Genomic DNA, 144179 nt, shown 5'->3' on the forward strand with positions numbered 1-144179 from the left:
TGATCCTTCTCGGTAGAGGTGTTCACGCTGAGCATCTGCTCAAGCCACTTTGGCTTACCTACACAGAGTGGGGCTGGCACACACGCCCAGAGACATGGCTGACCCCACCCCCCGGCCGCTGAGGAGGCTGACTCAGTGACAGCAAGTCTGCTCGCCCAGCCTGCGAAAACCGAGGTCAGTTAAACAGTTGGGGCAAGAAGCAACCTGGGGCAGGAGAGGCTTGAAGGCTCAAACAGATCTCAGTTCACAGTTCCTCCTTCTGCAGATTCAATTTCAGAGCCTGGCCGAAAAATCGTTCGAAACTACAGACTCTGCAGACTGCAATGTGTGGCCGAAGGAGGGAGGGGAACAGAAGTGAAGTTACAGAATGCAGCTCCATGGGTGTTGTTTGAAGTGATGACAATTTACGCATGAGTACCTGGCAGAAGAGGTCATAGTTTTCTGGTAGTCAGTTTTAAGTTATATACTCCTATGTTGCCCCTTAGAACTGCCCTTATAAACTGTTATTTCATTGCCCTAATAAGACTGATAAAACAAATAATAGAGCATTCTCCATGGAGGTGGCCAGACCACTGAATTTCCTCCCAACCAAATTATTCTTTCAAAACAATTACAGTTTCAAAATAAAATAAACTTGTTTTTAAACCCATTTCATTGCATTATAGTTTGTCATCAAAGTACCATGAAGCCCCAAAGTATATGTTTTTACGAAGAAAATAAAACGTAACATCTATTCTAATGGCATACCGTCCCGGCTTACTGGCAGGCTACATTTTAGGAGCATCGAGGCTGGTGTCCTGAAATTATTGGTAGTGCTGATTTAGAGTTGTTAGTGCAGTTGGCTCGGGCTGGCAGTGGGGATCGGTCAGGGACTGAAAGTAGGCCAGGGACCAAAATGAAAGAGACCCCATTAGTGTATTAGAAAGCTGAAAGAGCGACCAATATTTGAAAATTAGGGCAGTTTTGAACTTGTAAAGACAAGCTGAATAACTGTCTTGCAAGATATGGAAGACTGAATGGATTTGAGCTTGCTGCAAGCAATGTTTGTTTTAATATCAGTTAAATCAACAGCAACAACCGACCCAGCAAATCATAAAACAGGCACAAAAAATGTAAAAAAGTGATTCTCCCAATACTGTCAGACCAGCCCTTCAGGCACTGCCTGATTGCCTTAGCCTGTCACCCTGCTGGCAGTTCCAAGACCATTTGTATTTCATTTTGTGTGAGGTAGCCTTTCATAGTGAGAGATGAATTTGTGCCAGTGCAGTGGTTCCATATACTGTATAATTTAGGTTTTATTTAATTTGGGGCACAGTGTTTGTGTGGTGGCCTCTTCACATTATACATTGACCTTTGCACTTCGGTAATTATTGCTTTTCCTTTCTGACTGAAGATGCTTAGGGCCATATTTATACTTTTCGACGCACAAACGCCGGCTAACGGCATTCTAAAGCACCATGCGGGCGCCGTATTTATTCAATGACGGCGGAGCTGCCTGGTGTGCGTAAAAAAAAATGACTTACACCAGGCAGCGCCGGCGTAGGGGAATATGGAGCTTGGGCATCAAAATATGGGGCAAGTCAGGCTGAGGCAAAATTTTCGCCTCAACCCGATTTGCGCCATTTTTTTTTACTCCCAACCCCCATTGAAATGACTCCTGTCTTAGCAAAGACAGGAGTCATGCCCCCTTGCCCAATGGCCATGCCCAGGGGACTTATGTCCCCTGGGCATGGTCAGTGGGCATAGTGGCATGTAGGGGGGCACAAATCAGGCCCCCCTATGCCACAAAAAAAATATATATACTTACCTGAACTTACCTTAAGTTCCCTGGGATGGGTCCCTCCATCCTTGGGCGTCCTCCTGGGGTGGGCAAGGGTGGCAGGGGGTGTCCCTGGGGGCATGGGAGGGCACCTCTGGGCTCCTTCCGAGCCCACAGGTCCCTTAACGCCTGCCCTTACCAGGCGCTAAAAAACGACGCAAAAGCGGCTGGACGTCATTTTTTTGACCCGCCCACTCCCGGGCGTCATTTTTGCCCAGGAGTGTAAATACGGCGCACATGCCTCTGAGTCATTTTTTAGAAGGGAACGCCTACCTTGCATATCATTAACGCAAAGTAGGTGTCCACGCTAAAAAATGAAGCAAACTCCATGAACTTTGGCGCTAGACGCGTCTAACGCCAGAGTATAAATATGGAGTTCATTTTGCGTCTAATTTGCGTTAAAAAAAACGACGCAAATCCGGCGCAAACAGAGTATAAATATGGCCCTTAGTATATTAACGCACATATGCTATTTTGTTGATGAGTGTGCTGTCCAATAATGTATCCTGAGGGATATGTTGGAATTTTATAATAGATTCATATGGGGACTTTACACTATTTTGAGTAATTCTGCACCGGACGTGTCTTGTGGTTTTGTGCTCACTTGCAACAACCAGCTTTTGAACTTTGGATTCAATTTAGTGAAGATTATTTTAGTGATTGTGTGATGGACTTTTTTTTTTTTGATCGGGGTCATAGAGTTCAGTCTCCAAAAGCTCACATTGCACATCTGGATTCGGCAGAAAAGGTCTTCAAATAGCTGACTGGCATTTTTGACACAGTTTTTCCAATATTTTACACAGTTAAAACTATCACATAGATTTTCAATTTATTGCAGGAAGTGATTGAACGCACGAGAATGTGCTCTGCCTGCTCTCAATCGATATTATTCTGTTAATTAGTAATTTACCCAATCCGAATTTCAATGAAATCACAAAGTAAATGTACTGCAGGGCCACCAAATCATAAAACGACAAACACTATTATTATACAAAAACATAGCTAAATGTCCAGACAGAACAACACCTAAGGTATCATTGCAAACATTTAATTTCATTAAATTATTGGAAAGCTGATCATTACAACACTCAGTAGACCGCTATGTCATTCATCTGCACAATAGGGAAAGGTCAGGCCGACTATGTCGACTAGGGAGGAGAAAAGTTCCAGTGCTGTATGATAATTATCTGTCTTGCCCTTAGTTGAGATCTAACACATTGGCAGTTTTGAGGGACAATCTGCATGTAAAATGCTAGACCAGTAGAAGGTCAGTGCTCCTGCAAGCACTGACCGCCCTCTTAGTTAACACTCACTTTGCTTGAGAACCTGCTTTGCAATCTGATTCCTCACAAATGACAAACTTTTAACAAAACTAGTGTGAAAGATACGTGCATTTCCTGGAGGACGCTGATCAGTAAAGCAAAAAAAAAAACTACAGTGAGCAATAGTGATCATGAAAATATGGAAGGAACGCTATTGAGAAGGTGGGATGTTTCACTTCTGTCTGGAGTAAACTCATTTTATCTTTTTGAATTATTCGCACCCCGAACTGCTTGAGAGGTTGGTAAACTGTGGCATGGATCCTAAGAAAAGGTATTGGGGGTATTCTGAGGATATATTTATAAATTTATTAGGAGCAAAAAACTTTTGAGCAGCATTACGAATTTGAAATAAATCATTTGTAATGGCAAGTTTCACAAAAACCAACACATGATCAGAAAAGATTTACGTTCCAAGTGGGAATGACAGGACACATTTGAACGATATCATCTAATGCTACATTATGTAACAAGGAAATGACAATGGCTTGAGTTCACTCAGTTAATAGAGTACTCTTGTATTGTTTCCGTGCATCTAGACAATTAATGACCAGGGTGAGCCGTAAGAACCAGCACATGCAGTTCGTACGAGGAATATGAAGGATGCTTTGGGTAGGATTCAACAGGAACGCCCCCATGGTGTAAGTGCTGTATGGTGCTTTCAAGCTCTGGCTTTCCCACTGGACAACAGATTGAATAATCAGTATATTAAAACTGGGACTGGCAAAGCTAATGAATCTGACTATTTTTCTAATTAAATGCACCTTTACATTAACTGGAGGCTGAAAGTGTGAATGCCTTATTGGATATACTTGACAGTAAGACAATCAATTATGAATGGGTGGATGAATAAGCGCATGCATAGATGATTGAATGACTATACGTGCTTGTTGGAATTGAAAAATGGATGAGTGCAGGGCAATGTGAGTGGGTCACTGAGTGGATAGGCAGATGAATGTGTGAATACATGGATGAGTATATTGGGAGCAGCTGCCAGTGTAAGAGAGGAACTCTGGTACTTGGAATCAGCAGTGGAAACTCTGGGCCAGATTTATCATAGTGTTGTGTTTCTCTTGCATCATGCAAGATAACGCAAGGGCAACACAACACTAAAGTCAGATTTATCAGGTCCCGCAAGGCCACAGTGGTTGTGAATGACTTGATAAATCTGGAGTAACACTAGGCAGCGCAAATCACTGCTTTGCATTACTGTGCCCCAGGGAGGCATTCTATGGGTGGCACTTGTGTGTTCCCATGCATCCACTCATGGATTTTGGTGCATTCCCAGATTTACAAACACTGGTGAACCTGGGAATGCGTCAAAATACTATGTCTTCCTAGGGGAGGGGCAACGAGGAGAAATATCTTTATTTCTCCTCATTGTTTCCACTAAGTGTGTTGCATTCTGCAGCACACTTAGAAAGAGGAAATTGCCTCTGAGAATTGTTTTTGTGCAGAAAGGTGCCCCTTCCTGCACAAAAACAATCCTTCCTGCAATGCAGGTACCCTTGCACCAAAGTGAAAGGGTGTCTGCATTGGTGCATTAAATATGCCACATTCCGGCTTTTTCACACAGTTCAGTGAAGCAATGTGGCTTGCTGTGATCTGTGGGAAATAATTATAAATCTGCCCCATTTTGATTTAGTGATCATATAGTCATGACCAGACCTTTTTATCTGTGTCTCAGGAGTGGTGACCTACTAGCCTACTTGCATAACGTGTTGCTCCTACAAGCTAGGCCCAGATGTTTGTGCTACAATCCCAGGACTATGTGTTTGTATGTATGTGTTGCTCACATTATACATGCATTATGTGTGTCTGACTGAGCCATAGAGAACAAGGTCTGATGTTCCATTTTGAAAACCTCTGACTTGTTAATGTGCACAGGATGGTGGTGAAATTACTTCCAAAAACAGTCAAAGTGTATTGCTGACATTCCTGAGACTGGAGGGAGGAGACCTAAACACTGAATTGTTAAAAGAGGAGACAGGCATACCACTTGTAATTCAACAAGCTCATTTTGATGCAAGAGGCTGTTGACTGATCTTCCTGGATACAGTTATTTGGTGCAAGGTGGGGCTGAAGACTCTGTTGTTCAGAATGTGAAGGATCCAGTTAAAGAGGGCAGTCTTTTGTCACTCTTCCCAATCACTGTGAGAGTGGCTGTTGGCTGTGCCAGATGCAGACTGTTCACACCTTTTTGTGACTCTGTTGTGGGTTCTACGGCCTGGAGACAAATCTGCTGTGGAACATCACTCTAGACAAAGGGTAGGCCTGGAATACAGTCTGAGAAGGATATATGGAATGAGAACCTTCCAAAACTAGTTCTAAAACTGCAAACTGAGAATACATACACACCTACTGTCTGCTGTACCTGTATATAAAAGATTCAGTTCCAAGTTCTCTTTTTTGAGAAACAGGGTTACTGGTTGAGGAGGGTGAAATCCTACTCAAGCAGCAATCACAATCCTAGTCAGGGTGAAGTCAAAAGCAAACTCTAGCCTGTGCTAAACCATCAGGTAGCCTGTCACTAAAGCAGCTAGGCTTAACTTATATGTTCTGTGCGCAGTATTTACAGAGCCCACAAAAGGTAATAAAGAGAAACACAACACAAGAACAATCTCACACCAATTTAGAAAAACAGAGACATTTTTAATAGTAAAATAACATCAAAACAAATTAAATTCAATCAGTAGAACCAGAGTTATGATTTTTTAAATTTTACGTATGAAATAGCACATAAAAGAACAAAGCACCAGCTGTGTCTATCTGGTCATGTGAGATTGAGGAAAAGTCAAAAGCTAAGGCAGAGAACAACTGAGCACAAGTCAGATACATGTGGTGGATTGGGCCTCGTGTTGGCTTACTGACTTAGAATTAAGTTTGAAGAAAAGTACAGGAAAAGGTAGAGTTCGGAGTGACAAGGCAGTATTCTGAGCCCAAGGAAGAGCCGTCATTACCAGGAAGCCCTTGACAAAGTCTCAGTACAAGCTATGGAAGCTAGCTGGAAAAAGCTCAGAGTAAGAGAAGCTGACTTTACAGGCTAAGAAAGTCATCGTCATTGGTGGAGTGAAGATTTTTACCTTTGGACTTAGACAACTTTTTGTAAGTCAAAAACATTCAGTGGGAGAAAGCTGCAAGCTGCTGTCAAAGATGACACCATAAGGCTGCATACAGTTACTTAGAGGTGCTGGTGAATAGATGTTGCTGCTGTAGAGAAGAATGTAGTGGGGGTTACCATGAAGTCAGGCTGACTGATGATGCACCTTGGGTGGATCGGCTAGCAGATAGGTCTTGGTCTTCTGCCGGTTCTTCTGCCACATTTTGGTGAAAATGTTTCTATGTCCCAACTTTTAGGGTTAGACAGGTGCAGCACCTCTAACTCCTCTTCCAAGGGTCCAGGACCTGGGGGCACCACTTGGGGAGTTAGGACTCATTCCAGCATGGATCAGGTGCAGGATTCAAGTTCTCTTGAGCTTAGTATGTTCCAGTAGCTCACACATGAGTCTAGCCCTTAGCCTCACTCTAGTAATCCTAGGTTCAAGCAGCAAGGCAGGCCTCTAGCAGCAGCAGGGTGACCCTCTGGGCAGCAGAGCAGTCCTCTGATAACAGCAGGGCAGTCCTCTGATAGCAGCAGGTCAATCCTCTGTGGAACAATGAAGGCCTCAAGCAGCACAGCAGTCCTTTGGAGGTTCAGGCAGTCTATTTGAAGCCTTCCACAGACACATGAGTGTACTGAAGAGATGTTCTAAGGGGCTAATATTGTTACCTGGTGACATCATTTGAAGTTGGAGAATCTTCTAGGCCACCCCTACATCTGGTTCTGAAAAGATCTTCCCTTGCCACAAAAAGGGCCTGATTTTAAAAAAGTGGTGCAGCACCGAGTGCAGCGCCACATTTCTTGCGCCCCTTAGTGTCCCCCTAACGGCACCATGTGTGTGACGTATCTAAGATATGGTGCACCATAGCGGTAGTTAGAGGAATTAGTGTCAAAACGTTTGATGCTCGTTCGAGGCTTTGCAGGATTAGCATATAAAATGTTGATGCTAATCCTGGAAAGCCCATTGAGGTCCATTGTAAACAATGGTGTGCCTCCTTTTAATGCCTGCTCTGAGCAGGTGTTAAAAGTGCTGAAAGAAATGATGCAAAGAAATCTCTTAGATTTCTTTGCGCCATTTTGATGGCCTCCGTAAAGGGGGAATGCCCCCTTTGCTTGCATTATGCCCGGAGCAGGCATAATGTAGCGCAAAGGGTTACAAAGTGACGCAATGCATGCATTGCTCCACTTTGTAAATTTGGTGTGGCAATTTTGGACTCGTTGGGCCACATTAGCGTAAAAAAAAATGACAATAATGTGGTGCAAGGAGGTGCTAGGGGCTCTTCAATCTGACACTAAGCCTCCAAGAAGTCTAGGGTGAAACAGGCTAGAGTTAGGTTCTTTTGTGTGTGTACTGGAGTCAGCCCCTTGAATTTTCAGGGGGGCAGGGAACAGCTCTGTCCCCAGCCATCCTGGCAAGCCCACTGGTAGCATTTAATTTACAAGCCCTAGATACATGTAGTACTATATACTTAGGGATTACAATTAAATCAAGTGTGCCAATCAGGTGTTGGTCAGTTTTACCATGTTTTTCTACATTGGCTGATGATGCTAAGTTTTGTGTACTAGTTTTGTCAACTCACTAGCCACACAACATTAACCATAACTTGACCCTCTACAATGCACACCTGTTCTCATAAATGAGACACCATCCCCTGGTACACCCGCTGTATTTATGGGGAGGGGGATCTACAGGGGGTCATTCTAACTTTGGCGGGCGGCAGAGGCCGCCCGCCAAAGTAACCCCGCCGAAAGACCGCACCGCGGTCAAAAGACCGCGGGGGTCATTTCGACTTTCCCGCTGGGCCGGCGGGCGACCGCCAAAAGGGCGCCCACCGGCCCAGCGGGAAAGACCCTGCAACAATGAAGCCGGCTCCGAAAAATTCATGATAAAAAATGTTTTAACAAAATACTACTTTATATATTAAGAGGCAATATGTTGTAGTACACTGTTATTTTAATTGTTTTACAGTTTTTTAAAGTGTTACATTCACTCTGCATTGAGTTTTAAGGGGAAATGTAGTGTAGAACAGTGTACTTAAAAAAATTAAAACAAAAATAAAAATGTTATCAATTTAGAATTGCTGTGCTACACTACATTTACTCTTAAAACCCAGGATGCAGACTAAGGACCTCATTAAGAGTTTGGCGGTCAGACCGCCAGACCACAACGTTGGTGGGCCTAAAAGACGGCAATGTTGGTGGGAATACAGACCACACTATTACGAGTTATAGAGGCTGACCAGCAGCGGCATGGAGGCCTGGAAATACGCGGCTGCAGCACATCAACCAACCACTGACCTTATTACAAGTCCCTGTGGCAGACACCAATGGCAGGAAGCCAATGGCGATCTGAACCTTGGCGGTTCGCGGTCACCAAAGTAATACACAACAGCACATTGGATGGATTTGAAAACAACACAGCTGACACACATTGCCATACTGGACACACCTGCAAAGGACTTCAAACACCACAATCCTCTGCATTTTCACAGCAAGAACCAGAAACACAGAGCAAATTTACTAATTCACACACCATATATTAGGCACCCCTTTTTTCTCAATATAACATACAACACCATGCACACACTTCACTCCATTCACATCCTATACCACTACCCCTGTTTAGTAAGTTACTTTCATCCATTTTTTTCCCACCATGTCACGTTCAAAAATTCCCCATTTTTCAGAAGATGAGTTGAGAGTCATGGTGAATGAAATCATAAGAGTAGAGCCACAATTGTTTGGAGCACTAGCCCAGCAGACTCCTCTCAGAAGGAAAATGGAAATGTGGGCCAGGATAGTCAAAAGAGTCAATGCTGTAGGCACCACCGTGCGCACAAAGGAGGGCATTAGGAAGAGGTGGAACAACCTCCGTGGCAAGGTCCATTCTCTGGTCTCCAGGCGTTAGCTGCAGGCCAAGAAGACTGCAGTGACCCTCCAGTGCCCCATTACATCTCTTTCCCTGGGAGGAGATGGACTTGTCCATCCAGCATCCTTAGGGCTTGACAGAAATACCTGGGGGAGTGAAGTCTGGAAAGTAACAACACTAAAAATGTCACCAAAATGCAATGTCATGCATGCTCATAGCTCACCTTTTGCCACAGTTACTGTTACTCCACTGACCAGCCCAGTGGTCACTTATTCAAAGACCCCTGTTTGTGAACTCCCAATTGAAGTGTACTCACGTGAGGGCAAAGAAATTCTCAAATGTGTGTAGTACAGGGATTGACCTGACTACAACTCCCAGCAGTCACTGGTACTGTTACTCAAACCACCAGCCCAGAGTTTGCTTCTCCAAATACCCTTGTTTGTTAACTCACAAATGAAGTGTACTTACATGGGCGGTCAACATCTGTATAGGGTGCGTAGTACAGAGACTGACATGACTGCAACCCTCAGGAGGCACTGTTTTGATAACTCCAAACACCAGGACAGTGTCCTCTTCTTCAAATACTTCTGTCTGTGCACTCCCAATTGAAGTGTACTCATCTGGGGTGAGAACATGTATCAAGTGTGTGTAGTACAGGGACTGGCATGACTACAACTCCCAGGAAGCACTGTTACTGTTACTCAAACCAGCCAAGTGTTTCCTTCTCCAAATACTCTTGCTTGTTAACTCACAAATGAAGTGTACTCACCTGGGGGGAGAATATTGGCCAAGTGTGTGTAGTACAGTGAGTGACATGGCTGCAACTCCCAGCAGGACCTATTTCTGTGACTACAACCACCAGCACAGTGGTCACATGCCCCAATACATATGTTCGTCAACTCTCAAATAAAGTTCACTCACCTGGGGAGATAACATTGGTCAAGTGTGTGTAGTTTACGGACTGACATGACTGCAACCCCCCAGAGGCACCGCTTGAATAACTCCAAATACCAGCACAGTGTCCTGTTCTCCAAATACTCCTGTTTGTGAACTCCCAATTGAAATATTCTCACCTGGGAGTATATGATGGGCTAACTGTTGGAAAGTAGAGGGAGTGACATGACTGTAAAGTCCGGTAGCCCGTGTTTCTCCAAAACTAAACACCAGCCCAGTGAACACTTGCCCATATACCCATGTTTGTCATATCTCTAATGCCCTTCAGTCACCTGGAATACTAGCATTTCTCAAATGTTGAGAAGTAGAGGGAGTGCCCTGACTGCACAGCCCAATAGGCACTGTGGCTCCAAGTCCAAAACCAGCCCAGTGTTTCCTTCTCCAAATACCTTTGTTTGTCAACTCATAAATGAAGTGTACTCACCTGGGGGACAACATATGGATGGTGTGTGTAGTAAAGGGACTGACATGGATGCAACTCCCAGAAGGCTTTGATACTGTTACCCCAACCATCAGCACAGTGTCCTACTCTACAATGTCCCTTGTTTGGTAAGGCCCAAATGCAGTTTATTCACCTGTGGGGATGACATATGTATAGTGTGGGTAGTAAAGGGAGTGACGTGACTGCAATTCCCAGGAGGCATTGTTTCAGTAACTCCAAACACCAGCATAACATTCCCTTGTCCAAATCCCCCTGTTTGTCAACTCACAAATGAAGTTTACTGACCTTGGGGGATGACAAGTGTGTGAAGTAGGTAGAATAACCTAACTGTAACTCATAGGAGGAACTGTTTCTCTTTAGCCAAACACCAGAACAGTGTACATTTGATCAAAGAACCAAGTTTGACAAATCACAACATATGTGAAGCTCTGTATCTCTCAATCCAGACACAAGCCCAGGGTCCATATGCCCAAATAGCCATGTTTGTGAAATCCCAATTGAAGTTTACTCCCATGGGAGACTACCACATGACAAATGGTGGGAGTTAGAGGGAGTGACCAGAATGCAAATCCCAATCAGCCCTGTTCCCCTAATTCCAACAACAAAACCAGTTTCCCTTGCCCAAAACAATCTAGTAGAGAACTCCCAAATGAACTCTACACACCTTGGAGGATGAACATTTTCAAGTGTGTGCAGTAGAGACAGTGACATGACTATAACTCTCTGGAGGTACTGTTTCCCCAACTCAAAACTCCACACCAGTAGTCGTTTGATCAAATACCCTTCCCTGCCAAGTCAGATTTGAGGTTTACTCATCTAGGAGTGACCAGGATACAGATCATGCCAAACTCTGAGATGTGTCTGGCTACCTAGTTCCATCTTGACGTGCTAACCCAAGATGAAACTATTGAGGACAGAAAGGACAGCTTACCCAGTGTCCAAAACTATGATCCCAAGGGCCTGAAGATGCATAACCAGATTGGTATTGGCAGCAGCCGCATTAGCACTGCAGTAGCCACATGATGACTCCTGTCACCTATAACACAAACTCCTGGGTCTGCCTGCATCACATTTGACAAGGCCTTAAATGGGTCAAAAATCTAGCTTGCCTAGCCACTGTTTAGCCTGCACTGGTGGCAAGATGACATCCACGGGACAAGGTTTTGCCTATCTCAGCAGCTCTTTTCAGCAAGGTGAACTGGCATGCTCCACAAATGTCATGTCAATACAACCAATACCATGTGTACCTGTCATGATAGGGTTACCTGTAAATCAAATATGTACAAGATTTTTTTGCAAGATGTCACTGTAAACTTACTGGCCACACAGAGGCCACTGAAGGGCCGTCCACTACCCATGTGGAGGAAGCCCTCAGTGATGAAGATATTCATGGACATCTGGATGTGGAGGATGGTTCGGCCCATTTGGGCATCCTGGCCAGACATCAATAGTGAGTCTCACTGTGGCCACATCAACACCTCCCAGCCCCGTTGCCTCCACATCATGGGCAACCATGCACCCCTCAACCTGTGTCCCTAGCACAGTGTCAACCATCTTGTGCCCCCCCAGTCATGGATTCTAAGTTGCAACACAACACCTCTGACAATGATGGTCCAGGAACCAGTGGGAGAGATCACCCTGTGGCAAGGGCTCAGGGCTGTGGGGTTAGGGTGCATGGGAGGGATGCTGTGGGCCAGTGAGGTGAGACCTCTGGGGCTGCTCCTGGCCAACACCCCATCAGCCATATCTTGGGGGTCTATCAGGAGTCCCAAAGCGTAATGGGCAGGTACTTTCTGAACTCCGGGAAATGAAGCAACTGCAGAGGGATTTCCATGAGGAAATGTGTGAACAGTGGGAGGCTCACAATACCAACATGGACTCCCTAACAGGGGTTCTGAGGGACATTAACACCACCCTGAGCAGGGATCAACAACAACACTCTACCCCTTCCTTTGGTGCAACTACATCAGACTCTTCATTGGTACCAGCCACTGGAAGGGAGGCCTCTGCAAAGGATGACCCTGCGCCAGACCCCCTTGCCTCTGTAGCAGCAGATCTCCTCACCCCACCACGCAAGCGGGGAAATCCAGTAAGGAATCCAGGAGGTGCGGATGGCAAGACACCCTTCACTGCCAGGAAGTGACCTCTTCCAAAATGACCTTGTTTCTGTGCCACATATTCACTCTGTTGACAGTTCTTAAACCACCTTCCATTTCCAATGGAAGGAGTACACTGGACATTGGACTTCCAATGGTGTGGCATCTACTCCTATGATTTCATCCACAATGACTGACCCTTTCACTTTTCTGCTCCATCATCCCCCAATTTGATTTTCCTGCACACATTTTCAAGTCATTGTCTGCTTGCTTGTGTTCCACATTTAGCTATGTAGAGATGTAAGACCATGTGAAGCAAATTAGGAAGACACAAGATACTAATGCAAGGATGGCTATGTTACAGGTACAGTGTCCTGCAAAGGCTTACCACCAACACATACAAACACACTGCTACAAGTGTCTGGTCACACCAAACATTTTAGTGCAGTGTACAGTACATAGGCTGTTAAAATGTCTGGACTGTCAAGGCCAAGAATGGCTGACTCATATTGAGTCAAGGTACACATACCAAGGCACAGCCCCCCAGACCACTGAAGGAAGGGCCTTGTCAGACATTGTCCTCTAGAACAGACAAATACAAAGTGGATGGTGTCACCATCTTGAGCCTTAACACATACCACACCAGAGTAATCCACCATCACATAACCCAAGGTACAGACAGAGGGAATTACAACAGTCCCTGATCGCAAGCCCATCATTATCCAATGGCCATGCATCTGGTGGTATGACACAAACATATGTCAGTGTTGTGGCACAGGCACTGTGGCCTGCAATGATGAAACACATCTACAGATATATACAGATCATACAAGAAGAGTATTTAGCCAATGTGAAGGGTGAATGCCTTGCTTGCAATTTATGTCTACAGATTTCATGCCCACATGATGACACACATGATGCAATTGCAGACCTTCCACCCAAACACTGTTCAAGCTGCCTTGGTATAGGTCTCATACACCCCAATTCTGTGACCTACATTACTTGGCCAAGCTATGTCCACTTTGTCAGAACAGCATCAGATACCCGCCAATGTCACAACTCCGAAATGCCCACATGAGGATGTCACGGTGAAGGTACCTGTACAAAGACAAAACAAGGAGAATACACTTGAAAACATACCTATTACAAAAATCACATAGCAAGCATCTGGAAATGAAATTACATTACAATGAGACTGTCACAAACAAAGCATCATCATCAAGGTGTGAATTTGTCAAAGGCACATTCTTCAAGCACCCTTTGGCTGAATATTGCAGAGTATCAGCTCCCTAGTTGTTGCCAAAACACTCAACTCCATACATTCTCAGACCTACAGTGCATCGTAAAGTCACAGACATTACATCACATGACATACTTACACTCATGAAAAGTAGCTGTTGATGAGATCTTCCGGTAAGCCAACTCCTTCCCCTTCACCACTGTCATCCTCACTTGGCATTACAGGATTCTCACCCAGTGCAACTGCAGACTCCCCCTCCTCTGGGATGTACGGGATATTCCTCTGCAGAGCAATGTTGTGAAGCATGCAGCATAACACAGTGAACTGACATGAAGGGGCCTCCACAAGTCCGGTCAAGACACCTAGAGCTGATCTTCAGGAACCCAAAAGCCCGCTCCACTACCCGCCTTGTTCTTCCATGAGCCTCATTGAAGCAGACCTTCTGTGGTGTAGTGGGATTCCTTTTTACATCAACAACCAAGGATGGTTTGGATATGTGAAGCCTCCTGTTAAGGCATGGGACATATGTGCAACAATGAGTCACTCACCTTATGATTGCAGCACCAAACGTCGCACACACACAATCAGGACAGATGTGACTTACCAACCAGCCAGGCCCACTCTGGGTACAGTTGTGACATCAGCTGGGGTATGGTGCTGTTCTGCATTATGAAGGAATCATGGGCTGAACCCAGATAACAGAAACAGACCTGTGAAATGTAGAGATCCTCCAAACATACAACTTGCACACTGATGGAATGTAAGTTCTTTCTGTTGTGGTATACTTTTTCATTGGCCTGTGATGGGACTCAGACAACATGTGTGCCATCAATGACCCCTTACCACATGTGGGATGTGTGCAAAGCCATAAAAGTCTGCCATCACATGGGCTAAATCCTCACGTAGGGCAAACTGGAAATTGCTGTCCGGGCGTTTCAACATTGCTGGGAGGACATCCTTCAACACCAGACTGGACATAGTTTGGGACATGGCAGCTGATAGGGCCACTGTATATTGGAGGGATCCTGTGTCTAGGAAGTGCAATACTGACATGACTTGTACAATGGGTGCTACGCTGGTAGGATAACTAATAGCTGGCATCAGATTTGGCTCCAACTGACGATATAAGTCCACTATTGTTTGCCTAGTCAGACGATATAGCAGTATGATATGTTATTCTTCCATGGTCTGAAGGTCTGGTATTGGACGGTAAACAGGAGGTTGTCACATCCTCCCTCTCCCTCGGTACCTATGTTTGACAAGACATGATTTGCAGCATTAGTCAGTGTGACAACAACAACATACATGATGCATGTCAATGATATCATGTGATAAGGCATTTCTGAATGGAGAGACATGGCAAGCAGTACATATCACAGCTGCATAAAACACAAGGGTCACTTGTTGCCAGCATGGTATTACACACATGTGGTCACAACATGTGTATGGACCAAACTCAGAGATGTGCAACACAATTGCCCCTAGAAATGTGACTGTGTGTTCCTACTGCCAAAATAACCATCAGCGGTGGTGGACTGTGCTCCACTGTTAAATGCCATCTGTGCCTTGCAACATACTACAATGGTGTTTGAGTAATAGGACCTACATAACAAGACAGGATAAGCATGTTTGTGAGGTCAAAAACACTTTTTCGCAGGTGTGACGCAGCTTCTACAGCCCAATACAACATTTCAGGCCACCAAAATGGCAGCTGCCTGACCTACTCTACTGGACATTAGGAACTGCCTGCGACCGCTGATAAATGTTGTCATGGCGTATGTGGTTACAACCGTGGCAGACACAGCCAGAGGCTACTGTTGCTGCCAGTGGCAGTCGCAGGTCAATGGTTGTGTCTTCCAGCGGAGATGACCGCATACGTGGCAGACATGACCGCCTTGTTCGGCAGATTCACTCCCTTTACTCCTGACACTGCTGCCAGCAAGACCTCCACAACATGAGCTGCTGTGTGCTGCTTCTGGGAGCAATCATGCCAAGGCCAGCAAGTGATGGGGCCAATGCCTTCACTCCAGAGGAGCTGGAGAGGCTAGTGACTGATGTCCTACACCTGTATGGACAGCTCCATGGGTCACCAGAGGAACAGGTAAGTACCTTAAGTGCAAAATGTTCTCTGTACTTCACCATCTTTTCCCTCCTCACAGGCTAGAATATGCCTATGTGTGCCAGTTTGACTACTCATCTGCCTGTTGTTGCAGTCTGTGTGGCATCAGTGGGAGGGACAATGTGCAGGTATTGGTGGCTAGTGACATATGTCAAGTTCAGTCACATTGTGTTGTGGGAGGTTTTTGGCGACCTAGATTCTCCTTGTGTTGGATGCACATACCTAGGTGAGGCGACATTACTGCTATCCACTGACATCTCTTTCCTCAAGATTGTTGTAAATGTCAGACAACATGTATATGCGTGTCAGCATGAGCTGTGTATGCATGTTGTATGAGTCAGTTGAGAGTCATGTGAGCAATGTGTATAGTGCCACAGATCTTTCAAACTACATTAGTGTGGTGATTTTTGGGAGACCATGATATATGAGTCAGTAGCTTGTTCACATAGCAGAAACTGTACAATGCATGCTTTTTTAGTTGGAAGCCATCTCTGTGGGATGGATACATATGTCCAAAGGAGTGATCTGTGGTACAGGTATATAACACAGAACCCCACCCCATGAAATGGCATGAGTCTGTATTTGTTATTCCACATGTCACACATGGACAGGGAATACACTTTCTGTACCTACCATGCAAGTCCTTTCCTTATTACTCATGTGCAATTTTGGAGTTTGTACTCTGGCAGTTGCCTGTAGGGACAGCATGCAGTGAGTCATTCTCAGAGTGTGAATGTGTTGGTCCATTCATACCTAAGGAGTTTACCCTTCAGAAGCCACATAGGTGTGTAATGCTTCATTGTTGCTCTCATCACAGTACAGGTTGTGAGAGCACAGGCTACCTGATGTCAGTAAACTTGCTTAGTCATTGTAGGACATGAGCTGGGTAGTGGGTTAGTCTGCAGGTGGAAATATATATGTGTGTAGTCATGTCCCTGTACTTATTGGCTTGTGTGTGCCACACTTACGGAGTATTGAAAAATAGAAAAGTTCTACCTTGATGTTACTGACATGTATGTGACTCAACCATTTGTGATAAAACTTGTGACCATGATCTCTTGATTTGTCTTTTACACCCATGCAGGTCAACACCCATCAAAAGAAGACACTATGGAGAGCCGTTTCCCAGAAGGTGCAGACCCTGGGGGTCTACAGCCGGTGGAGCACCCGCTGTAGGAAAAGGTGGGAGGACCTGAGACACTGGGCCAGGAAAACAACTGAGGTCCATCTGGGTGTGTCCTCCAAGTATGGGCCCGGTGCCCATCGAACCATGACCCCCTAATGATCAGTATTTTGGCTGTGGCCTATCCAGAGCTTAATGGGCATTTGAGGGCATCACAGCAGCTATAAGGGGGTGAGTACAGGGCATATTCCTGCCTGTCACATTGTCAAGTGAATGTGTTAGGTTCTGACTGCTCCCCCTGACAATTAGGGATGAATCATGTGTCACACAACAGATGACTGATTGTGTCGACATGTCATATGTTGTATACTGATATGCCTTGCGTTTTGGCCCAGGGACCTAGGGCACAGCTGTTTAAAATCCACAAACCACTTGCTCTTCAGGGACGACATATGGATGTGTACATTGATCAATCGACTACTGTTTCTTGTTGTAGTGTGTGTAAATTCTATGCAACATAATACTAATACTCAAAGTTACATGCCAAAGGTAAGAAAGTGATGGATCACTGTCCTCAGCCATGTGTCTGGGTAAATGAGTATATTAGCATCTGCCACCCAGAAGTTAGTTGTGTTCAGTGTATGATGGGTGCAGGTGCCTCACTGCAGTCTGTAATGTGAAGATGACTATTACACATGAGACAGAGCCTACATTGTACTTTGTGTGTTGCTATACATCAATTCTTTCCCTTGGTGAGTGGGGAATGTTAATTGACCTAATTTATGTGCCATCACTGTTTTCAACATTCCTTGTCCCTACATGTCAGCATGTGTCCCTTTCACTTTTGAAAAATTGTAAGCTGTGGTTTCATGCATGGTCTACCTATGTTGATGGGATGATGTCTGTATTCCCTCACATATATGTGCATGGCAAACTGTGTGTGTAATAGGACAGTTACAATGGGGGTACATTTCATGTTGTGCCACAGACAGCAGTGCGTTACCATTGTTAATTGGCTGACACATTTCCCCGTGCATCATAGCATGTCATTTGACATGTACAACTGTAGACAACTGTAGTAGCAATGAGGGACATGGCAGGTAGGTCTAGAGTTTTGAGCCACAAGGTGCTTTTCTATGCCTTTGATGTGAAAAAAGTGCAATGCACATGTGTAATTGGTAAGGTTTGTGGCCTGACTGTTGGCCAGCATCATGGAGTGACTTGCAGTTATGCTGAAATCACATGTGTTTGGGTACAAGCTTTTATCTACAGACAAACATCTGGGTTTGCATGACCATAATGGAAACAATGATGTAGCTTCCAATTGGGCAGCATGTTGAGGGCCTTCAACAAGTACTTACAAATCTCAGGGCCTCTCCAACATCCAAGAGACTAATGGTGTCTACTGATGCACTCAGAGAATGTCATTGTAAGGGTGCCATACATTGGTGGTGATTACCCTGATTCACTGTGTTGTGCATTTTGGGGAGATCTCCCCCTGACATATTGAACATAATGTCTACTGAGTCTATTTCCATGCCACATATGTAGCCCATCTGAGCAATGTAACTACTACCTCCATGACTCTATTGGGACAAATATCACTTGGTGAAATATGCGTAGTGGAACTGCTTCAAGTGTGACATGAATATTTCCATGTCACCTTCTCCAGCCCATTGTATTTTTGTCATCATCATGGCAGGAATTTGGAGCATCATTTCTTATTGTTGGGTCATTGTGTATGTGACAAATAGATATGTGGATAACCTTGTTTGGGATCTGTGAGAATGCATTGACAACAGGTAACATGAGGTATCCTCCATGGACTATGAGGGTGATGAGGTCTCTTACTTGTTTAATGGTTTTTGTGATTGCACAACTTCAGCCATGCAATTGTAGTTGCCTGAGACCCTGATTTTACTGTGAGCAAGCTCAGATGGCATGCATGCATATGGAATGGCACATGTATGGCCACTTAGATGGAGTTTGTTGCTGGGGCTTACTTGATATCATGACAATGTTTGCTAATCAGAGCTGCTGTTCAAGTGGGATCGTGGACATGATGACTCTATTTCTCTTTGTATTTGCAGCATCAGCACCAGCAAGCGATGGAGATGGGGCATAGCCAAGTGGGGAAGCATCTCCCCACGGGTCCTTGGGTGAAGATACCATGGACACAGAGGGACCCAGTGGCCAGGAGGGCGAGGGGAGTGCCACGGGGGAGACTGGAACATCCTCTTCATCATCGGATCCTTCCTCCAGTGGACACTGCCTAGTGGTAGCGGACCCATCGTGGCATTCCCCTGTGTCATCTTTGTCGGTCACCCCCATTCTATCACCACTCTTCTTGTTGCACCCCACCCAGTTGGCTCACCCAAGAGGCATAGCCAACTGGCCCAGCCACTGTTACACCTGATGCCCTCAATGAGGAGGCTATTGGCCTCCGGAGAAGTATCTCCATGGGTCAGACAGCCCCTGTGAATGCCATCCAGAGAATGGTAAACCAACTCTAATAAACAAATGGATTCCTGGAAGGCATTCATGGTGCAATGTCTGGCCTACAGAGATCTTTTCAGGCTCTGACCTCCTCACTGACAGCAGCCAGTCACCCCCTACCTTCCATCCCCCTCTGACTCCCTCTACACAATTCAAATCTCCCCTCCCCCTACCTACCCAAAGCACACATAGTGATCCACATGCATCCACCTCGACCCACATGAACAGCATACACAGACACAAGCACCTCAACACAGTATGGCAGACAAGCAAACAACAGACACCAACAAACACAACAACACTCACCACTTCCCCAGACACCCACACCACACCCAGAATAACACACACAACATCATGCATACACACAGGCACCACCACAATGGTCAGCAACACACCCACCATACCCAGCATACCAGCAGACACCACACCAACAGACACCCAGATATCCACCATAAGCACCATACCCCCAGACACTCCCAAACAGACATGGAGACATCTATCACTACTAGCATACCCACAGACACACACACACATCCACCACTCCGTACCCCAGCACCTCCACCTCCCAGATCACCAAAACACACAAACTCACACACTCACCCACGCAACAGACACCAAACAAAACCAGGCATATGTCCCAGAAGCACACACCCACAACATCCACACCAACACAGCAGACAACCACTCCCTCGACCTCCAATCCCCACCCCTTCTGCTGACTGTCCCCGTGTCCCTAAGAATGTTTTTCTGTTTGACCTTGACCTTTCCCCTGTTCCCTCCATCCGTCCCAATCCCAAGAGGCTCCCACCCACCTCCCAGCCCCTCCCTTCCACCTCCCCCCACGCAAGCACCGATATCTGTCCCCCCAAAAAGCAGTCCACCACTCCCAAACTGAAGACCAAACCGCCCTCCCAAATCCGAACCCCCAAAATGAACCCTGTGGTGCCTCCCTACCCACTTGATGCCGCTTCCTGTGGAGGTTCCCTGGCAGTTAGGAATCAAGTGACAGCACCATGATGTGCCTGTGCCAAGACACATGGATTGGCCAATGGCTTTGGACGTTTCCTATTTTGAAGTTAATAACCCTAAACAGTTGAATCTTTTGGGTATACATTTGTCCTGAAACTCCTTTTCTACCTTTATGTTGTTCCTGAGAAATTTGTATTGTCTGCCTACAGTTGTGTGTGCTTCAGCCTACTTGCTGATTCATTTGCTTTTGTTTGCAGTATCTACCTTTGTGGGCAGTGCTGGTGTCCCCCAAGACAAGGGTATATGTTGGATGTATAGATATGTGGGTATAAATGCAATGGTGGTGTCATGGCATTCTGTACTGTTTGGTATGGTAAGTATTTAGGGCCATATATAACACTTTTTCCCATAGACACAGAATGGGTAAAAACCTTTGCTACATCTGGCCCTTAATCTTGTGTTGTCAATTGTGAGCATGTATAGTGTTAGACTTGTCCCCGTGATTTGGAATATGTCTTCATCTGATGTGTGTCAGTTTGAGTTTTGTTTGTGCAGACATGACATGTGTTCAATCGTGCTACCTTTGTTTGCATTAGACTGTGCATGTGTCCACTGAGCTGTATGTACCTTGCAGCTACTTCTTGTAGAGGTATGTCCCATGCAGTTGGAGTTGGATGTGCTTTGTTGACTTGCACTTCCACATTGTGGAGATAGGCATGTCATTTGGATCTGGGATTGTTGTTTTATGGGCAGTTGCAACGTGATATGTGTCCCAGTGCAGCCTCCTTCCCTGGGTGCTCATGCTGGCCCCATTCCATTTGCATAGTGACGTTTATATATTTGTCTATCTAACTATTGTGCATCCCATTGTCCTTCCATTGCGTTGCAATGTGTGTAATGTGTGTTTCCATTGCAAGGCTGTGTACTTGGAGTGTTGCTTGTGTTCCATGCCACATCCATGCATATGTGTGTTGAATGTGACAACTGTCCATGGCATGTGAGGAATGTGAGTGTGTGAATAGTTGTGATGTTGGTGTTTTGCTAGTGTTGTGGGAGACAATGTTGTATACAATTTACTGTCCATAAGATAAGTAGACGTGTGTTTTTGTGTAGGGTTGTGGTGCAGTGTGAGTGACCTGCCGAAAGGGGGTGTATTGTGATTGTGCATGTGTCTTTCTTTGTGTACACTTCTGACCTGGGACACAATGACGCAATGGCACATGTACTTAGTGCCTGTAGCGTGACCCCCATATCATGTGGATGACGGCACAATGATCTCTTGGTACGGTTAATAACACAGCTAGGTATGTGTACTTACAGTTGGTGGTGGCCACAGCAGCATTGATTTTGTCCACCTTTGATGAGCAGCAGCGGCAGGACATGTGTGATGGGCTCCATGGTGGCACTGGACATGTGAGGCTGCCTGAAGGTGAGTGTCTCCATTTATAGTCCCCATTTCAGCCTTCTGAGACGTGGTGTTTGGACCACCACAGTCACATTGGCAGTGTGCAACCTTAGAATGTGTGTGGCAGAAACACAGGCTTCACCGGCCTGTTTGTGCAGCCTTGTGACTGTGGCGGTCTGTGCTGTGTGGCAGTGCCGGTGGAACGCCGGTGGACTTTGCTCCATAGGCCAGCATGATTTGTAATCTGCCGTAAGCATAGGAAGTGCAGGGGCCCCCTTGTGGCTCCCAGCACTGTGTTTCTGACAGCCTTTCCACGGCAGGGTCCCCACCATGGAAAGGCTGGCGGAAACAGGAGTCGTGATCAGCACGGGGGTGCTTAGTTCAGCACAGCAGTGGCTGACCGACTGCCATTAGCATGTTGGGAACCATGTTCCCAGCGGCATTGGCAGTCAGACCACCAGGATCGTAGTGTGGTGGTTGGACCACCTGGATTGCGACTGTCTGCCCATCTCCGCAAGTCTGGTAACCCTTGGACTGCGAGACTCATACTGCGGCCCTTAGTCTGCTTTCTGGTTTTTCTGTGAAAACATAGTGTAATACAATCTTCTTAAAACATTTTTTTTTTAAATCAATTATGTAAAAATGTAAAAAAAAAAAAACGATACTACACTATATTTACCATTAAAATCCCAAACTTGCACTAAGTACAGTATAAACAATATGGTATTACCATGGTACTTCGCAAACCTTTTTTTAAATACATAAACTAATAAAACAACTTTCACTTACCTTTACCTACTTAGATAAACTGACTCATCCCTTCCTATACACTTATAAAACAGTAGTACACTATATTTACACTGAAAACCCAGAATGTGACTGTCAGACCGTCAGTACGCGGTCTGTGGGCTGCAGTCTCCCAACCACTGTCTTATAATGCTCCTGTGGGGATGGCGTGTGGCAGCATTGGCTTTGGTTCTGAAAGAGAGCCAAGGCCAATGCCAGCTGCACTGACTGTGCTGCCGGCATAGTTGAAAGGTGCACAGTATGCTAGTGTAGACAGTGGGCATTTCGACTGTGCTGACAGGGGGGCTTCTTCACTGCCCAAGAACTGGGTATGTGCAGTGCAGGGGCCCCTCTGTGGCCCATCTTTGCATTTCCACTGGCCTTTTCATGGTGGTCCCCACCATGAAAAGGTCGGTGGAAAGGCAAGTTGTGATCAACACGGCTGTGCCAACATCAGCACCATTGTGCCTGAACATGGCTTTCACTGCCGCTAATGCATTGGGTTCGATGATCCTGGCGGTTGCGGCGGTCTTGTGGTAGTCCAAGCACCAGTATCTACTCTGGTTCTTGGAACATCAAGGTTCAGGCAGTCGGACCGCCACTGCGGGTGCGGCGGTCTTTGGACCACCTTACTCATAATAAGGCCCTAAGTTTGGTATACACAATATGACCACCCTTACATTTTCTAAAGGCTTGCATTGCCTAACCATAGATGTTTCGGCATCGTGATTTATGGCACTATAAGGTGAAATTACATTGGTATACCAGAGTACAATAAAACACTAAGGGCCGTATTTATACTCTGGTTGCGCCAAATTTGCGTCGTTTTTTTTCGACGCAAATTCGACGCTAAACTAACGCCAACTAACGCCATATTTATACTATGGCGTTAGACGCTTCGGGCGCCAAAGTGCCCGGAGTGTGCGTCATTTTTTAGCGTGAACCCCTTCCTTGCGTTAATGATATGCAAGGGAGGCGTTCCCGTCTTAAAAAATGACTCCCAGGCCTTTACGTGGTATTTATACTCCCGGGCAAAAGAGACGCCCGGGAGTGGGCGTGGCCAAAAACGGCGCATTTGCGCCGCTTTTTAACGCCTGGGTCAGGGATGGCGTTAAGGGACAAGTGGGCTCAAAATGAGCCCAGAGTGCCCTCCCCTGCCCCCAGGGACCCCCCCTGCCACCCTTGCCCACCCCAGGAGGACACCCAAGGACGGAGGGACCCATCCCATGGACATTAAGGTAAGTTCAGGTAAGTATTTTTTTTTTTTTTTTTTGTGGCATAGGGGGGCCTGATTTGTGCCCCCCTACATGCCACTATGCCCAATGACCATGCCCAGGGGACAGAAGTCCCCTGGGCATGGCCATTGGGCAAGGGGCCATGACTCCTATCTTTACAATGATAGGAGTCATGTTGATGGGGGATGGGCGTCGAAAAAAAATGGCGCAAGTCGGGTTACGACGATTTTTTCGACGTAACCTGACTTGCCCCATTTTAAGACGCCCATACGCCATTTTCCCCCCTACGCCGGCGCTGTCTGGTGTACGTGGTTTTTTTCCACGCAAACCAGGCAGCGCCGGTCTGCTTGCGCCGGCCAACGCCATTCCATAAATACGGCGCCCGCATGGCGCTTCAGAATGGCGTTAGACGGCGCAAAATTTTTTGACGCTAAACTGCGTTAGCGCAGTTTAGCGTCAAAAAGTATAAATATGGGCCTAAGGGCCTCAATAACAAGAAGTTGATGCATTGGGCCAAATACGTCAGATTTCTTGTGCTGCCTAACGATTCCTAACGGCGCAATGGATGTGCTTTATTTACTATGCAGAGCTCCATGGCGCATGTTTCCACAGATGCGTCAGAAATTTTGATGCATCTGTGGCAGTAAACTGATGCATTGCTGGACTAGCGTAAAAAAATGATGCTACTCCAGCAATGTATGGAAGGCCCTAAGAGGAAAAACCCCTGTGTCAATTCAACATCAGCTCTGAGAAGGCGTTACATTTTTGACGCAGTGAAGTCACAGATTGACGCAGTGAAATGTTGTACATTTCACTGCATCAGTTCTGCGTGGCTGTTTGCCTGGGAACACCTACCTTGCATACAATATAACTGGCACATGTATAATGTGACGCAAGGCAAACTGACGCTTTGGGGCCAATGCGTCAGTTTGTAAATATTGAGCAGTGCAAAGCACTGTTTAGGGCCACCACTGCGTCAAAAAAAATGATGTAACAGTGGCACAATTGCCTGGTAAATGAGGCCCTAATTTTTTTGTGCATTATGGGCCTGATTTGATATTCACAAGGGTATTTTACCCTGCAAAAGCAATAATTTCATCTCTTTCCCTGCCAGCATGACAGCGGTCAGGGAAAGATCTGAAAACTCCAATTTTAGCAAACTGGAGCATTTTTAAAGCTCACGATTACTGAAAGCGGAGTGTTTGCTATTGCTTGGAGGGAACTGTCAGCTAAAAATTAGACCCCCTAATCATTTTATATTCATATTTACTATAACTACCTGCTGGTGACCGCCAGTATGATATATATGTATCAGTTTCACTTCTCAGCCACTTCCTCACCCACATTCCAGTTCCAGAGGCCTCGGAGCGGCTCTTAAACTGTTGCGTAGGCTCTCATTATCCTAATGAGACTACTGGATTTTTGGGTAGTGGGTCGTACTCGGTGTGAGGGGACTAAGTCTAACCCACGGCGAAGGACCCTTGTCACCCTCAATCCGGTTTTGCTCCGGCTAACTAGCAGTTCCTCATCTCTCCTAGAGGGAAGAGATGATTGGGCAGCCGAGCGCATGACATCTTCGTGCTTCCCAGGGAAGTCGTGGTCACTCAGATCCCAACCAGTTCTCTCATACACAGTGCGGTCTCATATATGAATGACAAAGGCAGTTTGAGTTTTAAAGATTGGTTTAATAAAACAACTGCATTTTAGATAACAAAGCCGCAATAACCAGAACTATACAACACAGTAGGATTGAAATAGTAACGAGGAGAGTGAAACATAAGAAAAACGCTATCATAGTGCTACTAGATTATGTTCTCTCTTCTAAGTTCTATTTTGAGCACAGCATGTTAAGCTCTAAGCCTGCCTTTTGGGTTCCCCCGGGAGGACATCAACCCTCATACCTGAGCAAAGGCCTGTGATCTGGATCATCATCTGCAACAGGGCAGTCATCGTCTAGTTGTGGTTCCCTGGTCGGAATCTACCTATTACGTCTACCAGGACTAGGAAGTGTTTTTATAACTAACACGCCAGTGTTCTAAGGAACGTCCCTACGTAAGAATGTGTACTTTCTACGAACCCTAAAGACTAAGGGCCATATTTATACTTTTTGACGCAAAACTGCGCTAACGCAATTTTGCGTCAAAAAAATTAGCGCCGGCTAACGCCATTTCGATGTACCGTGCGGGCGTCAAATTTATACATTGACGCACGGCGGCGCAACCAACAGGTGGGAGTCATTATTTCGTGACGCACACAGCGGCGTTACGTCGTAAAGGAAACCAACGTTAACGCGACGCAAATCACTGTGGGTCGATTTACGACAGCGCAACCCGGAAAGCGTTGTTTTTTTTTACGCTATTGCATCAAATTTAACCGCGAAAACTGCCCTTTCAGCAGAGGAGAGCCAAAATGGATCCCAGATGCCACTACAGACCCCAGGAGGATGACAGCAGACCAGGAACCAGCCAGGAGGATCCATACCGGAACCAGGACATTTTTAGAAAAAAAAGAAAGTGTCGCTTCAGTGCAGAGGAGCAGGAAATCCTGGTGAAAGAGGTGACGGAACACCAGCACCAATTGTTCATCACCTCTAAATTGCCCATCAGTAGGAGAGAGGCCATATGGAAACAAATTGTGGACAAGATCAACAGTGTGGCTGAAGAACGCCGCACAGTCACCGAGTGTAAGAAACGCTGGCATGACTGCAAACGTAGGACAAAAGAAAAAATGGCCAGGAACAGGAAGGCAGCAATGCAGACTGGAGGGGGGAGTCCACCACAACAGGAGGCCCTGGACCACATGGAGGAGATGGTCGCAGCCGTCATCCCTGAGGAGATCGTCACAGGGATTCAAGGACAGGACAGCGCAGACTACCACGACACAACGCACATGCAGGGTAAGTCGCATGGGGAATAAAAATGCAATAATGGGGACTGTAAGCAGGGGGAGAATACCTACTACACAATGCATGTAAGTCAGCACATATATGAAGTGGCATGGGTAAAGGGGCACGGCAGGGGGGCATGCCCAGCACAGACTGAATCTGGGGCACGACAAAATACAGCACCAACAACAGTCCCATGGGGCCATCCTGTAAGTACAACAATAGAGCCAAGGGAAAGCAGCGACAGGTGTGAAGGCCACTACGTCAAACTCACATCCAGGCACTTGTCTTGCAAAATCTATCCTACATCAACTAGGTCCCTATCAGTAATGCAGTAGCCAAAACAACAACTGCAATGTAACTGCCACAACAGTTGACAATAACACCTCTCATCTCTGTGCAGCTATAGTACCAAATGGCAGTAACCTCCCCATGGAACATACATACCTAAATTAGGGGGTGAGGATGACATCTGCAACTATTCATAGAAATAAGACAAAGGCACCAGTACACTCAAATGCCGAATGTCCATACTTGACACATACATAAGCCAAAGTAAACAGCAATAGGAGCCACACAGCACTAAGGACACACACATGCTGCATACGTCAGGGTCTCTCACGTGCCTGGCTAACAAGGCTACATCACTAATGTCATACTGCTCAGACAATAACATTGAGGAGGGGACACAGGCAACTGGTCACTGAAACACACCTGCACAGTCTGACAACCAAATAGAACCTTCATACGATAAACAGGCCAATCCAATTAAACACACATGACCCAACATCATCTTCAAACATCAACAATGTTTACATCCATACCACATCCTAACATTGACATGCATAGGATATGCCACGTCACATGTACATTTCGGGCAATGTGAATAAAAAGTGTTTGGGGCAGGTCCTGAGAGGCAAGTGTGCTGCCAGGGCATTCACAACACCCACAGTCAGTCAAAGTGTAGTGTTGTAAGTGTAACGTATACTTTGCGCATTAGCTTCAGGCTTTATGCCTTTGTGCACCTTGCCCTGAATGTACTTTAACGCATTTGCTCACATCTAAGAGCCTCAGAGCACTTTGCACTAAATGCTTTTTATTGGCCTTCCTATCAGTTAATTTAGCAAATAGCCAGTCCTACTGTGTTGTTAAGTAGTCAAATCACACTGTTTTGCCTACTTCAGCACTGGAGTTTGCCAGAACATATTCACTCTGTGCCCCAGTCAAAGATACAGTCTGGTACATTGCCGATAGACGTGGTAGGGGTTAAGATTTGGCATTCCTGCGTAGGGACACTTTGTCATCACGATGACATATGACTTATAAAATCACTTCCTTGTCCCAAGACACGCAAGAGGGAGTTTCCAAACAGAGAACCACAACTAGACGCTGCCTGCCTTGCTGCAGATGCAGAACCAGATCACAGGCCATTGCTCTGATATGAGGGATGATGTCTCCCCAGTGATTCAGACAGGCAAGCTCCAAGCTTAACATGCTGTGCTATAAATAGAACAAGCAGAGGGATAGTAGAAACAGTTAGGCTGCATGATAGCTTTGTACTAATGTTTTACTCTCCTGCTGACTCTTTCAATTCTAACAGTTTGTATTGTTTGGGTTATTGTGGCTCACACCTAAATATCTACAAGTCAGTTGTACAATGAAATCATCATATTAAACAAATACTGTCTTTGTCATTTGTGTATGAGAACATACTGGAAAAGAGAGAATTGTGTAGGATCTGAGTGACCACCACTTCCCTGAGAAGTTCCAAAGATGTCATGCGCTCGGATGTCTAAACATTCCTTTGCTGTGGGAGACCAGAGGCACTGCTAGTTAGCCAGAGCAAAAAGAAAGAATCAGGGTGACAGAGTTAATTACAAGTGTGTCAGACTTAGTCCCCCACACCATTAGCTATCCTGCTGCCTAGAAAGCCAGTAATCTCATGTAGGATAATGAGAGCCCACCCAACAAAATGTCCCTCCATAAGAATAGTTAAACACGGAGGGAGGAGTAGGACAAAAACATGCCTATTCCTAAATTTTTACAAAGCAACACCTAGAGGCGATCAGGCAGACAAGTCTGATAGCTCCATATCATACATGTGACACACAGGTGGGCCATAGGCCTACAACAATGCCCATATGAAGGACAGCAGATACCAAGACAAAAACAGAGCACAAAGTTAAGGCATCCAAAGGCTTGTATCTTAGTGCAAAATTGTCACAACACAGACACACTAATTGTACCCTGTTTCATTGCAGAGGCACATGGATCTCCTGCAGATATGCCTGTCCCTGATTTCCCTGATGACATGGATGACGAGCCTATAAACATTCCACAGGAGACCATCCAAATGGTGCTAGAAAGCCTCCAAACCCCACCTTCAGTCACAAGGAGGAGCACAGAAGAAGCAGCCACCACAGGAGAACCACCCGCCACCCCAATTGTAAGACCTGCCAGCTCCAACACAGCTGAGGACTCTGACGACACTGGCACCAGCTTCGAAAGAACCGTTGTTGGGGTACAGCGGGAGTTGGCCAAGGAGGTGCGGGTGGGGATGCAAACTATGGCAGCCAGCCTTGAGGGGGTGCGTTCGTGCAGGATGTCTTCTGCTGATCAGGCAGCTGCTATGCAAGCCCGAACATCTCTCTTTCAGGAACTTGCCAAAACACAGAAGGAAATCAGCACAGCTGTCATCCAGTTGACACAACACCTACAACTGCAATCCAGTCAATGTGTGCACGAATGCAACATAGAACCCCTCAAGGCCGACCTGGCTGCCTACCATTGTGATGTGGCTGCCATTCTCAAAAACCAGCAGGCCCTCCTTGCTGCAGTACTGCCCTTCATAACTCCACAGGGAGCAGCCCCTGGGATGTCTGCCTCCATGTCTTCTAACACTGAGGTGTGTGTTGCCCCTTCACAACCAACAACAACAAGGACAAACCAGGCAACACACACATCAGAAGAAGAAGACATGGAACAGATAACATTCTCACGGAAGAGTACCCGGAAGCACTAGTCCCTGCACCATGGCCTACTTTGACCAAGGTCCTACGTTTTGTCAAATGCCAGTCTCACTACAACTACACTCAATGACTGTTCGGCAATCCACTGTATGACTTGTCCCCATTGCCAGTGAATGTCTCTCTCCTACTATTTGCCAATTCCTGTCCCTCTGCACTGTCTGTGACATCACCCCAGCATGTCAGGAGCATCATCCACACCCCTTCTGTAGGATCACCATGTAAGAATGCACCAGAACGGACTCAGCAAACATGGCGAATGGACATTTTGCACTACAGCACCTATAAATAAATAGCACTTGCACACCTATTATGTCTCTGTGTTTTTTCACACTTCAACTGTGCAGTACCTAATTCAAAAGTGCCTGTGTGGCAACCATGTAGATTCTCAATACTACTGTCCTGATTTCATGTATTCTGAAACATCTGTGCAGTGGCCAGGATTGCATCATAGCCTTACCATACTGAGGAAAATAACTGATGAAGGGACTAAGCACACATAATCATGCTGTGTTGGACAGAATGATGCACCATCGATAGCTATTCTAGACAACTAATGGTGGCTGAGAAATGTAGGCACCATGCAATACTAAAATAAGAAATTATGCCGCAAAATGTAAGGAAACATTAACAAATTACATTGCATCAATCACCCTTTCGGAGTATACTTCCATGAAGGAAAGTCATGCAGAATCAGTACACACATGATGTAGGTCAGCAATGAAAGCAACAAGACAAGAGTGTGAACAACTCCTCATCTACAAAGATCTCCCTGAACTTCACACTGCTGTCCGACTTATCAATTTACCCACAATAACAAGTCTGGAAGCACTCTTTGTGAAGTAGGATACATACCAACACAAAACCTTGGTGATCAATGCACAATACCAATGGTGGTTCTCCCAAATGGTGGATACTTACCAAGTTAGCACACGGGTAGCTGGCATGTTAAACCTCAATTTCCTGGGGATGGCGAGCATAGGACACAAATGTCATACTAAAACATTCAGCTACACTGATGTCAAGGCCATGATAAAGTAGCACCTAACGCATCATGTAAAAGGTTAACTATATATTTATTTCTATTGAGTAACACAAGAGGCAACTAAGGGAAAGGTAAACCTACACTAATCTAACCTGACTACTACTAACCCACAACTGTCCCTAACTAACCTAAGCTAAACTTACACTACACATGTAACGAAACGATCTAAACATCAACCCCCCACCCACCATTATGAGACAGGACACATGCAGGACAACACTTACTAACCTACACACATACTATACTATCCTAAACAAACATATATTTTTTTGTAATTTTTTTTTTTTTTTAAACAGGAATCCCAACATTGACTGCCCACCCAGCCACCCACACAAAAAATAAAGATAGAAAGAATAAGGACCCCCCACCCTCTTCCCTAACACTAACTAAGCTAATTACCTATACTTACCTAATACTAATCCCCAAAACCCAACTAACAGTAGAAAATAGGAAAGAGGAGAGAGGGGAGGGGTAAAAGTTCTACAGGGCAAAAGTCCTACAGGTTCGCCCTCCGTAGTGTCCGCCTGATGGAGCGGACCATTTTTTAAATATAGCCCACATCCTGGCTCAGGTTGTCCACCTTCTTGACAAGCTTGTCCTTTTTTCTACTTAATGCCAGGAAGGCAGCTGGATCCACTGGAGGGGCTGAGGTTGTTTGTGTGCCGGCGGAGGTTGAGGTTGTGGCAGGAGTTGGTTGCCCACTGGACTGTCCTGGTATCACAACACGGCTGGGTCCAGGTCTGGAGGAAGAGCCAGGGTCTATTGTTCCCGACGTTGCTGGGGCCACTTGGGGAGACCTGGTGGATGTGGTGTTGGTGGCTGTTGTTGGCAATGTAGGCGGAGCCTGTGGTGTGGCCCACCACGCCCCGGAGGCCCGATCCGAATGATATTTGCAGGCCATCCTCCGGTACCCACACTGCACCTGCAGGATGTGCCTGTATCTCATGGCACGCCTCTCAAAATGGTGTCGATCTGCAGCACTCATGTTTGCAGCTGTGAAGAGAAAAGGCAAATATTTACCTTTGGAATTGCATTGGGTGGAATAGCACAATGGGTTATTTGTACATTACTAGAAATGTATTGGTTGCAGCAATTGTCACATCATAGTTCACTGAAAGGCTCAGAGGAAGTACATGTGAAGCATGCATACATATGGGCATATCACACCTAGCATATCCATGTCTCTACATGATGGATGACATTACCCTAAACTACTCATCCAAATTATACCTAAGTCATCTGACATTATGGCTGCACCTCTTCCGCATACTGACTTCACTACATATGTCACTCTATGTGATAACTATCACAATCCTCACTCAATGCCATTTGTAATTAGTTGTGTGCTAATATTGAACCCATGGGCCATAACCGAATGTGTACACTAGGGGCCAGATGTAGGAAGATGGAAAATTGCGACTTGCAATTTGCTATGCAGAACAGTGTCTCCGACACCGTCTGCGAGTCGCTATGGGGTCGCTAAGATCCACCTCATTAACATCAATGAGGTGGGTCCCAAGTTGCGCCCCCTTAGCGACTATGGGCACTCACGGGGATGGAGGCCTGCTGGGAACAGCAGACCTCCATGGCCGTGACTGCTTTTAAATAAAGCAGGTTATTTTTTCCCAAGTGTAGGCCGTTTACCTGAAAGGAAAACGAGCTGCACTTAGAAAAAAATACAAAATCTTCAATCTTGGATTATTTCAGGGCAGATAGTGGTCCCTTGGACCACTGGCTGTTTTGTAAATGATTATTTAGGTCCACTCACAAAGGGGAAGGGTTCCTATGGGGACCCCTTCCAGTTAGCAAGTGGGTTACCATCCACTTCAAGTGGATGATAACTGCGACTCCCTTTGCGACCACGTACTCGGTTGCAAATGGAATTGCATACCACTGCGAGTCGCAAATAGGACGGGAAAACCCCTTCCTATTTGCGAGTTGGAAAAGCATTTTGCAAGTATGTTCAGAATCACAAAATACATTTCTGCATAGCAAACAGACGTTTGCAACTCACAAAGAGCAATTTATGCCATTTGCAACTTGTAAACAGTTTGCTACATCTGGCCCTAGGTTCTAAATCAAGTCGCAAAAGGTCGCAAGTATGTGTAACATACTGGTTGCTACAGTCCTAGGTACCCTGTTTCACATTAACATGGCAGTCTTTGAGGGTGGTGTGGGAAGAACAACCAACAATCCCATGTTCAATGCACACCCAGGAGTGTATAGAAAGGTCAACAAGTATGTGCCTTCACACACAACACCTATGAAGTGCTAGCAACACGTTGGAGTCAGCCAAACATTGTCACATCCAAGGTCCACACATGTCAAAATGCTATGACTTAGGCCAACATCACATACTATCAGTGAGGAATGTTTTACAACACACACAGAGGAGCAAGAACACCCATTATCATGAGTCAACAGAACACCTAGGCCATTGCACTCAAGTCACACACACTTCTAGTTCACCTTGTGGAAGTACATGCCCCCGGAAGATCCAACCTACAGTGTACACAGTCCATCCTCAACTAGGAAGATGCACTTTTCATCAAAGCCATTTGCCAAAGATATATGGGAGAATGTCAGTCTGATATGCAGACTCAGTTCATGCCAAGTCCCCGAGCAAGTCTTACATTGACCAGTGTATTCCAAATGACTCATCCCATTCCCCATTGCGGCCCAACTGGAATGACCTACAGCCCCTAAATCTGAGAGATGGCTAGGTATTGGTTTACAGAAACAGAAGTGCTATTTGATATCCCACTAAAGCAACAATGCCAATGAACGGCCAGCGCATCAAATCATGAATTCTGTTGAACACACAGTAGTCCATCATGCATCACTAGCAAACAATAAAAATAGCACTCAGGCCACTCACTGTAGGTATCGGGGTCCTCAAAATGTGCCATCTCTCCCACGGTGTACGGTGCTGGTCCACCTGTAAAGCATGAAAGGAAGAATATACTCAGACTCGGTGCACTGACAAATAATTGCAGTTACAATGACACTGTGTGAATATGACATGGTAATGATACACTTTCCCACATGCTCATACTGCATGGATGAATTTGTATTGAACATTAACACTGGATGAGTCTCCTGCTACAGTTACACACCCTACTACACACATGCAGTGGCCAGGACAGTCAGGTGTTGTCAAAGATACCCCTCCATTAGTATGCCCCAACAATAATGTCTTCCATACATCTCAGCATGTGCATCCCAGACAGACATCCAAAAGCTGGTTACTTGAGGACTGCATGACCCCTCACAATCAAACAGGCTAGGTGGACATGTTCAACACACAGCAACCAGACACACATGTGACATATGTGTGGACAACATATCTAACTTCATGTGACGTGAAGGCAACACACATTTATAGCATCATCATGGGTTTCAAATTTTCTGTCTAGCTATGGCGTCAACATATGTAGGTATGTTGTTTCTACATGACTTACTCACTGGCCAATATGACCTGTAGAGTTCAAATAGAGGCATTAACGTGTCGCTTGTCTGACACAAATGCAACACTACATTACATACAGCTACAGGCATCTGGTATGTGTTGAAAACATGAGCCATCTGACTGCTAGCATTGGTCTTCCTACACATTGTGCAACAAATACAAATTAGGGCACATATTTATACTTTTGTAGCGCAGCATTTGCATCATTTTTTGACGCAGAGACGGCGCAAACTAGCAAAATACAATTATATTTCGTAAGTTGGCGCTGTTTTTGCGTGAAAATGTGGCGCAAAATCGGGGATAGAAATGTATAAACATGGGCCTAGGTTTCCCTAGCATTACACACAGTCAGCTACTTATCTAGCAGATTGGGTAACTATCATCACATGTCCCCACACAGATTTCTATTATTCCCATGTAATTGATTTGTACTCACCAACATGGCCACCAATCCTGATTCCCAGGTGGTCCAGCAGGTCCTGTTCCCTGGATATCAGATCTGCCCAGCGGTGCTTTAATTGATGGTCATTCCGCATGCTCCCATACACCCGGACCAGGTGATGGCGCACCTTCCCCCACCGGACTTTCTGTGCCTCCGTGTGATACCCCTGTATCACACGGCCCCCAGCCTCCAGCATCAGTGGGAGGAAATGGCAAACTAGCCAAATGAATCCCCCCAATTCATCCTCACCCATCCTGGAAAGGCGAGGCCTACCTGACATATTAACAGAAAAAATTAGAAAAATGAAATAAACAAGTAAAAGTGGGAAATGGGGAAAGGTAGAGTTGTGAAGGAAAAAGAAAAATGAGAAAAATAGCCCAACTAACCCCAAAGTTATACTACCCAGAACAGACTGCCACAGACAATACAAACAAAAACAGGATTGGACAAAACTAGACTAAACAGACTGAGACAATATTAGGCAACAAGACTAAGATCACAAAAAGACAAAATACAAGGTACACAGGACACAAAAGCAGTTAAACACAGGACAACACCTTTCACACAACCACACAGTCTAGATAAATCTGAGACTGCAAAGTGAAAGTGAAAGTTAACTCCCAGTACAGATTTAGTAAACAGGATATCCTATTACACCACTTCCTGCATAAAATGGCCGCCGTTTTTATTTTCCCGTTATGCGTCATATTTTCACGCATACACAATGTGCGTAATTTTTTTTTACGCATAACATTGCACATGATGCAGAGTCAAAAATTTTGATATGAAAATTAATAACTTAATAAGGTACATGAGATGTCCAACATTTTGTCCATGTTGCGTCAAATTTACCACGCATACATCATGGGCGTCATATTTTTTCCACGTACAGGAGTGCACATAATGCAGAGTCAAAAAATATGATATGAAAATTAATAACTTAATAAGGTACATGAGATGTCCAACATATTGTCCATGTTGCGTCAAATTTACCACGCATACATCATGGGCGTCATATTTTTTCCACGTACAGGAGTGCACATAATGCAGAGTCAAAAAATATGATATGAAAATTAATAACTTAATAAGGTACATGAGATGTCCAACATATTGTCTATGTTGCGTCAAATTTACCACGCATACATAATGGGCGTCATATTTTTTCCACGTACAGGAGTGCACATAATGCAGAGTCAAAAAATATGATATGAAAATTAATAACTTAATAAGGTACATGAGATGTCCAACATATTGTCCATGTTGCGTCAAATTTAGCACGCATACATCATGGGTGTCATATTTTTTCCACGTACAGGAGTGCACATAATGCAGAGTCAAAAAATATGATATGAAAATTAATAACTTAATAAGGTACATGAGATGTCAAACATATTGTCCATGTTGCGTCAAATTTACCACGCATACATCATGGGCGTCATATTTTTTCCACGTACAGGAGTGCAGATAATGCAGAGTCAAAAAATATGATATGAGAATTAATAACTTAATAAGGTACATGAGATGTCCAACATATTGTCCATGTTGCGTCAAATTTACCACGCATACATCATGGGCGTCATATTTTTCCACGTACAGGAGTGCACATAATGCAGATTCAAAAAATATGATATGAAAATTAATAACTTAATAAGGTACATGAGATGTCCAACATATTGTCCATGTTGCATCAAATTTACCATGCATACATCATGGGCGTCATATTTTTTCCACGTACAGGAGTGCACATAATGCAGAGTCAAAAAATATGATATGAAAATTAATAACTTAATAAGGTACATGAGATGTCCAACATATTGTCCATGTTGCGTCAAATTTACCAATGCATACATCATGGTGCGTCATATTTTTTCCATGTACAGGAGTGCACATAATGCAGAGTCAAAAAATATGATATGAAAATTAATAACTTAATAAGGTACATGAGATGTCCAACATATTGTCCATGTTGCGTCAAATTTACCACGCATACAGCATGGGCGTCATATTTTTTCCACGTACAGGAGTGCACATAATGCAGAGTCAAAAAATATGATATGAAAATTAATAACTTAATAAGGTACATGAGATGTCCAACATATTGTCCATGTTGCGTCAAATTTACCACGCATACAGCATGGGCGTCATATTTTTTCCACGTACAGGAGTGCACATAATGCAGAGTCAAAAAATACGATGTGAAAATTATAATTTCATGGCTAAATATGAGAAACATTTATGAAAATTTATATTTGACTCTGCATTCGGTGCACTCCTGTACGTGAAAAAATTATGACGCCCATGCTGTATGCGTGGAAATTTGAGCAATTTTTAAATTATGTCTTCATTTTTTAAACTTGGGGAAGGTGATTTGTCATGGCCAAACGGTGCTATGTGATACACATTTGTGGTTAGCTATGACACATGTCCGTTGTTGTATGTATAGAAGGCATTCACACTGTAATATTTATGATACGTTAAATAATGTATTAACCATATTTGTCCACATATTTTGGGTAATTGCTGATGGCTATTTTGAAATGATGGATGGGATACCATGATGTATTCCTTCTCCAAAATGTGTCCACAATTATGATGGTGATGCTTTTATCTATAGTCCGAACAGGGAGTGCAATAGTCACTTACAGTTTTTATGGGGCTAACCATGTCCCATTATGAATTTGTGTTTCTGATTTTTGTTTTACTTTTGACATGTAGCCCACACATGTGCCTTATGTATGTGTTTAGTTCACAAGTACAAGATTCTTGTATATTTGTGGGGCGGTAGAGGTGGACTTAGTCCCCCAGCACCCTAGGGTTTGCCCATCCAGATTAGCTAATGTATCCATGGCTTTTATTTATTCTGTTATGCAAAACCTGCAGCAGCAGGCTAATGTAAGGCCATATGGTATGAATCACTGTTAACCATTCATTCATCTCATTAGCCCATTTGACGTTTGCACTATTGATGATTTGGAGCAATCTGGCATACCATTTTCCAATGACTATGTTTGCAAAATCTCAGGGTTCCTCATGTGCTGATGACAAATATTTTGTTGATGTCTGTGGCCCTTTCTGCATTACCTGGTTTAGTGGCATGTTACATTCTTCCTGCTAGGTTCAAACTGGGACACTACTGTGATGGGCTGCTTTCAAATATTTGGTTGATTGGATGACATATGTGTATATGTGTGTGGGAATGTGGATCCACTATCACCTGTCTGGGTGTATGTTGTCACTGTAACTTCAAGGTCTCCTCATGAGTTAGTGGCAGCTAATGTTGTTCCAATTGAGTATTGCTCATATCAAACACTTGAGAGAAGCCATTGAGGACATGGTCACGTACACATGGATGGTCCCACCCTGTCTCTGAACACGTGTGATGAGACTTTCAAATGATCTACATTTTTGGGCTGGGTGAGAGACTGTCTCAGGTGTCTGGATCAGGCATGTGTAATTGCCACATTTGTACTCCTGTTGGCCTCTGTGGATGGTAATGTATCATGTCACATCCTACCCTCTGTGCATACATTTGTGATGTTTATTTTTGGTGTGATGATTGTTACAGCATTCTTGCTCAATGAGACGACATTCTTCTTCAGCAATTTCAAACTAAAGGTGGTCAGAAATGCATAGGCCAAAGCATGATGTGGTGTTTGTTATCAATTGTGCAATAAGAGTTCTTATAAGAAATTATGAAAAACAATTATTGACAAGCTGTTGGCACCTACGCACTCATGCTGCCGTGTTAGGTTGTTCCCCCTCCTGTTGCAGGCCAGCATCCTCCTCTTCGTCATCCTCAGGAATGTCTGGGTCCGGTTCAAGGAGGGGAATGTTCCTTTTTACACAAATATTGTGCAATATGGCACAACTGAGTATGATCTTACAGACCATCTCTGGGGAATAGAGTAGGCTACCGCCAGTTATGTCAAGGCAGCGGAACCTTGACTTTAGGATCCCAAAGGTCCGCTCCACAATGCTGCGTGTCCTCTTGTGGGCGTCATTGTATGCCCGCTCTGCAGCAGTATTTGGGTTCACAAATGGTGTCATTATCCAAGGCTGGATGCCATACCCCTGATCAGCTGAAAGAAAAACACAGAATGGGATCAATTAGATGTAGGAGGCACTGTTGTACAGATCTTTGATGGCAGTAGTTGTCTTGTGTTGTCTGTGACTCTTTTGTGTACTAATGTGACAACCTATAGTTGTTGGTGAAAACTTTTGCATTGAGTTTTTTTCCTTGGCTGAGCAAGTGTTTGTTGGCTAACCGTTTGTAAGCAGTATGTATTTGTTTTTTCAGTACAGTGTGCCCTCCCTAGCATTGTGACTTGTCATACAGGTGTCCGCGTGTCTTCACTGGGGGAGAGATGATAGTTCCATGCAGAGTTGAAACATGAAAGTGTAGTTAAAACGTTCATGTGAAAGTACCCAGGCCATCCCATACCTTAAAACTTATGCAATGTATTAGTGTACAGGTTATTGTGAGACTTCCAATTTGCAAGGTGACATTTAGGCAACCACACTCATTAATGTCTTCACATTAAGCTGTAGAGTAAATTCCAATGTGTGACAGGTTCAATGGTGACTTCTGAAACATGGCTAGTGATGTGAGTACCTCAGTGTGTTCCTGGCTAGGTGTTGCTATTGTGGTGTATGTGTTGTTTGTCCTAGAGGGTTGCTCTGCAGTGTGTATATAAGTAGGATTTTTGTCCTTACCAACAAGTAGTCCATTGCCATACCATCCATCCTGGAAGTGTTGGTTGATGGTGCTGTGATGGAAGATGAATGCGTCATGTACACTCCCAGGATATTTAGCCACAATGTTGCTGATCAATCCTTGGTGATCGACTATGGCCTGCACGTTGATAGAATGTGTGTGCTTCCTGTTGCGGTAGAGGTGTTCAGTCGCAGCAGGTGGCACAAGGCGTACGTGTGTGCAGTCGATTGCACCAAGGACGTGCGGGAAGCCACTGATGGCGTAGAACCCCTGTTTAGTTTCCTGCTGCTTCTGCAGTGTGTTAGGGAAGCAGATGTGGAGGGGTGTCAGGCGAATGATGGCATTCAGTACTTTTGGCAGGAATGCAGAGAATAATGGTTGTGAAATTCCACCAACCAGGGCACCAGTTGTCTGAAACGAGCCACTTGCCAGCAGGTGAAGTACGGCAAGCAGCTTTGTTTCTGTTGGGATAGTGCGGGGAGTCACTAAAGTGGGGGCCAACTGCTGTTCAATATTTCTCAGCAGCTGCTGAATGGCCTGCCAGTTCAACCGGTACCTCTGGATGATGTCCCGTTCCCTGAGGCCATGCAGGGTTGTTCTTGGGCGGAATATCCTCTCCTGCCTTCTGCGCTGCCTTTGGGGTCCCTGCTGTTGTTGTTGTAGCTGCTGTTGTTGCTGCAGGGCTCTGCGTCTACGTGCACGCTGAATGAAAATCACCTCCATGTCTCCCTGTTGCTGCTCTGCGGCTCTGCTGCTCTGTTGTTTGTTCTGTGTGTTCTGATTAAATACAGGTGTGTTTGCCCCATTTTAACGTCTGCCCTGACCCAGGCGTTAAATTTTGACGCTATTCGTGCTTTGCGTCATTTTTTTGCTCCGCCTACCGGCCGGGAGTCATTTTTGCCCGGAAGCATAAATACGACGCACGGCTGTGTGCGTCGTTTTTTGGACGGGAACGCCTACCCTGCATGTCATTAACGCAGGGCGGGTTGCCGCATCCAGAAACTGACGCACATAGCGGAATTTTCCTTTGCGCCGGCTCGGGCGTCAGTGTTTAAATATGGGGCAACGTTTGCGCTGAATGTGCGTCAACATTTTTGACGCACATTCGACGCAAACGGAGTATAAATATGCCCCTAAACTTCTACCACGTCTATCGGCAATGTACCAGACTGTATCCTTGACTGAAGCACAGAGCGAGCAAGAATGTATTGTTTGAGAACTCCGGTGCTGAAGTAAGCTCAACAGTGTGATAGAAGAAAATAAAACAAGACCGTGAAACTGGTTATTGAAAAATAACAGTGCGCGGCTAAATAAAATGCATCTAGAACAAAGTACACAGAGGCCTAATGCTTTAAGCAAACGTGCAAATGCTATATTAAAAATGGCTACACTACAAGACAAAAGGCGACACAGTCAGGTGTAATTTCGTGAATTATTTTATTTGTCTTTTTGTCATATTAAACTGCATGGGTGATGCTATCCACCAAATATGGTGACGCGTTTTGGCCGGGAGCCTTCCCCTGGACATGTATATATATATACATATATATATCAGTAACCTACGGGGGTCACCAGTAGGTAGTTATAGCTAGGACCTCGTATCCATTGAAAAAGCATTTTTGACTTGCCTGTATCTTTGGCACCGCTGGACAAATCTTCACGAAAATTTACAAAAAAGTGTGCCTAAATATGTTATTGTGCATGGAAAGGTTCAGGGTGATCTGTGAAGCGGGGGCCTAGAAAAAGGAAGAGTCAAATAAGAGTGTGTTTCCCATGTTAATTCCAATTGACTCTTCAGACACACCTGCAGCCTGCTGTATGGAATTACCCCAAATTTGGCAGAAAGTATATTTTGGCTTGCAGATCACCATTTTTCTTATTTGATGTAGATCAGTTCAGTAGTTTTTGAGATATGAAAGGAAATCCAAATTTGCATATCAGGGCGGAGTCTAAGCAAAGATCTCATAGTGAGATCTGGATGGCTGTCAGCACTTCAACCAGAAGGTGTTGGAAGCCATCTTGGAACCAATACACATGATAGAAAACCATTTAAATGCATTGTAGTGAATGGCAGGTTTTGAGGGTCACAAAAAGGAGAACTTATAAAGGGTTATAACAGATTTTAGTTACAATATAAATCATTAATTGCTAAGATAATATTACCCTATGAAAAGCCTTCTGCTGAGATTTTATGACTCATGTTTGAGAGAAAACTTTTTTCTCATGATTTTCCCATAGATGTCATGGAAGGTGCTCAGGCAGCTAAAATGAGGTCATATGTTCTGTAAACTCACATTCTCCTTCGCATCCATATGAGGAAGAAGTCTGACATTCTCAGTAAAACATGTACTTACAACAGGAGCAGCCTGTCAGTTGATCCCTTTGTGTTCTGCTGCAGTCTCTCAGAATGTTCTAAAGAAAAACTAGAATGTTAACAGTCTTACATATGACAGACGTGTGGCACACCTGAAGCCATCTTGATTGATCAAACTGGTAAAACGTATGCAGGTTTTGTTAATGCCACTGGGAGGATTTCTTGCACATACTTTGCATATGTCCAGTTCTGCTTCGTTGGAGTAAAATGTGACTCCAAAACATCTTAAATGCCAATGGCATCAGGAACTGCTGCCATGCAAATCTGTTCTGTCTAAAGGGGCTGGCACCTCAATGCATGGCATGTTTTTCAAAATGTATTTTAAAAGAGGACTGTCTAATTAACAAAGCCATAAACAATCAAAAAGGAAATATGAAAGTGGCAGATATACAACTCCTGCTAGATGACTTACCCTTTCCATCTGATGATAATCTGCAGTGCACTTTAACTTCCCATCAGCTCCCTATTTCCTTGGCCATCAGGCTTTTGAGCTAACATCATAAAACAGTGGGCTACACTTGAACTGTAGAACTATCAGGCCTGGTGGGGTTTTGCGGTTGTCTATTTCCCTCTCCCATCCTTATTGCTCTTAATATAAGTTTTGTAGCATTTACATTTAGCTTGCTTGGACAGTCCTCCTGCCTTTTAGCCTATTTTTATTCTTGCACTTTTGTATTTAATGAATTGTCTGTGTGTCTTCTTGTTTAACTCTTCGTTTTGTAGCTGATTGCAATGGTTTTTATTAATTGTGCAAATAAAATAATCAACCTGGTAAAACATAAAACATTTAATTTAGAAAGGAACAAAATGAAGAGGTTCATTTTTCATAAAAATTATGGGTAGTGCTGTAGAAATAAAAACTAGGGCACATTTTAAGTTAGTTCCCAAATATCTTCCTGTTGTACTTCAACAGGAGCAGACTGCTAGTTGATTCCCTTGTGTTCTACTGCAGCCTTCTGGAGTGTTCTAAAGAACAACTGGAGCACTAAGGCCCTGATTTATACTTTTTGAAGCTAAACTGCGCTAACGCAATTTAGCGTAAAAAAGTATACTGCCGGCTAGCGCCATTACAATGGAACGGCGCAGTCTGGTGCAAAAGGTGGTCTAATGTCATGGAGAATGACATTAGCTGGATGGGGAATGGAGAATGACGTTAGCCGGGTGGGGGTTTTTTGCACCAAAAAAATGACACTAGGCTGGTTAGAGTAAAAAAAGATGACTCTAACCAGCTTACTGTAATTTCTTGACACTAAACCTACCATACCACACGACTCCTAACTTGGAAAAGACAGGAGTCATGCCCACCAGCCCAATGGCCAGCACAGGGGACAAGGGTCCCCTGGGCATGGTTATTGCACCCAGTGCCATGTATGGGGGCCCATTTCGAACTGCAACACTAAGCATGTGGTATACTGCATTCTTCACTCTATAATTATATATAATTCATTTTATTGGATTATTCTGGATTCTCTTCAGGGATTTTTACAGGTTTTTTTTATTACACACTACACTTCCCATTTTATTCATTGATAGGACTTCTGCAAGATCTTTCCTTTAGAGACATGACCTGTTCCAACACAGTGGCCTTCTTATTCCCCATAACTTGCTATACCTCGTAACCTGATTTGTTTCCGCTTCCAGATGTACTGGAGAAGCTCTGCGCCAGGGTGCCACACAGTTTGAGTAGCTTGCGAGCACTTGAATGTGGCGATTTCTTCAGTCTACCCTGCTCCTTATACCAAAAGTTGCTCCTGGACCGAGCATACCAAGTAAGAGAGCTTACCGAAGCCTAGCGGACATCCTCTGTATGCTGAAATGTTTTTTAGATAATGAGATCCACCTCATATTGCTATTCATTTGTTTGCTCTGCTTTCCTACTTTGTGAATAAGAGGCTACATGCTATTTTCTCAGTAGGCTCAGGCAACTGCATACCTTTAGATCCTGGTTTGCATTCAAGCCCTTCAGTGAATTTGGGAACTGACCAAATATGTTATAAAAAACGTTCTTCACATGCTTGAACACATACACATGGCCCTTGACTTAGACTATCACTTACTACCTTGTGCTTTAAAGCCCTCATCCAGTTTCTGGTCTATGCACACACAACATAAACGTGGGACTTTGCATGCCGTATTTTGATCACTGAGGTCCTGATTTAGAGTTTGGCAGATGGGTTACTGCGTCCCAAACGGATATCCCGTCCACCGCATTACGATTTCATTATATCCTATGCCAATCGTAATACAGCTGACTGGATATCCGCCACGTTTCTGACAGAGTAACCCCACATGCCAAACTCTAAATCAGGCTCTTAGTTCCTACAAAGACACTTAGAGCAGAGCAATGTCTTAACATGCATGTTTCTTATTTTGACAGTTATTTTTTTTCTGATTTTCTGGTTTTTACTTACCAGTTTTTGTAATTTCTGCATTTAATTTCCCTAAAGGGATGCACACTCTTATTTTGTCCTGAAGTGTCTATAATTTGACAGGCTGACAAACGTGAAATACACATTATGAGAAGCCCATAATGAGGGTTGAAAAAGAAAATTCATTTAGGGATTGCTTTCTACAACTTTGTGGATGCTTCCCACACATACACAAGGGATGGCTCAAAGGCATAGTACACTGTCTCTAGGCAAGCATTTGGTTAAAATATACTCTTGGTCATCTCATGACAATACTGTGTATCCCCTACAAGGATAGTGTCTTTTACGCACCAAAGACTTTGAAACCGCTTTGATTGATTTATATTTACAATATATTGATTTTGAAATTATGTTTTGCAAACATTTAAGCATCATGGGAGTCTTAAGAGGAGGTATCAATATGTGCATATGTGACTAATGTACTTAAATAATGTTATACATGTCCAATAATATTCATGTGTTCTTGTCCACTAAATGGATTAGATAAATCTGTCCCACTAGAGTGATCCTTCTCTTTTTCATTTTACTAGAGCCAACTCTAGAAGATTATTTGAACCCCCCACCCATTCTTTTCACCAACCAACATAGTCACCATTTCCTTTACTAAATTATCTTTTTCTTCAACTGTGCAATTGTCTACAGCATATTTAGTAGGCTTTTTCCTGCTTTGTAGGTCCTGCAGGATAGAGCTTGCTTTCCTGTTCCCCTATACTTTAGGCCTAGATCATTAGGATAAACTATAAGGTCTAATGGGAACAGAGTTCACAAAAGGAAAAGGAGGAGTGAGCACAGAGAAATTCAAGAGCAATTCTACCATTCAAACATGTAGCAATAAACCCTATAGTACCTTGTAAGGGGTGGTAGAGGACCTCAGTTAGATCAGCAACTTGGAGGCACGGCTAAGGGGGAAACCCAGCCTCTCCTCAGCAATAAAAGGAGTCCCCTGGGCATGTCTCAAGCAGCAAGAGTCATGGTGGCTCTCCAAGCCTTAGCCTAGAAATGGTCCATCTCCTCCCCTCTGGCACAAGCAGGAATCCTGAGACTCAAGTACCCAGTTGTCTCCTGTTGCATCCCATGCAGCAGACGAGATAGCAGCACTCGAAGCACTTGTCTGGTAATGGGCCTTCCTCCACCTCAACTCTGGCACAAGCAGGAATACTGGGACTTGAAGCCTGTGTTGTTTCTCATTGAGTCCCTAGGGAAATTTTATGGTAAGGCAAAGAGGATGTGCTGCAAAAGAAGGTACATGAACTGTGAGAAAATAGTCATGACTGGGTGATAGAATGTCTTCATAGAATGGCTAATGCACAATATAAAACTGCCAACACACCCATCAACCCCACATGGCATTCCAGGAACTGCGAAGACTTCGTCTAAAGAAGAAGACTTTACCAAAAAGTCAGCTGGCTCCTGCTTGAAAAAGAGGACTTACTAAAGGATTGAAGGAATCCAGAATACAAGAGCTCCCGAATCCCACTGACAACCAGGGTCTGAAACTATCTGCCTGCTTCAGGGACACAAAAAGCAGGAGGACTCCTGACACCAAGAGAGCCCACCTGACCACAGAGGACAAGACCATACAAGAGACTTAGCTGGAGAGACCTGGTTCATAAAAGCCTGTCCTGAGTAGTGATGTAGTGATCTTACTAAAATCAGATTCAAGCAATTACTAACCTGTATAAGTGTAAACTAGGCCTAACCAGAAGCTGCATTTTAAAAGTACACATTCCTTCTAAACTTTGCATGACCTGTGTATGGCATGACTTGCTTGAATTGCTAATGTTAAAAAATTCCAGCATGCTTCAACTAGAGAAAAATGTTTCTATCGTAATGTTAGCATCGCCTTTGCATGACGTTTATTTCCTGCTAAAACAATGAAAGCTACATTATTTACTTCTTTTCTATCAAAACTAACTCTCCTTAGAATGTCAGGCTTTGCCAAATTAACAACATTTGCTTCTTTATGAATAAGCGCATAGTGTGGAGATACATAGGAAGGGAAATGATGAATTTGAAATAGGTTATAATTTTATACAAGTGTCTTGTTTTCCAGAGAGCAAAAGCATATGGGAAAGCAATCTCATGTTTCCAGAGCAGCTGTTAAAGAACAACTTTTGAAACTTTTACACAAAGTCGTTCACCTGCTTTCTCAAGCTGAAGCCGATTCAATCACACAAACATACTCGACAGCTGATTGGTTATGGGCTGATGTTTGTGCTACATAATTGTCAGTTTGTAAATGTTCATTGTCAACTATAAAATGAGTCCCAGGGAAAGTGTATGATGGCAGGTATACAGATAGGCCCTATTTTGAATTTGGAGGGCTTTTTGCCAGACCACTAAAGCCAAACCTGCCAGCAGACAGCCATATAACAAGTGCTGGCAGCCATCTGCCATGTTACTGGTGGAAAGTCGCCAGCTGTTGTGCTGGCGGTTGGCGGTTCAGAGGCGGGTGCATCACCAGCACTGTCATGCCAGCAGGACTCCGACCGCCGTAGTAAGAGCAGTAATACAGCTTGGTGGAGTCTTGTTGGCGAGGCGGTGCTGGTGGTATAAGACTGCCAGGATCCATCACCTCCCGGACAGCCTCATCGATGGAGAAGGTGAGTGGGCATCCGAAAGGGGGAAGGCTGCCTGTGTGTGTGGTTGCATGTGCACAGAGTGGGGAGTGTGAAATGTATGCGTGCATGGAGGTGTAGGGGTGTGAATGATTGCGGATGAGTGGGATGTCTATGTGAGTGTGAGTGCGTGAATGCAGAGAGAGGTACTGTGAGTGTGTAAATGCGCAGGAGGAACTGTAAGTGCGTGAATGTAGAGAGGGGTGGGGGTACCGTGAGTGCGTGAATGCAGTGGTGGTGGTGATTGCGTGTGTGTATGTATTTGAATGTGAATGTTAGTGTGCGTGTATGTGCCCTTGAATGGGGTGTCTGCATGTCTGCGAGTGAGTGGGGGTGTCTGTGTGGATGAATGTGAGTGTGAGTGAGTGGGGATGTCTGAATGCATGTATGCGTCTGCTGAATGGGTGTGTATGTGAATGCATGCATGCATGAAGGGGTGTGGGTGTGTGTGTGAATGAGTGGGGGGCTGTGTGCATGTGTTGAGACAAGTGTGTATGTGTGTGCCATTGACAGGAATGAAGATTCCTATTGCAGATGCATGACCACCAGGGTTTTTGTGGCGGAGTGACCGCCACAGAAAGCCTGGCGGTTTGCAGCCTCATAATCCGGATGGCAGGCTGAGGCCTGTCGCTGGGTTGGAGGTGCTAACTGCCGGCGGTGCGACCGCACCTGCGGGCCAGGTGAAGTTGTGGAGGCTTGGCATCTGCCATGCCTCATAACTTGTAATGTGGCGGTCCTTACTGCCGGCTACGCTGCGGTAGGACTGCCAGGGCGAGGCTGGCAGTCTTTTCACCGCCAACCTTGTAATAAGGGCCTTACTCTCCTTTTCTTTCTGAAACTTAGATGAATTAGGCTCTTGTTACATTCAACTGCTTTCTGCCTGTACAATCTCTGTTACAGTATTCATCATGAGTGCTGATAATGTTACGGACTAGACTTCTTTCTATAAGGATTTCTTTCCTTTAAAATAATTTAGAATGTTAGAATAGGGATAGATTTTGGACTTGCTTTATGCAATGTTCTGTTTCTTGACTGACTAATAATGCTTAAGGAAATTCTAAATGTTTGCTTCTAATTAATTTTTTGAGTAATTGCAGCTTACTTATACCTATAATTATACGCACTCCAAAGATTCCTTTGAGGGCCAAGAGGTGTGAATATTTTATAAATTGTAGAGCTCTCCATGTTCTAGCAAAAGTTAGTAGCAGAGCTATGGTTTGGGTGGTTAGGGATATAAGCTGCAGTTATTTAAAAAGAGCCCAATAAATTAGATAAGAAGATTGAGTGCCCAGAACCTCATTGCAAAGACTGATGAGGTGCAGTTTCCGAGGCAGGTGTGGATTGCGGTTGTAGAGCTAGTGAAAATTCGACAGGTGTATCAATAGGGTTGATGTGGCAAAAATATATGGTGTTTTGAAATTTGTATTGAAATGATTTTATGTTAATTTGAATTGCAATCGCTATTTTTGTGAATGTACTAATATTAATTGGTGTTATGAAATCTGATGCACAGAGGTGGCACAGCAATGAGTAGGTGATTTTCTGCAGGATGAGAAATCATTATGCTGAAAGGTGATTTCTTTATGGTTATGAAATGAAAAGGATAAAAATGGCATTCCGGTGGTCGAATTGTGCTTTTGAATATTCTTTAGAAGAAGCAGACAAAAGATCAATGTCTTTTTTGTTGTTTAGTTATTAAATATGTCCTTGCTTGTCTCGAAAAAGTAAATTGTAAAGGAGGGTGAACCTCAGCAAGGAGCGAGTTGTTACGTCATGTTGTGTTGCGCTGCTATTAGTTGTTTGGTGTAAAAATGCACTGTGATTGATTGAATTTCAGCAAAAGCTGTAAAGTCATTAGATGACTGGATTTCTAAACTGCGCTGTGATTTGACAAGGGGTACTGTGTTTTGACATGTTCGGAACAGATTCAAAACATAAGAAACTGTGATTGCGATTTTGAGTTCTATAAATTACATTTGAAATAATGAGTTTTTCAAAGCTATACAGGCTCCAATGACAGGTGATTTACTGGTCCCAGTCAGAGAGGGTAAAGAATCACCTCCTGAGGATACACCTGCATATCAAATGATAATTGAAGAAGGGTTACATACATGTTTGGCTTTGTCAATTGTGCAAGATCAATGAAAAAGAAGGGTCATTGAGCTTTCTTAAATGGGGAATATTTAATGTAGGGATAATGGGCAGATTACGAGAAGCATTACATGATATGAAGCCACCTCCTAAACCTATACAATTTGAAGCACTTAGTGCATGGTAAAAAGTGGCCCAAATAAAGATAGAGAAAGATTTCAAAGACGAGCAAAAATAGCAGTGAGAAATTATGTGGATGTAGTATGGGATGAAAGAGAACAAGTGTGGAGCAAAGGTATAACAGAAAGTATTAGATTATATCCCATACTTATGAAAGAGGAAAATTCAAAAGCTAAAGATTCTGAGAAGCTTGTTAGGAAAAAAGCACAAAGGACATATTGGGGCAAAAGCAGAAGCCAAGTATAGTTCAGATTCTGATTCAGGTGATGATTCATTAGAAGAATAGTTGGCTACTCATCAATTATCATGTGTGGGTCCTATGCCAGATAATGGAGTTCAGCAAACAAATAATGGGGCTATAGTGACAGCTCCAACAGATCCAGGACTTTCACAAAGTATTAATCAGATGTAAGCTGTACAGTCTGTAAATGTACAACCCGTATTGACCCAGCCAATTGTACGACAGCCAGTAACAACTCAACAGATAGTTGCACAGCCTATTACACAGCCTGCAGTTGTCAGTGCTCTAACATAAATGAATACATGTCAGATGATAACTCCAGCGGATATTCCAGTTACTGCAGTCACAACAGCACAGGTCACTGAATTGGTAACACCGCAAGTAGCGACTGCACATTTCATTTCGACTACAGTAGTTCAGCAGCCACTGGGGGTATTCCAGTAAATGGATTAATCTTGACCTCACATAATTCACAAATTGTGGTATGGTCACCATCCCAGACTGTTCAAGCAATAGAAGAGGGAATGCGATTTGTTTTTACAACTCAAACATTGCCAGGTATCTGGAAGAATAATTTTTCCTCTGTGGTTTGAAGAAGCTGCCACAAATGGTATTAAAGTTGAAGATGCAGAAAGAGCGAGTACTAATTCAAGTCCTGAAGTTAATCAAGTCCATGTTACAGAAACATCTTTAAATATGCCCACATTTGTTGTTTAGATCTTGATCATATAGAACAGTATCAAGAAAAATAATCTGTCTATTTATATAAAGAAATGACAAAAAAATCAGCAACAATTCAAAACATACCATAACAAACAAGTTTTTGAGTGTAATTAAATGATGTGGCAATCGAAAATATGCGCTCTTCAGGAATGTGAATTCACCTTATACAATTGATCAAATGAGTGCGCAAATGTAGTGAGTTAGACAGATTTGAGATCAAATGTTTACAAAAATACAAAAAGAACAAGAAACAGGCTAAAGAGGCAGAAGAGAAAAAGAAACAAACAGCTCATTCCAAAAATAAAAAAGGCAGCAACAGCCTACCCTGTAAAGGAAATACCAGTGGAGGATATGTGAATGTCCAGTAGAGAAGAAGAGAATATTGAAGCATTTACAAATAATTTTCCAAAGTTGAAAGAAAACCCAATGCAGTGGTGTACACAAGTTGACAGATTTTGTAAGATTTCAAAGGAGTTATAGGAAGATTTTAATACGTCCTTTGAAATTGTGGTTCGAAATAACTTGTTGACAGATTGTAAGATTGCTGTTCAGTGGCCAGATACAGAGCCAGTGAGAGATCCTGTTACAAATGCACCATCGCCTGCAGTAATGACTAAATATAATGGGGTGATTACAATTCTGAAAGGTAGAATTTCACCTAAGGGTTTTAATTATTTGAAGTTGAATTGAATGCAGCAGGAAGTGAAGGAGACTGTGCTTGAGAGTTATGGAAGGTTAATGAAGACATTTCAGCAACATAGAGTACAAACACCCCCTGATCCAACAAATATGAGTTTTTTTATTATGCAGTTTGTGCATGCCTTGAGACCTGAGATTTGTCAGAACATAGAGCAGTATGTGATTTGCAACCAGATGAAGTATTTGGATGATATTTTGAAATATGCATAGTTCTGTAGTTGTGAACAGGAGATGAAACAGAGTATGCGTGAAGGAACGTTTGTGCTGGCACAGACTAAGTTTTCACAGCGTTTTTTCAAATCAGTCATTTGTTGGAACCGGTGGTGCAAGAGATGAATTGAATGCACGCAGTTGTTTTCCAAACAGGAATTCAGGGTATACGTGGAGGAATTTTGATGAATCAAGGTAGGAGAAGAGGTGCTCCGATAGATCCCTGTACAGGTGTTGATGTTGCAACACTGAAGAAGATGACACCATGAGGGTCATTCTGACCCTGGCGGCCGGTGGCCGCCAGGGCCACCGACCACGGGAGCACCGCCGACAGGCTGGCGGTGCTCCAATGAGCATTCTGACCGCGGCGGTTCAGCCGCGGTCAGAAGCGGAAAGTCAGCGGTCTCCCGCTGACTTTCCGCTGCTCATTGGAATCCTCCATGGCTGCGGAGCGCGCTCCGCAGCCATGAGGATTCTGACCCCCCCTACCGCCATCCAGTTCATGGCGGGAAAGCCGCCATGAACAGGATGGCGGTAGGGGGGGTCGCGGGGCCCCTGGGGGCCCCTGCCGTGCCCATGCCAATGGCATGGGCACGGCAGGGGCCCCCGTAAGAGGGCCCCAAAATGAATTTCACTGTCTGCCTTGCAGACAGTGAAATACGCGACGGGTGCAGTAGCACCCGTCGCACCTTCCCACTCCGCCGGCTCGATTACGAGCCGGCATCCTCGTGGGAAGGTCGTTTTCCCCTGGGCTGGCGGGCGGTTTAACTGGAACCGCCCGCCAGCCCAGGGGAAAACTCGTAATACCCGCCGCGGTCTTTTGACCGCGGCGCGGTAATTTGGAGGGCGGGATCCTGGCGGGCGGCCTCCGCCGCCCGCCAGGGTCATAATGAGGCCCCATGTCACCTATGCAATAAGGTGGGGCATGGAAGCACAAGTGTAGGCAGAATCCAGATAGAACTGTCAATTATCAGTTAACTATGCCTATACCCACTTCTAAGATAACCCCTGAGGACTGTGGAGTCTCTGCGCTCTTGCAGGAGGTAGAGATGGCATTACTAACCAGGAAGAGCTTTTCTAGCAGTTGGAAAGCATTGAGATTTATTTAACCCCTTAGCTGCTGGTCATCCCCCCCCCCCCCCAGTGCTGAGCCCTTTTTTTATTTGGGCTACTTTGTGCTTAGGCTTTCATAACGTTTTGTTCACATAAGCTATCCACTACATTTGCGTCCTTTTTTTAAAACATCCTAGGGATTGTAAAGGTACCCAGAGTTTGTGGGTTCCCCTGGAGGAGACTAAGAAATTGCCAAAATACAGCTAAAAAGTTTTTTCAGAAAAATTGGGAAAAAGGGCTGCAGAAGAAAGCATGTGTTTTTTTTTCCCTGAAAATGGCATCAACAAAGGGTTTAGTCTCATAAAGGGCTAAAATCACCATCTTCTCAGCTATCAGGAACAGGCAGACTTGAATAAGAAAAACACAGTTTTCAACACAATTTTGACATTTTACTGGGACATACTCCATTTGTACTATTTTTGTGCTTTTAGCCTCCTTCCAGTTAGTGACAGAAATGGGTGTGAAACCAACCTAGATCTTGGAAAGTTAAACATTTCTGAAAAGTAGACAAAATTCTGAATTTAGCAAGGGGTTATTTGTGTAGATCCTGCAATGATTTCCTACAGAAATTAACAGCTGAAATAAAAGAATATTGAAATTGAGGTTAAAGAAATTGTAATTTTTCTCCACATTTTATTCTGTGATCTAGGTACCCAGAGCCAATAAATGAGCTGCACCTTGCAATGGGTTTTCATTGTATACTGGGTGTACAGCAATTCATTTGGTGAAATATCAAGAGTGAAAAATAGGTATCAAGGAAACCTTTGTATTTCCAATATGGGCACAAGATAAGGTGTTGAGAAGCAGTGATTATTTGCACATCTCTGAATTCCGGGGTGCCCATACTAGCATGTGAATTACAGGGCATTTCTCAAATAGACTTCTTTTTTGCACACTGTTTTACATTTGGAAGGGAAAAAAAAGTAGAGAAAGACAAGGGGCAATAACACTTGTTCTGCTATTCTGTGTTCCCGCAAGTCTCCTGATAAAAATGGTACCTCACTTGCGTGGGTAGGCCTCGTGCCCGAGACAGGAAACGCCCCAAAACGCAACATGGATCCATCAAATGTTTACATTGAAAACTGAGGTGTTTATTTGGAAAGTGCCTAGCTGTGGTCTTTGGCCTCTAGCTCAGCCGGCACCTAGGGAAACCTAGTAAACCTATACATTTTTTTAAACTAGACATCTAGGATAATTCAAATGGAATGACTTGTGGGGCTCTCTTCAGGTTCTGTTACCCAGAATCCTTTACAAACCTCAAAATTGGCACAAAAAAAAACAATTTTGCCTCACATTTCCGTGATAGAAAGTTCTGGAATCTGAGAGGAGCCACAGATTTCCTTCCACCCAGCACTCCCCCAAGCCTCCCGATAAAAATTGTACCTCATTTGTGTGGAAGGAATAGATCACACAATGGTCAATATTGGTCCTTACATGAGGGCAACTGTTGACCTCGGGGTGATCCATTCCTGACGAAGGCACTAGGCATAGGCACTCAAGTGGAGTAGCGTTTTTATCAGGACAGGTGGGGAAACACTGGGTGGTAGAAATTTTGTGGATCCCAGCCCATTCCTGTAGTTTGTGTGACAGAAATGCAAGAAAAAATTGAGTTTATATTCAACATTTCACCTTTGCAGGGTAATCTGGGTAAGAAAACTTTGGGGAATCCACACAAGTCACACCTCTGTGGATTCCCGCGGATGTCTAGTTTTCAGAAATGTCTGGGTTTGATAGTTTTCCCTATATGGCTGCCGAGCCCAGGACCAAAAATGCAGGTGCCTGCCTTATAAAACCAGTTTGTTTTGTGATAGATCATTTTGATGTGTCCATAATATGATTTGGGCGGAGGAATTTGGGGCTGAACTAAATTGGGGAGCTCCCAAGAGAGCACTCTCTCAGAGCTTGCCACTGCATGCACCTGCTTTGTGGGTTGGGCTAACCTGCTACTGTTCCTCTGCACAGACTGTGATTGGCAAGGGACAGCAGGACTGTCCTCATCACCTCTCTCATAATCAATAGAAGAGGAGTTATCGAATGGGACTCCTCTGAATGAAAAATAACTCCCAGAGTCTGCACCATTGTCCTATCCCTGAGATACTATCTCAGTATCTGCTGTCTGAGTCTCTGATCCTACGTCACAGCTTTCCTCTATTGCCCGAGGGAGGGCTGGAGCAGTAGTCATCCATCGAGATTCCATCTCTGCTACTGCCTAAACTCTTGCTCTAAAACACTAGCCTAAGTAGACAGTCACAAAATTGCTGGTGGGTATGTGTGTTATACGTGCAACTGTAGAGGTCACCTTACCTTCACTTCTTCCCTCAATCAGCACGTTCTTTCAAGACACTAAAAAAAAAAGACATACAGGGGGTGATTCTAATTCTGGCGGGCGGCGGAGGCCGCCCGCCAGAATTCCGCCCCCATAATACCGCTCCGCGGTCAGAAGACCGCGGAGGGTATTATGAGTTTTTCCCTGGGCTGGCGGGCGGTCTCCAAAAGACCACCCGCCAGCCCAGGGAAAAACTCCCTTCCCACGAGGATGCCGGCTCGTAATCGAGCCGGCGGAGTGGGAAGGTGCGACGGGTGCAGTAGCACCCGTCGCGTATTTCAGTGTCTGCAAGGCAGACACTGAAATACCTTGCGGGCCCTCTTATGGGGGCCCCGCGACCCCCCCTACCGCCATCCTGTTCATGGCGGCTTTCCCGCCATGAACAGGATGGCGGTAGGGGGGGTCAGAATCCCCCATGGCGGCGCAGCAAGCTGCGCCGCCATGTGGGATTCTGAGGGCAGCGGTAAACTGGCGGGAGACCGCCGGTTTACCCTTTCTGACCGCGGCCAAAGCGCCGCGGTCAGAATGCCCTGCGGGGCACCGCCGGCCTGTCGGCGGTGCTCCCGCCGACCCTCGCCCCGGCGGTCGAAGACCGCCGGGGTTAGAATCAGCCCCACAGTCTTTAGCGCCTCTAGCGCCCAATCCAAATATCATTATTGGTGCTTCCACTCCCATGACCTCCTCCTCGAATTCCCTCACTACCACCTAGCAAAAGAGCCCTTCATCTCTCCATAGCCCCCGCACATACATTTCATTTGTATTATAGCGCAGGTAATGGCTGACTTAACTAATCTACTCAGCTATTTACATAAGATACAGATTTGTTCTTTGCAATAGGCATATAAACTTTCTGTGTTACTTTATGGCATCAAATCTGCCACTAGACAAAAGTCAGATCCTTTTGTAGCAGAAACATAATCACAAGACTTACTTGACTTTTTTATTGCTGCCTTAAAGCTACATTTGAAACATGTCAGTTGAAGTACTGTATGTGCATTGCTTTGAAGAAGTAAGCTGCAACTGCAAGAGAACTGGTGGTGAAAATATATATATATATATATACATATATATATGTATATATATATATATATATATATATATAGAGAGAGAGAGAGAGAGAAAGCGAGAGAGAGAGAGATGTCACTTTTAGATGTGAGTGTGGTTTTCCTGGGGGCCGATCCCAGCCCCCAGGGAAACCACACACACGTTGACAAAAGTGATTGCTATATATATATGGATATATCTACATAGATATGTCTATTTATAGATCTATTAAAACATATAGATCTATATTCACTTTTTAATAGCTGTATGGTTTCTTTGGGGGCCATAGTGGCCCCCAGGGAAATCATACAACTATTAAAAACAAAAATTGCCCCCACACGGGGTCGCTCTGCTCATGGATGACCCCCTGTCAATTTCATTTTTTTTTTATGTTAAACCCCTGGGGGGCGTGATCAGGCGCGATTGCGCCCCCCCTAGGGGCAAACCTACCTTTTAATTAAAAAAATATGCCCCGGAGGGGGCAGTCTGCTTTCCGAGGGGGCTGACCACCCCAAGTGAAATCCCTGGTGTCTAGTGGGATTTCCTGGCCTTTCATCGCAGCTGCGATCGAGGGCCAGGATACCAGTTCAGGAAGGCCTCGTTTGAAAGGGGAGAATCTCTCATTTCAAGCGAGGCCTTCCTGAACATTGGGGAGGCCGGTTTGGGCCTGTTTTCCCCACTCGAGCAGGAAGCGCCCACAGGGCTGCTTCCTGCTCCAGTTGAGAAAACAAACAGTGACGTCAGCGCATCTCACAGCGCACTGATGTCACAAAGGGGCAGGTGGGGGGCCGGGGGAAGACAAAGAACATCTTCTGTGTCTCCCAGTTTTTTTTTTTTAAATACATTTTTTTAACCCCCTGCCTTGTCTCGGCCACTAGTCGCAACCCACACCAGGGCGGTAGTGCAGGTGTTGGCGAGTGGCCAATGCCAGCACTGAAGCGGTTAAGATGTTTCCTCCTCAGGTGAATCAGAACAGGGTGCTTAGGCTTGCCCAGGAAGGTCACAGATATGGCAGGCAAAAAAGTTTGTTATTCTCCAGGTTTTTGCCTTGCTGAAAACTGGTTCAGCAGGAGCTCATCGATAAGGTGTCTGACCTTGTAGAGCCCTACCCTGCTATGGCTGCCAGGCTTGAAGTGCTGGAGAATTTTGACTTTAAAAGAAAATAAATATGTCAGAAGGTAAAGCCTTGGACCTTAACGAGTTGGCAAATCTATTGTAGAACCTCAATAAAAGAAACACAGACAACTGTTAAGTTTCACAGGTAAAGGTTTATACATGGATCCATGGTGACAAGAGCTGACCTCTGTATGCCCAATTTGCAGAGCTGCCATTCAGTCTTTTGTTCATGAAAACCACAAAAAGCATTAAAATGCACATCCAATTATGACACAGAAATAATGAGTACTTCATCATTATAACCAGATATATGGAGTGATTTTTTCTGAGGGTACAGAAATTACTCAGTCATTAAGTATCCAGCCAATCAAAAAGAAATTACAACTTGTGGCAAAAACATGATACAACATTGCCACATGTGTGATCTCTGCATGCCTGATAGCTGGGACTTTCCAATGTGCAAATATACTAATTCTGCACAGTTCATACCTAAAAGAAAATGCAAGCCCTTTGGTCTTTCACTATATACAGTCATTGATATGTTTAACTCCTGCTGTTTTTGGGCAGGGGAGGCAATGCATAACATGTGAGATGTCTTTTTGTGCAAGCCTTGCGTTACAAGCTGCTCAGAAGAGTATATTAGTTTACCTGAGATCATTTGACCTTTGGGCACCTGTTGCAGGCCTTGTCATCATTAAATATCACAAAACGTTAACAGGAGAAAATGGATTCCACATAGAATAAAACATGCTTCCACACTATCTGACTCATAAAGCAACCTCTGCAGCTACAAAATCCAGCTTTATCGAACTCTGTGTTTTTGGCATCAAAACCAATGACTTCAGCAAGAGCTCTACAAGGACATGTCTGACTTTGAGCGAGCCTTGCAGCTATAGTCTTCGACAGTACTAAGTTGGAGGATTTTGGCTTCAACTTGAGAGTCGACCTACTAGTTGTAACTGAATTCCGCTCCATTGTGATCACCTTGAGATCATGTCTTTGTCCCAGTCAACAGCAAATTCAACTTTTGATTAGCACTTTACTTCTTGATTCTTGACACCTTTTGTGCTAACAGTTTAAAAATGCACAGGCCCGTATCCTCTTACCCTATTTTAATGAACTTGTTTTTTTCATCATTCATCTTTCCCTATTTCACTGAATTCATTTGGGAAATGTATTATGTTGTAATTACTATTTTAAAACAAATGGTACAACTTGGATTTAAATGCACTTCATTGAAGATTGCCTACTTTTTGTTCCATTGCTACCAGAGATTGTGCAGAGATTCTTTCGAAACTTTGTTTTGACCTAACGAGAGAGTTTAATGAGTTGGTAGGGGAATTCCCCTTCCAAATTAATATTAAGAATACTAACAGGTACCTATTTGACTGGATTTGATTTAGTGCATTAATTTAATATACCAGTCTCCTTTACGAATCATGTTTCCTAGTACTGTGTATTGACATGCTGGGTAGCAGAAAGAAACAGGCAAGGGTGCAATTGGATGTACTGATGTGAATGTCAAGTCTCATTATGAGATATCAATGTTTTAAAATTACCTTTATAATTCTTAGATGTTAATCCAGTATTTACAAGTTCTGAGACAGAAGAGTTATTCCTATCTCTTGCTTGTATTACCCCTCAACGGATCCGGTCCCACATTTGGGAAGTCATTTATCTGATTTGTCCTCCATGGATCTCAAGGCACAAGTCTGCTTTCAATAGTATGCTTTGACTGCTGAAATACACATTTCCACTGGTGCTTGTTGAGGGAACCATCAACTACATAGAAAGTGTTCACTCTAAGGGCAAAAATAAAGTTTAATGTTATTCTTAGATTATTTATGGGGTTTCTTTTTAGTGCAGTAACTTGAAAACAACCTTTTCAAATAGTGATGAGGTCACAAATACTTACACTAAGGGTTTATGAAAGAAAACCAGTATAGGACATGTGAATTTTCTTGAGAAATATGTTTTTGTTTTTAGCTGTTTAGAAGATGAAGAGGTGTGTTCAAACTGGTTGGATAGATGCACCACTTTGCCCTCCTCAGTTCCTTTAGGTTCCACACAAAGGGGGTCATTCTGACCCTGGCGGCCGGTGACCGCCAGGGTCACCGACCACGGGAGCACCGCCAACAGGCTGGCGGTGCTCCCAAGGGCATTCTGTCAGAAAGGGTAAACCGGCGGTCTCCCGCCGGTTTACCGCTGCCCCATTGAATCCTCCATGGCGGCGGAGCGCGCTCCGCCGCCATGGGGATTCAGACACCCCCTACCGCCATCCTGTTCATGGCGGGAAACCCACAATGAACAGGATGGCGGTAGGGGGTGCTGCGGGGCCCCCGTAAGAGGGCCCCACAAAGTATTTCAGTGTCTGCTTTGCAGACACTGAAATACGCGACGGGTGCAACTGCACCCGTCGCACCCCTGCAACTACGCCGGCTCAATTCTGAGCCGGCGTCCACGTTGCAGGGGCATTTCCGCTGGGCCGGCGGGCGCTCTTTTGGAGAGCGCCCGCCGGCCCAGCGGAAATGTTTGAATGGCTGCCGCGGTCTTTTGACCGCGGTGCGGTCATTTGTCGGCGGTACCTTGGCGGACGGCCTCCGCCGTCCGCCAAGGTCTGAATGACCCCCAAAGTGTTAATCAGGACTCTTGCAAATCCAAACTAACTTGTTAAAACCTATTTTCTGAAAAGAGTGTGACTATATTTCACTGAAGTTTCTAGGAGCGCTAACACATTTTCAAAATATGTCTGGGGAAGTTCTGAACAGCATCTTTTAGTCAGAAGCATACGCTTAGTGGTGGCTATGAATTTCACTTTACTCTCCTTTCCTATGATTAGTAGGCTTCTGAATATGAATGTTCATACACAGTTTCCTCCCACTGAACATTTTATTCTTCATACGTTTTATGAAGGGTTAACATAGATTTCTATACTGAGACTAACCCCTAGCAAGCATCTCTCCATGTTTACAGATGGACAGCTCAGAAGAGGTACCTAAATCAGAGTCAAATCTCTTGAGGATCCCTAGAAACTTTTCATTAGTTTCACTTTTTCTCATTTTGCTAATTTCCATTATTTTTTGTTTAATAGTTTTTCCTAATGATTTTCACTTGCTGTTTTTAAGAAATTGGATTATTAGCTCAGAGAGATGGAAGCCCCACTCACAAATTAAACACAATCTTTGTCAGGGACAAACACAAAAGTTGGGTTCTGAAAACAGAACCCAAGAAAAATGCCAAACCAAGTTATGAACTGAGGACCTGATTCACAAAGGTAAACATACACTGTTATGTACCTCTACATTTCTTTGCTATTCACAAAGGTATTTTGGCCCATATTTATAGTTTTTGACGCAAAACTGCGCTAATGCAGTTTTGCGCCAAAAAAATTTGCGCCGGCTAACGCCATTCTGAAGCGCCATGCGGGCGCCGTATTTATTGAATGACGTTATCCGGCGTTAGCTGCCGGCGCTGTCTGGTGTGCGTTAAAAAAAAACGACGTACACCAGGCAGCGCCGGCGTAGGGGGAAAATGGCGTATGGGCGTCCACAAATGGTGCAAGTCAGGCTGAGGCAAAAAAATCGCCTCAACCCGATTTGCGCCATTTTTTTACGACGCCCATCCCCCATTGAAATGACTCCTGTCTTAGCAAAGACAGGAGTCATGCCCCCTTGCCCAATGGCCATGCCCAGGGGACTTCTGTTGGGCATAGTGGCATGTAGGGGGGCACAAATCAGGCCCCCCTATGCCACAATTTTTAAATACTTACCTGAACTTACCTTAATGTCCCTGGGGTGGGTCCCTCCATCCTTGGGTGTCCTCCTGGGGTGGGCAAGGGTGGCAGGGGGTGTCCCTGGGGGCAGGGGAGGGCACCTCTGGGCTCATTCTGAGCCCACAGGTCCCTTAACGCCTGCCCTGACCCAGGCGCTAAAATCCGGCGCTAATGCGGGTTTTTTAGACCCGCCCACTCCCGGGCGTCATTTTTGCCCGGGAGTATAAATACGACGCATATGCATCGGAGTCATTTTTTAAGACGGGAACGCCTACCTTGCATATCATTAATGCAAGGAAGGTGTTCACGCAAAAAAATGACGCTAACTCCATGAACTTTGGCGCTAGACACGTCTAACGCCAAAGTATAAATATGGAGTTAGTTTTGCGTCGACTTTGCGTCGAAAAAAACTACGCAAATTCGGCACAAACGGAGTATAAATATGCCCCTTTATGAGTAGTATCTTTACCACTGTGAAATCTCCTCACATAAAAACCTAAAACAGCGCTATCTTTATAAGAGACTCCTCAGTTGTGAAGCTACTACTTGTAAAATAACTTTGTGAATAGCAAACAATCATAAACTCACAAAACAGTATAAATCTACCTTTGTGAATCAGGCCTATAGAGATCATCTAAATAAAGTTATACTAGAACAACAAAAATCCAACCAGCAGAACTGGAGACATCAATTTTAAAAGGTGTACGTGAAAATAGCACCAAAAAGGACAAATCGCCACTCGTAGTCATGAGGTCGTGCTAGACCGAGGGAAAGTCAGGCTGACCAGGTATACAGGGACCAGGTTAGTTCTGCTGAAGAGTTATCTTCGCAAGGTCCGGGTGAAAAGTTCTGTTGGTGTTGGGGGGGGCTGTGAAGAGGAGGCTGTCCGCACAAGGAGTTGTTGTAGTGATTGTTGTGTAGTTGTGGAAGTTTACTGCCAGCGCAAAGATGAGATCCAGTTGGAGCTTCGCATTGGCAGTTATTTGTCACGGTTGATTCTTGGCGGAAAGATGTCACTTTGCAGTGGTGAGGCGCCCACACGTCAGGACTTTCACCTTTTCCCAGGGAGGAGTTCAGACTAATAGTAGCCAAGGGTCCAGTGACTGGGGAGAGCACCTCTTTGGAATCAGGACTCACTCAAGTAGAGGCCAACAGCAGGGCTCTGGCAGGTGTAGGCAGGCTGAGTTGGTATTATTCATCTGGGCAGTTGCAGGGAGGTCTCTGGAAGCTTTGTGTGTTCCTCTAGCTCACACAGGAGGTCATCCAACAGACCCTTGGAGTCACTTTGTGTATCCTGTGATAAAGCTTAACTGGTTCAATTTTCATTTTTCACACAATGAGACAGTCATACAAGCAGCAGAACAGTCTGCCTGGCAGCAGGGCAGTCATTCTTCTGAATCTTCCACAGGTCGATGAGTGTTATAAAAAGAGGTTCTGAAGATGTCACATTTATACCTAGTGCTAGCCTTTGTCTGGGGGAATTCACTGACCTACACCAAAAACTGGTTCTGGTTAGTTATTCCCCTTTCCCTGGGTTTGGCTCCAAACTGCCTAGGTGACCAAAGCAAAAAGGGCAGACCTGGTGTGGTTCCTCTGTGTGTGTTATAGGCAGAGTCCTTCAAGGAGTAATCAGATCAGGGTACAGCTCCTCCTGAACCATCCGGTCGGGAAGATCCTCTCCCCTTACACATAGGCTTCCTTGTCCCACAGTCTCCACAGTCTGACAATGCCCAGAACCACAGAGCTATTAACAGTCATGTTACCCAGGACACTTGCAGGAAGGCATCACCTCCATGCGCCATAGTCGATGTCTAGTGTAGTAGATACATCCCATGGAGATATTTTGGTTGTGTGAGCTGCAGGCATGCTGAAATGGCTGCTTCCCCGGGCAATCTTAGAACATCAGCCCAGTCGTCATCGTCGAGGGTGCCAAAGTCAGCCAGGCTTTTGTGGCCCAGGCTGACAGCTGACAGTGTGTGAGGGCTGTATTTGAGGAGGGTGTAATACAGTTTTGATAGTTTGTGATCTCCCAGATCTTCTGCAAGAAATTTACAGTCCAGGGGATTATATTCCAGGAGGGAGTCACAAATGCTTCTGTATTGGTCAAAGGCATGACGTAATTGCAAGCAGTGATGAACTTGACTACAATGGAGGCTGAATTCCTGTTGAAGCTCCTGAAAGGATTTCAGGATTGTGCCCAACATCACATCCGTCAGTGTAGATATACCGATCATGTCCCACTTCCCAAAGCCTTCCAGATGTGCCACCAGTTTTAACATAGTGCCATGCCACAGTGTGACTGTGCTTTAAGCCTCCCCCACCATCCAATTTGGTGCAAGGTAGATTTCCATATAGTCAGTACCACCCTTGTGCTGGGGGGAGGCTACGAAGTCGACTTCCCCCATAGAGATAGTCCAGCAGGGAAGTGGTGCCCATTGCCCACTTCTCTGCAGCATTGGCCGGGTTTCCCTGGTGGTCACACCACTATTCGTTTACAGTGTGCAGATGAGAGGCAAAATAGTAGGAGATAACATTGGCAGATGCAATGCTGCCATTAAACATCGGCTGAAATCATTTAGTCAGGGTGATGTCTGGAGTCCCACCACCCTCTGCCATAGGAAGCGAGTAAGGATCATATCATCTTGGCAAAACCACAATTTCGGGATCAGGTGGGGGTGGTTTTGTAGTTAATAGAGTAGTCGGGTAGGGACACAATTTCAAAGAGCAGGAGCAACTGCGTCCACGTCTCCTCCCTCACCCCTGCCCGAGCTGACCCTAAATTGTTCAACAGGGAGAGACCAGCCCCGGCCATGATAAATACCCCTAGATACTTCAAGTGGTCAGTCTTCATTTGTATTCCAGGCACCCAGGTTATTTGTCCTGTATATCCATTTACGAGGAACACCACAGATTTGGGGGGGTTGACCTGAAGCCCCGCCATCTCTCCAAATATGCGCAGTATCTGGAGAAGTCTTGGCCCATCTCTTTGGGGTCAGTCGGGAAGAATAGCAGATCATCTGTGTAGAGGGTGGTTTTGTCGGAGCATTTCAGGCTCCACTCAAATCCCCGTACCTGTGCGTCCATTCAGACTCAGACTACCAGGGGCTTCATGACTAGGGCAAAAAGTAATAGGGAGAAAGGGCACCCCTGGCACGTTCCCCGCTGGATCAGGAAGAGATCTGATACATGGCCAGGCATGACTGCCGTCATCAGCCCAGTGTTCAGCAAGCATACATACCGGAGTAATCTGGGGCCATAGTTCACCCAGGTTAACAGTATGGTAGTCCAAATTAAAGTATTGAAGGGGTTGTCAACATCTGCCAGTAATATGGCAGCCAATAGCCCAAGGAAGACCTCCAGGGCAAGGTTGTAAGACACGTGGCGGCTGTTGTGAAGAGTGGCTCTGCTAGGCATAAAACCTGCCTGGTCTGGGTGAAAAAAGTCAGAGACTGGCACACCAATCTATTCACTAGAGTCTTAGCAAGGAGTCTGGTTTCCATATTGAGGAGGGATATAGGATGATATTAGGAGTGTTTGTCCTGTAGCAAGCTGGGTTTGGGAAAAATCACTATTTCTGCATGTACCAATCATGTGACGGTGACCCCTCCAGACTGACAGCGTGTATAACATGTTTCCCAAATTGGGGCATGTAGGTCTTGGAAAACTCACATGGCAGCCCGTTGGGACATGGGGCTTTATCAGATTGGAGCCCCAACAAGGCTGTTGAAAGTTCAGCCTCCAAAATTACCTCATCTATTTGGCCTCTTGATGAGTCTGATAAGGTCGTAAGTGACAGGTTTTCCACAAAGTCAAGTATCAGCTCCCGGAGCAAGGTGTCTTGTTGGGTGAATGCCACAACCAAGTATGCTGCAAAACTATCAGCGATTGCTCAGGCGTCAATCAATTAGGAATTTGTTAAGCGCACTACTCACCCGTGATGGTCTCAAGGCGCTGAGGAGTGGCGGAGGTGCTGCGACTGCGTAAACAGCCAGATCGTTTTGAAGTTTCCTGAAGGTAAGGAGGTCTTTGGTCTGGTGCAGGTAGGTGGGAAGGGTGTTTCACGTTTTAGTGGTGAGGTGTGAGAATGATCTACCGCCGGTTGTAGTTCTACGGATGCGTGGTACGGTTGTGAGGGTGAGGTCGGTGGAGCGGAGATGCCGGGTCGGGGTGTAGAAGGAGAGCCGTCTGTTGAGGTATTCTGGTCCGGTGTTGTGCAGTGCTTTGTGAGCGTGGGTGAGGAGTTTGAAGATGATTCTCTTGTTGACTGGGAGCCAGTGCAGGTTTCTCTGGTGGTCTGTGATGTGGCAGTGGCGGGGGATGTCCAGAATGAGGCATGCGGAGGCGTTCTGGATGAGTTGCAGCCTCCTCTGGAGGTTGGCCGTGGTTCCTGTGTAGAGGGCATTGCCGTAGTCCAATTTGCTGCGTACGAGGGCTTGGGTGACTGTTCTGGTTTCAGTGGGTATCCATTTGTAGATCTTTCGGAGCATGCAGATGGTGTTGAAGCGGGAGGAGGAGATGGCGTTGACTTGCTGGGTCATGGATAATGAGGAGTCCAAGATAAATCTTAGGTTGCGTGCGTGGTCGGTGGGAATCGGAGCAGCTCCAAGACCATTGCTCTATCGTGGTCACATTTTAAGAAGAAGAATAGAGGGGCGGGATGCCGTCTGACATAAACTATATAGCAAGCTACTGGACTTATCGCTCTACTGGTATATATGGTTCTGCATTGCTTGCCATGTCATTTTAGCTTTATCCATTAACAGTCGGTGAAATTGCTGCTGAGCTAGTCCCAGATGTCTGCGCATTGTGAGCCCATGGTCTTCCAAGTCTTGTATTTGGAAATCAGTGTTTGACAGTTTCTGTTTCCCTGTTCTCCAGTGGAATAACTAATGTCTTCTCCTGAGAGTGCCAGTTTAAAGGTCTCCAACAGGGTCACCGCAGACTCAACAATGTCCTAATTTAATGAAATATTCCTCAATGAATCTCACTATTCAAGTTCTATATGGGGGAACTCGTATGTGCTAAGGCCAGAGCCTCTAGCTGAGGGTGAACCATTCGGGTCTGAGAATTATGGTGATGAATGTCAGGGAATAGTTGGACAGCCCTCGTGTCAATATGTGAGTATCAGACGTTCTGTGTAAGTAAGGAGTGGCCACAAGGACATTTTCCAGCTGGTAGACTGACCAACGTACTGTTGTGAAATATGTGTATCCTAAATATGACACATGAGGGGGGTGTATACAACATACTATTATAGATTCACCATATAAGGTACCAGTGACTGCCATATATCAGCACAGATGATCTAGTCAATTGTTAGTGACTTGGAACTGGAGATTTCGGTGTATAAGGATACAAGTATATCTAGATCCCCTAATAAAGCCTGCATGAAACACTTGACAGTAGCCAAATCTAGTGAGGCAGGAAGCTTTCTCTCCACAAGATGACTTTTTTGAATATTACCAATCTAGCCCGCTGTCTCTGTGTGTATTTCAGCATCACTTCTCACTTGATCTTGTCCAGTAGCCCCCTAACGTTCCACGATAAAGACATTTCCCCTTTGCTCAGCCAGTTCAGACATTTTCCAGCGGTGAGCAATATAGATATCTCAAAGTATGGTTGTGCAAATGTGTGTGTCCAGGGTTAGTCTTTGCATCTTAACAACCAGTAACAATAAACATTCCCAAAAACATTGTCCCCTACCCATTCCTCATAAAACTAGAAGTACCTATTGTAGTCTGTGGTGGTAAAAGGCCCCAATTGGAAGGCCCCATCCCCTCTTCCAATGGATCCCGAAGCACCATGTAGTCTATTGACTCTAGAGATGCTCACGATATCTCAGGATGGTGGTAGTATTCTAGGGAGGTGACCTCACTGCATTATCAGCATAACATATTACTTTTGATTATATTCCCCCTATAGACCAACAAAGCATTTTATTGGTACATAAGACTATCAAGCAATCAATATAAACTTCCTTTGCCGTCTTCTTTCTGTCTAGCAGGTCGCCAGGAGGATCATGAGCAATTTTGCTGCTTCTGGACCTGTAATCGGGTGACGCCCCCCCCCACATTAACTGTGCGATGAATCAGAATTCAAGCAGGGAGGCGTATGGGGCCTTAGTGTCATATTGGAAATACCTCCTCTGGGCTTTCAAAGAAGTGTGTTTTCCCATTGAAGTCACCTTAAGGTGGGCCGGTACAGGAGTCTATATTGTAGTTTCAGATCACGGAGGAGCTGTTTGGCTGCAGTGAAGGATTGACGCTGTTGCTGTTCCCCATTTAGTATAGTCTGGGAAGATCATAATATGACTAGTTTGATAACAGCTTATGAGCTGGTGAGCATGGTGAAGTATTGCATCCCGATCCATATAGTTCAGAATCTGAGTGATTACTGGCCTCAGTCAGGCTCCAGGAGGAGGCTTCTGTGTTAAGGCCCGTGTGCCCACTCCACAATAAAGCATGTGGAAAGGGATTCAGCAGGGATGACCGTCCTGAGCCATTGTGTCAAGAAAGTGGCCATAGACTGGCCCTCGCAACCCTCTGGGAAGCCCTCGAAGTGCAGCTTGTTTCAGGGGGTCTGCCCTCCACATCTTCAGCTCTCAGGGCCAGTTCTCTGGTGACTGCAGCGAGTTTAGATACTTTCTTCTGGAAGGTAGTCACAGAATTTTCCACTCCCAAGACCCACCTCTCAGCCTCTGTTATTCTCTCCACTGCTCGTTGGAGACCCTGGCAGAAGAGCGCCACATCCAAGCCCACTGCTCCTATTTTTCCCTGAAGGGCATCTCGCGACTGCACTATAGCCTCCAGTAGAACTGCATTGTCAAGAGTCACAGATGGAGGAAGGTTGACCCCGGACCCCAGAGCGGCAAAGCCAGAGAAGGCAAATTTATTCATGGTGCGTTCTTTGGTGGTAGAATTTGACTTGTCTCTGGCCATGATTTGTCTATGTGGCGGTACCATCTCCAATGGCGAATCCAGCTCTGATGCAACCCGCCAAACCTCCCAGGACCAAAGGGAGTGGAACAAGCAGTAGATTAGCAAAGGATCAGCGAATAAACAGTGAACTGATAGGGCACCAGGCCGGGCCACCACCAATCAGTTTGCAGTCTCATCAGGATCCATCCAAAGCTGTAAATATGGTCTCTCTCTTGAGCCCCAAGACTGGGCCATTACCCACCCATTCAGGCCAGGATTTGTCAGCTTTGAATTCTCCACCAGTCCCGCAGTGGGGACCTGGGATCAGGCAGCCTGCTTGGCCCCACTGAATGTCCACCACACCTCCATCCCCAGACAGGGGAGAGGTCACGTCCGCACCTCTCCTCACCCTGTAATGACACATAGAAGCACAGGTCCGGTTACCACCAACTGGTTGGCCACCCCGTCACAGGCAAACCACTGTCTCCTCCATTCAGTAGCCCTTCAGTGGGAGCAGGAATCGTGCCAGGCCAGTCCCGGCTGCAATGTCCTGCCATGCAGGACTCAGCCCATCTATGGCACAGGGACCTCTGGTGGATGTGGGGGCCAAGAGCAATGGAGCCCATCATCCGGGTAGAGCAGATGAGGGGCCCCCCAGACTAGACACTGGGATGCCCCTCCAATGTGGCCCATCTGCAGCCCACACAATCCCCTTAGATCAGGTGAGTTTAGGGTGCATGCAAACAATCCTGCTCTCTCCGGACCCCGCCAGCATCAGCAACTCTGTTGGCCTCAGGTGTGACAGTCAAACTGAGTGGATGGCCCGCAGCAGCAGGGCTCCAGGTCGGTCCACGCTCCCCTTGGCCTCTTTGGCACACCGGTCTGCCTCCCCAATACCAACACAGTGGCTCATTGACCGGCCGAGTGCCAGGCTGGAGGAGGGGCAGGTGGCTCTCACCTTAGTACATCACGCTTGGTCTGAAGTGTCTCTGCTGCCTTGTTGGTCTCAACTGACTCAGAGGGGCTGCCGCAGTGGCCAGATGAGAAGTGACGTGGCCTCACTTGCGGATCTTCCACACCCCAGTTGGCTAGTGGTATTCTTGTCGGTGTATTTTGGTCTCATAATGGAAGCAGTGAGGTGAAGATTATATAGGATTACCATAGCCACCATGAGCTGACTCAGAATGCAGCCGCCAAGTTCCGTGGCTCAGCCACCCCCTCGAATGGCAGTTTTGGATTACACTACACCAGCAGAGGCAGGCCTGAGACATATTTTAAAAGGCTACGTTAGTGAGCGGCACAGCTATTACCACTTTATTTACAGGCCCTGGCTTCATGAACTACTATTTACCAGTGACTTATACGTAAAATGAATGTGCCATTTGGGTGTGGGCCAATTTTTCCAGAAAGCCAATAAAAGTGAGTTGAAGAAAGGTAGGCAAAGGAAAGCGAAAATCTGGGGTGACCCTACAGAAAGAGCCAGGTCCAGCACTTTTCAATTGTGCGACCTTTTTCTCGCCTACAATTTTTCCATATCTTTAGAAACAAGTTGTTTCCATTTGTTCAACACTTTTCTTATTATATTCATATCCATTTATTTTAAACTTGTTGGCACGTTTTAATGTCTTTATTTTAAACTGATGTATTGCTTGCTTTGTGTATAACCTTAGCATATTTTGTTAGACGATTACCAGACTCATCAGACCACGCTAACTAAAGTGAGCCAGAATTGCACTTTTTGAACCCTGTTAACCTCTAAGCAGCCACCTGTCTGGGGAGGGAATGACGGAGCTCGTTCATGGCTCTCATACCTACCTTGATGTCTCTTCCTTCTGCTGTCACATTTCATCCCCCATTTAAAACATTGAAAAAAAACAAGGATTGGTCATGAAACCATTGCCGACGCTGTTGCACATATAGACCAGATGCCGCATAGAATTTTTATTTAAAATAAATCCGTAAATTAAGTTTAGAGGTTATGACGGCATTTTAAACATTCTACATCGCAATATTTAATCTTGGTGCATTTTTATTAGGACACAGCTCCATACCAGATACACCCTGTTTTCAAAGATTGATTAGCGTTTTTTATCTTTCTTTTTTATTTGCAGAGTGAATACCAAGCTCATCACGAAGTACGCGAAGCATTTCTTTGTTTCCATCCAAGGTTAAAAACAGACGATCTTCAGAATTTTCCGTGCCTCATAGAATTGCTGAAATTAACAGAACTTCATCTGAAGACCATACAGACAGTCTCAGGGGTTTTACTGTTTCCATCTCAATTTGCAGGTTAATGATGATCTACCAATAAATGAACTTTGTGTATTTACATTTTCATTGTAAAATGGAATCAGTAAATGCAAACAAAGAGGATGTTTTTTGCCTGTGCAGAGAGTCGAGCAGAGATCTCTTAATTAGGACTCTCAAACTGCCAGAGTATAAATCTTGTAAAATGCCATTAATTTAATTGAAGAAAAAAAGAGCTGCCGTTTTGATTTGTCTGTACTCAAGGCATTTGGGCCCGTATTTATACTTTTTGACGCTAAACTGCGCTAACGCAGTTTAGCGTCAAAAAGTTTAGCGCCGGCTAACGCCATTCTGAAGCGCCATGCGGGCGCCGTATTTATTGAATGGCGTTAGCCGGCGCTAGCAGACCGGCGCTGCCTGGTGTGCGTGGAAAAAAACCACGTACACCAGGCAGCGCCGGCGTAGGGAAAAATGGCGTTAGGGCGTCTTAAAAGGGGGCAAGTCAGGTTGACGCAAAAAAATCGCCTCCACCCGATTTGCGCCATTTTTAACGACGCCCAGACGCCATTTACATGACTCCTGTCTTAGTAAAGACAGGAGTCATGCCCCCTTGCCCAATGGCCATGCCCAGGGGACTTATGTCCCCTGGGCATGGTCATTGGGCATTGTGGCATGTAGGGGGGCACAAATCAGGCCCCCCTATGCCAAAAAAATTTATAAAAAAAATAAAAAAATTATACTTACCTGAACTTACCTGAATGTCCCTGGGATGGGTCCCTCCATCCTTGGGTGTCCTCCTGGGGTGGGCAAGGGTGGCAGGGGGGGTCCCTGGGGGCATGGGAGGGCAGCTGTGGGCTCATTTTGAGCCCACAGGTCCCTTAACGCCTGTCCTGACCCAGGCGTTAAAAAGAGGCGCAAATGCGGGCTTTTTTGCCCCGCCCACTCCCGGGCGTGATTTTTGCCCGGGAGTATAAATTCGACGCATTTGAGTCGCAGTCATTTTTTTGGACGGGAACGCCTACCTTGCATCTCATTAACGCAAGGAAGGCGTTCACGCAAAAAAATGACGCTCATTCCTCATACTTTGGCGCTAGACGCGTCTAACGCCAAAGTATAAATATGGCGTTAGTTTTGCGCCGAATTTGCGTCGAATAAAACGACGCAAATTTGGCGCAAACGGAGTATAAATATGCCCCTTGATTTGCTTACTTTGTTAGTGCAGATAACCTCCATGGATTGTGCAATTCTTAATGGCAGGTGCTGTTTTCCAAGTTTGTCCTAATAATCATGCCTGGGTAATTCTTTGTTTCACGTAGAACTATTTTTTAGTTAGAATTAATTGAAAATTAAATGAAAAAGCAAATGAAATCGTATATTCATATGACTGTTGGTATCACTTAAATCCATTTGAGGGATTTGTCAAGCTCAAATTGCTATGTTGCCCACCAACTAACCTACATGACATCACACTGCACACATTGAGTAAGATAGAAAAGGCCCGCATTCACAAATTGGTGCATGCACTTTGCGCCTAATTACCGTAGATCACTTTTGAATGGAGAGTATTACACTGCCAGTGGATGTTATTTTCCATTCAGCTCATGGGGGGTATTTGGTACCCCAAACTGGTGAAGGTTACACCTGGGATTTACACTCGCATTGTAACCCGATCTGCAGTGCTAACAGGAGTTTACATCCAACACAAGATTACTAGCCTTGTCATAATCATGACTAATGGGGTCATTCTGACCTCGGCGGTAAAAGGCGCTTACCGCCGGTCAGAAGACCGCCATAACACCGCCGCGGTCGCTGTAAACCGCCACGGTCATTCTGACCCGCAACTGGCAAACCGCCAAAAACCCGACATCCACAAAAGTCCGCCACACCAACGGCCAGCGTTAAACTGGCAAAGACCAACCCTCCACCGTCACGCCAACAGAAATACGCCCATGCCATTACGACCCACGAATCCACGTGGCGGTCTTTCAACCGCAGTATTCCATTGGCGGTACACACCGCCGCGCTCAAAATACACATACAGCGCCAAAACACAGCCACATTGGACAATTTGAAATACACACACCTGAGACACATACACACAACACTCCCACACACCCAATTAACTATAAAACACACACCCACATCACCCACAAACCCCTACGACCACAAATCAGAGACGAAGCCCAGAGAGAGACAGCACAGAATAGAGAACACCATCACACAGAGGCACACTACACCATCACCCACACAACAACCACGCACAAAACATCACACATCACTACACTCACCACACTCATCACCGCAAACACCACCCCACACCTCATCCACACCACCCCATGGCACCTCCAAGACACCCCAGGTTCTCAGACGCAGAACTCAGGGTCATGGTGGAGGAAATAGTTCGGGTAGAGCCCCAGCTCTTCGGGACACAGGTGCAGCACACCACCATTGCCAGGAAGATGGAGCTATGGCAAAGAATAGTGGACAGGGTCAACGCTGTGGGACACCATCCACGAAATCGGGACTACATCAGGAAGCGGTGGAACGACCTACGGGGGAAGGTGCGTTCCATGGTATCCAGGCACAACATCGCAGTGCAGAAGACTGGCGGCGGACCCCCACCTCAACCCCCAGAATTTACAACATGGGAGGAACAGGTCTTGAACATCCTGCATCCTGAGGGCCTCGCAGGAGTATCTGGAGGAATGGACTCTGGTAAGTCTAATCTCAACTACTTCATCCCCCCACCCACCAGCATGCCAACTCATACCCCCACACTACCCCCGCACCCCCATCACACATCCTCCCTGCTAATGTCTCACCATCACAACCCGTCCATCCCAACACCAAACCCTGCATGCCACCACAATCCATCGACACCCATCACCTAAGCATGCCCACTGCACATACCCATTTCCCCCACAAACCGCCGTCACAACAGCCCCCACAAAGGAATGCCAGCACTGGGGTACACGGGCCAGCCCGGCCCATCGGGGACCTCAGGACAGTCGGTTCCCCTCAGACAGCCACAGGCCACAGCAGACCTACCCCCCTCTGGGAACACCAGCACAGCACCCACCCAGCGGGCCCATGCCTCTGTCTCCAGGACACGTCAATCAGCGGTGTGTCCACCACTACAGGGCACCCAGGTTAACCCACCACCCCAACAACAACAGGGTCCTGGGGGCAGTGGTAGTGGGCACACAGTCCAGGGGACAGAGGCCCAGGGAAACAGGGGAACTGGGAGGGCTGCTGTGCGACAGGGGGGGGGGACATGCCCAGGGAACCCACTCTCCACGAGGCCCTCACCTCCATCATGGAAGCATACCACCACTCCCAGGAGACGATGGCGACGGTCCTGGCCAGGTTCCAGGAGATCTAGGTACTGCAGGAGGAACAGTTTATGGGGTTCAGGGAAGAACTGAGAAACATTAGTTCTGCAATGGGCACCATCGTTGTGGCTCTCAACCTGATTGTCACCACATTGCGGGCCAATGTGGCACCACAAAGGGCCCCTTTCACTAGCATTGACCAGGAACAGGCTACCACCTCCGCCGGCGCTAGTGGACAGGAGGCCCGACACAAGAACAACCGGCCACCAGAACCCCACCTCCTGCAGAAGAAGAACCACCCCGCAAGCGGGGCCTGAGATCTAGGAAGAAGACAGAGTAGGATGCCAAGACCCCCGCCAGGAAAGGATACCCCGTGATGTCATCCCACTGTCCCACATTGTCACCCTGTCCAACCTTAAACTGCCCCTGCTCCACCTTCCACCGGCATATGGACAATGCACCTGTGAGACTGAGAATCTGGACTCTGCCATGGACATTCCTCCACCATCACCCATCACCGATTTTCAATCATGTCCCAAAATTGAGCACTTTAATAAACACACTTATTGCACAAAAATAATTTGGAGTCTGCCTGTTTTTTTGAAAATATGTATTAGACATAAATGTGCCAAAATGACCAGTTACATTGTGATGACAACATACCACTGTCACACAGCTGTAGTCTATGGGCAAACAAAGCAGAGGTCACGCAGTTGGGCCCACATCTCTGAAATTGGAAGGGAAAGTCACAACTCTGTTAGCATACACTGGGTGAAAAGGACAGACAGTAGAGAGGCAGGAGACTGTAAGTAAATGTAAAATGCCGGTGTTGATTCTTACCTGTGTGTTATTGAAAATACTGCTGTATCACTGTGTCCCTGTTGTCTGTGTTGTCCTCTTCGTCTTCCTCCTCTTCACTCTCCGCAGGCTCCACAGCTGCTACAACACCACCATCTGGACCATCCTCCTGCAGAAAAGGCACCTGGCGTCGCAAAGCCAGGTTGTGAAGCATACAGCAGGCCACGATGATCTGGCCTTCTTTGGTGAGTACATTAGGGATCCACCTGTCATATGCAGGCACCTAAACCTGGCCTTCAGGAGGCCGAAGGTCCGCTCGATCACCCTCCTAGTACGCCCATGTGCCTCATTGTACCGTTCCTCTGCCCTTGTCCTGGGATTCCTCACTGGGGTCAGTAACCACGACAGGTTGGGGTAACCTGAGTCACCAATTAGCCACACACGGTGTCTCTGTAGTTGTTGCATCACATAAGGGATGCTGCTATTTCGCATGATGTACGCGTCATGCACTGACCCAGGGAACTTGGCATTTACATGGGAGACAACACTCTGGACAAGACCTTTGAAAACATAGGCTGAGACATCCCTCATGAAATGGCCACTGTTTTTTGAAATGACCCACTTGCCAAAAAATGGAGTACTGACAGCACCTGCACTAGAGGGGGGATCCCTGTGGGTTGGAGGATGGGTGACATCAGGTCTGGCTCCAGCTGGGCACACAGTTCCTGTATAGTGGCTCGGTAAAGCCTGTATGTCAGAATGACATGCCGTTCCTCCATTGCCGACAGGTCCACCAGCGGTCTGTACACGGGAACATTTCTCCATCTCCTCGCAAGTCCCAGCGGACGGTGCCTAGGAAGGACAACAGCGAGCACAGAGTCAATCAACCCACAGGTACGTTCCCACAGCTTGCACAGTACACGATTCTCTATGCATTGAATGGCTTGTATGAGTGTTGATGCAAGGCCTAGGCATGTGTGACGCAGTAGAAATTAAGCCATGTGGGCCCTTGAAATGGCGGCTGCCTGACCTGTGAAGTGCGACAATGGGGTGTGAGGTCAATGCGCTGGCGTGGCACACCGTGGCGGTAGGCGGTGGAAGACCGCGGCGCAAAGCCGCATTGGTTAACATTGAACCCTATGGGTTTCAGGAGCTAATGACGAAGTGCGCCGGCGGTCGCGGTACGCACCGCCGCGGTACGCACCGCCGCGGTACGCACCGCCGCGGACGTGACCGCCATTTTCTATCAGCTTAATCACTCGAGACCTGATCATCCACAGGAGAGGACCTATACTGCAAGTGCTGCTGTGACCTCGGTCTGGAAGATACAATGGCTGCTGCGACTGGGGAAAGGGCCCCTGCCTTCACTTCTGAAGAATTGGAGAAACTCGTGGATGGGGTCCTCCCCCAGTATGCACTACTCTACGGTCCTCCAGACCAACAGGTAAGTACACTGGGAGCATGCTTTGGGGGCAATGCCTGTGTTGAGTCGGGTGGATGAAAGATGGTGGGGAGGGGAGCGATTGAGGCATGCTTCAAACGACGGATGAGAGCATGTACCACATGGCAAGGGTGGGGACGGGGGGCCACTCACATCGAGCATGCAGAAAATTATGACAATGTTATTTCTCCCCCTGTACATGTCACATAGGTCAGCGCCCATCAGAAAATCGACATTTGGCGTGCCGTCGCCAAGGACGTTCGGACCCTGGGGGTCCACAACAGATGGGGCACCCACTGCCGCAAGAGGTGGGAGGACATCCACCGCGGGAGCAGGAAGACCGCGGAGGCTCTGCTGGGGATGGCCTCCCAACGTAGGAGGGGTGCCACTCGTCAATTGACCCCCCTGATGTCTCGGATACTGGAGGTGGCCTACCCAGATTTGGATGGGCGCGTGAGGACATCACAGCAGACACAAGGGGGTGAGTACCAGCACATTCTGCTATCTTAGCGCGCAGTGGAGGTGTCAGGGTGGGGGAGGAGGGCTGTGGGTATCCCTAGGCCAGGGCGATTTCTGTAGGCTAGGCTCCTCCGTAAGGCATGGCCCTGTGCCCCCGCCCCCCACCTCTGTAGGGTGCCAAGTACAGCTATCCATGGCCCTTTGTCACCTATGTGTGCAGTTGTCGTCCATAGGCTTGTAGGCCAAGTCCCAATGATTGAGTAGTGTACCCCAAGTGCGCGGCGTAGTGCAGGGGGCTTCTGTGTCTGTCCTCTCCGCCAACTGTGTTGCCAATGCATGCACTCAACATGTCTTTATTCCCCCCCCCCCCTTTTTTGCTGCTCTTCCTGTTCATGTGTGCATTAGCATCATCAGGCGGAGGAGAAGTGGCATCGGAGCACGAGGGAGCTGCATCTCACATGGCCCTGGAGGGCCATGCAACCGACTCGGAATTCACCAGTGAGACGGAGGGCGAGGGGAGCTCCACAACGGGGACACGTGGAGACATCAGCAACACAGACACGTCCTCGGAAGGGAGCTCCCTTGTGGTGGTGGCAACATCCGTGCCCACCGCAACAACAGGTACAGCCGCCACCCAGCGCACCACACCGCCCTCCAAGCAACCCCTCAGCGTTCGCCCCGTGCCCGCTCGCACACGAAGGCGGGCATCTCCTTCGCCCCAGGCACCTCAGGCCCTGCCCCAGTTACCCCTGCTGCCCTCAGTGAGGAGGTCATTGACCTCCTCAGGACGCTCATTGTTGGGCAGTCTACCCTTTTGAATGCCATCCAGGGGGTAGAAAGGGAGGTGCACCGGAGCAATGCATACCTGGAGGGCATTCATTCGGGTCAGGCTGCCCATCAGCGATCGTTCAACGCTCTGGCCTCAGCACTGACGGCAGCCATTGTCCCTGTCTCCTGCCTCCCTCCTCCAACTTCCTCCACCCAGTCCCACTCCCCTGTTCCTCTGCCTATACCAGACACACCCACAGACCAGCATGCACACACCTCAACACCCAAGGGCAGCTCATCCAGACATAAGCACCACACATCACACAAGCATTCACACAAGCAACAGCCACATGCAGGCATACCAACAGCCACTGCCTCCTCTGTGTCCCCCTCCTCCTCGTCTCCCTCCTCCCTCCCTGTGACGTCTCCACTCACACTTGCATGCACAACATCATCAGCCACTACGTCCATCACCAGCACACCCACCAGAACACTCCGCACACGTGCAGTCACCACCCCCACTGCCATTTACACGTCCCCTGTGTCCTCTCCCAGTGTGTCTGTCACCCCCTCTTCCAAACCACACAAACGCAGGCAGCCACCCACCCAACAGCCATCCACCTCACGACAGCCTCCGTCACAAGCACCTGCACCCAAAGACACCACACTTGACTCTACTACAACCACATCCTCTTCCTCCACTCCCATACCCACTGCACCTACCCTTCCCACTGCTCCTAAAAAGTGTTTCCTGTCCAAAATTAATCTCTTTCCATCACCTGACCCACCCCCTCCATCTCGTAAGAGTCCAATCAGCACCTCAGCCACCACAACCCCTGGACCTACAAGGACCATAGTACAAGGATATTGGAGTCCACCACCTTCAAGGGCAGCTACATCGGCCAGCAGTAAAGGGACAGCCAGCCCACCCCCTGGGAAAAAATCCAAGAAAGGCAAGGCCCGGCGCGAGAGGCCAGAGACGGCAGCCTCCAAAGGCACTACCCTGGCACCGTCAGGAAGTGGGGTGCCACCTGGCACATCTACAAAGGGAGGCAAGGGCCACAGAGAATCAGAGAAGGATGGCAAGGGCAGCACGGCCGACAAGTCCGGCAGCAGGCGAGCTGCCCAGGAGGGCCCCACCAGCCCCATTCCGGGTGTGAAGGAGGACACCCACGGGCCCGGGAGTCCAGCACAGGAGGGCCCCGCAAGCGAGAAGTCGGATGGCGAGTGAACTCCATATACTGGCCGGATATGGTGCCCTGGAGACACATGTCAAGAACCGCTGAACAGGGCCCTTCAAGACAAGCACCGCTGAACAGGGCCCTTCAAGACAAGCACCACTGAACAGGGCACCGCCATCTCAAGAACCGCTGAACAGGGCCCTTCATCTCAAGCACCGCTCCGCTGGGCCCTTCATCTCAATCACTGCTCCGCTGGGCACCACCGTCTCAAGCACCGCTCCGCTGGGCCCTTCATCTCAAGCACCGCTCCGCTGGGCCCTTCATCTCAAGCACCGCTCCGCTGGGCCCTTCATCTCAAGCACCGCTCCGCTGGGCCCTTCATCTCAAGCACGCTCCGCTGGGCCCTTCATCTCTGCACCGCTCCGCTGGGCCCTTCATCTCAAGCACCGCTCCGCTGGGCCCTTCATCTCAAGCACTGCTCTGCTGGGCCCTTCATCTCAAGCACCGCTCCGCTGGGCCCTTCATCTCTGCACCGCTCCGCTGGGCCCTTCATCTCAAGCACCTCTCCGCTGGGCCCTTCATCTCAAGCACCGCTCTGCTGGGCCCTTCATCTGAAGCACCGCTCCGCTGGGCCCTTCATCTCAAGCACCGCTCCGCTGGGCCCTTCATCTCTGCACCGCTCCGCTGGGCCCTTCATCTCAAGCACCGCTCCGCTGGGCACCGCCGTCTCAAGCACCGCTCTGCTGGGCCCTTCATCTCAAGCACCGCTCAGCTGGGCCCTTCATCTCTGCACCGCTCCGCTGGGCACCACCGTCTCAAGCACTGCTCCGCTGGGCCCTTCATCTCTGCACCGCTCCGCTGGGCACCGCCGTCTCAAGCACCGCTCCGCTGGGCCCTTCATCTCTGCACCGCTCCACTGGGCACCGCCGTCTCAAGCACCGCTCCGCTGGGCCCTTCATCTCTGCACCGCTCCGCTTGGCCCTTCAAGTCAAGCACCGTTGGCCCTTTGGCAGAAGGGGCAGGCCCGGATCTGAGTCGGGCAGGGCTGCACGATGCACTCTGGGCACCATGCCTCCTCCAGTACCAGTGGAGTCTGTAATACACTTGAGAGACTGTGGCTTTGCACTCCCCAGGATGGTACAGTGGGCAACCCACCCACTGTAGAGACTTGTGAGACTGTGGCTTTGCACTCCCAGGATGTAACAGTGGGCAAGCCACCCACTGTAGAGACTTGTGAGACTGTGGCTTTGCACTCCCCAGGATGGCACAGTGGGCAAGCCACCCACTGTAGAGACTTGTGAGACTGTGGTTTTGCACTCCCCAGTATGTAACAGTGGGCAAGCCACCCACTGTAGAGACTTGTGAGACTGTGGCTTTGCACTCCCCAGGATGGCACAGTGGGCAAGCCACCCACTGTAGAGACTTGAGAGACTGTGGCTTTGCACTCCCCAGAATGGGACAGTGGCCATGGAGGCCCCTCGTGGATCTGGCGTCGTGGACTCATGTGGCTGAGGTGCCTCCCCTTCTCTTCCCCCTGAGGTGCCTGTAGTTTTTCTATCTGATGCCCCTGCAGTGTTCTCTCCAATGGATTCGGGTCCCCTGTGTGGGCTTTGCCCATGTGTTGAGGCCCATTGGCCCACGTACAATGACTGAAACCCAATTTGGACAGGACAATTTACATATGTGTATATAGTTATAGATGTTGGAAATAATTTTTTACTTAGCCTTACAATATATTTGAATTTCATGATCATTTTATTTTGTCTTGGCATTCTTCCAGGGGGTTTGGGGGGTGTCACTCTGAGTTGTTGCTCTGCATTGATGTGTAGGTAGTTGTGGGTGAGGGTGGGTGTGTCGCGTATGTTTGTGCCCGTAATCTTTTCTCCTCCCCCCTCCCCTGTGTCGTAGGTGCAGTACTCACCGTTGTCTTCGGCGCCGGCATTCGTGCTCCTGGTAGAGGAGCAGGTAGACAATAGCTGGTAGGATGTGTAGTTCTGGTTCCATGCTGTCCAGATTCCTCGTGGAGTGTGTAGAGGTGAGCGTTTTCCCGTTCGTAGTCTGTTTCCGCCGTATTTTTATCGGCGGGGCTCCCGCCCCGGAAAAGGTGGCAGATTGGTGAGTTGTGATAGGGTGGGCGGTACATTGGGGGTCATTCCAACCCTGGCGGTCGGTGTTAAAGTGGCGGCCAACCCACCAACAGGCAGGCGGTCAAAAAAATGGAATTCTGACCCTGGCGGAAACCGCCAACACAGACCGCCACTTTAACACTCCGACCGCCACGGCGGGACAAACAAACAGCGCGGCGGTCATCGCCAACAGACAGGCGGGAGACAATGTACCGCCCACCCTATCACAACTCACCAATCCGCCACCATTTCCGGGGCGGGAGCCCCACCGATAAAAACACAGCGGAAACAGACTACGAACGGGAAAACGCTCACCTCTACACACTCCACGAGGAATCTGGACAGCATGGAACCAGAACTACACATCCTACCAGCTATTGTCTACCTGCTCCTCTACCAGGAGCACGAACGCCGGCGCAGAAGACAACGGTGAGTACTGCACCTACGACACAGGGGAGGGGGGAGGAGAAAAGATTACGGGCACACACATACGCGGCACACCCACCCTCACCCACAACTACCTACACATCAATGCAGAGCAATAACTCAGAGTGACACCCCCCAAACTCCCCAGAAGAATGGCAAGACAAAATAAAATGATCATGAAATTCAAATATATTGTAAGGCTAAGTAAAAAATTATTTCCAACATCTATAACTATATACACATATGTAAATTGTCCTGTCCAAATTGGGTTTCAGTCATTGTACGTGGGCCAATGGGCCTCAACACATGGGCAAAGCCCACACAGGAGACCCGAATCCATTGTAGAGAACACTGCAGGGGCATCAGATAGAAAAACTACAGGCACCTCAGGGGGAAGGGAAGGGGAGGCACCTCAGCCACATGAGTCCACGACGCCAGATCCACGAGGGGCATCCATGGCCACTGTCTCATCCTGGGGAGTGCAAAGCCACAGTCTCTCAAGTCTCTACAGTGGGTGGCTTGCCCACTGTGCCATCCTGGGGAGTGCAAAGCCACAGTCTCACAAGTCTCTACAGTGGGTGGCTTGCCCACTGTTACATCCTGGGGAGTGCAAAGCCACAGTCTCACAAGTCTCTACAGTGGGTGGCTTGCCCACTGTGCCATCCTGGGGAGTGCAAAGCCACAGTCTCACAAGTCTCTACAGTGGTTGGCTTGCCCACTGTTACATCCTGGGGAGTGCAAAGCCACAGTCTCACAAGTCTCTACAGTGGGTGGGTTGCCCACTGTACCATTCTGGGGAGTGCAAAGCCACAGTCTCTCAAGTGGATTACAGACTCCACTGGTACTGGAGGAGGCATGGTGCCCAGAGTGCATCGTGCAGCCCTGCCCGACACAGATCCGGGCCTGCCCCTTCTGCCAAAGGGCCAACAGTGCTTGACTTGAAGGGCCCAGCGGAGCGGTGCAGAGATGAAGGGCCCAGCGGAGCGGTGCTTGAAACGGCGGTGCCCAGCGGAGCGGTGCAGAGATGAAGGGCCCAGCGGAGCGGTGCTTGAGACGGCGGTGCCCAGCGGAGCGGTGCAGAGATGAAGGGCCCAGCGGAGCGGTGCTTGAGATGAAGAGCTAAGAGGAGCGGTGCTTGAGACGGCGGTGCCCAGCGGAGCGGTGCTTGAGATGAAGGGCCCAGCGGGGCGGTGCAGAGATGAAGGGCCCAGCGGAGCGGTGCTTGAGATGAAGGGCCCAGCGGAGCGGTGCTTGAGATGAAGGGCCCAGCGGAGCGGTGCAGAGATGAAGGGCCCAGCGGAGCGGTGCAGAGATGAAGGGCCCAGCGGAGCGGTGCTTGAGATGAAGGGCCCAGCGGAGCGGTGCTTGAGATGAAGGGCCCAGATGAGCGGTGCTTGAGATGAAGGGCCCAGCGGAGCGGTGCAGAGATGAAGGGCCCAACGGAGCGGTGCTTGAGATGAAGGGCCCAGCGGAGCGGTGCTTGAGATGAAGGGCCCAGCGGAGCGGTGCTTGAGATGAAGGGCCCAGCGGAGCGGTGCTTGAGATGAAGGGCCCAGCGAAGCGGTGCTTGAGACGGGGGTGCCCAGCGAAGCGGTGCTTGAGATGAAGGGCCCAGCGGAGCGGTGCTTGAGATGAACGGCCCAGCGGAGCGGTGCAGAGATGAAGGGCCCAGCGGAGCGGTGCTTGAGATGAAGGGCCCAGCGGAGCGGTGCTTGAGATGAAGGGCCCAGCGGAGCGGTGCTTGAGATGAAGGGCCCAGCGGAGCGGTGCTTGAGATGAAGGGCCCAGCGGAGCGGTGCAGAGATGAAGGGCCCAGCGGAGCGGTGCTTGAGATGAAGGGCCCAGCGGAGCGGTGCTTGAGATGAAGGGCTCAGCGGAGCGGTGCTTGAGATGAAGGGCCCAGCGGAGCGGTGCTTGAGATGAAGGGCCCAGCGGAGCGGTGCTTGAGACGGCGGTGTCCAGCGGAGCGGTGCTTGAGATGAAGGGCCCAGCGGAGCGGTGCTTGAGATGAAGGGCCCAGCGGAGCGGTGCTTGTCTTGAAGGGCCCTGTTTAGCGGTTCTTGAGAAGGCGGTGCCCTGTTCAGCGGTGCTTGTCTTGAAGGGCCCTGTTCAGCGGTGCTTGTCTTGAAGGGCCCTGTTCAGCGGTGCTTGTCGTGAAGGGCCCTGTTCAGCGGTTCTTGAGACGGCGGTGCCCTGTTCAGCGGTGCTTGTCTTGAAGGGCCCTGTTCAGCGGTGCTTGTCTTGAAGGGCCCTGTACAGCGGTTCTTGAGACAGCGGTGCCCTGTTCAGCGGTGCTTGTCTTGAAGGGCCCTGTTCAGCGGTGCTTGTCTTGAAGGGCCCTGTTCAGCGGTGCTTGTCTTGAAGGGCCCAGCGGAGCGGTGCTTGTATTGAAGGGCCCTGTTCAGCGGTTCTTGAGACGGCGGTGCCCTGTTCAGCGGTGCTTGTCTTGAAGGGCCCTGTTCTGTGGTGCTTGTCTTGAAGGGCCCTGTTCAGCGGTGCTTGTCTTGAAGGGCCCTGTTCAGCGGTTCTTGACATGTGTCTCCAGGGCACCATATCCGGCCAGTATATGGAGTTCACTCGCCATCCGACTTCTCGCTTGTGGGGCCCTCCTGTGCTGGAGTCCCGGGCCCGTGGGTGTCCTCCTCCACACCCGGAATGGGGCTGGTGGGGCCCTCCTGGGCAGCTCACCTGCTGCCGGACTTGTCGGCCGTGCTGCCCTTGCCATCCTTCCGTGATTCTCTGTGGCCCTTGTCTCCCTTTGTAGATGTGCCAGGTGGCACCCCACTTCCTGACGGTGCCAGGGTAGTGCCTTTGGAGGCTGCCGTCTCTGGCCTCTCGCACCGGGCCTTGCCTTTCTTGGGTTCTTTCCCAGGGGGTAGGCTGGCTGTCCCTTTACTGCTGGCCGATGTAGCTGCCCTTGAAGGTGGTGGACTCCAATATCCTTGTACTATGGTCCTTGTAGGTCCAGGGGTTGTGGTGGCTGAGGTGCTGATTGGACTCTTACGAGATGGAGGGGGTGGGTCAGGTGATGGAAAGAGGTTAATTTTGGACAGGAAAAACTTTTTAGGAGCAGTGGGAAGGGTAGGTGCAGTGGGTATGGGAGTGGAGGAAGAGGATGTGGTTGTAGGAGAGTCAAGTGTGGTGTCTTTGGGTGCAGGTGCTTGTGACGGAGGCTGTCGTGAGGTGGATGGCTGTTGGGTGGGTGGCTGCCTGTGTTTGTGTGGTTTGGAAGAGGGGGTGACAGACACACTGGGAGAGGACACAGGGGACGTGTAAATGACAGTGGGGGTGGTGACTGCACGTGTGCGGAGTGTTCTGGTGGATGTGCTGGTGATGGACGTAGTGGCTGATGATGTTGTGCATGCAAGTGTGAGTGGAGACGTCACAGGGAGGGAGGAGGGAGATGAGGAGGAGGGGGACACAGAGGAGGCAGTGGCTGTTGGTATGTCTGCATGTGGCTGTTGCTTGTGTGAATGCTTGTGTGATGTGTGGTGCTTATGTCTGGATCAGCTGCCCTTGGGTGTTGAGGTGTGTGCAGGCTGGTCTGTGGGTGTGTCTGGGATAGGCAGAGGAACAGGGGAGTGGGACTGTGTGGAGGAAGTTGGAGGAGGGAGGCAGGAGACAGGGACAATGGCTGCCGTCAGTGCTGAGGCCAGAGCGTTGAACGATCGCTGATGGGCAGCCTGACCCGAATGAATGCCCTCCAGGTATGCATTGCTCCGGTGCACCTCCCTTTCTACCCCCTGGATGGCATTCAAAAGGGTAGACTGCCCAACAATGAGCGTCCTGAGGAGGTCAATGACCTCCTCGCTGAGGGCAGCAGGGGTAACTGGGGCAGGGCCTGAGGTGCCTGGGGTGAAGGAGATGCCCGCCTTCGCGTGCGAGCGGGCACGGGGCGAACGCTGAGGGGCTGCTTGGAGGGCGGAGCTGGTGTGCTGGGTGGCGGCTGTACCTGTTGTTGTGGTGGGCACGGATGTTGCCGCCACCACAAGGGAGCTCCCTTCCGAGGACGTGTCTGTGTCGCTGATGTCTCCACGTGTCCCCGTTGTGGAGCTCCCCTCGCCCTCTGTCTCACTGGTGAACTCCGAGTCGGTTGCATGGCCCTCCAGGGCCATGTGAGATGCAGCTCCCTCGTGCTCCGATGCCACTTCTCCTCCGCCTGATGATGCTAATGCACACATGAACAGGAAGAGCAGCAAAAAAGGGGCGGGGGAAATAAAGACATGTTGAGTGCATGCATTGGCAACACAGTTGGCGGAGAGGACAGACACAGAAGCCCCCTGCACTACGCCGCGCACTTGGGGTACACTACTCAATCATTGGGACTTGGCCTACAAGCCTATGGACGACAACTGCACACATAGGTGACACAGGGCCATGGATAGCTGTACTTGGCACGCTACAGAGGTGGGGGGCGGGGGCACAGGGTAATGCCTTACGGAGGGGCTTAGCCTACAGAAATCGCCCTGGCCTAGGGATACCCACAGCCCTCCTCCCCCACCCTGACACCTCCACTGCGCGCTAAGATAGCAGAATGTGCTGGTATTCACCCCCTTGTGTCTGCTGTGATGTCCTCACGCGCCCATCCAAATCTGGGTAGGCCACCGCCAGGATCCGAGACATCAGGGGGGTCAATTGACGAGTGGCACCCCTCCTACGTTGGGAGGCCATCCCCAGCAGAGCCTCCGCGGTCTTCCTGCTCCCGCGGCGGATGTCCTCCCACCTCTTGCGGCAGTGGGTGCCACGTCTGTTGTGGATCCCCAGGGTCCGAACGTCCTTGGCGATGGCACGCCAAATGTCGATTTTCTGATGGGCGCTGACCTATGTGACATGTACAGGGGGAGAAATAACATTGTCATAATTTTCTGCATGCTCGATGTGAGTGGCCCCCCATCCCCACCCTTGCCATGTGGCACATGCTCTCATCCGTCGTTTGATGCATGCCTCAATCGCTCCCCTCCCCACCATCTTTCATCCACCCGACTCAACACAGGCATTGCCCCCAAAGCATGCTCCCAGTGTACTTACCTGTTGGTCTGGAGGACCGTAGAGTAGCGCATACTGGGGGAGGACCCCATCCACGAGTTTCTCCAGTTCTTCAGAAGTGAAGGCAGGGGCCCTTTCCCCAGTCGCAGCAGCCATTGTATCTTCCAGACCGAGGTCACAGCAGTACTTGCAGTATAGGTCCTCTCCTGTGGATGATCAGGTCTCGAGTGATTAAGCTGATAGAAAATGGCGGTCACGGCCGCGGCGGTGCGTACCGCGGCGGTGCGTACCCCGACCGCCGGCGCACTTCGTCATTGGCTCCTGAAACCCATAGTGTTCAATGTTAACCAATGCGGCTTTGCGCCGCGGTCTTCGACTGCCTACCGCCACGGTGTGCCACGTCAGCGCATTGACCTCACATCCCATTGTCGCACTTCACAGGTCAGGCAGCCGCCATTTCAAGGGCCCACATGGCTTAATTTCTACTGCGTCACACATGCCTAGGCCTTGCATCGACACTCATACAAGCCATTCAATGCATAGAGAATCGTGTACTGTGCAAGCTGTGGGAACGTACCTGTGGGTTGATTGACTCTGTGCTCGCTGTTGTCCTTCCTAGGCACTGTCCGCTGGGACTTGCGAGGAGATGGAGGAATGTTCCCGTGTACAGACTGCTGGTGGACCTGTCGACAATGGAGGAACGACATGTCATTCTGACATACAGGCTTGACCGAGCCACTATACAGGAACTGTGTGCCCAGCTGGAGCCAGACCTGATGTCACCCATCCGCCAACCCACAGGGATCCCCCCTCTAGTGCAGGTGCTGTCAGTACTCCATTTTTTGGCAAGTGGGTCATTTCAAACAACAGTGGCCATTTCATCAGGGATGTCTCAGCCTATGTTTTCAAAGGTCTTGTCCAGAGTGTTGTCTGCCCTGCTCAAACACATGTGGAGATACATCATTTTCCCTGAGGTGGGGGATTTGCCTACAGTGAAGGGTGATTTCTATGCCCTTGGACATATTCCCAACATCATTGGTGCCATTGATGGGACACATGTGGCTTTGGTACCCCCCAGAGAAAGTGAACAGGTGTACAGGAACAGAAAAAGTTATCATTCCATGAATGTCCAGGTGGTCTGTTTAGCTGACCAGTACATCTCCCATGTAAATGCCAAGTTCCCTGGGTCAGTGCATGACGCGTACATCATGCGAAATAGCAGCATCCCTTATGTGATGGAACAACTACAGAGACACCGTGTGTGGCTAATTGGTGACTCAGGTTACCCCAACCTGTTGTGGTTACTGACCCCAGTGAGGAATCCCAGGACAAGGGCAGAGGAACGGTACATTGAGGCACATGGCCGTACTAGGAGGGTGATCGAGCGGACCTTCGGCCTCCTGAAGGCCAGGTTTAGGTGCCTGCAAATGACAGGTGGATCCCTAATGTACTCACCAAAGAAGGTGTGCCAGATCATCGTGGCCTGCTGTATGCTTCACAACCTGGCTTTGCGACGCCAGGTGCCTTTTCTGCAGGAGGATGGTCCAGATGGTGGTGTTGTAGCAGCTGTGGAGCCTGCGGAGAGTGAAGAGGAGGAAGACGAAGAGGACGACACAGACAACAGGGACACAGTGATACAGCAGTATTTTCAATAACACACAGGTAAGAATCAACACCAGCATTTTACATTTACTTACAGTCTCCTGCCTCTCTACTGTCTGTCCTTTTCACCCAGTGTATGCTAACAGAGTTGTGACTTTCCCTTCCAATTTCAGAGATGTGGGCCCCACTGCGTGACCTCTGCTTTGTTTGCCCATGGACTACAGCTGTGTGACAGTGGTATGTTGTCATCACAATGTAACTGGTCATTTTGGCACATTTATGTCTAATACATATTTTCAAAAAAACAGGCAGACTCCAAATTATTTTTGTGCAATAAGTGTGTTTATTAAAGTGCTCAATTTTGGGACATGGTTGAAAATCGGTGATGGGTGATGGTGGAGGAATGTCCATGGCAGAGTCCAGATTCTCAGTCTCACAGGTGCATTGTCCATATGCCTGTGGAAGGTGGAGCAGGGGCAGTTTAAGGTTGGACAGGGTGACAATGTGGGACAGTGGGATGACATCAGGGGGTATCCTTTCCTGGCGGGGGTCTTGGCATCGTACTCTGTCTTCTTCCTAGATCTCAGGCCCCGCTTGCGGGGTGGTTCTTCTTCTGCAGGAGGTGGGGTTCTGGTGGCCGGTTGTTCTTGTGTCGGGGCCTCCTGTTCACTAGTGCCGGCGGAGGTGGTAGCCTGTTCCTGGTCCATGCTATTGACAGGGGCCCTTTGTGGTGCCACATGGTCCCGCAATGTGGTGACAATCAGGTTGAGAGCCACAACGATCGTGCCCATTGCGGAACTAATGTTTCTCAGTTCTTCCCTGAACCCCATAAACTGTTCCTCCTGCAGTACCTGGATCTCCTGGAACCTGGCCAGGACCGTCGCCATCGTCTCCTGGGAGTGGTGGTATGCTCCCATGATGGAGGTGAGGGCCTCGCAGAGAGTGGGTTCCCTGGGTCTGTCCCCCCCCCTGTCGCACAGCAGCCCTCCCAGTTCCCCTGTTTCCCCGGGCCTCTGTCCCCTGGACTGTGTGCCCACTACCACTGCCCCCAGGTCCCTGTTGTTGTTGGGGTGGTGGGTTAACCTGGGCGCCCTGTAGTGGTGGACACACTGCTGATTGACGTGTCCTGGAGACAGAGGCATGGGCCCGCTGGGTGGGTGCTGTGATGGTGTTCCCAGAGGGGGGTAGGTCTGCTGTGGCCTGTGGCTGTCTGAGGGGAACCGACTGTCCCGAGGTCCCCGATAGGCCGGGCTGGTCATCTGGGTCCAGGGAGACAGAGCTGCTGTCATCACTGGGTGCCTCTTCTGGGGGTGGGATGGACATTTCTGGACCCTCCTGGGCGGTGTGGTGGCGTTCGGGTCCTGCAGGGGTATAAGAGTATGGTTATTGCTTCTGTGTGTGCCATAGTGTGCAATGGGTGGGTTCCCGTGTACCCCAGTGCTGACATTCCTTTGTGGGGGCTGTTGTGACGGCGGTTTGTGGGGGAGATGGGTATGTGCAGTGGGCATGCTTAGGTGATGGGTGTCGATGGATTGTGGTGGCATGCAGGGTTTGGTGTTGGGATGGGTGGGTTGTGATGGTGAGACATTAGCAGGGAGTATGTGTGATGGGGGGGAGGGTGGGGGTATGAGTTGGCATGCTGGTGGGTGGGGGGGATGAAGTAGTTGAGATTAGACTTACCAGAGTCCATTCTTCCAGATACTCCTGCGAGGCCCTCAGGATGCAGGATGTTCAAGACCTGTTCCTCCCATGTTGTAAATTCTGGGGGTTGAGGTGGGGGTCCGCCGCCAGTCTTCTGCACCGTGATGTTGTGCCTGGATACCATGGAACGCACCTTCCCCCGTAGGTCGTTCCACCGCTTCCTGATGTCGTCCCGATTTCGTGGATGCTGTCCCACAGCGTTGACCCTGTCCACTATTCTTTGCCATAGCTCCATCTTCCTGGCAATGGTGGTGTGCTGCACCTGTGTCCCGAAGAGCTGGGGCTCTACCCGAACTATTTCCTCCACCATGACCCTGAGTTCTGCGTCTGAGAACCTGGGGTGTCTTGGGGGTGCCATGGGGTGGTGTGGATGAGGTGTGGGGTGGTGTTTGCGGTGATGAGTGTGGTGAGTGTAGTGGTGTGTGGTGTTTTGTGCGTGGTTGTTGTGTGGGTGATGGTGTAGTGTGCCTCTGTGTGATGGTGTTCTCTATTCTGTGCTGTCTCTCTCTGGGCTTCGTCTCTGATTTGTGGTCGTAGGGGTTTGTGGGTGATGTGGGTGTGTGTTTTATAGTTAATTGGGTGTGTGGGAGTGTTGTGTGAATGTGTCTCAGGTGTGTGTATTTCAAATTGTCCAATGTGGCTGTGTTTTGGAGTTGTATGTGTATTTTGAGCGCAGCGGTGTGTACAGCCAATGGAATACCGCGGTTGAAAGACCGCTGCGTGGATTCGTGGGTCGTAATGGCATGGGCGTATTTCTGTTGGCGTGACGGTGGAGGTTTGGTCTTCGCCAGTTTAACGCTGGCCGTTGGTGTGGCGGACTTTTATGGATGTCGGGTTTTTGGCGGTTTGCCAGTTGCGGGTCAGAATGACCGTGGCGGTTTACCGCGACCGGTGTTATGGCGGTCTTCTGACCGGCGGTAAGCGCCTTTTACCGCCGAGGTCAGAATGACCCCCATTGTCTCCCGCCTGTCTGTTGGCGGTGACCGCCGCGCTGTTTGTTTGTCCCGCCGTGGCGGTCGGAGTGTTAAAGTGGCGGTCTGTGTTGGCGGTTTCCGCCAGGGTCAGAATTCCATTTTTTTGACCGCCTGCCTGTTGGCGGGTTGGCCGCCGCTTTAACACCGACCGCCAGGGTTGGAATGACCCCCTAAGTCTGTCTTTAGTATTACTAAAGACAACCTTTTGACCCTGAAAATGTTTTTTGTATAAATGTGTAAAGTGACATGCAGTGAAAATTAGATTTCTTCAGCGATCAAGATTGCAAGCTGTAGCCAAAGAGCGTTTAACATTGACAGATGCTGGTCGACACCGAGAAACCGCTGAATCGGATTTGCTGCTGCAGTAAAGCACATTGCAGGAATTGCAGCAAAGTCAGTCCCACTGGTACTGCATCATCTCCGGATTGTCTTGTCAGCCTGGTCTTGGTATTCTATTGATTCTCCAGGTAAAAAAGTAATCAAAAGTTTTCTAAGTCCCAGGTTTTAGGGTTAGGGAGGAGGAATGCACTCTGACACTAGACTACCTCTCCATGACTTCAGAAACAGCACTTGGAAACATGACTCACTACAACAGAAGTCAGCTCCAGGGCCTGGAGCAGGTTGGTCAGCCGGCTCTTTCAGCCAAGTGGGCTTCTTGCAGATTTTGAGTCCCTGCAGTTTAACCGGATGTCAGTCAACTGGTCCTTGGAGCCCATTTTTGTTACTGGTTAAAAGTGAGAGCAGGTTAAACTCTTACAGGTTCTCCTCACCGGTCTCAAAAGGAAGTCCTTCTGTCTTTCATAGGGTAGTGTTCTCAAGAGGGTGCTCAGTGGTGCCACATTTATGCCTGTGGGTGGGGGTGACTCCTTGCCCCTTCCTAACCAACAGGACAAAAGTTCCCATGGATAATCCTACTGATTTGTGAAGAAGTTCCTGGATGCCTTGATGCAAACAATCCCATAGAGCTCTTCTCTACCTAAATCCAACATGGCAGAACCTTTCCTCCCCTGTGCAGAGCTCCTGTGCACACCCTATAGGTATGGCCACTGAAATATACAACCTCTCCTGCATGGTCACTCAAAACTGGTTCTGGTAGTAGCTCCTCTTCCATTGGGATTGCTGCCTGACTGGCTATGGGAACAAAAGAAAGGGCCAGGCCCAGGTGTTATTTACATCTGCCTGGGACTGGGTAGGCTTCGTTAAAGTTAATTAAGTGTCTGGGCACAGCCCACAAAGTCATCCTGTCAGAGGAACAATCCCCCCCCACACCCAAGACCTTTGTCTGAGCTGTGGGAGCTATTCAACTTCTATATGTCATTTGGAAGGAAGATGGTGCAAATGGGCTTTAGAGGCTTTAAGAGGTTAAGGCCCATATTTATACTTTTTGACGCAAAACTGCGCTAACGCAGTTTTTCGCCAAAAAAATTAGCGCCGGCTAACGCCATTCTGAAGCGCCATGCGGGCACCGTATTTATTGAATGGCGTTAGCCGACCGGCGCTGCCTGGTGTGCGTGAAAAAAAACCACGTACACCAGGCAGCGCCGGCGTAGGGAAAAATGGCATTTGGGCATCTAAAAATGGGGCAAGTCAGGCTGAGGCAAAAAAAACGTCTTAACCCGATTTGCGCCATTTTTTTACGACGCCCATCCCCCATTGAAATGACTCCTGTCTTAGCAAAGACAGGAGTCATGCCCCCTTGCCCAATGGCCATGCCCAGGGGACTTCTGTCCCCTGGGCATGGTCATTGGGCATAGTGGCATGTAGGGGGGCACAAATCAGGCCCCCCTATGCCACAAAAAAAAATTAAAAAAATACTTACCTGGACTTACCTTAATGTCCCTGGGGTGGGTCCCTCCATCCTTGGGTGTCCTCCTGGGGTGGGCAAGGGTGGCAGGGGGTGTCCCTGGGGGCAGGGGAGGGCACCTCTGGGCTCATTCTGAGCCCACAGGTCCCTTAACGCCTGCCCTGACCCAGGCGCTAAAATCCGGCGCAAATGCGGGTTTTTTAGACCCGCCCACTCCCGGGCATCATTTTTGCCCGGGAGTATAAATCCGACGCAATAGCATCGCAGTCATTTTTTAAGAAGGGAACGCCTACCTTGCATATCATTAACGCAAGGAAGGTGTTCACGCAAAAAAATGACGCTAATTCCAGGAACTTTGGCGCTAGACGCGTCTAACGCCAAAGTATAAATATGGAGTTAGTTTTGCGTCGAATTTGCGTCGAAAAAAACAACGCAAATTCGGCGCAAACGGAGTATAAATATGCCCCTAAATGTGGCTTTTTAAAAGTCAATTTTGTAAAATATTGACTATAAATCTGACATAACCAATGAATTAGACTTGTAATAAATACTTTAAAAAGTCCAACTTTGAAACCGGTTCCTAGGTAGAGGTACAATACTTTGGCCCATATTTATACTTTTTGACGCAAAACTGTGCCGGCGCAGTTTTGCATCAAAAATTTTACCGCCGGCTGACGCCATTTTGGTGCGCCGTGTGGGCGTCATATTTATACTTTGACGCACAGCGCCGCAAGCCACAGGTGGGAGTCATTATTTTTGACGCACACCGCAGTGTCAAGTCGTAAAGCAAAACGACGTTAACACGGCGGAAATTACTGTGGGTCGATTTACGACCCCGCAAACCGGATATGCGACGTTTTTTGACGCAATCGCGTAAAAAAAAAACGCGAACACCACCATCACACCAGAGGAGAGCCAAAATGGATCCCAGATGCCACTACAGACCCCAGGAAGACGACAACAGACCAGGAACCAGCCAGGAGGACCCACACAAGAACCAGGACACTTTTAAGAAGAAAAGAAAGTGTCGCCTTAGTGCAGAGGAGCAGGAAATTCTGGTTAAAGAGGTGATGGAACACCAGCACCAACTGTTTGTCACATCAAAGTTGCCAATCAGTAGGAGAGAGGCAATATGGCAACAAATTGTCGACAAGATTAACAGTGTGGCTGAAGTACGCAGAACTGTCATCGGGTGCAAGAAACGCTGGCTTGACTGGAAGCGCAGGACCAAGGAAAAGATGGCCAGGAACAGGAAGGCAGCACTGCAGACTGGAGGGGGAGTCCAGCACACCAGGAGGCCCTGGACCACATGGAGGAGATGGTCGCAGCCGTCATCCCTGAGAAGATTGTCACAGGGATTCAAGGACAGGACAGCGCAGACTACCAGGAGACAACGCAGGATAAGTCGCATGGGGAATTATAATGCAATAATGTCAACTGTGAGCGGTGGGGATACCGACCACTAAATGCATGGAAGTCATCTAATACATGGAGTCGCATGGGTAAAGGGGCATGGCCCGTTCTGAGAAGACCTGGGGCACACCATTACACAACACCAACAACAGTCCCATGGGGGCATGCTGTCATGCCAACGATGGAGCAAAGGGAAAGCCACGCCAGGAGGGAAGGCCACAACGTCAAACTGACATCTCGGCACACGTCAACCACCATACCCCATACATTAACTAGGGCCCTATTAACAACCTCTAGCCATACCGACAGCTGGAATGTAACTGCGACAACAGTTGCCACTACCACCTCTGCTCTGTGTGCAGCTCAAGTAGCCCATGGCAGTAACCTCCCCATGGATCATACACACCTAAATTAGCGGGTGAGGATGTCAACTTCAACAATCCCCAGAAACAAGACAAAGGCTGCAGTACTCTCAAATGTCAATGCCCATAGTTGTCGCAAACATCAGCCAATGTAAACAACAATAGGAGCTACACAGCACAAAGGACACACCCATGCTACATATGTCTGGGTCCATCCTGTGCCTGGGTAACAATGCAGCATCCCAAATGTCATACTGCTCAGACAACAGCATTGAGGGGGGGACACATGTAACTGGTCACTGAAATACACCTGCACTAGCAGAGGAGGAAATAGGACACTGATATGATTATCAGGGCAATCCAATGTGACACACATTCCCCAAAATCAGCAGGACACATTACCAATGTCAACATCCATATCGGATCATAACATTGCTATTCATAGGATATGCCACATGTCAATTACATTTAAGTGGATGTGAAAGATCAGAGATTGGGGCAGGTCCAGATTGTTAAGTGTGCTGCAAGGGCCATCAGTACACCCACAGCCAGTGAAAGGTCTCAACATGAGAATGAATGTAGACGGAGGCTTGAGTAGGAAAAGAAGGTGGCAAATCTCTATTTGGCATAAACCAACACCTAGAGGCAATGAGGATGACACGTCTGATAACTCAATAACATACATGTGACATACAGGTGGGCCATAGGCCTGGAAGAATGCCCATCTGAAGGACTGGAGAAATTAACACAAAACAAGATCACAAAGTGAATTCATCAAAAGGCAGGCACGTCACATCAAAATTGCCACAACACAGACACACTAATTGTACCCTGTTTCATTGCAGAGGAAGATGGATCTCCTGCGGATATGCCTGTCCCAGATTTCCCTGATGAGATGGATGACGAGCCGATAAACATTCCCCAGGAGACTATCCAAAAGGTCCTTGACACCCTCCAGACCCCACCTTCAGTCACAAGGAGGAGCACAGAACAAGCAGCCATCACAGAGGATCCACCCACCACCCCAATTGTAAGACCTGCCAGGTCCAATACAGCTGAGGACTCAGATGACACTGGCACCAGCTTTGAGAGAACTGTAGTTGGAGTACAGCGGGAGCTGGCCAAGGAGGTGCGGGTGGGGATGCAAAATATGGCAGCCAGCCTTGAGGGGATGCGTTCGTGCATGATGTCATCTGCAGATCAGGCAGCAGCTATGCAAGCCCTAACATCCATACTGCAAGGACTACAAGAAACTGTCAAGGAATTCACCACTGCAGTAAGGGAGTTGCCACAACACCTCGCACCCCAAACCTTCCACTGCATGCACGAATGCAATCATGACCCCTTCAGGGCCGACCTGGCTGCCTCCCATCGTGATGTGGCTGCTATTCTCAAGAACCAGCAGACCCTCCTTGCTGCAGTACTGCCCTTAAGACGTTCACAGGGAGCAGCGACCGGGATGTCTGACTCCACGTCTTCTAACACTGAGGTGTGTGTTGCCTCTTCACAACAAACAACAACAAGGACAGAAGAGGCAACACACACATCAGAAGAAGAAGACATGGAACAGATCACATTCACAAGGAAAATGACCCGGAAGCACTAGTCCCTGACACATGGCCCACATTTACCAAGGCCCTGCGCTTTGTAACTTGCCAGTCTTGCAACAACTTTATTCAAGCACTGTTCTGCAAACAACTGAATATCTTGTCACCCAGCCCAGCGATTGTGTCTCTCCTACTCATTGGCAAATCCTGTTCCTCTGCACTGTCTGAAACATCAACCCCAGCATGTCAAAAGCATTTCCGTAATCCCTTGTGTAGGATCACAATGTAAGATGTCACTATAATGGACTCACAATCATGGACAATGTACAGATAGCACTACAGCACTTTTCAATAAATATCTCTTACACAACAAATATGTCTCTGGGTAATGTGACATATCAACTGTGCAGTAGATAACTGAAATGTGCCTACTGTCAAATTACGTAGCTTGTCAATACAACCGTCCTGATAATATGTAGTCAGAGAATTCTGCACAGTGCCCATGATTGCATCATACTGTGCCCATCCTGAGGGACAAATCTGATGAAGTGAGAAACCATACACCACCATTCTGTGTTGGACAGAAGAATGCTTCCTCAGGGGATAACTAAGTCATCAAATAGTGGCCGGAAAATGTTGTCAACATGCAAAAATAACACAAATAACATGCCACACTAATCTAAGTAAACACTACAAAAACTGCATAAATGAAGGTGTCTGAGTTAACATACAAATAGGTAATCATGCCGAACTGTGTCACAAAGGATGTATGAGGGTCATGAAGACAAGAATACAAGATTGCCAATGAGAACTCATCTTATAAGGGTGTGCATGATCATCACACTGCAGTCAGACCTAAAACGGTTTCCCCAATACCAAGTCTGGAAGCACTGTTTGTGACTTTGAAAACACACTTATCAACAGAAACACATTGTCATCCATATTAACTGTGATTGGTGGTTGCAACGAAGGGTCGACACTTTGCAAGGTAGCTCTGGGCCAGCTGCCAATCGTACAGCTCAGTTGGGATTTGTTTGTAGCATAGGACACAGATGTTATAGTACAAAATTGATGTACACTGAATCCAAACCCACGATCAAGTACCATTCAACACATACTATTAAGGGTTAACCAAATATATATTAAATGCTAATCACAGATGAGGACTGAGGGAAAAATCTTACCTATCCTAATCTACCCTGACTACTCATTACCCACAACTGTCCCTAACTAACCTAAGCTACACTTACTTATCACATGTAATGAAACGTTTTAAACATCTACCCCCCACCCCACTTATGAGACGGGACACATGGAGGACAACACATAGTAACCTAAACACATACTATACTATCCTATACAAATATATATTTGTTTGTATATTTTTTGGTAATTTCTTTTAGTTTTTTCTGTTTTTTATTTTTTTTTAAACACACAAGAACCCCAACATAGCCATTCACATGTAATAAGTAAAAATAGAAACAATCAAGACCCCCCCACCCACTAACACTAACTAAACTAACAGCCTATACTAACCTAACACTAAGCCCTCTAAGCCCACTAACTATAAGAACAAGGAAAGAGGAGGGAGGGAATCATGTCCAACTATAAATGTCTAGAGGTTGGCCCTCGGGAGGGTCCTCTTAATAGACTTAACATGCCGGTTAATGTGGCGCACATCCGGGCTCAGGTGGCTCAACTTGCGCAGCACTTTGTCCATCTTACGGTCCATTTGGTTGAAGGCTGCAGGGTCAACAGATGGAGCAGTGGTAGTCTGGGTACCGGTGGAGGAGGTCTGTGTGGGTGTGGTGCCAGGCCTAGTGGGCTGTCCTGCACCGGTGGCAATGCTGGGGCCTGGAAGTCCAGCAGATGTCGGACCAATAGTGGCAGCTATGGGTGGGGCCACGTGGCTCAGATTGGTGGTTGTGCTGGTGGTGGCTGTGGTGGGCAAAGTAGGCCCACCCTGTGGGAAGGCTCTCGATGTCCCGGAGGCCCGTTCATGGCGATATCGCCGGGCCATCCTCCGGAACCCCGACTCCACCAGCAGGATGTGCTGGTATCGCATGGCCCGGCGCTGAAATTCATGGACCTGGTCTGGAGTCATGTTAGCAGCTGTGAAGACAAATGCAGATATTCTACATTAGTAACTGCATTGTGTGAAATGGCACAGGAAGTTAATCAGGAAATACATCTACTGTACTTGTAACAGCTCATATCACAATACAGATCATAGAATGTCCCTGAGGAAGTACATGGCAGGCCAGACTACAAAGATCACATGACACATAGCACATCCTTAACCTACAAGATGGGTAACAACTAGCTTTGACTTTCAATCTGAGTTCTGGCAGTTATCAGCTAAGAATCATGCTGCATATCCTCCGCCAAGACCTGTGCTACAAATGTCAGTGAACGGAAAGCAAAACTAAAGCCACATGGTCTGCAAGTTGTAAATGGACTTGCCAGTATAGTACCAAGTGCCAAACCTGAGTGTGTATACTAGTTTGCAACCAAACCGTCACTTATTCAACTGTATGTGTAACATACTGGTAGCATCAGTACTAGGTACCCCATTCACAAACCCATGCCCGTGTTTGAGGGGGGGTGGATAAACAACTATAATTTGCCAACAACATGTACACCGAGGAGTGTATAGAAAACTCCACACATGTTTGTCTCTACAGACACACCACAGGTAAGGTCTATCAACAATTAGGAGGCAGCAAACCCTAGAGCACTCATACGGCCACACATGTCAGGAAATGCAGAACTTGGTACACAACATATACTTCCAGTGAGGCCTGACTTACATCAGACACAGAGTTGCTAGAACACCCATGATCATGAATTGCATGCACGCCTTGGCCATTGCACTCAAGTTCCACATACTTGTAGCACTACATGTGGAAGTACATGCTGCTAGGAGGTTTTACCTACTGTTTCATAATTACGTAGGTAAATAGAGAAGCACATGTCTATTGGAAAGCAATTTGCTGTACCAATCTTAGAGAATGTGGGTCTGACAGGCTGACTAAATCGGAGCTGACTTCCAGTGCAACTCTTGGTGATACAAGTGTCATCCACATGACTAACCCCTGTACTCACAGTGGGGCCTACAGGAATGGCCTACAATCCCTACATGGTACCATTGGATACGCATTGGCCAACTCAAAACATGTGAGAAACTGAATTCCCACTCATGGAACAAGAGAAAAGCTTGCCCAAGGCATCACACCTTGCTATGCGTCCAACTCACACGAGTCCATAACCAGCAAACACAACACATAACAGACATATCAACACTTACTGGAGTGGTCAAATGTCACCACCTCTCCCACAGTGTAGGGTGCCGGTCCACCTGTAAGGTATGGAAGGAAGAAATGTGCTCAAAATCTGTGCACAGCGCAACAATTTCATAAACATATACAATGTGTAGGCTAAATAAGGAACTGGCAGCCATTCAGACATGATGGTACTGCATCTGATATATCACGGCCAACTTGTACATAGCATGGGTCTCCTGTGACAGTTACACACATATCTACACACATACATTGGCCCTAACTATCATGTAGTTGCAAACATGCCCCGTAATTGGTGAGCAGAAAAAAATATGGAGTGTAATCGTCTCATCATGTGCATCCAAGAGTAACATCCAAAGCCTGGTTACTTGGTTACTTGAGGACAGCATTACCAGTCAAACATGCCTTGTGGCCATGACACATTAATGACACATAGGTCCAATGTATAGAGGGAGGGGCAGGGACTTTTGTAAGCCATCCTGTTGTCACAGTTTATTCAACTGGTGTGGCCCAGCTACGGTGATTTGCACCAACCATGGAGATGTGAAGCCATGTGCATACACTTGGACTGCCATCCATATTTGGAATGTGGCACAACTAACTCCAACAAACATTCTATGATGTTAGCTGAGGGCACCTTACACCTTTCCACAATGTTTTCAAATCCAGATCTGACATGTATCCAAAAAGATTAAGGAACACAATAATCCCACACATTCATAGTACTTCCGTGAACGCTTTCCTTCCACACTCACCAGACTCACATGAGACATATGTCTGAGCCACTTTGCTATTATCAATTGACGTGAAGGCAGCACTCATTTTCTGCATCATGTAGTGATTCTAAATTCAGTCTAGCAATTGCGTCAACAAAGTTGGCCTAAATGTTGGTACATCTGTACTTCTCTGTCAATAGTACCCTATATAGACATGATTGGCTCCTATTTGTTTGCTTTTCTGACAAAATGGCCGCACCAATTTCCTTCATGGAAAAGTAACCTGTAAGTTTGCTGAGCACGTGCTACCTGACAGCTAGCAATTGCCATCCTTGCCATAGTGCATCAATTATCCCTTTATATTTCCCCAGCATTACACACAGTCAGCAAGTTAGCTGGCAGACATTATACTAATCCCCTTATGTCACTACAGAGCAGTTAATCGTGCACATTAACATGATTTGTACTCACCAACAGTGCCACCAATCATGATTCACAGGTGGTCCAGGAGATCCTGCTCCCTGGTGATGAGGTCAGCCCACCGGTGCTTCAGCTGGAGGCACTCCTCTGGCTGGCATACACACGCTGCAGGTGATGCAGCACCTTTCCCCACCGGATTCTGCGCGCCTCTGTTGGAAACCCCTGTATCACCCTGCCCCCTGCCTGGATCATGAGCGGCAAGAAATGCGACACAAGCCAGATGAACCCCCCCAACTCCTCTTCCCCCATTCTGCCAAGACGTGGCCTACCAGACATACGTGGAAGTGAAAGGGAATAGGGGTAAAAGAAATAGAAAGGGGAAAAGGGGGAAAGTAGGGGTACAAAGACAGATGAAAAGTAAACCTAACCACTAAAAGAGCCCAACTATTCCCAAACTAACACTACCCACAACAGACTCCCACAACCAACAAAAACACAAGATAAATGGACAAATGTAGACAAAACACAGTAGTACAGTATACAGCAACAATATTTATTTCACAAATTGACAATACAGTTAGCACACAGGACAAAAAAGCACAAAATCTCAGGACAACACTCTCTACACAGCCACACAGTCTAGAAGGATCATAGACTGCAAAGTGAAAGTGAAAGTACACCCACTGTACATGATCTGTAAACAGGATATCCTATTACATCACTTCCTGTATGAAAAGTCCCGCCCTTTTCGAGTTATGCGTCATTTTTTGTTTACCAAAACTGTATTTGCGTCATTTTTTTGGACGCACAGAAGTGAAAATTAGCCCGCATCCACATAATAGTACATGGCCTGTACAAATATCTGGATGCTGGCTAAATTTCACTTCTGTGCGTCAAAAAAATGAGGCAAATACAGTTTTGGTAGACAAAAAATGACGCATAACGCTAGGGACGTCAAAATGACAGTGCATTAACTGGTTTAGGGCAATTTTACTTCTTTTTTGGTTATGTTACATTTGGGACACATCAGAGAAAGGATGATTGAAGACACTATGGTGTTGATGGTGTATGTTCACATGTGTGACATCATACTGCAGCGGACCATGAATCGCTACTCCCTTCACAGTATTTTTTACGGTTGGCTGACGCAATAGTTGGTCATAAGTGTGGCCGACATATATGTGTTGCAGAAATTGTGCATGTTTGGCATAAGGAGAGGATAGCAATGTGACGCACATATGTACAATACCTTACTGCCTTTGGATCAAAGTGTATGCATTGGCAACTAATGTATTTGTTGACCAAGTGTGTGTGTATCACATGAAGCATATTTGTACATATGCTTGTATGAATGTGACGTCCATGTGTCCAATCCTTAGATGCAAGTCATTGTGGAAATGAGCAAGGGCATGTGTTAGTCATACATGTAACAACACCCGTAAAGTTTTAGGGTCACGTAGACACCACATGTGACATAGCATGCACCAGATGGATGGCAGACGCTTGTTCATTTCAATGGTCCACATTTTCTACATCCTATGTCCTAGAGTATTGGTAAGAGCTTCCTAGGCACTAGTTGGTGAATCCCACAGTGAGTCATACACATGCATTGAGGAAGTGGGTACCATGTTGTTTGCACAGACAGACAAGGGTGAATCTCAAATGTATGATGACACCACAGTTGAGGCCATAGAAGTGAGCCCTAACTATCAAGTGGCTGTAGTGGACCAGCATACAAGACAGCACGTGTCCACATATTTCCAGTGATCAATTGCACATAGGTGTCTTGTTCATGTGTGTGGTCCAATTATGATCCTGTATATTGTTTGGGGTGTAATTTGTCACAGTTCGGTCCAGGACTCATCATGAGTCAGTGGCAGCTATTCCTGTATCTACTGAGTATCCTTGGTTGATCAATGTGAGTAAAGTGGATGTGGACATGTGAACCAACATTTGGATGGTTCCACCCTGTCACTAAAGACGTGTAATGAGACAATCAACAGGGCAACCTTGGTGTGCTGAGTGAGATAATGTCTCAGGTGTCATGTTCCAGCAGGTATCATTACAACATTTGTACACAGGTTGGCCTCTGCACTTCCCACTGCATCTGGGAACATCATAGCCTCTGTGCTGATTATTCTCGCAGCTATTCACCACACACGGCCCATCACTATATTGTGAGCATTGTGATTCTGTGTGTGAACTGTCATGGTCCTGACATTTGTGTATTATTCATGGACATTATCAGAGGTTGCTGGTTGTGCTGAAAGCCCCATACCCAATCCCTGCCTACGGCCCTGGGACACTGTCACACTTTGTCATTCATGCATAAATGCAACCCAGACAAAGGATGGGCCATGAATTTTGCTTTTCCAAGAGGATGTAACTTGAATGGTACAGTTAAAAGGTAGATGTTGCTATACAATATATTTGTGAATGCATTGAAGAAGCCCATGCCCAATACCCCCTGATGAATGAGAGGTTTGCTAACGCAAGTGTGGTACATATGTAGACACAGGGATACTTTATGGTGACGCACAGACAGTTGCCAGTCAGGCTGACAGAATGCAAGGTGATTCAGGATCCAGCTACTTGACAAGTTACATAATCAGTGGTCTGACTAAGACTGTTTGGAGGACAAACTAGAGAGCTGACATGTCAAACTGTGTATGTCCTGTGTTTTTGAAGGTGACAAATGAATCCAGTGGCTGTGATACACGGCTTAATTAGTATCAATGCTTAACGGTGTATTAGACATAATGGCTACTCCTATGCTGTTCCAGGCATCAGCAGGGGCAGTGCTTTTTTAAATGGGTGGTATGCATGGAGGTGATCACAGGTGTGGGCTGCATCTGTTTCTCACCAGTCCTGTAGGTGAGACTTGCATTCTAAGGGCCAACAGACATTTTCACAGGGTAAGCAATCTACTTGTGCTAACAGGGCTTTGAAACTAGAAGACAGTGTATAAATTAACCTGACGTCCATGCAGTCAGATGTTCTATGACAATGGCATACCATAGGAAAGGGTGTAGCACACTGGTTTGCTAATGTTGGTCTGTGTGTGTAGAGGAGGGAATATCAGGGTACACATCTTAGAATTCCAGGGACCTCTTCCGACAGGTGGGTTGTGACCAGGTGCATGGGTGTGTCAGGAGTTAGCAAATGGGCTGACATGTACATGGAATGTTATGTGTGCAATGCTGCTCATATGTGTGGCACTTGTGCTGTCTATGTTCTGCTTCTATGGGACTCTGGTCACAGATATTCCTTGCAAATATTGGATGCAGTTGGACTTACTGCTGTCAAGGGTCTGGCCAGGCATTCCTGTTACTGATGCCAAAGCACATTGACTGCCTCATGTATGAGGCTTGTTTTCTCCTTATTGAGTGATGGTGTCTTAGTTGCGTGCCATATGCTGCGTTGGACCTTGATTTCAACATGTAGGTGTGAAATAGTTGTGGTCCTCTGCTATTGGCTTGCAAAGGAGAAATGTACATGATATATGTCATGAAGAGTGTGTGTGTATGTGACCATTGTATGTTAGGCATCACATTAGCTCTGGGATGTTCTGTGTCCTACTCAGTATATCAGCAATGCTCCATGAGGCAACACTCTTATTCTGATAGGTAGAGATGGAGGTGTGAAAAAAGGAATAGCCAGACCATTATATGGTGATTAGAATAGGTGTTTATTTAAATTAGTTAACTAAAGTGGTGAAGGTGATCATATTCAAAAGAAATTGTTGATGATCTGTTGCGGCCTGCATATACCAGCGGCCGTGTTCTGTAGTTCCCCCTCATATTGCAGGCCAGCATCCTCCTCTCCTCCTCTTCAGGCATGTGTGGCTCTGGTTCCAGGAGGGGAATGTTTCTTTTGATGCAAATGTTGTGCAATATTGCACATGTTAGGATGATCCTACAGACCATCTCCGGGGAATATAGGAGGCTACCACCAGTGATGTCGAGGCACGGGAACCTTGACTTGAGGATGCCACAGGTCCTCTCGACAATGCTGCATGTCCTCCTATGTGCGTCGTTGTAGGCACGCTCTGCAGCAGTACTTGGGTTGCCAAATGGTGTCATGATCCATGGCTGGATGCTGCAAGAGAAAATGATTGGGATCATGTTGATGTAGCTGGCACTATTGAAATGACCTTTCATGGCAGTAGTTGTCTTGTGTTGTCTGTGACTCTTTTGTGTAATAATGTAGCCTCCTATGCTTGTAGGATATACCATCTGCATTGTGTTGTTTCCTTGGCTGAACGAGTGTTTGTCTGCTAACCGTTTGTCAGCAGTATGTTTTGGGATTTGCAGTACAGTGTGCCCTCCCTAGCATTGTGACTTGTGATACAGGTGTCCGTGTGTCTTCACTGGGGGTGAGATGATAGTTCCATACACAGTTAAAATTGACAGTGTTGTTAACACGTTCATTTCAGTGTACCCTGGACATCCCATACCTTTAGACTTAGGCAATGGATTAATATAAAGTTCATTGGGACACTTACATTTTGCAAGGTGACATTTATGCAACCCACTCCACACGTTGTGATCTTTGACGTCTTAACATTAGGCTGTACAGTGATTTCCGATGTGTGACAGGTTCAATGGTGACCTAAGAAACGTGGCTAGCGATGTCACGTCCTCAGTATGTTCCTGTTCACAGGTTGCTGTTGTGGTGTATGTGTTGTGTGTCCTAGAGGGTTGCTGTGCAGTGTGTATATAAGTAGCTTTTTGTACTTACCAACAAGTAGTCCATTGCCATACCGTCCATCCTGGAAGTGTTCATTGATGGTGCAGTGACAGAAGATGTATGAGTCATGGACACTCCCAGGATATTTAGCCACGATGTTGGTTATCAATCCCTGGTGATCGACTATGGCCTGCACGTTGGTGGAATCTGTGTGCTTCCTGTTGCGGTAGAGGTGTTCAGTTGCAGCAGGTGGCACAAGGCGTACATGTGTGCAGTCGATTGCACCAAGGACGTGTTTCCTGCTGCTTCTGCAGTGTGTTAGGGAAGCAGATGTGGCGGGTGTCAGTCCAATGATGGCATCCAGTACTTTGGGCAAAAAGGCAGAGAATGATGGTTGTGATATTCCGCCAACCAGGGCACCAGTTGTTTGGAAAGAGCCACTTGCCAGCATATGAAGTACGTCAAGCAGCTTGGTTTCTGTTGGGATGGTGCGGGGTGTCACCAAAGTGGGGGCCAACTGCGGTTCAATGTTGCGCAGCAGCTGCTGAATGGCCTGCCAGTTCAACCGGTACCTCTGGATGATGTCGTGTTCCCTGAGGCCCTGAAGGGTGGTTCTGGGGTGGAATATCCTCTCCTGCCTTCTGTGCTGTCTTTGGGGTCCCTGCTGGTGTTGTTGTAGCTGCTGTTGTTGCTGCTGGGCTCTGCGTCTCCATCACGCTGGATTAGAATCACCTCCATGGCTCCCTGTTGCTGCTCTGCTGCTCTGCTGTTTGTTCTGATTAAATACAGGTGTGTTTGCCCCATTTTAACGCCTGCCCTGACCCAGGCGTTAAATTTTGACGCAAATCGGGCTGTGCGTCATTTTCTGGCTCTGCCTCCCGGGCGTGCGTCATTGTTGCCCGAAAGCATAAATACGATGCACGCCCGTTTAAGCCATTTTTTGGACGGGAACTCCTACCTTGCAAATAATTAATGCAAGACGGGTTGCCGCATCCAAAAACTGATGCACACGCTGGAATTTTGTCATCCGCGGGCTCGGGTGTCAAAGTTTAAATACGGGGCAACGTTTGCGCTGATTGTGCGTCAAAATTTTGGACGCACAATCGGCGCAGACGGAGTATAAATATGCCCCTTAATGTTAATATTATATCCCAATACTGTCCTATGAAACAGCTCACCTACCTACAGTGAAAATGTTTTTTTGGTGCCTTGTCACTGTAAGGGCATGCCTTATAGTTAACATTTACATGTTTCTTCTTTCAAATGATTGGACATTTCATTGGGGTGACTCACTAGTATGTAAAAGGAGGATTTCATTTGTCAAAAAAGATTATTTTGACTGGATGAATTTGCAATTTAAGCCTAGATAACCAGGTTACCTGTTTCCGGTCTGGTGTCATGTTTGCATTGTCACTATAGCGGTGGTACAATAGGTACTGTAGTCAACTAGTGACATTTAACTTACAGACCTCTGGTACATTTTGTACCATATGCTAGGGACTTCGAAGTAAGTCAAATGTGCCAATTAAGAGTATTGCAAATTTCAACCTGTTTTATGGGTCAGAACACAGCCACTGTGGCCTGGTTAGCAGAGTCTCATTGTGTGAAATAAAAAACAATAGTCCTAAAGAAGGGGGTGATAATACAAAAAGAGCTATATTCTTACACATAGCTTGCATGTTGTCACACGTGGGACCCGGGGAGGAATGACAGACCGGCTGTAGCCATGATCTTGAAATATTATCAAAACTTATAGGTGTGCTTCGGTGATGGATGCAGGACAATTGTCACCATTATGTTTTTGAGGCCACTAGGAAGATGTTTTTTATTATTGTATGGTCATTATTTAAGATTGTATGCCTCCGAGTTTTGATTTTGAATGCACACTAATAAAGTCAATAGGTATGGCTTCTTAATATTGAATGACAAAGGGCATCTCAATTGAATAAAACCAGATTCTGTGGGTCCCTAATGAAAATAAAATGTTGCAGTGCGTGTCAAAGTCTATGGGCCTCCATTCAACATTGTGAGTCCTCTTTATGAGGGGTTCCAATCCTTTTTTCCATCTGCCATTTTTTACGTATTTGCAGTTTGGGCCAGATTTATTAAGGTTTTGCATCACCCTTACATCATGCAAAGGGGTGCAACAGCAACACAAAACCTAAGTGAGATTTATTGATCCAAGCTAGGTCACCTTGCATGGCCTTGAATGGCTTGATAAATCTGGTGTAATGCAGGGCACTAGGCAACATCACAAAACAAAATAAAATGATGGACGGAGTGTTGAAAGTTTTCAAACACTCACCTCCAGTCACAGATCTGGGTTTAATCCATTGTTATTTTGCTTGCCACATCACCTCAGTTTGGACCAAGCAATATGCAAATCAGTCTTGACCCCATTCCCCATTCCCTGGTCAGGAAACAAGCATCCTGGGACCGGTTTCAGGGTATTACCCATTATCAAACAGGCTAGCTTGAATCCAGTGGTGCAGCGAGTAAGGGACCTACGTATGCGCATACCCTAGCCTCTTAGGGCACAAAAGGCAACATGACAAAATAAAATGATGGACGGAGTGTTGAAAGTTTTCAAACTCTCACCCCCAGTTACAGATTTGGGTTTAATCCATTGTTATTTTGCATGCCACGTCACCCCAGTTTGGACCCTGCCATATGTAAATCAGTCTTGACCCTATTTCCAGTGGGAACTGTCCAGCCCGAACTGCCAGGCCAGGTAGTCCCTGGACAGGAAGCAAGCATCCTGTGACTGGTTGCAGGGTATGACCCTTCATCAACCAGGCTAGCTTGAATCTATTGGTGCAGCAAGCAAGGGACCCATGTCTGGACATACCCTAGCCATTTAGGACACACAAGACAACATCACAAAACAAAATAAAATGATGGCTGGAGTGTTGAAACTTTTCAAACATTCACCCCCAGTCACAGATCTGGGTTTAATTCATGCTATTTTGGTTGCCACATCAACCCAGTTTAGACCCAGCCATAAGAAAATCAGCCTTGACTCTGTTCCCAATGGGAACAGTCCAGCTTGAACAGCCATGTCAGGCCCTCCCTGGATGGGAAACAAGCATCCTGGGAGTGGTTTCAGAGTATCACTCTTCATCAGCCAGGCTAGCTTGAATCCTGTGGTGCAGCGAACAAGGGACCCACGTCTAGGCATACCCTAACCACTTAGGGCACACAAGGCAACATCACAAAGCAAAATAAAATGATGGACGGATTGTTAAAACTTTTCAAATACTCTCCCCCAGTCACAGATTTGGGTTTAATCCATTGTTATGTTGCTCACCACGCCATCCTAGTTTGGACCCAGCCATATGCAAATTAGTCTTGAACCTGTTTCCCATAGAAACAGTCCAGCTCGAACTGCCATGCCAGGTGCTCCCTGGACAGGAAACAGGCCACTACCTGACATTACTCTGCCCTTAGGGAGGTGTTACATAGATGGAGGTGGGTGTTCCCACACACCCACCCATGTATTTTGGTGCATTCCCAGATTTACTACTGGTGGTAGATCTGAGAATGCGTCAAATTCCTATTCCTCCCCAGGTGAGCTGTGACAAGAAGAAATATGTATAGTCCTCCTTGTTTTTAACTTTTTCAACATGTGCTGAATTGTGCAGCACACATTGAAAGAGGAAAATGCCACTGAGGATTGTTTTTGTGTGGGAAGGTGTCCGTTCCTGCACAAAAGCAATTCTGCCTACAGCATAGGCACCCTTGCACAATGGTGCTAGGCATATGTGAAATTTAAGGTACATTGGCATAATTTATTCAAGTTCATGTAATGCAAAATTGCCCAAATCATGCCACCATGCCACTCAGTGAAATGTGCCATTTGCGTCAAAAAAGTATCTGGAATGCATGGAAAAAACTGAACGCGAGCTGCTGTTTTTCTCAGTGCTTTGTTTAAATGCATCCCTGTGGCAAAAACTGATGCGAGGATGCATCACATGCTTAAATGTAACACAAAAAGACAGACTTGCATTTGGAGAAATTTTGCTGAAATTTTACTTAATTATGTGAAAGCGAATTGTGCAAATTTTGCACAACATAATTAGCTCAAGCACTCATGTTTTTTTTCAAAAAGTCTGATCTACAACAACTGAGGTCTAGGCAGTCTGTTATTGCTCCAGTGCAGTGGTAGTGAGCAGCAGCAGGACATTTTTAATAAAAATGGCTCTGAGCTGTTCTCTCCCTTTATTAAGTTTGCCCTTTAATGTGCATGCTATGTCTGCCTAGCCTTAACACGTGCACCTTCAGGCGGTTGATGGCAATTAAATTGAAAAATAAATCTTAGGTGATTTCTCTCTCCTTACTTCATGTCACCTAATTATCTCTCTTAACCTCTCTCTATATATGCCTCCCACTATATCTTCATCCTCTCCCTCCATCTCAGCTTTCTGTACCCTACCTTCTTTACCTCACACTCTCTCAACACACTCAACATACTGAATTAACTTCATTCTACTTCATCTCCCTCCACCTCTCTCTCATGATCTTGCTCCTTTATGCCTACATCTGTATTTATTACTCTCAAGCTTCTGTATCTGAGGACTCTCCACCTCACCCTTTTCTCTGCACATCACTGTTCCTTTTTCATCTGACCTTCTTGTATCTTCCCTACTTTGCTTTTCAGACCTCATCCTTATTTTTACAGCACCTCTCGCTCTCCATGTCTCCGCTACTTTACCTCTCCCTATCTCTCTTTCAGCCCATTCTCTACATCACTCCCATGCACCTCCTTATTTCATTTCACTGTCTCCCTCATTTCTTCCTCACTACCTCACCTCCTTCTACCTGATCACTCTCTGTATCCAAACTATGAATTTACATCACCATTAGTTCACTACTGCACATCTCTAACGTCCTCCCTCTTGTTCTATCTGTTTCCTTTTCTTCAACCCTTTACATATCTTACTCTGTTCTGGGTAGCTTGATTTTGCTACCTCTAATGCTTTTTCTCTATCATCACCTCCTCTCTCTCTCCCTTTCTCTCCCTTACACAAATCTCTCTCTCTCTCTAGAACTCCTTTTCCATTTCAACTCTACCCATCCACCTCAATGATCTCTTTCAACCCCTTTCCTTATAAATCACTCCACTTCACTATTTATTCCACTCACAACTGTTCTTCTGTATAAACATCTTTTCTCTATTTCAGGTATGTTTCTCAACTTCCTCTTTTCACTCTACACCACATTACTTTTTCTCCCCTTCACCTACAAACATTTCTTTCTCCTCCACTACTATTTAACTGGCCAAATGTTCTATTCCTCTTCTTAGTTTACTCTCTTTTCATTGCATCTCTATGTTCTTACTTGAGTATCTCTGTATATTTCTATGTCTTACTGCCATCAGCTCTCTCTAATTCTCATTTTAATGCATTACCACTCTCTCCACCTTACACCTTGGAGTACAGTACTCCTCAGCCTCACTCTACATTTCTTTCTCCCTAGCTATTTCTGCAGCACACTAAACCCCCTATCTTTCTACGTCTCTATATCTTCCCTTCTGGCTAACTATTTCTAGTTACTTCTCTCCCCATCTCACAAATTATTCTACATCAATACTTATCTACCATGTCTCCCTCTCCTTCACATCTTTAGCTAAAGAGGTTCTCGTTTTGTCTCTCTCCATACCCTCTTGAGTGATTAGTTGTGCTTTAAAACTCCTAATTGATTAACTGATTGATTGAGAGAAGTGCACACGTATAAACAGGAAAGCACAGGAGAAAAATAATTAGGAGAAATGGATTTTATTTTAACCAACAGCATTGTAAAAATCCTCACAGCCGCACTTTAATTTTCACTGTTACACCAATAACACCAGCAGTGAAGGGGAGTATATTTCTGATTATAAATATTCAGGTATTCAGAACTAATGTTGCAATTTTAGAAACTATGGCCCATATTTATACTTTTCTAGCGCCGCATTTGCGTCATTTTTTTATGCAAATGTGGCGCAAACTTACAAAATTCAATTATATTTTGTAAGTTTGTGCTGCTTTACTGCATTAGAGCCATAATTGATGGTGCTAATCCAGCAACACGCCACATTAGCGCCATAAATTATGACGCTAATGTGGACATGACCACCATGGTGCACAGTATTGTAATATAAGGCGCACACATGGTGTCGTTAAGGGGACACAAAGGGGCACTAGAAAAGTGGTGCATCAAGAATGATGTGCCACTTTTCCATAAATATGCCACAGAATCTAGTGGTATAAGTGAAACAGAAGAAGATCAACAGACACCAAAGAGATCCAAGAGAGCAAATGCACCCTGTGGAAGGTATTCTGCTCCTGAATGGACCTGCTATGCAGAAAATGTGCCAAACGCATCCGGTGAAAATCCTAATGAACATAGATTAGAGTTATTTGAATCTCCATGGTATGCCACATTGAGAAACAGCATTGATTGGTTAGGATTTCTGAAACTAAATTACAATCAAAGAACTTGACAAGCTCTATTTAGTGAATTCAAAAATGGAATCAATTAAAGTGACAAATTATGGACTGTATTTAAGCTGTGAAATAAAAGACAGAGATAAATAAACGTGAAAATAACAAAAATAAACAAAAATAAATACAAAGAATTATGAATTCCTGAGGGACAAGGTTGCAGTAGGAGAGTAGGGATAACACACATAGAAGGAGATGCAGTAGGGCTAGGGATTTATGAGTATAAGTTTAACAAAAAAACTTCAAGTGATTAATCAGAAAAGCTTTGCATGTTTGCATAAGTAGAAGTCAACACAGAATATTGAATCTGCCTGCTGTTAGTAGTCTATTAAAGGTCTGACTGTAGACAAATGTGTGTCCTTACCAATACCAAGGCCCATATTTATTGAACTATGGAATAGGGCAAAGCAGCAAGTCACCTTGCTGTGCTGCCCTGTGCCAAAGGGAAAGGGCACAAATGCATTGTATCAATGGGGTACTGTGCATTTCTGTCTTTTCCCCTGCACTGTCACTGTTTTAGCAGCTTAGCACCAATGCCGCCATCCTGGTGCAGGGTTCCTGCGTTGTATGCAGGATTGTTTTGTGCAGGAAGGGGCGCCGTCCTGCACATAAAACAATCCTGGGAGTCTTTTTCTTCTTTCTAAATGAGAAAACACCCATAGAAAGAGGAAAACGGGGAGAAACAGGGAGACATCGATATTCCTCCTTGTTGCATCTCCCTAGGATGGTGGGCATAAGATTTTGGCACATCCCCAGGTTTACAGGTGTCAAAATTCATGGGTGTTGTGTCGAATGCCCCCCTAACACATAGTAAGGCAATGCTGCAATGTGCACTGCCTTACTTTACGCCATATCTATGAGGCCATTCAAAATCATGCAAAGTGGCTTTGGGTGGCCTCATAGATATGATTTAAAGGTTTGTGCTGCCATTAAATCACTATAAGTGATGCAACTATGGGTCAAGGGTCTCGTAAATATGCCCCTAAGTTTAGAGTAGTAATTGTTGTCACACTAATAGTTGTTATATTAGCTATTACAGTCCTTTTAGTTGGAATGCATTTAGCACCAGAAATAGAAGCACGTAGGTCTACCCCTGCACCAACAGCACCTTCACACACAGTAGATGAGAAGAAATTAAAGCCTTCATTTGTAGGTTATTCGAAAGAAGAGATTTCAACCCATGTTTTTTTCTAGATTAGCTCAGGAATACACTCATGCCTAAGAAATTAAGGATTGCTTGGTTTGTGCAAACTTACCTTCTTTGGCTGTAGAAGTAATATACCACCATAGACCATTGTCCTAAGGAAACACATACAGTATTTGATTAGTTTGATCTATATGCGCGAGTGTTTTGAATATTACTTTTCCACTTATGATAGGGCTCTTTCTAAAGTTCTCCTTCAGAAAAGAATGAATCCTGATCCACAAATTAAAGATATAGAAATTGGATGGTATTTCACCCACAGTCATAGACATTGTTAAGGTATGTGATAAGAGCCTTACCTATTTGATGAGACCATTTGAGAAGACATTCATATTAACATTAGAAGAAGGCAGAGCTCACAGTTTCTGTAGTAAAAATAAAGAAGCAGCTGTGTTAAGAAATATTTGGAAGTAAGAAGAAAATGAATATACAAAGAAAATGGTTTATCCACAATTGAATTAGCTAGAAGACAAAAAGGGAAATTGCAAGTTTTACAAAAGGCGTAGCCAGGTTAGATAAAGACATATTGAGATTAGTATTTGTGAACACACTTTTGATGTTTTCGGAGTACCCGCTCAAATATTAATGGTGAAAGAGAAAGTTACTAGAGTTTAATTTGTGTGTGGACAAGATGCCTATTTCTATTTGCCAGCTGATTGGGGAAGTTTGCTATTTCACTTTACTGTTTCCTGAGATGTATCTTTTAAGTAGTATACGCGCTTTAACAATAACATCACCTCATTGACATCCATGTAACACAAATGATGTGGAGTAGTTTTAAACAATGAGAACATTAGAAAACTATTAATAGCAATAGATATGCTACCTACTAGTACATCTGGTGCCTTGCTAGCAGTTAAAACAGAATTTGTGGTTATTAGGTCAATGGTCTTGCAAGATCAATTAACTTTAGCTATTTTGGTAGAAGAGAAAGAGAGTATGCAAAATGCCAAAAGCTCAACATTGCTGTTTAAATATATCTGATGAGAGTAGAAAGATAGACAAATTTGTAAAAATATTTCTGATCTGAGACCTAAATTAGAACCTCTAGAACCCCCCAGTGCACTAGGGAGGATAGGTAAAGAAATTTCATCCATTGGCAAATGGTTTGCAACAGGAGGACTTTTAGGGTTATGTTGAGACATAGATTAATCATTGGTATTTGCTTGAAACCTTTATATGCTTTATATAAAGGTTTTAGATGCTATTTGACCGCAAAGAAAGAAGGAGCCAATTCAAAGGCGAGTTAGAAATGGAATAAAGAATAGAGGGTATAAGAAGTTGAAGATAAATTATAACCCTTTGAAAATAAGTGACAACTGAAAATCAAAATGAGAGTGGACTCTAAAGATTCATTTGTGAAGCAATTGTAATGGTTTTTCAAACTTCACAGGAATAAATTGCTGCAGTGAATTCAGGGGAAGAAATTTCCGGAAAACAAGAACACAACATTGTAACTCACCTAGGACAAATGTCAGAAAGTATAATATGTTCTGATGAGAAAATGGGGCATTTGCCTATTACTATTAGTTGCTGATATTCTTTTGGTTAATAAAGAAGATGAAAGAAAATAATTAGCAAAATAGAATTTGTATGTTTATTGTAGTGTGTGTTCCTAGAGTAGAGCGTAATTTTCTTCCCTCACATTCTGCCCATGTACTTGTTTCTTATCTTCTACAGAAGTTATTTAGCCTAATGTTATATGTCTGCTAATGTATGACTGTGAATAAATTCCAGCCTGATTTGCAAAGGCTTCATGCTTGTGCATTGGTCTCTCTCATATCAGAAATCGTCACTAGGTTTCTGCCTTAATACCGAAATTTATTTAGAGTAGGGAGTTTTCATTATGTAACATGCCTGTTGTATTATTATAATTTAGACTGTGATCTTAACAAACATTTGTCCTTTTTTATAACCAAATAACGATTAATAAATTGGATTAACTTTTAATGCTGAAATCTAAGGATGAATGCTTAATAAATAGATGAAAAACTAAACGATGTAAAAACAAAGCCCTTTTAATGCACACTAACTCTATTAACTGAAGTCTTTAGTGATTCATTCTTATGTAAATGTTTGCTCCTCATTTCTCTTAGTTGACCAACAAAGGTCCATACGACTAGTGGCACAGGTTATTTAATGATGAATGATTATACTTGAAAACTGAGATAGAGAAAATCCCTCTCCCTCACCATCATTTGCATTTCAGATCTCTGAAGAAGCAGATCAAGTGTACAGTCCCAGGTCCGCAGCCCTCTGGAACTTGCAATGGATTCTAGACACCAGGAATAATTTTTTTGTCATGTGAACATTTTTAAATCATAAGGCTTGACTCACACTGGTCTCTGATGACACACTACATTTCAACCTCCTAGAGGTACATTCTGAGGTTGATGCCCCTATTACTCTCTTCTTTAGAGGACCTTCAGTGCTCATTGGACAGCAGGGATCATTATTTGATAAACAGAACCATAGAAACAAAGTGGAAATTAAATCATCCTGGCGCAAGGTGTGGCTCTGCCTGGTGTTTTCCTGCCATCAGAATGTCAGCTCCCTGTGGGCTGCAATGGAGCTATTATTAATTGATCTACACACTCTCACCAGTCTGCAAGTGCTACCTGGGCAACAGAGTTGTGCGCCAGCCACTCTTTTACAAACTGGGCCTTTACCTCCCATGAAAATTTAATCTCCTGTGGGTGAGAAAGTTGGGTGTATCATCCTGTGGATAATGCCCTCTGGTCACAAATGATCACTGTTTGAAAAATAGAAACAAGTAACAGGCAGGGAACTTGGCATCATGGTACAAGGTGTCACAGTCTGGCATCTAAAGGTCATCGGAATTTCAGCTTCTGTTGAGGAGAAAATCAAGGGTGTTATCCCTGAAATGTCCCCTGAATACCAGGTACTATTGATTGGAAATTAGAAATATAGGCACCAAGTGATGAGCTGGGTAATCTTGCCATAACACTTGCCTACCTCTAGCCTCTAACCACAATCTGTTCTTCAGCTCTCTACAGATACCAGATTGGCATTGTTATTTCAGATAAAGCCCCACTCGTGGGCTGAAATAGCCAGAGATGACACATTTCCTGTACATAGTGAAGAAGACCGGGGATTTTAACCTCTGATCTCCCATCCCTGGTGACACCTGCAGTTTCAACAAGACCCCTGGTACAAATTCTGTTAAGCAAGTAATAGAAAAGGATTTGTTAGCAGGTCATCCTAGAACAAAGCAAAACTCTAACTGGCCTTGGCCAACCATCATTATTTAAGCGTCCATACAAGAGCATATCAGGTCCCTTACCTCATATCTGGTGTCCTATTGTAGCAGCAAAACACTAGCTACAAAGGAGAATTTATTATATATAACTAGCTCATTTTTTATGAGCTGGTCTATGTGCTCTAGTGTTTGCTCCACTTGAGCCCACCATCCAACTATCCCACACCTTGCTCTATCAAACCATCTGTGTGGGTGGTCGTACTGCGAGGGAAGTGAACAGAGAAAAACTGCATCCAAATGTACAGATGTTTAGCTGACAATATTGTTATTGAGATTTGCAAGTGATATGTCTGCAGCTTTTAGTCATCAGAGTCACTTAGTTTGCAGAATAAGCTATCAAACACACCCATTTTGTAAAAGTAGCTACCCATGAGAATCTAGGAAAGTGTGACATGCTGTAATCATGTAAACTCCCATTGGAATTAAGGGTGAAAATAGATAATAATCTGTTACACCCACCCTTTGATTAAAAAAACAACAACTTTGCTTTCCTGGCACTGTGAAAACCTGTTTTATTTTGTGTATGTTAGAAATGGGGTTTCTGGTTGGCTAGGGTATGCACCTAAGTCAGGCAGAACCCACCCACTTTAGTCAGGACAAGGGAGCTACACGTCCAAGATAACCCCTGCTCGCCCCCTTGGTAGCTTGGTACGAGCAGTCAGGCCTATCCCAGAGGCAATGTGTAAAGTGTTTGCACAACACAAACGACGCACGTGACGCAGTATCGTCACCGCAAAGGAAACACAACACCAAGTTATATGAAAATATATTGTATTGTACACAACACAATTATTTGACCAAACACAACATGTCAGTAATATCCTGCTACCTTAGCAGTTGTCAGAACGTTGCACATTAGTTACTTTGCAGCACCAGCAGTAGTCAATTATAACACACAGGTTACGTATTATTCTGCAACATAAGCAGTAGTCTGGAATCACATTACTAAATAAAAGCACCTGTCATAGAAACATCATAAAAGCCCATATCAGGAACATTATAAAACATATGGCAAGTCAGAAAAACATATTGGCATATTATGTCAATAAAAGGAACATTAGCATACATATATGAAATACACTATCATTAAAACAGGCAGGTTACATATAAATCATTAATGTCCATACCGCAGGAACCTAAGAAATATGTAGGTCCTCTAGAAAGTACTGCTTTCCTTGATAAAAGGCACTTCTAGTGCGACGAGGGACAAAAGAGGGACCCTGGAGCCCTGTGCACTCCCTCAGGGGCCACTTTGATGATGTGGGGGAGGTGACACGCACCCCCTCCGACTTTGTAACGGGCCCCTCCTGGGATTGCGATCTCGGGGGTCCCCCAGGCCTCCACTGGCCCCTCCACAAGCAGGGGGCACAACAATGCCCAAGAGCACAATAATGGGGCCTGGCGGCACGGGGAGCCTCCGATGAGACTTCCACCCGGCCAGCCCTTCAAGATACTAGTATTGGGCCCATCCTGAGGCCCACGATCACTGGGGGGCCACAAAGGGAGATTGGTGGTGCAGGGAGCCTCCGGCGAGGCTTCCGCCCCGCCCACGTTCACTTTCAGCACAGGACAGGCTTAGTTGGGGCCGGGGGGAACCTTCGATGAGGCTTCCTTCCCCCCGTCCAGCGTCACTGTGCACGTAGCGGTCCGTCCGTGCTGCACCTGAGGGCAGGCACCAAAGTAGGCATTTGCTTGTGCCCCAGGGGCACTCATCAGAGCACGCTTCACCCCGTGGGCATGATAGGAGTGGGCTGGCTCCTTTTCTTCCAACGTCGGTGCCCTAGGGGCACTGAAGACTGTGCGCCTCCGGCACGCTTAAATAAACAAAATCCGGGTTGTGGCGGTGATATTTTAAATCAGCACAAGTGCTTCTCAAAGCACTGAGGGCGAATTATAGATCCCAGGTCGCGTCGGTGATTCCCACGTCGGCAAAGAACTTAGGAAGCGCAGGGGGCAATAACCAAAGCAATTTACAAGCGCTGGACTCAGCATGTCCAGAGCACCCTCCGGGCACTAAACCAAGGAGAAGAAGCGCGCCTCATCCTTTTTGGATGTTTCCAGGGGTCAGGGGCCACGGCATCTTGCCCCTTGGGGACAAGAGTCCAAGAAGAAGGAGCACAGAGGGTAGGGCCCAGCAGCAGGCCAGCAAAAGGGGGGTGCAGGCAGACGGCAGTCTCTCCTAGTGACCCAGCAGGTCACAGGTCAGCACAGCAGCAGCTGTCCATGGCAGTTCCTGGGGAGTCCCTCCAGCATTCTGTGTCCAGTTCCAGGTAAGTTCCAAAATGCCACCAAATTGTGGGGAAAATTCCCCTATACTTATACTCATTTTTACAGTGTGTTACAAAGGAAGGGGAGCACCAAAGCAACCTTAATGGCCCTGGGCATTCTTTGGAAATCTTGGGGCATATTTATGAAGGGTTTGCACCATGCTTCTACCACTCAACCTGGTACATGCATGGCACATCCCACTAAGTCATGTTTTTGAAGCCATGCAAAGCCACTTAATTTTGCTTTGAGTGGCTTCAGAAATATGTAGTAAGGCAACACAGCACAAATCGTTGCATGGCCTTACTCTGCACAAGGAAGGCATTTCATGGGCATTAAGTGGGTGATTCCATGCAACTCCCATGGTTTTTAATGCATTCCTAAATTTACCAACCCTGGTAAACCTGGGAATGCTCCAAAATCCTATGCCTCCCAACCTGAAGCATAATGAAGAGAAATACCCTTATTTCTCCTAATTTTTCCTCTTTCTATGTGTACTATATTCCGCAGTACACATAGAATGAGGACAAATCCTCTCAGGATCATTTTTGTATGGGAAGTTCTCCCTTCCTACACAAAAACAATCCTACATGCAATGCTGCCTGTGTTGGAGCCAAAAGGGGTAAGGGACAGGAATAGGTCGTATTGGATAAGTATAGAGCATTTCTGCGATTTCCCTTTGATGCAGGGTGGCACAGTAAGGTGACTTGCTGTGCTACCCTGCACCACAGAGCCTACAAATCTGGGTCCTAGAATGCCATAGGCATCCGGTGAGATTTAAGTTTGTGTGACTCATGCGACTTTTTCTCATCCAAAATGCACTCCTGACAGACTATGGTTAATAGCTATTTCATCAAATTTTCGGAGCCATTCAACATTCCCATATTTCTTGTGACAGCAAACACTACTCTCAATACATTTGGCCTATGTGTATTAAGTTTTGTACATAGTTTAACACTTTAGAGGCATTCTGAGCAAAAGAATGTAGAAGGATCCAAGTCACCACACACTGTGGATTTCCTTTAGTTTATATTTCAAGTCTTGAAATGTCTCGGATTGCAGACGTTCTGTAGATACCAGATGAACACTGGCACAGATAATACAGCCATAGACCATAGAAATTCGCAACCAGTTCTCTTTAAAATTTCAATTGACATGGCATCTGTTTTGATCCTTTCCCATCCTCAAAGAGAAGCTTCCCCATTAATTGTGGGTGCCGTTATTAGTGTGTCTTGATAAATGTAGACTGTTCAACCCTTTTCAGAAATTAATAGCTTTCTAGGTGCACCCATGAGTTTCACTTATATTTCCTTACAAATAACAAGGAGGTAGACATTGCACAGAAAGGAAATACTGAATCCTCAACATGGGAAGAAGAGGATACAAATTTGAACTGAATATAGTTTGTGAAAAAAAACTTTATGAAAACAGACAATCAATTTGTTTGACAAACCTAAAAAAACAAATAGGTAAAATGAGAGGGCCATATTTATCAGAGAGCTTAAGGCAGCTTTATCAAACCAGGCAAGGCCATGTTGAGAAATCTAGAGTAACGCAAAGCAGCTCAAATCGCTGCATTGCATTAGTCTGTGATGGGAAGGAGTTCCATGGTTAGAGTGTCAGTGTTTCCACAAACTCAGCCATGAACTCTGGCACATTTCCAGATCTACCATCACTGGTAGACCTGGAAAAGTGCCAAAATTCGAAGCTTCTCCAGGTGAGGCCTAACAAAGAGAAATATCTTTATTTATCCTCAGCATTCTGCAGCACACAAAGAAAGAGGACTATGCCTCAGGGTATTGTTTTTGTACACAAAGGTGTCCCTTACTGTGCAAAGAAAATCCTGCTAACAATGTAAATATCTCTGCTTAATGGTGCGAGGGTGCCTTCATTGGTCCTAGCAGCACATTGTGCGCCAGCACTAAGAAAAACCAAAAAATACACTGTCCAATGTTAAGTAGGGCACATTCCTGTCTTTTCCATATCAGGCAGCGCAAATTAACTTGCTGCGCGGAGTGTTTTAATGATAAATATGTCTCTGCATGTTTGCTTCACTCTGTGAGCATGTATAATATAATTCTCTAAATCTCACTGAAGTTGATCTTAAAGTTCATGGCCGGTCAAGTTTTAAGGTTTATTTACTAGGGTCTTACCCTGGCATTAGCGTAGCACAAACGACCAAAGCATTGCATGGCCTAGCTAAACATAATAAAAGCCCACATGACGAGCACAAAATGGTGCAGCACTTAGAAGGAACCAGCGCATCTCTTGGGCTCTTATTTCAAAGTGGTAATTGACAGGCGTAGTAAATCCTGTTTGAAATTAAGAATATTGCAATAAAAATCACAACCCCTGAGTACTGTCCGGCAAATCAAACCCACCAATTAATATTAGGGAGAAAATGCCCAGTAAATACACGAACATGGGTATTTTGGTACGGGAAGTACCAACATCTGCATGCTGGATCCTAAAAACTGATAATAAGTGATATGTATCACAGGACATAAATACCGAACACCTAGAGGTCAGTTTCTAGAAGGTGAGAAAATTAGGAATACAGTAATGGGCAGCTCGTAAAGATAGCTGTAGTAAATTAAAGCCCTTGTGTCCACCACAAAGAAAGATGAGCATTTTTGTACATCTTTGTGGACATAATCGATATTTTGTGCAAGGGTGAACTATCAAAAATGTGTTAAAAAATTCATAAACTGTCTTGCAGCAAGTGTGTGGAAGTAATTCAGCTGCTCTAACTGCATTCCAGTCACAGAAAAATGTATTATAAGTAAAATCATTATAGACTAGAGTGTTCCTAATGTTATAAGCTAAAACTGGGTCGTGAGAGGCAGCCACACCCCCAATCCCCGTAAGTGGCTCCGATTTTTGGACCTTTGGATAGGTACCCGAAAAATCATATTTTAAAGCTACTATGCTCATTCTCATTTAGTCACGCTAACGCCTTGCAGTCAGTATTAATCATAAATGGATGCCAAACGCTAACTGTTATGGGTACCTAAAAGCAGCTCAGTTTACCGTCAATATAGAGCTGTTTCTTACCATAGAGGATACATCCTCAGTCATTCATGTGCGATGGTACTTCCGTCGCAAGATTCCTGGGAGAGTAGCTGGTTAAAACTAAGGGCCTCATTATGAGTTCGGCGGACGGGTTATCAAATGAGAAGGTTGCCACCATGCTGGCTACCTCCCCGCAGGGCTCATTACGACTTTCCCACTGGACGGGCGGGCAGAAACCAAGGTTCTGCCCATCAGCACTGCTTGAGAGTGGCAGCAGCATTGTCGCAGGCTCGTCATCGAGTTGGCTGCAATGCTGGTGTCACAGGGTGCACCAGCACCCTCTCAGCGCTAACTATCTGCACAGCAGACAGTGACCATTGTGAAGGTGCTGGACAGGGGGACCCCTGCACTGCTCATGCCATGTGCATGGGCAGTTCAGGGGCCCCTTGAACCTGTTCTCCGCCAGGTATTTTATGGAGGTGATACTGCCATGAAAAGGCTGGCAGAGAACCAGATCATAATCAACAGGGTGGTGCTGCATGCAGCGCCGCCCTGGCTGTTTCTGACCCGCACCTGCTGTCAGCCTGTCAGGATCACCGATCCTGGCCAAGATGGCAGAACCCTGGTCGTCTGACCACCAGGATTGTAATGTGACGGTCTGACCTCCACTGTGAGTCTGGCAGTCCAGTGACTGCCAGACTCGTAACGAGGCCCTAAATGTACTCAATTTGCGCATATTTTCCTCCAGTGGAAAGGAGATTCACTTTTCAGGACTTTCCACAACCTGAGATTACATTTTCAGAGCAAACAGGAGGAGGACTCAGGCTGCTCTATAACGTCAGGTCATGGATCCCTCAAGGGCTCTCCACCATATTTTAATGAACAATAGCTAAGTACAATTTTGCATTTTAGATTTTTTTCTGCTATCTACGTTTCCCATTAAATAATTATTAAAATGAGTAAAAATGTTTTTTATTGTTTTTACCATATTATTCAAATATTGTATTGTTTTGCAACTCATTAACGGAGTCACGAGATACTGCGGCTGGATTTGAAGATATGTTTTGGACTGAATATACCAAATTAATGCTGCACATCTTTCTCTCCACGTAGGTTTGTGCTAAACTTACATTAAGAACCTAAAATAATGGAACAAATTCAAAGTGCGTACATTCTTTCAAATATTGTAGAGAAACAGAACAAATGGATTATATAAACCTATATAGGATTACACTTATTGGATTTGTTAATCATAGAGTATTAAATGCGGTGTCCTACCTCAAACTCGAGTGAACTGCTTGGTCACAGCTTTCCTGCAGTGGATGGTACTTCATCTATGTATTAATACATAGTTCAAATATCCTGTATTGTTTAGTATTCATCATTTAAAATCGGTATGCACTATTTTTTTCCTTATTCTATGGAATTCACCTGTTCCATCTACTCACAGGCAAGATTCCACATTCCTTGAACAAAAGCTGAAAAGGACTGAAAATCGGTTCTAAGGAGGCAAATCAGTGATTAGAGAGTCTGATCCTACTGGCTAGAATACATTATCCCATGGATTTCTATCATTCAGACCTCTATCCACTGTATTCAAATAAAAAATCCAAAAGACCTCAAGTTTCCTTCTACAAGCATCTGAGTCAGTGCATTTAAGCAGGTAAATTTTTAACAAAATGATCCATTTAAGATCATTCTCTGTATGTTAATGTTCACTGCAATGTGAGGCAAGAGGAGCTTGGAATCTATGATTCCTAATAGCTGGTTTATGGTCACTAAATCTAGTTCTAAACTCTCTTCCTGTCTCGACCACATAACCCAAATTACAAGGACAGAAAATGCAGTAGATAACATTGCTGCTTTTACAATTGGTCATAGTTCCCAAGCTAATGTCTCTGTTGTTATATAACAGATGATCAGATACTATAGCCTGTGAACATGCATGACATTGTCCGCATCTATGGTTTCCTAGAATGGGGTTGGTTCCCATTATACTTTTCTGTATATATGTGTTTTCTGAAGGAAACCTAGCTCTAACCAATTTGTCTTTTAGATTAGAATTTCTCTTATGTGCAAACAGTGAAAGAGGAAGAGGGTCATTCCCTTCATAGTTATTCAATATGTTCCATTGTGTATTGATTATTCCTCTAATCTTGTCATTAAAATTAGAGTGCCTGATCACACATACCAACCTTTGATGTTCCTTCTTCTGTCTTCCTTCAAACGTGGTCTCTCGATTGTAGTTCTTGGCTCTCATATATGCGTCTCTAATCAGCCTTGTAGGGTATCCCCTCTCTGGGAATTTCTCTTTTAGATCATTAGGATGTTTATCATATTCAATTATATCACTACAATTCCTCCTAATCCTCAAAAACTGACTAAGTGGAATACTTTGGCATTGGCATCTCGGGTGGTAACTCTCAAAGTGTAGTAAAGTATTATGAGCTGTAGGTTTAGTGTACAAGGACACCTGAAGAAGTCCTTGGGGGCATATTTATACTCCGTTTGCGCCGAATTTGCGTCATTTTTTTCGACGCAAATTCGACGCAAAACTAACTCCATATTTATACTTTGGCGTTAGACGCGTCTAGCGCCAAAGTTCATGGAGTTAGCGTCATTTTTTTGCGTGAACACCTTCCTTGCGTTAATGATATGCAAGGTAGGCGTTCCCGTCTTAAAAAATGACTGCGATGCATATGCGTCGTATTTATACTCCCGGGCAAAAATGACGCCCGGGAGTGGGCGGGACTAAAAAACCCGCATTTGCGCCGGATTTTAGCGCCTGGGTCAGGGCAGGCGTTAAGGGACCTGTGGGCTCAGAATGAGCCCAGAGGTGCCCTCCCAAGCCCCCAGGGACACCCCCTGCCACCCTTGCCCACCCCAGGAGCACACCCAAGGATGGAGGGACCCATCCCAGGGAAGACAAGGTAAGTTGTGGTAAGTATTTTTTTAAAAAATTTTTGTGGCATAGGGGGGCCTGATTTGTGCCCCCCTACATGCCACTGTGCCCAATGACCATGCCCAGGGGACATAAGTCCCCTGGGCATGGCCATTGGGCAAGGGGGCATGACTCCTGTCTTTGCTAAGACAGGAGTCATGTTAATGGCGTCTGGGTGCCAACAAAAAATGGCGCAAATCGGGTTAAGACGATTTTTTTGCCTCAGCCTGACTTGCCCCATTTTTGGACGCCCAAACGCCATTTTTCCCTACGCCGGCGCTGCCTGGTGTACGTGTTTTTTTTTCACGCACACCAGGCAGCGCCGGTCGGCTAACGCCGGCTAACGCCATTCAATAAATACGGCGCCCGCATGGCGCTTCAGAATGGCGTTAGCCGGCGCTAATTTTTTGGGCGCAAAACTGCGTTAGCGCAGTTTTGCGTCAAAAAGTATAAATAAGGCCCTTGATCTCCATATATGAGAATATCCAAAAATTCCACCTGTTTATTACTGATATTGGGAGTAAATCTCAAATTGTCATCACTCAAATTGAGCCATTCAATGAACTCCTGCAGAACATCTCTGTCTCCTTCCCATATAAAGAAAATGTCATCTATATAACGTGCCCAATGTCTGACATTTTCAAAAAAAGGTGCAACTTCATTGTATATGAATCTGTTTTCAAATAGTCCCATAAAAATGTTAGCCACACTCAGAGCACAGGCTGCTCCCATGCTGACTCCCTCTATTTGTTTGTACGTATTTCCATCAAATTCAAAATAGTTTTCCCATAACACAATCTTTAAGCAGCTAAGGATAAAACTAATAGGCATCTTGGAGGTTGTTTCCCTAAGTGCTCCCTCTACAGCTTTATAAGCCCCATCTTGTGGAATATTGGTATATACAGCTTCAATGTCCAGGGTAACTAGTAAATGTTTATTAGGGTCAAAAAGTAGACCTTCCACCATGGAAATTATGTGTGACGTATCTTTGATGTACAATGGAAACTCTTGCACTAAGGGTTTTAATAAAGTGTCTATGTATTTAGATAAAGGCTTGGTGGCTAAACCTATAGTGGACACAGTGGGCCTTAAAGTTGGATCTTCAATCTTTTTGAGAGTCTTAGGTACTCCATATATAGTTGGAAGTTTAAAATTCCCACCTAAAAGGAAATTAAACTCACTTCTAGAAATATAACCATTTTGCATGCCTTCTACACAGAGGGCTTTAATTCCAGAAATAATCTGCATAGATGGATTGCCTCGAATCTTACAGTAGTGACCCTCCATGGCCAGCATGATTTTCATCTTATGTTTGTATCTTTCAGTGTCCATAACCACTATACCACTGCCTTTGTCACAAGGTTTAATAGGGATCAACCTATTCTGTTGAAGTTCTCTTAAAGTGGTCTGTTGTACTGATGTAAGATTAGAAGAAGTGACAAATCTAAGAACCTTGTTGATTTTGTTCATCACTACCTTTTCAAAAATAGCTACTTCAGGACCAACTAGGTCCAGACCAGGAATAAAAGTAGATTTAGGTCTAAGACCTGAAATATTTTTATCCAATTGAACATCTCTATTAGAGAAGAATTTGTTAAGCCTGATCGTACGAAAAAAGGAATGAAGATCTTTAACAAGATCAAATTTGTTAACCCTTTGACTAGCAACAAACAAAAGAACCTTCTTTAAGAGATCCATAGCAGTCTGTGACAGATTTGTCTGGGAAAATTTCCAATACTGATGTTTTCCTGTCTCTAGATACTGATGGGACTGATCCGACTGATAATAAGGCCTCCCTCTGCCCCTGTTCTGTTGTCTCGTCCGAGGGCTGTTCCTGCCTCTTCGATATTCTAAAAAAGAATTTGTGTCCTGCGTGATCTGTGATCTTGCTTCCCTCGGAAAGTCATGTCTGGGTGTGTGGTGTATTTGCATAAATTAAACATTAGATTGAGCATTTCAATAATATTTTTCTTATTAATTTATTTAGAGACTGACTTTATGGACGGAACCTCTCTTTTTGTAAATTTTAATAAGTCTTGGACAATATATTTGTGCCCTGAGGAAGGTGTGTGTCCTGCTGGCCACATTACACCGAAACGTGCGTCGGTACGTTAGTTCACTAGGAGGACTCTACAAGTTCCCGGACTGTGAATGTAATGCTCAAGATGTCTACAATCTATACAGGAAAGGAATATATAAGGAGAAAATAACCTTCAAGGAATAGTTTGAATTGGAGATGTATCCTGGTCATTGGAGGACACTGAGTTATATTTGATTTATCATATGTATAAAGGATATGATGAACAATAGTGTCTTCTCTAGTTGAACATTTGATGATATATGTATTGACTAAGCAATTTTTCTATTCTATTTATTTTTTATTGATGAATGGGTGTGGTATACTTGGGTATGAATGATGATAGAGAGAGAGTTTTCCATTTTTGTCCCTAGAGCACTCGTACATATATATAGATATCAGTGACTTATGATTAATAATAAAATTATTCTTGACATCATTTACATTAGTTTAGTTTTATATATGTGTATAATTTTCTTGCTCCAATTTTTTTTCAGGATTCTTGTTAGAACCTTTTGTCTTTAGTTTGTCCCTGTCCCGCTCCTCATCATTTATTTGGGGTACCCGTTGCTTTCTTTGGTATCATAGAAGATGTCACATTAGAAAGTACGTTAACACCTATATCAATTTTCACATCAGTAGCGCCAGCTGAGAATTTCATAGATGTATTCAATAAAGTGGTGACCAATGACTTTTATGATATTGAAAAAAAGTGCAGGAATAGAAAATCACATTTACTACAGAACATCACAGCATAAGAAAAGAAAGTTATCTGTGATCTCAGCCCCATACATCCTTGGTAATTAAAGAGGAGGATAAAGGGGGCAGTATTGTATTAATGAACAGGGAGGACTTTGCAGGAAAAAAAGATAGACAACTAATTGATACTGTGGCATATGAGAAATTAAGTAGCAACTCTGTGGGCCAAATTTCAAAATGCTTGAGGACTCTTTCACTAAATTGGGGGGTTCCATGCTTGATTACTGATTTAGAATATAGATACATATTCCATTCCAATCCCATCATTCCATGTACATACACTTTGCAGAAAATTCATAAACACATGGCATCTCCACCAGGTAGACCTATTATTTCAGGGATTAGTTAACCAGAAGAATAGATGTCACAATATATAGATACATTCTTACAGCTTTTTGTGAGCAACCTCCCATCCTACATACAAGATACCAAGGATGTCATGCAAAAACCGGAGGATTTCCAATGGTCTCATGAAATGAATAGGGTCATACTAGATATCAGTTCACTACTCACATGTATACCCAAAGCAAGAGGTTTGGAGGCAGCACTACATTTTTTGTCTTCTAGATCTACCTCATATATTGAACACACAGATATGAGCCTAGATATGATTAAGTTTATAATAAACAACAATGTTTTAATCTTCGAGGGGCAATTGTTCAGGCAAGCCCACGTAGTGTCCATGGGCTTGTGTTTTTCACCCACGTTTTCAAATCTGTCCACGGACTTATTTGAGTCAGAACATCTGTGGTATAATGGTGCTCCCCATCTCATGGAGCACATCCTGTTTTGGGGAAGGTACATAGATGATGTTCTATCTGATCTGGACTGGACCAGAACAATTGTTGTTGGAACTCTGCACTTATCTAAACACCATTGATTACAACATACAGATGACGCATGAGTACAGCAAGCATTCCATCTGTTTTTTTGCTATTGAGATCTATGCCACGGGCAGAAGGTGCAAACAAAAATATGTAGTAAACCCACTGCCTGCAGGGCACTATTACATACCACTAGTTCACACACCCCTGCACATGTGTCAGCTATTCCATACAGGGAAATGTCAAGACTAAAAAGAAACTGTAGCTAACCAGAGGTTTACCAAGCTGAACTTGTGGATCTAGTTAATAGGTTTACACAAAGGCAATATTCCAGTAAGGTTATAGTGAAGGCTTGAGATAAGATCTCAAAGAAATCGAGGGACACCCTTATAGAAAAGAAGAAACAAAGGTTGAATACCATAGGTACTAGGATCTGTTTCTGTACCACTTATGGTTCAGATAGTGACACCATTTATATGATCCTATCAAAACATTGCCACATTTTATACATGGACAAAACTTTTAAACAGATCTTACTATACAAACGGAGGAGATACATAGATAGTGGTCCTCCCTTCTAAAAAAGCCCCTGGCCCTAATGGTGTCCCTGGTGGTGCAGAGATCTTCAGATCCCCGTAAGTATGTGTCACTTAAATGTCACTGTATGTGTGCATATCCCTCCTTCTTGGAAACAAAATAGGCAATCGGTCTGGTTTTTATAAAAGGGAACCAAGCACATCCATCCTGTTACTGGCCTATTTTCTTACTAGATGCCAAAGTGAAGATAATAGGCAGATTATTGCTAAGTGTCTGATGGACTGGGCAGAGGAAGGGAAGGTTATATATGACATGCAGTATGGTTTTAAGCTGGGTAGTGGGGCGATAGATCAGAACCTCAATCTTTACCTTCTGATCTTTAAGTCCACCCTAGTGAAGGAGTCAATCCACTGTGCTTTAATGGACCTCAGCACAGCCTTTGACTCAGTTGACAGAATTAAATTATATGCTGGTGACCAAGGGGGTAGATAGAGCCCTCGTTTCTTTCTTGTTTGACCTGCTCACTGAGTTGGAAGCCTCTGTGAGATTTAGCTCAAAAGGTGAATACACTACTCACTTTCAGCTGGGGCACAGAGTCCGTCATAGCTGTTTTTAGCTCTTATGCTTTTTATTTTGTACATTAATCAGTTAGATTAATATTTGGGGTAAGGATATCTTTAGGGTTTGGAAAAGGTTGGTCCCAGCTTTGCTGTTCGCTGATGATACTGTTTTCACAGTGCATACAACTATTGGTTCACAACCTTTGATTGATTGCTTTGTCAACTTTATGGGAAACTTAGGCCTAAAAACTAACCTGTCTGAAACATATACAATGTGCTGGGGCCAAAAATGTTGTCTTGGATCAGCCTATTAGCAATAAAGATACGTTAATCTATTTAGGTATTAGGATTCACCACAAGTTAAATCGGGACCTTCTCTTGAGTGCTCATGAGCAGTCCTTCAATGTCAGTCTGCACATAAAATTGATGCATTCACGAGGTGGCTTGGTCGCCCCCACATTAACTCAATACTGAACCTCTTTTAAGCCAAATGCGTCTTGACTGTGGCATTTGGTTCAGAAATCTGGGGTTATGAGGCTTGCTGTTCAATCCCAGCTGCCAAAAACTCATTTTTTTTTAAAATGTTGAGGACACCACAATCTGTGCCTTCATGCATCATGCATGATGAACTGAACGTAGGGTTTAACACTGATTACATACATGTTCACTCTGTAATCTTGTGGTGATTAATGCGGTTAAAAAAAGGAGTTAGAATTTAATAGAACAATTGTGTCAGAGGCTGGATCACTGTCTACAAATTCCCTGGTTCCATTATGGTAAAGGTACTATGGATGGCTTTGGCAGACTTGTGCTGCTTACTAGCCCGGAACCAATCTCTAAAGTCGATGTCTCATTGATAAAGGAGGCATTTTGTGCCTTTGTGCAGGGACAAAGGGAAGAACAGTCTTGGTTTAAAACTCAGTGTGAAAATTATGATATGGTTAAAACCCCTGGCAAAATTGAACTGTATTTAACACTAGATATGCCTATTTTGCACAGACGCCTTTTAACCTATTTCCATTTTAACATTCCCACAGGCTCTCAGGGCCTAATTTAGAACTCGGTTGATGGGTTACTCTGTCACAACGGTGACAGAAATCCCATCTGTCGAAATATAAATCCTGTAGGATATAATGGGATTTATATTTGGAGCAACAGGATATCTGTCACCATTGTGATGGAGTAACCTGTTCACTGAGTTCTAAGTCAAGCCCTTTGTTGGATGGCACAAACCTTCAGAATCTGTTAATTGCACAGAGGATATGACTGATGCACCAGTCACTTTACACGTTGTTCTTACATGCACTAAATTTGCAAAAATGCTTCATAAATTTATATGTACTCTCCTTCTCCCACTGAATTTTAAGGAAGCGCGACCTGCTTTACTGTACATTCAGTCTTTAGACAATTATACCATCTATTATTATGTATCTTTGTTTCTAGCAGGGGTGTTTTATTCGACCCGATGAATTCAGATGTAGGGGGTAATTTCGACCTCAGCGGTCTTTTCACAAAACCGCTGAGGGACCGCTGTGCTGAAGACCGCCAGTGGTGGCGGTTTTCCGCTAGGCATATTATGACTGCTGGCAGCCCTCCGTCCTTTTCCGGACGGAGAGCCGCCAGCAGCCATACTGGCGGGCGGTGGGGAAGTGGAGGTTGCTCCACCTCCACCGACACGTCAACAGAACACCGCCCACCGAATCACGTTCTGTGATTCGGCGTGGCAGTGTTCTGTTGACGGTGTGGTGGCGGCGGAGCAGCCCTCATGGATCCCGTCCCCTCCCGGAAGATCAACGGACAAGGTAAGTTGATCGTCTGTTAGGGGAGGGGGATGGGGGGTGTTGTGTGATGTGTGCGTGCATGGGGGTGTGCGTGTGAGTATGTAGAGGGGGTGTGTGAGTGCGTGTATGAATGCGGGGGTGTAGTGTGAATGGAAATGTGTGCGTGTCTGTCTGCATGTATGTCTGTATGGATGTGTGCGTGTATGTCTGAATGAGGGTGTGCGTGTATGACTGTGTGTGTGTCTGTTGGCATGTTTGTTCGTGTGTGTGCGGGAATGTGTGTTGGTGGTGCCTGCATGCGTGTTGGGTGTATCTGTGTTGTGATGTTGGGGGTAGGGGTGGGGAGGGGGGTACTGCCACCTTTGGGGGTGGCAGGAGGATGGGAGGTGTCAGGGACGGACTCGGGGGAGGGGGTGGGGGTGGCGGAGACCCCTATCAGTGCCAGGGAAGGAATTCCCTGCCACTGATAATGCTTACCGCCATGGATTTCATGGCGGTTCCAAACCCCATGAACTCCATGGCGGTAAGCCGGGTCATGATACCGCCGGCGGTCTTGTGACGGCCGCCGGGCTGGAGACCCAAGTCTCCAGCCCAGCAGTCGTCTCCACCATGGAGGTCTGATCGGAGAAGTGGCGGATGACCATGGCGTTAACTGGCATAGTCATAATTCCACATTTTTTACCGCCAGCCTGTTGGCGATAAAACTGCCACTTCTCCGTCAACCGTCAGGGTCGTAATGACCCCCATATTGTTTTTAGAGTCTTTTTATGAACCTTGTATTTGTATTTGCTTTCATGATTTACTCTGATAAATTGAATAAAGTAAAATTTGCCTTTACATAGAAGCGACAAATCCATCAGAGACATGGTTTGTAAAAGCTATTTGCCACCATTACATGTGCAAATTTACAAATGGCTATAAGTCAAGCCAAAGAGCTTCTTCAGATGTAGTTCATGTAACATGGTTAGTTTTGCTATGTACAGGACACAAAGATTCAGTTTGAATAACAGCAAGGAGTATAAAATTGAGGCATTTATCAATTGTAATACAAATTATGTGTTGTATGTATTGGTGTGTATGTGTGAGAAGATATATGTAGGGAGTACACTTTGCCCCTTGAAAGAAGGCATACAAGAGTAAATGAGGGCAAAGAAAAATGGCAATACCACACATACTTTGGTAAGACGTATTCAAAAGACACATGCTGCACATCTGAGAACCCCATTATACTTTTTTGGAAATAAATGTAAGTAAGTCAAGACGAAGGAGTGGGGACCATACAGCCAACTTGAGAATGAGAATGAGGCACGTTGGATTGCAAAATTATGAGCATGGGAATTTGGGATGAACAAGGATGACAAAATGTATCAGTTTCTACCTTGATTTAAATAGCTAATATATCCTAGCTCAGTGCTGATACATGTTCTACAATGTCTCAGTGGTTATTAGAATTGACATTAAACATGTAATATGCACCAGGAAGAGATGTTAAAATTGCTGATTTCATGGAATAACATTGCACCATCATAGTACATCATGTACTTGTCACTTTGTAGCAACATATATTTATGTTTTGGCAAACCTAAAAGACTGTCAAGACAACTGTGTTCTATTTAGATGTTACAGCTCTGCAAGTGGCTTGACTGGCGACAGATTGCTGATGGAGGCAGATAGCAGTGGATCCCAATGGATTTTGTACATTGACAGGAGCTATGATAGGGAGGTGACACACACTTACGCTATCTTTTAGCTATATGTGTTCCCCTGCACTCAACACTACACAACACACCACACAACACATAAACACAATAACCCATTGCCATTCTAACACAACCCGTACACGCCAAAAACACACATCGTTATACATGCAAGACATAACATACACACACCATTGACACTGCACCCACATATGGCACAAACACAACAAACAACACAACTACACACTCAGCTACATAAACACACTCACACTCAAGCACAACTACACACAGCACAACAACATACACCACTCAACAACACTCACAGGAATGTTTCACATGGCAACACAACATACACAACAACATCGGTCTCACATGCAAGTGACACACATACAGAAACAACCACACCACCAACTCCAGCTCCCTCCTCCTCCAACAGCCAACTCACACACACACCTACCCATTTAGGCGCACATACACAACAGATAGCGATATGTGTGTTGTGCCAGTGTGTCCCCAGTCATTTGTGTGACACCATTGTGTACCCCGCATATGCATGTCTCAGTGATTTAAAAAAACTGTGACATGTATATCCCTGCAGTGGTCCCGACCTCTAGTGCAGTGCCCACCCAATATACCCAAGTGATACAGCATCCCTACCTTCAAGTCTGACTATGGGGGGGGGGGGTCATGTTTACTCCATGGGTGGGTGGCTGCAGTGATGGCAGGTGTTTTCCAGTCATGTCCATTCGAAGGCAGGGGTGGGATGGGGGAAAAAAGCATGTTTTTACTTCTTTCCCACTAATTTGCCGACTCAAACATAGAGGTAGGATCACCTCTTTTTAATTTGGCAGTAAGGCACATCCAAATCTGCATGGACGGAAAGGTTTCTGGGGTGCCGCTGGCAGCCACTTTTCCCTCTCCTGCTATTGACGGGGGCTGTGTTTCTTGACAGAAACGGCAGTTCAAAGCTTTAGGTTTTCATTCGAAAGGTCAATGGAGTTACCCTTTGGATCAAGATCTAAATCAGGCCCAGTCATTAATGACTGTCAATGTGGCATTGATTATGTGGTACAAGCAGTATTGGGGAAAACATATATCATGTACTAAGATAAATGAATGCTGCCTCTTCTTTTACTCATGGGGTAATCCTGTAATTTGAATGTACTCACAGCCCTCAGTAATATATTGATTTCAATTTTGTCATTGTGCTGAAAATGCTGTGGGAATATAAACATATGTGAAAATTGAATCATGACTTATATATAGAAGACGTCACCCTATATGTGCATAACTAAATGGAATGGTTGTCCTCCTGTTGCTGAATACACTGCAAGTACAAGATTCACATGCTTACAAATTATATTTCTTGGTTATAAGTTTGTAATTGCCTACAATCCAATATGCCAAAGTTAATTTTGTGCATTGTGCAGTTATCTTTTGAAACACACTTCTGCAGTGGCCTCCTGCTCTTAATTGTCATTTGCTATACTGTCCTTTATCATTTGGAATTTCATTCTCTACATTCTCATTTATTGTGATTGATAGACATTGTTTGACAACTCCCTGTTGATTCAGGACTTTCAACATTGAATCAGTAGCTTATGGACTAGATATCTGTGGATAAGACAAGTTTGATTTCCTTATTTCTTCCAACTATTGGAAGGACAACTTCAATGAGAAATATTGGAAACATTGGTGGACTAATGGTTTGTAACACCAAAGAGGAATTTATGACTTGCCTATGGTATTCAACAAATGCATTTATTATACAACAGTGTAGAGTTTGCGGAACATTTCATATAACATGTGACAACATACTGTTATCTGCAGAAGTCACATTCAAAGTGTTGTGCGTGGATGTTTGCTAATGTACTTTGTTTTGGACATTGTTTGACATTTAAACATTTCAAACAGGGTTTTAATCTTCAAAATCTGTTTCTGTTGGGAGGAAACAACTGGGAGTCTGTCATTTTGCTCCATTGCTGTGTAGGCGTGGCTTGTTATTTAAATAAGTCACTTATTGCAGGGACTATTTTGCATCAGTGGCGTACGTCAGTACTTACAGAACCTACAAGTTATTATATTTTTGGATGGCGGAAGGAGATGAAATCCCTGCATGCATATATTAGAGGTATTGTTCAGGAAACATTTGGTTTCTATATGAATGATAAAGATTAAATTGTATTACCTAATTAGTGGCATAGAGGTAGCAAATGGCAGCTAATAAACTTGCATTTTTAGAGGCTTAACAGAGAAATAATGTAGAAACTGAAACTCACGCATATAAATTTCAGCGAGCTATTTGTACTTTCCAGTAGTGTTTCTGACACCACATTTAACAAGAAAACATTTTATCTTCATACATGTGTGAATTAGTAGTAAACATTAACCTGTAATGAAGACATTTTTCCAAGTAGAAACAGTAGAAATAAAATGTATTTTGAGTAATAAAATGAATTTGAATTAAACACATTCATGAAGCTTGGAAAATAAGGCCCCTATTTATACTTCTTTAGCGCCGCATTTGCGTAATTTTTTTACGCAAAAGTGGTGCAAACCTACAAAATACAATCGTATTTTGTAAGTTTGCGCCACTTTTGCATCAAAAAGTGGCGTAAATGCGGCACTAAAAAAGTATAAATATGGGCTCAAGTGTGTTTAAAATTGCTTTGACACAACATGAATAATGTTGAATAACATAGTTTGCTCTTCATACTTGATTTGAATCTGAGCACGCCCGCAACCTAGGCATCATCCTCGAATCCTCCCTATCCATAACCCGCCAGGTAAACTCAGTCACCTCCTTCTGCTGGCACACACTCCGCAAACTTTGGAAGAACTTCAGATGGATTACAGCAGACTGTTGCAGGACAGTCACCCACGCCTTAGTCACAACCAAGCTCAACTACGGCAACGCCCTCTAAACCGGCACCTTGGCTAGAAACATTAAAAAACTACAATTCATCCAGAAGGCTGCCGCCAGACTTATCCTGGACCTCCCATGCCGAGAACACAACTCCCAACACCTGAGGACCTTCCACTGGCTCCCGGTCGAGAAACAAATCACCTTCAAGCTACTTACCCACACATACAAGGCCATACACAATGCAGGACCAGCCTACCTGAACCACTGTGTCTCCTTCCACACCCCCACCAGATCCATCTGCTCCACCCAGATGGCCCTGGCCACCATCCCCTGCATCTGTAAAACCACTGCCGGAGGATGATCCTTCAACTACATCGCAGCAAAGAGTTGGAACAACCTTTCTCTGCACCTCAGACAAAGCCCCTTGCTCACCACCTTCAGGAAGAACCTCAAGACGTCACTCTTTGGACGAGGCCACTCCCCCCAGCGCCTTGAGACCCTCATGAGTGAGTAGCCGTGCTTTATAAAAACTGATTGATTTATTGATTGATTGAAGAGCATGTTTCAAGTTTAGCTAATGTAACAATATTTGTTTTAGCTGCTGAGTTGCATGTGTGAAAGAATATTAGCTTAGTTTATTTTGTGCCACGGGAAAGAAAATGCAGGTTGTAGGTTGTTAGAAAATGTAATATTGTAGTGAAACCAAATAAAGTCATAGTATAAACAATGGACATTCACTGAGAGAATTTCATAATGTATCAGAAATTGGAGGTGCCATCTACAGTGATTGGATGCTGAAACTGACATCCATAGTGTGCCCACCATGAGGACTAATCAAATGGATTTCAGCTATTTTAATTAGTTAAGAACTTTAGATAAGCTCAGTCCCTCTGAGAACCTGCTTGATGTCAGTTCCCCTCTGACCATTCTTGAAGCCAGCTTTATGCTTGCTTAGTCTGCTCTCTCACATTCTGTCTACTCTGAGTCCTCTTGTTGTAGAGCCACTTTAGTAATGTCTCTGGGCACACTATTTTAGCAGCTAGGCCTGCTGCTTATGTCCTTTTGCCTAGTAACATTTTATTCTGTTTCATTGTATTATTTTAGAATCAGCCACATTCACTGTGCTTTTTGTTTTTTTAATCTAGTTATCCTTTAGCATAGGAAAGCATTGCGTCTTCTAGCATGACACTGTTTCACCCTGTGCTTTCCTCAAGACTGCATTAGAGATAGGGTTCTCAGTACAAAGTGGTACATTGCATCTTTAACATACACGAAAACACACATATTTTGATGTCAGGGACATTTTCCTAGACCACAAGTGGTTTTAATATAAAAATATTCCCTTGTCTTGTGCACGTTAGAGGGAGGTTCCAGCCAGATGACCACAACCGCAGGCTGACTGACTTTGCCACAGCTGCTTATTGATATTACCGGTTCCCTGACCTACTTGGAGATGGTGTCTCTCTAGACGACAGACACACTCAGGTATGGGGGATGATGTCTTCCCATGAGGGAATCCTGATGGGCGGATTAGGGCTTAGCATGCAGTGCTCCAACATAGTTTGGTAGGAACCGCACATAGTTAGTGCTTAGTGACAGTATGGTGGGACTTTTTCTGTGTTTAAATGTTCTTGTCACAATCTTGCTTTTATCATGTTTCATAATACTTTTTATTGCATTTCATGCCATTTTATGTAAGACACAGCTAATTCTATAAATTCTATTGAGCCATTTTCTGCCTTTGTTTGTCTTTGCATGTGTGAGACCTTTAGTAGCTGAGAAAAAAAGGATGGGATCCGATTCACCACAATTTCCCTGCAAAATAATTTTTGTCATGTGCCCAGTTGCCACAATCATCCCTGCTCTTGGGCAGAGCTGAGACGCTGCTAGTTAGCCAGAAACCAGATTAGGTTGACATTTGTCACCTGGTGTGGGATTGGACACAGTTCGCCACAATTCAGGCGATACTGTTGCGTAGGCTCGCATTATCTTAATGAGACTACTGGATTTTGAGCAACAAGATCGTCCACGATGTGGGGACTGAGTCTGGCCCAAGGTAGATGACGCTTGTCACTCCAAATCCGGGTTTTGCTCCGGCTAACTAGCAGTAGAGACAATTGGGCAGCCGAGCGCATGACATCTCAGTACTTCTCAGGGAAGTCGTGGTCACTCAGGTCACAACCGGTTATCTCATACACAGTGCGGTCTCATATATAAATGACAATAGAGGCAGTATAAGTTTTAAAGATAGGTTTAATTAAACAACTGCATTTTGGATAACAAATCGTGAGCTGCAATAACCAGAACTACACAACACAATAATATTAAAATAGTAACGATGAGAGTGAAGCACAAGAATAAGGCTATCATAGTGACGCTAGATTATTCTCTCTCTAAGTTATATTTCGAGCACATCATATTAAGCTCTAAGCCTGCCTTCCAGGTTCCCCCGGGAGGACATCAACCCTCATACCTGAGCAAAGGCCTGTAATCTGCATCAGCATCTGCAACAAGGCGTTCAGCATACAGTTGTGGTTCCCTGGCTGGAATCTCCCTCTTGACGTGCACTAGGACTAGAAAGTGTTTTTATAACTAACACCCAGCTGTTCTAAGAAAATGTCCCTACGTAAGGATGTGTGTTTTCTATGAATGCAGGAGACTAAACTTCTACCACGTTTACCGGCAATGTACCAGACTGTAGCCTCGACTGAAGCACAGGACGATCAAGAATGCATTATTTGAGAACACAGTGCTGAGCTAAGCTAAACAGTGCGATAGAAGAAATTAAAACAAGACCGTAAAAACTGGTTATTGTAAAATAACAATGCAAAGCTGAATAAAAGATATCTAGGGCAAAGTGCACAGCGGCCTAATATGTTAAACTAACGTGCATTGAGCTATACTTGAAATGGCTACACAACAATACTGCCGCCCAAATCGACACCCTGGTGAGTTTTCTCATCATAGCCATTATTGCCCTATTCTGTAATGTGGTTCAGTACTAATTAGGGCAACTAATTATGGACTGTTGATCTGTCTTATGTGCTGTTCGTGTTCTGCATTGTTGTGATGCTGCTGCCAACCGACACCAGGAGATGGTGAATATTCAGCTTGAGGAATCAACTCTGTCTGCTGACACATGAGGAGAGGAACAACTAAATGTGTTTTTTATTTTCCTTTTAGCTTAGTAAGTTACACCAGCATATTGGTTTATAGTTAGCTATTCTAGTTAGATGTTTTTCAAATTACTTTTGTCTTATTTTATTTTTGCAAGTCACAATTCTGGCTAGTATTAGGAATGTCCGAGCTCTGAAATTGATTGTTGAATCAGTATTTTGACGTTCCCTGAAGTCACCATCATCCGCTAACAATGTTTATATTGTGTTGTTGCTAATCTACATTATTCTTTTGGAATGTTTAACAGTCTTGATGTTTAGCAGATAGAATCTTTTCAGACCTTTCGGACAACCCACGGTTTTCACATACGTTTATAATTCAGTTCTGCATATCATTTATGTGACATTGATTTTGAATTGTAATAAAGCTTTGAAACTTTATTCAGTTTGGAGTTTTGTTTTAGTGTTGAATTTTTCATGGTGCTTAAATTTGTTTATGAAATATTGTCATTGGTTTGTGGGATTATATGATTCTGACCACTGACTCCATCACCAAGACCAAAGGTTCAGTCGACATCTGAGATTGAGTATTCATGATGATATCTTACCTGTGAAACCGTGCTCCATCATGAGAAAAGCTGTGGGGTTACAGCTCTGAATTTTGGTTTTGGGAAAATTGCTATCAGTGATACTTAATGTTTTGGGGTAGTTTCCCCTTGTTCCAAAGAGGGTTTGGTTGGATACAATGCACAGGCATAATTCACACTGCTTTTTACTAGGTATCAACCAAAGTGAAAACTCCATTCTTGGCCAGGGGAAGGTTGGTTGTTAGTTTAAGATCGAATTCCAACATCATGGCCTGTAATATTACTATTGGTACCAACTACCAACAAAGATGTATATGATATGTTGGAATGTGCAGTAGTAAAAGTGCATTTCGATGCATTGTTTTTCACGTGGAGCATTTGTTGTACCACGTACGAGTCATTATGGAGTTACATTTTGATTGTGGGTAGGCCTAACAAATTTGTGTGTAAAAAATAGAGGTGGGGGTATGGCCCCAATATTATTCTGCCTTCTTCTTTTTAAGTATGGTTAGGCATGAGCCAAATGGTCCTGACTCATATCATCATTTATAATTGGAAGTGCGGGCCTAATTGCATACAGCTACTATTACCACCTCCACACTTATACAAGGTGTGCCTGACTGATAGTAAATAAAGTTATGTTATTTTATGATCTCCATTTCATGAACACACACGCTATTAAAGGAATCCATGTGGTTGCGAACCCTAATACTGGGTTCTCATAATATTACTGCCACCCTGCCCATTGTATTTATTAGGTGACATACATTGTCATTATTTTGCACTAGTATGGTATATTGCTTAAGAGGGCATTACAGACTCAGTATTGGGTATACCTACTTACCATGGACCAAGTAAATAGATGCCACACAGTGCTGGTAACAGCTGGTCGTGATGTGTAGGAGTTTACTCATTCATTCCTGACCAGATTAAAGTGGCAAGCTATTCGTCAAACCACACCTCCCTCTTGTCCCCACAATTGTTGGAATCATGCACTCAACCATCACTCAACTAAAGCACCTGCTGGTCCCAAGGTGAAACCCCAAAGCCCAATGTTTACACAGTACAAATGGAGGCGCACCGATCTGGAATAAGTATGTTTGTCAAATCATTTTGATCCGACTCGTTCTTCATTTTCTTCAATATTAAACAGAAGACAACCAAAGCATTTTTATCACCACATGTGAACTTCCTCAGGGCTGTAAAGAAAATATAAAATACAAATATGTATATCTTTCCTCCAAATGACATACACATCAGCTTTGATACAACTGTAATAGTGCCCAGAGTCAATTCATACCTAACACAACAAAAACAGACAGCCATACGAGAATACATAAAGACAGAAGAGAACACCGTCAACATATTAGACGAATAACCCATCCCATTTGTGCTCATGAAAACAGTCCACTCACATAAATATTCATAAAGGCTATGTGCCACTACTAAAAAGTATATGCTAATCTACAAGTTGTGGACTAAGACAAAATGTACACACAGTGTAGGCAATATTATATAATCAACCCAGCACCATTGTGTGGACAAATATAAAATCTACTGTATCACATCTCATAGTTCATTCTCTCAGTACCCTGTATTTGGCATTCGCCAGAAATATCCACTGTAACCTAATCCCATTTATAAATCTTACCTATCAGCTAGTAGTAATGTTCATTGTAACATAATCACATTCCATAATTCATATACATCAATTAATAGTTTGTACATTGTAATTTTTCTTATGCTTTCTAACCCTTGGGCTCTCACATTTTGGTAAAGCCCACCACACGTTCTCATGTGTAGAAACTACTATTTTTACACAGGGACCCTTGGCGGGGCACAAAGGCCTTATGTATAACATATGGTTGGGTAACAGATATTTCCACCACGCCCTTATGTGTATCCTCCTGATACACCACCTTCCACAAATTAATCAATCTTCATTATGTGCATAACATTTAAAATCTCAGTTGATAAGGGGGGACACAAAAACCCTTGCATACGAGTATGACTTCTCATTACGTACACCTGACCCGATGTCACTTTAAGGGAGGTTGAACAGCAGGCTGACTGCTTTGGGAGACTTTCAGGATACCTGCTTCATAAGGATAAGACACAAGTGGTAAGTAATAAAAATGTACTCCTGCAGAACAACCTGGTGGTTGAGAATGCCGTGTGTCTCAAGGTCAATGTCTCATTGGTTGTGGACAAAACTGTGGACAGTAACTTGGACCCCCTAATAGAGAAAGCTAAAATAGATTTTTCTAGCCTAAACAACCTACATCTTTTCCTTGTAGGGAGGTTCAACTATGTGAAGATGACTTTCCTCCGTAAAATTTGTTACTTTTTTAAAGCCATTCCTCTAGAGGTGGAGAATCAATGGTTTAAAAAATGAGATGGTATTATATTTAGGTTTTAATGGGCATACACAAAATTTAGGAGAGTGCTCGAGTTCCTCACACTTACACACAAAAGAGGATGGTGGGCACTAACAGATCTTAAACAGTATTATTGGACCATGATAAACACAGCACAATCTTGCTCCATGTTAAGGATGATCAACTGACCACCATAGATTATATACCTTCTCCATTTGAGCTGTTATTGGGGGAAGGGCCATGGGATGCCTCTGAAGGCAAATGGAGTTTGGCTACTTTAAGAAAGTTCACTTTAAGTTTTTGTTATGTATTTAAGGTCTGGTCTGCAATTTGCAAGAATATGGAGATCGGGCGGTTTAACTTTTATGCACCAATGTATAACAATTGGATGTTGTCGGATACATGTTTGGATCCTTGTATTCCCCACTGGAACGGGCAAGGTCCTAATTGGATGGGATTTTGTTTTCTCTTAAACTGGGGTTATGTCCTTTGAGGAACTCCGAATGGCATATAATGTCTGACAAAAGGAGTTTTTCAAATATCTTCAAGACTTGGATTTTCTCCTTTGGAAAAGTGGGGGCCCTTCTTGGTTTTCTAGAGTAGATTCTGTCAATTTGCTGATTAATGGAAAGTTTTTCCCAATTGGTGGAATTTACAGCTCTCTGAACTCAAATATGAAGGACGATCTCAATAAGCACTCAGTGAAATGGCAGGAGAAACTGGGGACCGCTAACCCGCTTCTCTTAGATTCACTTCTTTTAGGTTAATCTGTTCTTTTATCCACCAATCCTGAGGTACAACATAATAAAACTTGCTTTGACCTATACTTTACACGTGAGAAAATGATTAAGTGGAGTGGAGATAAAGGGACTTGGTGTCCATGATGTCAATTCTTTGTGGCAGATCGAACCCACATGTTTGTGTCTTACCCTGACTTGGCTCAGATTAAAGACGTAAGGCCATATTTATACTTTTTTAGTGCTGAATTTGCGTCATTTTTTGACGCACAAGCGGCGCAAACTTACAAAATACAATTGTCTTTTGTAAGTTTGCGCCGCATTTGCGTCAAAAAGCGGCTCAAATGCGGCGCTAAAAAAGTATAAATATGGACCGTAATTTCTGATTGTTGTTAACACAAGCTTTATTCGATCAGTGGATCATCAAAGCGAATATACAATAAATAGTAAAATCAAGAAAGTGTAAAATGCAATTCCAGTAAAAAACCATATGAACAATACACAAATGAGCAGAACCCCCACTACAACATTTAAAAAGAAACTTGTCCACGCATAATTAAAACACATTGCTGACAGCATCTATTAAAACCATAGAACAATGACTTTTTAAAATCCTCAAGGCAAAGGCACAATCTCTTGTTCCCATTTCCCGGCAAATGCTACAAATCCACTTATATCTGGGAGAAGAATAAGCGGAGCAAAAAAACATAAAATGTTCTACTGTTTCAGAGGTTGTACCACATGCGGGACATATGTGGGTTGCTGTTTTTGTACCCAATCTACACATCAAAGACTTCAGCGGCAAGGACCCAAAGCGGAATCTAGCATTTAAACTTTTGCCTAAGATATCGAGTATAATGTCTAGATATGATTCAAACTGCGGGTACCACTTGAGATCTATAAAAAGATTTGTTAGACAACCGTGAGATCTGTGAGTAATGTAGTCATTCCATACATAGGACCAATATACGCGCTTCAACACTTTAGAGTGGGCTTTCTCAAGTTTGTGAGGTTTCTCCCAAAAATCTCAGAGGCCCAGGTTGCTAAACCATATAGATACATGTTTTACCCAGGGGATAGAGGTTGAGTTGGGGCACTTTAGCAGATCTAAAAGTGAGGTCTTGTAGACATCCAGTTCTGGTACGGTCCAGAGCCTTACCCAATATAGAAGTGGTCTTAAAATAATTAGGTCGGCTATCCGTCTCAGGCCCAGATCTAAAAACAATGGAATCAGTGGAGTGCTGGGAGGGCAAGCACATAGAGCCCTCGCAAATCTATTCTCTCCAACAGTTAACCTATTGTAGTCAGAAAAGCCCCAGACTTCTGCACCATAGACAGCAGCACCCTGCGCTCTGGCAATATAGATCTTAATTGCCGGGGAGACAGTTTTTGCTGTCGTACCCCAAAAAAAACGCAGGATGGATGCTGCACCATGCTGCAAGCGGCCAACACTTTTATTGACCTGTTCTGCCCTGTGCTAATTATCAGTGAGTCTTACACCCAAATAGTCAATGGAGCTGACCTTATCCAAGGGATCGCCTTCTAAGCGGATGGTGCATTTCTTCCGCACTCCAGAACGGAGTGCCATTAACTTGGTTTTCTTGTGATTCAACTCCAGGCCATAGTCTCGGCAAAATGAATTAAATCTATTAATAAGAATTTGTAGGCCCGTGGGGGATTTGGAGATAAGAAGGGAGTTGTCTGCAAAAAGAAGAATCGGGATTTTCTGAGCGCACAGGGTGGAAGCATCCTTCTGGCATGCCATTAGAACCTGTACCACCTCATTGATAAAAATAGAAAACAAAAACGGTGCCAGCACACAGCCCTGGCGAACACCCCTATTTATGGGGACTTTATCTGTTAGTTCGCCTAGGTTGCCCCATCTCACTTGCGCATATGTATCTTCATGCAGTCGCTTCACGAGTTGGATTATGTTGGCTGGATTCCCTATTCTATGTAACACCACCCATAACTTCTCCCTTGGAACCAGGTCGAAGGCTGATCTCAGATCAACAAAAGCAATATATAGAGGTTGTTTTGCAAGAGCTGTATAATTCCAGTACAGCACAGCCAGCCTAAAGACCTGATCCACTGTACTGATCCTAGATCGAAACCCTGCTTGGAAGGGAGAGAGGATCTGACGATCCATGGCCCATTTCATTAGTCTGCCTAGAAGTTGCTTGGCAAATATTTTTTGCAGATTATCTATGAGACTAATCGGCCTATAATTTGCTGGGAGGTTTTCATTACCCTTTTTGTAGATAGGAATAATTTCAGCACCCTTCCATGTCAGGGGGATCTGCCCCCCTTCAGTAATTTTGTTAGAAAGTGCATTGATGTACCAGGTCTAAATTGCTGGCTCGGATACATAAAGATCCCCTGGTATTTTATCTGGACCTGGGGCTTTTCCGGATTTTAGCGAGCAGGTAGCCTCAGCAGTTTCTTCAATGGAAAAACAGATGTGACCCTTAAGGTTCTGTGGGCTCCCTTCTATGGAAGCGAGGCCAGGAGCCACATCTGGGATGGTGGGAGGATCTTGCCCCGCATCCTGACTGACGGGGGTCACAGAGGTGTCAATTTTATCATAAAGGCGTGAAAAGTGTTCGACCCATCTTTCAGGCTGTATATGATTTCTTAGGCTGGTCCTACCCTCTTTCCCTCGCTTGCACAACAATTCCCAGAACAACTTGTTATTGTTGGATTGTGTAGCATCCAACAACTCCTGCCAAATTGTTTCTTCCCAAGTTTTTTAGCTCGAGTGATGGACTCCTTATAAGTGCGTCTGGCTAGTTGTATTTCCCTGTGGATCCCTTTCATAATGGCATTTTTTAACCCTGTCTTGGCCCTATAGCAGGATTCGTCAAACCATAAATTGTTTGCCGAGGTACCTCCTTGCTGTCTTGCTCCGACCTTCCTGTAAAAAATACTTTGCAATTTGGTGACCATATTTTCGTGTATACATAAAAGTGGAATATCATTAAAATCACAATCATGGTATGGAGCCAAGTTATCTATAAAAGCTAGGTAGATCTTGCGTTACAAGTAAGGGTTCACGACCACCTTCGGCCACCTGACCTTCGTGGATAAGTTGTTCAAGGTGGGTGTGGGTACCATAGAAAATTGGTTATACGAAGTTCTACCAAAGACATCCCCTGATATAGAAAGTAACAAGGGATAGTGATCACTTTCACATCTAACATCCAACTTCATATCTCACAACAGGGGCCACAATCTCACATCAACTAAAAAATAGTCGATTACACTAGTAGATGAACCTCGTTTGAATGTAGGTGCAGTGTCCAAGTCGGAGGGCATACGACCATTGCAGGCCGTATGGCCATGTTTCAAACAAAGAGAAGCCAACTGAGAGGCTGCAC

This window comes from Pleurodeles waltl, chromosome 9, assembly GCF_031143425.1.
Source record: "Pleurodeles waltl isolate 20211129_DDA chromosome 9, aPleWal1.hap1.20221129, whole genome shotgun sequence".
NCBI classification, from domain to species: Eukaryota; Metazoa; Chordata; class Amphibia; order Caudata; family Salamandridae; genus Pleurodeles; species Pleurodeles waltl.